The sequence below is a fragment of the Carcharhinus amblyrhynchos genome, chromosome 30 (assembly GCF_965287045.1).
Source record: "Carcharhinus amblyrhynchos chromosome 30, sCarAmb.v2.hapA, whole genome shotgun sequence".
Lineage (NCBI taxonomy): Eukaryota > Metazoa > Chordata > Chondrichthyes > Carcharhiniformes > Carcharhinidae > Carcharhinus > Carcharhinus amblyrhynchos.
The window spans coordinates 27,575,980-27,720,158 of NC_137353.1; the positions used below are offsets into that span (position 1 = coordinate 27,575,980).

A 144,179-nucleotide genomic window follows, 5' to 3' on the forward strand; every position below is an offset into this window, starting at 1 on the left:
TGATCGTTGTACAATACAGATCTGTCCAATTCTGAGGTTACTGTCCTCTTGTGAGAGACTGGCTGGAGGCAAAAGTGATGTGGAGATGCCAGCGTTGGACTGGGGTAAACACAGTAAGAAGTCTCTCAACACCAGGTTAAAGTCCAACAAGTTTATTTGATAGTAAACCCACAAGCTTTCAGAACGTTGAAGGAACAGCGTTCCGAAAGCTTGTGTGTTTACTATCAAATAAACCTGTTGCACTTTAACCTGGTGTTGTGAGACTTCTGACTGTGGAGGCAAAAGTGCCAGTGGCCCCAGTCCACTGAGTTGGAAACAAATTTGCTGAAAACACCAGGCTGGTCTCCATCTGTTGCCTTTTCAAGCGTAACTGTGTCCTTGTTATCCATAATGCATTTCTATCGTGGAATGGATTGTGGAGGGTGGGTCTTTTGTACAGTTCCTGGGCAGTGGTATAAATGTGTGTGTAAACAAAAAAATTATTCATAACATGAAGAGCATAAAATTCCATGAACCATTTTAAAAGACCAAGGTAAATGAAAGCTTTTACACTGATGAGGCCTCAATGTTCAGGGGTATTTATTATCAGGACATGCTTTAGATAATGCTTAAAACTATTAACCCTTCAAAGCATCAACACCACGCCTTTTTCTCTTATTCTGTGCAATTACCTTCTGTAAACTGTCACGACGGATACTGTACTCAATAAAGTGTTCCTTAAAAAAACAACTCAGTAGTAGTTCGGGTGTTCTTGTTATTTGGTCGGACTAACAGCTGTCCGGTGTGGCTGGATTACAAAAATGTCTGTGCCTCACGACACAATATTAGCTGATGAAGGTATTCTGTTTGTCGGTCAAGCAGATATGAGAAATCTTTTCCTTTTGTTTTCTTGCTGTTTAAATAAACCCCCTGCTGGGCGATACATTCAAGATAGGAGTAGGCCATTCGGCCCTTTCAAGCCCGCTCTGCCATTTAATACGATCACGGCTGATCTGATTGTGGCCTTAATTCCATTTTCTTGTCTACCCCCCTCCCCATACCCCTTGACCCCCTTGTTGGTCTACAGCCCCTAACGGGATGTCACTGTTTTGATCTATAATTTGTACGTATCTTTGGGTGTAGCAGAGGAATTTAGATTGTCAGTGTGCATCTGCGAAGGAGGAGTGCTTTGGTTGCTGATTGACCAGGACAATGGGTTTGGGAACATTTATCCTGGTTTGTATCCATTGCAAAGTGACAAATGCTGTCAAAAAGGATGTTTTTGCAGATGGTGCAACTCCAGTGGAATGCTTCAGCCTGAACATCCTGCAGGAGGCTCACTCTAGGCCCTGAATTGTTTAGGCCCCAGAGATCCTCCATTTTACTCCCACTGTAACTTGCGAAACAAATTTGACCTTCACTGGGTTGAAGCAGGGTAAGTGCCCAGTCTGGGGGATTCCTTGCCATTGTGGCTGGATTGGCCTTTGGTTTGTGCCAGGCACTGCCTGGGCATCTTTTTCCTCCTTCCCCCACCTCCCTGTCCGGGGCTGTACTGACCTGTACACCCCAGGTGTTGACCACTTCAAGTTTTGCGGAACTGATTTCTCCTTCCCAGCCTTCTTTTGTAAGTTCCTGGGAGATGGAGTGAAGTAGGCTGAATCTTATGAATGGAGATTTCAGAGGTGTTATTCTAAATGTAGCTTTCCCTGAGCCATTTTGGAGTCCCATCAGGAGTACTAATTTTAGTCACTGCCTCCAACATGGCATCATTAGGATTAGAGAGTTAAACAATGAGGACATAAGCTTGGCTTATACCTCCTCAAAGTGAGGAATTTGACTCTGTGATTTGATTGAAGTGTTTAAAATGTTAAAAAGGGTTTTATGGGGTAGATAGAGGGGAACTAGTTAGTTGGAGAGCCAAGAACAAGTGGATATCATCTTAAAATTTGAGCCAGGCTATTCAGAATAGCAATTAAGAAGCAGTTTTTCACAAAAGATGGTGGATCTATCTTCCCAGAAGGTTGTTGATACTGGGCAATTGGAAATTTCTGGGATTAAACGTATCAGGAATATGGTTCAAAGGAAATGGAGTTGAAGTGCAGGTCAGCTGTGATCTAATTAAATGACGAGTAGGTCATAGAATCGCTACTGTGCAGAAAGAGGTCATTCGGCCCATCGAGTCTGCACTGACAACAATCCCACCCAGACCCTATCCCCATAACCCCACGTGTTTAACCTGCTAATTTCCCTTGACACTAAGGGGCAATTTAGCACGGCCAATCCGCCTAATCTGCATATCTTTGGAGTGTGGGCGGAAACCGGAGCATCCGGTGGAAACCCACAAAGACATTCACCCAAAGCCGGAATCAAACTTGGGTCCCTGGCGCTGTGAGGCAGCAGTGCTAACCACTGTGCCAATGTGCTGCCCACAAACCAGGAGAGTTACTGGTCCACTCTTGATGTACCTGTGATGATGTTGACACAGCCAAACGGCCTCATCCTACCCTTTTTCAATATTTTGGTATAGAGAAACATTCAAAGAAAATAAGAAAACGATCTTTTTGTTAACATCCCGGTGATTATTCTCTGGGGCTGTACTCAGCAGTGGGCTGAAAGTTGATCTTTAATTCCCAGAGAGCAGGCCAAGCCTAGAGGATTGGCAATTCTAGTCACCAATCATTTGCTTTTTGTTCTGGAGACCCCATTTGTGTAATGGGGCTGAGCATGTAAAATATCTCGCTTCTGCCTCCCTGTCTGAACAACACAAATAGGAACTGGAGATGATAGAGAAGGGGTGGCACAGTTGTTAGCACTGTTGTCTCACAGTGCCAGGGACCCAGGTTCGAATCCCGGCTTGGGTCACAGTCTGTATGGAGTCTGCATGTTCTCCCCATGTCTGCATGGGTTTCCTCCAGGCACTCCGGTTTTCTCCCACCAAAGATGTGCGGGTTAGGTTGATTAGCCATGCTAAATTGCCCCTTAGTGTGAGGGGGATTAGCAGGTTCAATATGAGGAGTTACAGGAACAGGGCCTAGGTGGAATTTTGCTCAGTATGGTCTTGATGGGCTGAATGGTCTCCTATTGCACTGAGGGGCGTCTATGATTCTGTAAGAATTACAGTGGAGGTGTTACACAAGATGTTTTGTGCCTTCTGATTGTTTCCTCAGGTCCCTGAGCGGTTGACATTTGAACATACAAACAATGAGCAGGAGTAGGCCATTCAACCCCTTGAGCCTACAGCACCATTTAATAAGCTCAAAGAACAACACAGCATGGGAAACAGGCCCTTTGGCCCAACGAGCCTGCACTGCCATTTTAACATTGAGTGCCCTCCTCTACCTATGACCTTTAGCTACACCTATTGGGGAAGATTGAGGGAAGACTAATTTAGGGACAAGATCGTGGCTGATCTGATGGTAACCTCAAATCTGCATCCCACTCACCCCCAGTAACCTAGGTCTTAGGTTCCCTGCAGGTATGACTGCCATCTTTTTGCATTGTTTATGAAGGGAGGGTAGATAGAAGCAAGGGGAAGGACTCAGAGCACGGTTTTCAGTTATTGCTTGTTGTATGAGGAACGGTTGATGACTCTAGGTCTGTACTCATTGGAGTTTGGAAGGATGAGGGGGGCATCTTATTGAAACTTACAGGATACTGCGAGGACTGAATAGAGTGGACATGGAGAAAATGTTTCCACTAGTAGGAAAAACTAGAACTAGAGGGCACAACCTCAGGCTAGAGGGATGATCCTTTAAAACAGAGATGAGGAGGAATTTCTTTAAAGAACAAAGAAGAACAAAAACAGCCTGAGAAACAGGCCCTTTTGCCCAACAAGCCAGCGCCGCCATTTTAACATTACCAGTCCCCCCTCACCCATGATCCTTATCTATGCTTATGGCATTCCATATTGAGGGAAACTAATTTAGGGACAATGTCTTACCTCCAATCATCTTTGGGGTGTGGGAAGAAACCGGAGCACCCAGAGAAAACCCACGCAAGCACAGGGAGAATGCGCAAACTCCCACAGACACTGGCCCAAATCCATGCACAGCAAACAGTGATAGTCACTGAGCTGTCGTGTTGCCCAGCATCTGATCCAGTTTAAGCGCACACTAACGACATGAAGCACTAGGCTACTCTCGAACATCCAAGAGCAGCCCTAGTACGACCCATCGCATGTATGCCCCTGGTTGGACAACAAGGTGGACTGACTTAAAACCTGTGAATTAAAAGAGAAAAACATTAGTATCATTCCATATCCTTATACATTACCAGGGACATCCCAATGCTAATGAACCTTATTTAAAACAATCTCCTATATCCTCCCATCTCCAACCCACTCATGTGCCTGTCTAAGTAACTCTTTAACAACTCCAGCGTGCCTGCCTCCACCACCTTGCTTGGCAGAGCATTCCATACCCCCACTACCCTCTGTGTGAAAAACCTCCCTCTAATATCCGTGCTATACCTCTCCCCCCTCACCCTAAGCCCGTGGCCCCCTCGTACTGTGTGTCTCTAACATAGGAAACTGCTTACCACTGTTTACTCTATCTATACCCTTCATAATCTTATATACCTCTATTAGATTCCCCCTCAGTTGCCATCTTTCAAGGGAAAACAGCCCCAATTTGCTCAATCTTTCCTCATAGCCCAGTCCTTCCATACCAGGCAACATCCTGGTACACCTCCTCTGCACTCTCTCCAGAGTCTCCACGTCCTTCCGGTATTAAGGCGACCAAAGCTGGACGCAGTACTCCAAATGTGGCCTAACCAATGTTCTATACAACTGCAACATTAGACTCCAGCTCTTATACTCTATACCCCTTCCTATAAAGGCTAACATACCATAAGCTTTCTTCACAACCTTCTCCACTTGTACTGCCACTTTCAAAGACTCGGGCACTTGCACCCCCAGGTCCCGCTGCATTTCTAAACTCTTTGTAGGTTTACCCTTTATCATATAACTCCCCCCTACATTATTCTGGCCAAAATGCATCACCTCACATTTATCCGGATTAAACTCCATTTGCCATATATCTGCCCAATATATCAGCCTATCTATATCCCGTTGTATTGTCAGACATTGCACCTCATTGCCTGCCAATCCAGCCATCTTGGTGTCATCAGCAAATTTGCTGATCACACCACTTACTCTCTCTTCCAAGACATTTATATATACTACAAAAAGAAGAGGTCCCAGTACTGAGCCCTGCGGCACACCACTAGTGACAGACCTCCAGCTAGAAAAGGACTCTTCCACTACTACTCTCTGTCTCCTCTTAGCAAGCCAGTTCTCTACTCATCTAGATACCTGGCCTTGTATCCCATGAGCCTTAATCTTTGCAACCAACCTACCATGAGGGACTTTGTCAAACACCTTACCGAAATCCATATAAACATCAACGGCTCGCCCTTCGTCGACCGTTTTTGTCACCTCCTCAAAAAATTCTACCAGATTTGTAAGGCAAGACTTCCCTTTTACAAAGCCATGCTGCGTATCCTTAATCAGATCGAAATGCTCTAAGTGCTCATACATCCTATCCCTAAGAATCCTCTCCATCAACTTGCCTACCACTGACGTCAAACTCATCGGCCTATAGTTACTAAGGTTATCCCTCCTACCCTTTTTAAACAACGGTACCATGTTTGCTATCCTCCAGTCCTCTGGGACCTCACCTGTGTCCAAAGAAGAGACAAAGATTTGCGTCAGAGGCCCAGCAATTTCCTCTTTTGCCTCCCTAAGCAGCCTAGGATAAATGCCATCGGGCCCTGGAGATTTATCAGTTTTAATGCTACCTAAAAGCCCTAACACTTCTTCCCTTGTTATGGATAGTTCCTTCAATTGGTCTACAGCTCCCTCAAAGACAGTACCAGACATCAAGCCCCTCTCCTTCGTGAATACCGACGCAAAGTATTCATTCAGGATCTCCCCCATTCCCTCGGACTCTAAGCACAATTCCCCTCCTCTGTCCCTGAGGGGACCGATTTTTCCCTTAGCCACCCTTTTGTTCCTAATTTAGGAGTAAAATGCCTTTGGATTTTCCTTAATCCTACCTGCCAGAGCCATTTCATGCCCCCTTTTTGCCTCCTAACTCCCCTTTTGAGATCCCTCCTATTCTCTCTGTATTCCTCCACCGCTCTCTCCATTCCCAGTTGTTTAGACCTAACATACGCCTCTCGTTTCTTCCTGACCAAGTCCTCAACATCTCTAGTAATCCACGGCTCTCTAATCCTACCTTTCCCATCCTTCCTCTTAACTGGCACATGCCTTTCCTGCAACCATTTCAGTTTTCCCTTGAAAGACTCCCACATGCCTAACATGGACTTGCCCTCCAACAGCCTATCCCAGTCTGTATCCCTAAACTCCTGCCTAATCCAGCTGTATCTAGCCTTCCCCCAATTTAGCACCCTCCCCTTAGGACAGCACTCATCTTTTTCCATTAGTATCCTAAAGTAGACAGAGTTGTGGTCACTATTAGCCACATGTTCACCCACTGCAACCTCAACCACCTGACCCAGCTCATAGCCCAGAACTAAATCCAGTATAGCCCCCTCTCTAGTCGGGCTATCTACATACTGCTCCAAGGACCCTTCCAATACACATCTTATGAATTCCTCCCCGTCCGAACCCCCCAGCTCTAGGCACCTTCCAATCCACCCCAGGGAGATTAAAATCTCCCACTATAACAGCCCTGTTCTTCCTACACTTATCCAAAATGTCTCTACATATAGCCTCTTCCACTGCCGGGCGGTCTGTAGTACACCCCTAGCATAGTAATTGCTCCCTTCCTATCCCTCAACTCCACCCACAGAGACTCAATTCCTGACCCCTCCCCCTCTATATTATCCCCCTCTGCACCGCTGTGATGTGCTCCCTAACTAACAGCGCCACTCCCCCTCCTCTTTTCGACCCTCCCCTGTCGTGCCTAAAACACTTATACCCAGGAATATTTAGCTGCCAGTCCTGCCCTTCCTTTAACCACGTCTCCGTCACTGCAGCCACATTTAAATTCCTCGCGAACGTTAAGGCCTTAAATTCATCCGTCTTACCCATCACACTCCTCGCATTAAAACAGATGCACTGAGACCCACAGGCCCACTCGGATCCTTCTTCTCCTGGGAGATTTTCCTCTCATCTAGACTTACCCTGTCACCCAACTCGCTCCCAATCCCAGTGCCTACTGAGCTATCTGTCTCCTCCCCACACCCCCTCCATATTAGTTTAAACCCTGCCAAAACACTCCAGCTAATCTCCCAGCTAAAATATTTGTGCCCTTCCCATTATAACTAATATTCATTTAAAAGTAATTTTAAACGGTAGCACAGTGGTTAGCACTGCTGCTTCACAGCTCCAGGGTCCTGGGTTCAATTCCCGGCTCGGGTCACTGTCTGTGTGGAGTTTGCACGTTCTCCTCATGTCTGCGTGGGTTTCCTCCGGGTACTCCGGTTTCCTCCCACAATCCAAAGATGTGCGGGTTAGGTTGATTGGCCATGCAAAGAAATTGCCCCTTAGTGTCTGGGGATATGTAGGTTAGAGGGATTAGTGGGTATAATATGTAGGGACATGGGGAAGGGCTTGGATGGGATTGTGTTTGGTGCAACTCGATGGGCCGAAGGGCCTCTTTCTGCACTGTAGGGTTCTATGATTCTATGAAATGCGTGGAGTTGTGGGGTTAGGGCCTAGGGTGGGATTGTTGGTGCTGAATGGCGTCCTCCTGTACTGTAGGGTTTCTATGATTCTATAATAATTTAGAAAACATATTGTCTCATATAGTCCTCTTTCCCTCAACTCGAAAACCCATCTCTATACACTTCAGTGGAGAGGTATATTATTACAAAGATCTTTATAATACCTGGAGCTTTATAATGTCTGGGTTGTTATAAACTGGCTAACCTTGTTAAAAAGGTTATTTGGAAGATGGTAATAATCTTTGGTGGTTCTTTTCCTTCATTAAGAGTTAGATCTGTTCATCAGACCCATTTAAGTGCCTGTGAGGCCTGGCTTTCTCAGCCTTAATTGATACTGATCATCTGAGGAATATGCCTGGTCCAGAGAAGTCCCAAAAAGGAGCTAGGATTATAATCCTAGCAAGAGTATGGAGCAGGAAATTAAACCCTATGGGATTGGCACACTGATTGTCCAGCCGACTGATCCTCCAAGGAGTCCATGTTGCTGTGACAACGTACATGCATTTTGTAGTCTGGATAGTGATGGGAAAGGCTCCAATTCCTTTCCACCACATGGATGGCGAGGAATCTCTTCCACTTTTGCCACTGGCCTGTGTTTAAAGGATCTATAAGTTGACGCGAGACCTGTTTGACCACATTATGGGTGCACTTTCCTTGGTCATCAAGTCCTCGTGGCACAGTGGCTCTGTGGTTAGCACTGCACTGCCAGAGACCTGGGTTCGATTCCCGGCTTGGGTCACTGTCTGTGTGGAGTCTGCATGTTCTCCCTGTTTCTGCATGGGTTTCCTCCGGTTTCCTCCCACAGTCCAAAAGCCATGCCGGTTAGGTACATTGGCCATGCTAAATTCTCTCTCAGTGTACCCAAACAGGTGCCGAGGGGATTTTCACAGTAACTTCATTGCAGTGTTAATGTATGCCTACTTGTGACACTAATAAATAAACTTTAAACAGGCTAGGAATTGAACCCGGAGCTTCAGGCTCAGAGGCGGGGACGCTACCCATGACACCACACAAGACCTCCTCACATTCTTTGCACCTGAGCAAATATTAGCTAGGCATGGGAAAAGGACAACAGTGCATTAGGCATCCAGAAAGTTCTGTGGGCAGCACAAGCATCTGTAACCCCACCACAATGTATAACTTCAAAGCTCAGCATGACCCAGCTCCTTTAACACTACATGCAACGGATGTTGGAAATGTGAACTCCTTCTCACAAAAATGATGCAAGCCCAGTTAAACCTGAGACTGAGAGCGGTCTGCTAGCCAAGACTATGAAAGGATATGGAACCAAGACAGGTGGTTGGAATCAGGAAATGGATCAGTCATTGAATCCCTGCAGTGCAGAAGGAGGCCATTTGGCCCATTGAGTCTGCACCGACTATGATCTCACCCAAACTCTATCCCTGTAACCCCACCTATTTATCCTGATAATTCCACTGACACGAAGGGGCAATTTAGCATGGCCAATCAACCTAATCTTTGGAGAGTGGGAGGAAACCGGAGCACCCGGAGGAAACTCATGTTTCATGATCTCATTTAATGGTTGAACAGACCCGAGGAGCTGAATGGCCTATTCGTGATCCAATAACCCTCCTTCACCTTCAAAGCTGCAAATCAACTCATTTTAATTGGGAGAGTGAAAAGCGGAAACGAAACTGGAATGGACACAGAATATATTCATGTCACACAACTATCAATGGCAGCTTATGATTGACACAGATCATTGCTTACATCCTTCTGCATACGTTTAGCCTGAGGTTCACACTGAACATCTCACAATCAGGATTCATCTGAATTTGACTGAAACAGTTCACTGCACAGACAATCAATTAAATGTTGATTTTACTTACATGACAGACATGACCTTACATTCCAATGTTGCAGCTTTTATTTACTGTGAATGACATCTTACCCCTGCGCTCTATCAGACGCACTGGTTTCACGTCAATTTCTCTTTATCCCCGAAATGCATTGTTTTTCATTACCAAAGCTTGCAATTAATTAGTGCCTCCAGCCACTGGAAGCTCTTGCTTCACATGGAAAAAGGAATGTACAAAATGCTACCTCCAAGCTAGCCTTTTGATGTTTCTCTCCAACCTCAATTATTTCTTGCAAATGGTGGGGGGATCAGGCTATTGAGTTGTATGATCAGCCATGATCATAATGAATGGTGGGGCAGTCTCAAAGGGCCGAATGACCTTCTCCTGCTACTATTTTCTACGTAAAACATGCAGTTATTCAAGATGATGGTTCAGTGAGGTTCTGAGATTGGAAGAAATGTGTTCTTTTTTCCAGAGAACGCAACTTTTGTTGAAGAACCAAGGGACTCAGAAAAGGAGGTTTGGTGATTTAGTCATTGTGTGCAGTGAAATTATTTGCCAATTGTATTTAACAAGATTGCGGATGAAGTACGGCCAATAAGTGTTAGCCATGATGTGGAGGTGCTGGCGTTGGACTGGGGTAAGCACAATAAGAAGTCTCTCAACACCAGGTTAAAGTCCAACAGGTTTATTTGGCACTAGCTTTTGGAGCCTCAGGAAAGCCTGAGCCTGAGGCTCCGAAAGCTAGTGCCAAATAAACCTGTTGGACTTTAACCTGGTGTTGTGAGACTTCTTACTGCAATAACAGAGTGTCAGATCCATTTAGTGCATTGCTCTACTCCCCATTTCCTGACAACTTTGATGATGCACTTTTAAAATGCAAATGGTTGCTTCTCTGGCACACTCTTGATTGACTGAAGAAATAGAGTTGCCTCAAAACATCCCACATCCTGTTCCATTTAAAACCAATATAGGTTTAAGAACAGCATGGGGGGAAACACAAGAACTGTTCATACTTTGAACTTTCAGTTGCAGAGTTATCAGCTTCTCAGCAGATTCACTAACCGCTTTCAAGCTTTTAATTCTAACCGAACAGGTTAAATAAGGCAAGATAGTGTTGTGTAGTGCATGTGCCCGGGTTGGGATTCTTCGTCAGGTGGATTAAAATAAACCACGGTATCCGCATCAGCTATCTTCCCAGTTGGCACTTAATGCGGAACAAGAGGTATTCATAGGAGTTAACAGAATAAGTGGAGATGGGAGGAAGGAGGGGAGAGAGGATTTTCTTTGGTATTCTCGAACTTAGCTCCCCTGCCCTGCTGTTACTCCCACCAAGCTAAGTTGGCATCTATTTCCCTGGATGTAAATGGTATTGATAGTACACCACCTCTGTCCAATGATACAAGTTATTTGTACTGGGACCAGCTGGAGAAATGCAGCTCATGCCACGCTAAATAAAAAATAGCACAAAGTCAGTCGCAAAAAGCATCGGGTGATCTGTCCTGGGACAGTGTTATTGCTCGATGGTGACAGTGCTGTTGGTGACCCGGGCTCCGTACCATCCTGCCCAACACTGTGAATCCTTTCCTGCGTGTGTAAACTTTACATATCGGACACCAGGCCCATAGTTTGTGAAAGTGTTTGATATCTGCAAATGAAGCAAAGTCAATCATTAATTAGGGGAGATGGCAGCAGAGCGATAATATCATGGCATCAACAATCCATAAATTCATCTTAATGTTCTGGGAGCACCCAGCATGGCAGCTATTGGAGTTAAAATTCAATTAATAAAATCTGGAATTGAAAGCAACCTCAGTAATGGTGATGATGAAACAATCATCGATTCTTGTGAAAATCTGTCTGGTTCATTAATGCCCTTTAAGGAAGGGAATCTGCAATCCTTACCAATGTACAAAACTGTGGTTGGCTCTTAACTGCCCTCTGAAAAAGCCTAACAAGTCACTCAGTTCAAGGGCAATTAGGGAATGGCAACAAACACTGGTCTCATCAGTGATGCCCATACAATAATTTTAAACATTGGGAATATAGTCACATTCAACAACAACTTGGATTAATTTAGTACCTTTTAACAAAGTAAAACATTTCAAGGCAATAGAAATATTCTTTAAGTTTAAAGTTTTTAATTAGAATCGCAAGTAGGCTTATGTTAAAACTGCAATGAAGTTACTGTGAAAATCCCTTAGTCGCCACACTCGGGTACACTGAGGGAGAATTTGACCAATGTACCTAATCTGCATGTCTTTTGGACTGTGGGAGGAAACCAGAGCGCTCAGAGAAAACCCATGCAAACACAGGGAAAACATGCAGACTCTCCACAGTGTGACCCAAACCGGGGATCGAACCCAGGTCCCTGGTGCTGTGAGGCAGCGGTGCTAACCACTGTGCCACACTGAAATCAGGCATCGAAATTGATGCAGCTGAACCAGAGCTGTTGATGTCTGACAAATCCTAGGTTTTAAAGATTGCAATATCAACAGCAAGCATTCCCTCCGACTTCCCTTCCTGTTTAACTACAACTCTCCACAAGAGTAGAAGAGGGATTGACTGATTTTTCATCAGTGCCTAACCTAACCTCCTTCCATTCTGCGTCACTCCACTGCGGCTCATGAATTGAGTCAGTTCTATACTCCTGGATCATAGTCATGTCTTCAGATAGAAGTTCGACGTGTAGTTCATAATCAAAACCAGAGTCGTGCCTCCCTGCGTACCTAGGGATGAAGAAGAATAATTCACTGCAGGCAAAGCATCACTGATATCTTTCAGGGAGAAACTCAGTAGCTATCCGGAGATATTCATCAATGTAGACATTGAAATTCAAAAGTTATTAGAAATAGCTGTGGGGGTCTTCGCTGGTAGGAGGTAATAAATATAATCAAATAAGGAATTCAGGAGAAGCTTCATTACCAAGAGGTTATGGAAGTCGCTAGCACAGACAACAGTTGAGGTGACTTGCTTAGATGCATGAGAGGGGAATATATTCACAAGAGGGAGAGAGAAGTAGAATATGTTGATAGGGCGAGATGAAGCAGAATGGGAGGAAGCGTGTGTGGAGCATATACAGCACTGGAGTAGTCGGAGCTGTTTCTAATGCTGGACATTCTATTTAACTCGTTGTGATAGCCATTGACTGGGGTCTGCAGCACCGTGAGGTTTTTTTAGCTGTGAAGTCTAAGGAGAGCTAACTTTGTTCTCACCTGTCACTTTATGGCTGCTGCTGAAGGAATAGGAGAGTTTGAGTAAATATGCCCTGAGGTCAACTAGAAAGTACATCCTGAGGTCAACAAGATGGTGCATCCTGAATCAACTGGAGAGTGCATCCTGAGGTCAATTAGAGAGTCTTTCCTTAAACCTCATGTCCTCTAATTCAGGCAACATCCTGTAAACCTCTTCTGCATCCTCTCCGAAGCTTCCACATCCTTCCTGTAATGTGGCGACCAGAATTGAAGCGTGGCCTAACCAAAGTTTTATAAAGCTGCAACATAACGTCCTGCTTCTTGTACTCATTGCTTCGAGCAATAAAGGCACACATGCTATACACCTTCTTTACCACTCTATCTACTTGTGTGGCCACTTTCAGGGAGCTATGGGCTTGAACGCCAGGATCTCTCTGAACATTAATGCTGTTCAGGGTCCTGTCCTTAACTGTATACTTACCCTTAACATTTGATCTCCCAAAGTGCAGCACCTCACGCTTGCCTGGATTAAACTCCATCTGCCATTTCTCCGTCCATATTTGCAACTGATCTATATCCCACTGTATTCTTAGATAACACTATCCACAAATACTTCCTCATCACCATCCCCTTGTCTCTACTTTCTTCCCCTCTGTTCCTCTCCTTACCCACTTCTCCTCCACACCACTCACCTCCTCATCTCCATCCAACCCTCGCCACCCTTCTCTTTCCTTCCCTGTCACCCCTCCCAATCCTCCCCATCTTCCTCTCACCTCTCTTTCTCTCACAGCTCTCTCTCCCCCTTCTTCCTCTCCCATCACCCTCTTTAGCCTCTGCAAGGCTGCTGTTGAACAAACAGATTAGCCCCCTTCACCTGCACTCAAACAACCGTGAACTTGAATCTATTTAGTGAGATTGTGTAATAAATTTGAGGATGAGAAAATAATTAATAAGAAACCAAACACTCTTTGTGCAGTATCACAAATGTGTGGCTCATTTTAGAAATACAACTAATCACAAGCTGTAAATGTAATACTAAAATGATTGTGTGCAGGAATGCAATTTAATTTCTCTTCCGCCTTCTCCCCTTATATAACAATGCTCAGTCAGACCGGGTACTGCATAGTGAGTGCCTACAATCTTCAGGGCTCTTGCCAATGTGACCAAGAGTTATTGGGCTGGATGGCAGGTGTTGCCAAGTTGGTTATTCATTGATGAAAGGTATCACAGTCAAATCAATCTTTCTTGCGATCTGACCAAAATCGCAAGAAAGTACAAAAGGTTGTGAACATAGCCCAGTCCATCAGGCAAACCAGCCTCCCATCCATTGACTCTGTCTACACTTCCGTCAGAAAAGCAGCCAGCAGAATCAAAGATTCCACCCATCTCCGACAAACTCTCTTCCACCTTCTTCCATTGGGAAAAAGATAGAAAAGTCTGAGGTCACGTACCAACCGACTCAAGAACAGCTTCTTCCTTGCTGCCATCAGGCTTTTGAATGGTCCTACCACACATTAAGCTGATCTCTTTCCTTACCCTATCAGTAACTGCAACTTTATATTCTGCACCCTCTCCTTTCCTTCTCCCCTTTGTATCTGTGAATGGTATGTTTTGTCTGCATAGCACCAGAAACAATACTTTTCATTGTATCTAAATACATGTGACCATAATAAATCAAATCAAACCAATCTTGCCCTGACAGCTAGGCTGGCATTCTCCTACCTCGCCTGCGACTGGGTTTTTCCAGTCCTGTTGCTGTGAATGGAGATTTGGTTGAGTGCCAAATTCTCCATGCTCGCTGGCAGCGGCAGTAGGGTGTGCATGGCCAGAGAATTACGGCCTTTATCTACATGTGCACTTATCTCAGGCGACTCTGGTTAATCTCCTCTCTTCTTTTGATTTCATCCACACAATTCGAGCCAGCCAAGTGTTACATAACAACAGCTCAACATGCAAACTTAGAATGTTCTTGGTCTGCACAATTGGTGTGATTGTGCACGAAGCATTAGCCCACTGAGCTGTAACTTTACAAAGTGCATCAGGAGACAAATATCTCCCACTGATCTCCAACTCAAATGTGGGAAATATTATTTTATTTGATTTATTATTATCACATATTAGTATACAGTGAAAAGTATTGTTTCTTACACATTATACAGACAAAGCATACCATTCATAGATAAGGAGAGAGTGCATAGCTCGGGTCACAGTCATAGCTAGGGTGTAGAGAAAGATCAGTGTAGTGCGAGATAGGTCCATTCAAAAATCTGATGGCAGTAGGGAAGAAGCTGTTCTTGAGTTGGTTGGTACGTGACCTCAGACTTTTGTATCTTTTCTCCGATGGTATCAGGTGGAAGAGAGAATGTCTGGAGTGCATGGAGTCCTTAATTATGCTGGCTGCTTTGCAGTGGGAAATATAGACAGAGTCAATTATAACAACAATTTTGATCAACAAGGGAATCAAAATGGGGATGGGATGGCAGATTAGAAAGTGGAATTAAAACCACAACCAGATCAGCTGTGGTCTTATGTGGCGGCAGAGCAGGCTCGAGGGGCCGAACGGACTAAACCCCCTGCTCCTACTACTTGGGTTTTTGTGTTCTTGTGATGGAGTGTGATTGTGCTTTACAGTATGCTCACCAGTCCCTCACTGTGATAGGGGGTTGAACGCTGTCCAGTATCTCCGCCTTGAATCCTTCCGAGACCAGGTTAATTAGTTGAGATTTTCGGCACCACCTAATTGAGAGAAAAATCAAACAAATTTAGCCCTTTATATCTCTCCACAGGGCTGCTGAGAGGAAGCCAGCTGCCTCCAGCTGCTTCAGACTGAATGTGAAGAACCGATTTCACGCTTTTGAAGAATTCCACTTCACGAACAGGTGGGGAACGATCAAACTGGATATCAGCCTCAGCTTTGGAAAATGAGTCTGTTGGCTATACGGGTTCAAGCATGATGAAATCTTACAGCTCAGAAAGAGACCATTCAGCCCATTGTGCTTGTGTCAGGTCTTTGAATGAGACATCCGATTAGTCCCACTGCCTTGCTCTTCCTCCAAACTGTCATCATTCACGGATATATCCAATCCTCTTTTGGGAGTTACTGTTGAACATGCTCCCCCCACTCTTCACACCATTGCATTCCACATCTGAACAACATGCATGATAAAAGAGTTTCTCATCTCTCCACATGCTTCTTTTGCTCGTGACTTTCAATCTGGGACATCTGGTTACCGACTTCCCTGTCAGTGCAAAGTTTCTCCCAATCTATTTGATCGGAACCATTCATAATTTGCAAGTGATTAAACCTCACTTAACCTCGTCTGCTCAGAGAAGAATAAGGCCAGCTTCTCCAGTCTCTCCAAGTAAGTCCCTTACCCCTGGTACCACTCAAGTAAATCTGCACCCTCTAAAGTCCTCTGCTTAACTTTGACAGATTAATGAGAGTGAAACTGGGCTTCCCCCTTGACAGAAAAACAATTATCCAAGTGGCACTCTTGTAACCGATAAGATTATATAAATATAAAGTCTAACTGGAACCCAAAAAGGTACCTCTAATCTAAATGATAATATTGTTGCCTATCAACCAAGCACTCCATTCCTGTGCTGCCCACTAGTCACAGACTCAAAGGATCTTATATAAATTCATTTTTAAATTCATTCGTGGGATAGGGACATCACTGGCTGACCAGCATTTATTGCCCGTCCCGAATTGCCCTTGTTCAGAGGGCAGTTCAGAGTCACCCACATTGCTGTGGCTCTGGGGTCACATATAGGCCAGACCAGGTAAGGATGGCAGATTTCCTTCCCTAAAAGACATTAGTGAACCAGATGGGTTTTTTCCGACAATCAACAATGGTTTCAGGGTCATCAGTAGACTCTTAATTCCAGATTTTTTTTTTATTGAATTCAAATTCCACCATCTACCGTGGCGGGATTCGAACCCAGGTCCCCAAAACATTAGTTGAGTTTCTGGATTAATAGTCTAGCAAGAGTACCACTGGACCATCACCTCCTTCTACAGGGAATCTCAGAACAGTTTGTCCCAGGCGATGGTGACGACATGCAGTATTCAGTATTCTCAGTCAGCATGGGCGATACAAAATGCTCCACTTTATGGTTGACACCGAGACGTATTCCCAAGAGCCAGAGAGGATGAAGATTTACTCAGCATCTAACTCCTCGGCACCTGTGCTCCTGGGTGACCAAATTGGAAAAGGTGTTTCTATCTCTGAGATGAATTCCTCAAAGTGACCAAATGATAGATAACAACAAGCCCACTTATTGAGACCAGGTGTATTTCTGCTTAAACTGCTTGGCCAAATTTTCAGAAGGGGCGTTCAAGTTCTTGTTTCCATGGACCACACAGTTGGGAAATGTAAGTCTGACAGCATAGTAGTTATACAGCCCCCGTGCTTTGCCTGAAGGCAGCCCCTTGACACCCCGGGTGGCATCATGTGGTTCGCACTGCTGCCGAGGACCCAGGTTCAGTTCCTGCCTTGGGTCACTGTCTGTGTGGAGTTTGAACGTTTTCCCTGTGTCTGCATAGATTTCCTCTGGTGCTCTGGTTTCCTCCCACACTCCAAAGATGTGAGGTAGGTGGATTGGCCATGCTAAATTGCCTTCCAGTGTCGAAAGATGTGTAAGTTAGGGGGATTAGCAGGGTAAATGTGTGGGGTTACAGTGATAGGGTGGGGAGCTGGGTAAGATGCTCTGTTGGAGGGTCGGTGAAGGCTGTATAGGATAAGTGGCCTCCTTCTGCACTGTAGGGGTTCTATGATTGCTGTTGCTTCACCTGGAACCACTGTTCCTGGCCGTTTCTGTCGGTGACAGTTTGCCATTACCTTCAGGGGCATGGGGTGAAGAGACAGGCCCCAAATCATATTCATAGAATCCCTACAGTGAAGAAGGAGGCCATTCAGCCCATCGAGTCTGCACCAACCACAATCTCACCCAGCCTCTACCCTCCCCAACACCATGCAGGTTCCCTATTTAATCCACCGGACACTAAGGGTCAATTTTAGCACGGCCGATCCACCTAATCTGCACATGTTTGGACACTAAGGAGCAATTTAGCATGGACAATCCCCCTAACCTGTACATCTTTGGATACTAAGGGGCAATTTGGCATGGCTGATCTACCTAACCCTCACATCTTTGGACACTAAGGGGCAATTTAGCATGGCCAATCTACCTAACCAGCACATCTTTGGAATGTGGGAGGAAACTGGAACACCTAGAGGAAACCCACGCAGATATGCGGGGAGAGAACGTGCAAACTCCACACAGTAACCCGTGGCCAGAATTGAACCCGGGATATATTGGAAATTAAACTTAAAAGCCATCGAAGAAAGCAAAAAAAATCCCTTATATTGAATTTGTCTACAAATTTCACTATAACCATTTAGGTAAATAGAATGTTTTGACAAGCTCTATAATCTGTGTGTGTGTTCAGCAGTAAAACAATAATTCACTGCAACACCTGGATTAAGTCAACCTCAGCTGGAATGGGAATCAAGTTCTTACAGTTATATTGTTCGGAGAAACATGCTAGCCATCTGAGCTAACCAGACACCCAATGGTTATGTTACAGAGTAATCCAGAATATCAATACCAATCACACAGCAGCCATTTTGAAATCAGATCAAATCAATATTGAAAGAGTGCGGAAAAATAATCATGAAGCTGTGGTTATTAGATTGTTGTAAAAACTGACTGGTTCAATAATGCCGTTTAGAAAGGAAATGGTTTGTCTTCTAATTGCCCTCTGGATTCCAATAAAGAGAAGACATTGATGAGCATGACTGGTGCCACTGAACTCCAGAAATTGCCCATAGGTAAGGCTAGATTTTGTAACATGTGAGAAAACAAGTCGAGATTTCTCTGGATAATAAGAACAGAAAATGCTGGAAAATCTTAGTAGGTCTGACAACGTCTGTGAAGAGAGAATAGAGGCGTTTCGAGTCAGGATGAACCTTCATCAGAGCTGTGTACCGATGAAAGAGTTCTGAGAGGGGGCCGGAGTAGGACTGGAACAGGGAATGCTCTACATACCCCTTAAGGAGACAGGCATAACTGAGACCCATGCAAGTTCCAGAGCCGCATCTTTTATTTGGAGGAAGTGAGGCAAGTTAAAGGAGAAATTGTTGAGTGAGAGAACAAGTTCTGTCAGATGGAGGAGAGTGGTGGTGAATGGGGATTGTTCAGGCCTCTGTTCGAGGAAGAAGCGAAGAGATCTCAGGCTACCCTGGTGGGGAATGGAGATATAGAGGAATTGGACATCCATGGTGAGGAGCTCTGACAAAGAATCATGCTAACTTGAAACGTTAACTCCATTCTCTCTCCACAGGGGCTCTCAAACCTGCTGAGATTTTCCAGCATTTTTCTGTTTTCGTTTCAGATTCCAGCATTCACAGTAGTTTGTTTCTATCTGGATAATGGTGGCAGCGGTGGGTTGAGGTATAACCTATAGCTGAACAATATTAAAGAGGGCCAGGTATACTATAGAATGTGAGGTTGGCAGCTTGGGTCTGGGTTAAACAGGATGCCAAGGTGAGTGACTGGCAGGGAGGGGGATGCAGTTGGCTCGGGGTCAAGCAGAGTTCATTGTTGGTCTTCTGAATGTTCAGCTGAGTTGGGGGTAGAATGACTGTCCAGAATGTGAAGCTGGATAGTCAACCTGACAGCACTGAGGCATTGGTGGGGGTAAGGGAGGCTGATCCCACACCAGCTGATGGTAGGCAGCATACACAGAAGGATGAGGAGTTATGGATAGATGTTTGGGGGAACTTTAGAGAAGCCTGTGTTGGGGAAGGAGGGACATGGGGAGGGGAATGCAGTGACTGAGCTGGGTTTAAATCATTGGGGAGTGAAGGGGTTCAGCACAAGTTTAGGCTCAATGACGGCAAGGGGAACCCAGGAACATGGAAATACCTCTCCTAACCTAGAAGCTGAATGTAGGTGAGAGAGTCTTCTGGGTTTCAGAGAGAGTTGGTCATCCAAAGCCACACTGGCTGACCTCAAAGTATTTTGAGGCGAACCTGCACCTGCACCAACAACAATCCCATCCAAGCCCCATCCCCGCATCTTTACCCTACTAATCCCCCTGACAGTCCCCTAACACTAAGGAGCAATTTAGCTAATCTCTCTAACCTATGCATCCCGGGACACTAAGAGGCAATTTACCATGGCCAACCCACTTAACCTGAACATCTTTGGACTATAGGAGGAAGCTAGAGCACCAGGAGGAAACCCACACAGACAAGGGGAGAACGTGCAAACTTCACACCGTCACCCAAGTCGGGAATTGAACCTGGGTCCCTAGCGCTGTGAGGCGGCAATGCTAATTACTGTGCCGTCATGCCGAACCATGTCTCTGACTGTTCAGTCGCTCCCATTACCGCATTCTGCTATCTCACCTTTTGCCGCTGTTAATACTCTTCATCCATAATGGCACAATGGTCTTTGGTTTCATGTCCGGGACATAAGATCTGACCTACCCTGGCCTTCCATTCTGTCTCACCTCCTTCTGCCCCTTTCCAAATCTATAAAATTGTTTACATTGCTACCCTGTTTCAGTTCTGCAGAAGGATCATTCCAATCTGAAATGTTAAGTCTGTTTCTCTCTTCACAGATACTGCCAGACCTGAGTCTATCCAGCATTTCCTGTTTTTATTTTATGTAAGAGAGGAACCAGGTCAGGGCCGGCACACACAGCTGGACAAATCAAACAAAAGGCGCTATGTTAATGCAGTAACTCTAGTGATCTCATATTTTTGGAATTCTTACTCGAAAGATGTAACAAAATATTTTTGGATCTTTTCATTCGGAAAGGGCTTCCCGTTGTCTCCTGGAAGATCTTCCACCTTCCATCCATCTCCATCATTGTTTGTGAGTTCCCAGAAAGAGAATTCCTCTGTCAAAAATGGAAAAGATGCATTGTTACTCCGAGAATTGACCCACCATCTGTGACTTTATTCTTAAGTGTCGAGGAGATTGTGTGTTACTCTCATAGAAACTTCTAAAATTATAACTGGGTTAGTCAGAATAAGTTCAGAGAGAATGTTCCCAATGATGGGGAAATCCAGAGATAGGGGTCATAGTTTGAGGATAAGGGGTAAACTGAGGTGAAAAGAAATTTCTTCACCCAGAGGGTGGTGAATGTGTGGAAAGCAGTTGCGGCCAAAACAATGTCTGATTTCAAGAGGAAATTATCTCTTGGGGCTGACGGGATCAAGGGATATGGGGGGAAGGGGAGGATCAGGATATTGAGCTTGATGATCAAGATGAATGGCGGAGCAAGCTCGAAGGGCTGAATGGCCCACCCCGCTTCAAGTTTCTACGTTTCTGTCTATTTCCTTTTAAGGAGACGCAAATATCTTCCACTTGCGTTTCTTTCTGTCCAATCTTTAAGGTTCAGTTCCTCTCTTGTGTTGGTTCTAGTTGTGGGTTTGAGGTTCTTGGCACCTCACACAGTGGCCATTTTGAAAGGCAGTGACATCCAAGAGTCTGATGGGAGAGGCAATGGCCTAACGGTATCATCGCTAGACTATTCATCCAGAAACTCAGCTAATGCTCTGGGGACCCGTGTTCAAATCCCACCACAGCAGATGGTGAAATTTGAATTCAATAAAAAATATCTGGAGTTAAGAATTTACTGATGACCATGAAACCATTGTTGGAAAAACCCATCTGGTTCATTAATGTCCTTTAGGGAAGGAAGTCTGCTGTCTTTACCTGGTCTGACCTATATGTGAGTCCAGTGCATCTCAGTCTTCAGGCTTTATATCTGGACTTTACTTTGGCAAACTTTCATCGGGAAATTGGAGGTTTAGTCCGTCCACGAGCTCTTTCCACTGATGGCAAAGAATCATAGAATACCTCCATTACAGAAGGAGGCCATTTGGCCCATCAAGTCTGCACTGACCAGAATCCCACCCAGGCCCTATTCCCATAACCCCACAAGGTGCAGAGGGACCTCGGGGTCCTTGTGCATGAGTCGCAAAAACCCAGCCTGCAGGTGCAGCAGGTGGTCAGGAAGGCGAATGGGATGCTGGCCTTCATAGCGAGGGGAATTGAATATAAAAGTAGGGAGGTCTTGCTGCAGCTGTATAGGGCATTGGTGAGGCCGCAGCTGGAGTACTGTGTGCAGTTTTGGGCGCCGCACCTGCGCAAGGATATGTTGGCCTTGGAGGGAGTGCAGAGGAGGTTTACTAGGCTGATACCGGAGTTGAGGGGGTTGAGCTATGAGGAGAGGCTGAATAAACTAGGCTTGTACTCATTAGAGTTTAGAAGAATGAGGGGAGATCTCATTGAGACGTATAAGATGATGAATGGGATGGATAGGATAGAGGTGGAAAGACTCTTCCCGCTCAAAAAAGACAGTAGGACTAGGGGGCACAGCCTCAAGATAAAGGGGGGGCGGTTCAGAACGGAGTTGAGGAGGAACTTCTTCACTCAAAGGGTGGTGAATCTCTGGAATTCTCTGCCCGTTGAAGTGGTGGAGGCTGCCTCGCTAAATATTTTTAAGAAGCGGGTTGATGGGTTTTTGATAAGAGAGGGGATTAAGGGTTATGGGGAGAGGGCGGGAAAGTGGAACTGAGCCACGACAGATCAGCCATGATCTTATTGAATGGCGGGGCAGGCTCGAAGGGCCAGATGGCCTACTCCTGCTCCTATTTCTTATGTTCTTATGTTCTTATGTTCTTAATCCCCCTGATACTAGGGTCAAATTAGCATGGTCAATCAATGTAACCTGCACATCTTTGGATTGTGGGAGGAAACTGGAGCACCTGGAGGAAACCCATGCAGACACATGGAGAATGAACAAACTGCACACAGAAGCCGAATTGAACTTGGGTCCCTGGCACTGTGAGGCATCATTGCTAACAACTGTGCCACCGTGCCACTGCATGGTTGACTCTCAACTGCCCTGTGAAATGGCCTAGCAAGCCACTCAGTACAACAACAGTTAGGCATGGGCAATAAATGAGGGGCCAGGCAATGACACCCATGTCCCAAAAATGAGGTGTGGCAAAGCCAAAGCTCCACTTTATCCTCAACCAACACTCACACACAAGCGGTTCCAGCAGAGGATGGTGATTGATAACAATTGGTGTCCAGCCTTATTTTGTTCTTTTTTTCTCAGTCAGGGATGAGTGGGAATCAGTCTCACCCCTCAGTCTAAAAGCTATAAGTTCAAACTCCACTGCAGAGACTTGGAGCACAAACCAAAGCTGACACTCCGGTGCAATCATGATGTGGAGATGCCAGTGTTGGACTGGGGTAAACACAGTAAAAAATCTCACAACACCAAGTTGAAGTCCAACAGGTTTATGTTTTGCTACAAATAAACCTGTTGGACTTTAACGTGGTGTTGTGAGACTTCTTACTCCGGTGCAGAACAGAGGGAGTGCCACTTTGTAAGGGGTGCTATTTTCAGATGAAATGTTAAACCAAGGCCCCGTTCTCACTTTCAGGGATAATAGGATGTGGGGAATGACTCAGGGAGAGGGGGTGCCTCTGATGGGCTCACCAGGCCCCCAAAGGAGTTTGAGGCCCCCAAAGGAAGTTAGCCTCACCCTTTCTTGACATCAGCCAATGCCATTAAAGCTGCCAGTTTCCTGCAAGGCACGGGCTCTCCACCCCCACGGATAAAATACAGACGGCGACAAGATGAGACCCTCAAGAGGCTATTAATTGTCCACTTACGGGCCTCAATAGGCCCGAGGCAGATGGACAACCTGGCAACTCCCTGATAAAATTTGAAATAAATTGCCTCAGGGTGGGGTGGAGAGGAGTGGAAGAGGTGGAGGGGAGGAGGGGGTGGGGGCTTTAAAGCATCGGAAGGCAACCCACTGGATTTTACTTGCCTCGCCCTCCTATGTTCAAACCTGCGGGCGGGGCAGGGCAGGTGGGTGGCCCCTGGTGCCCTGACCAATAATTATCCCTCAACCAACATCACTAGAACTGGTCATTGATACCTTTGGGAGCTTGCTGAGTATAGTTTGGCTGCCATGTTTCCTAGCCCAGAAGGGGAAAACAGAACAGTTGAGATTAAATGTTCTTATTTCCCCATTTTACTGTTTTTTCCTGGGAGTTAAAGCAGTCAGTTGCAGGTGAAGTATTTTATGACATTCTGAGGCCATGAAAGGTGCTATACAAATGCATTTCATTTGTTTCATTCATTTCACTTCACAGATTCCCTACAGTGCAGAAGGAGGCCATTCGGCCCATCGGGTCTGCATTGACCACAATCCCACCCAGGCCCTATTCCTGTAACCCCACATATTTACCCTGTCAATCCCCTTGACACTAAGGGACAATTTAGCATGGCCAATGCACCTAACCCACACACCTTTGGGTTGTGGGAGTAAACTGGAGCACCAGGAGGAAGCCCATGCAGACACGGGGAGAATGTGCAGAGTCCACACAGGCATTGACTCGAGGCTGGAATTGGGTCCCTGGCGCTGTGAGGCAGCAATGCTAATCATTGTGTCACCGTGCTGCCCTTTCTTTCCCTCCCTGCAACCCAGGTGGGTGGAGTGCAGCTAAGGCTGAATTTACCATGCTGAATAGATTGGATATTACTCAGTATAAATAAAAAAAAGTATATTTACTAGTCACAAGTAAAGGGATCATTTCTATAGTGTTTTCCTAGAGAAATGTGTTTCTAAAGTTCTCAGCCTTTTGGCTAAGATTAAGTGTAGTATGGACATGCTGCACTTGGTTGAAGTCATTAGGTTACATTTTAGCTTCATTTAAAGCAATTTTTAAAAGCTGCATCTTGGCCTTTTGGCTAAGATGCAAATGAGATCAAGCCTTGGAGGAGGAGCTATGCCTGCTCCAATCAGCTTGGATCATGCAGACCAAGCCCAAGGTAGGAGGTGAGAGCCCTGTCTTGTCAGCTTGGATCGGGAATGTCCCAACTTGTTGAGACTCTGAATTGGATTTAATTTGACTTGATTGGGTTGGAATAAAGTTCAAATAGAAATAAATTTACCAGTCACAACACTGCAATGAAGTTACTGTGAAATTTCCCTAGTCGCCACACTCTGGTGCCTGTTCGGGTACACTGAGGGACACATTAGCAAGGCCAATGCACCTAACCAGCACGCCTTTCAGATTGTGGGAGGAAACCGGAGCACCCGGAGAAAACCCATGCAGACAGGGGGAGAATGTGTAAACTCCACACAGACAGTGACCCAAGTTGGGGATCGAACCCGTGTCCCTGGGGATTTGAAGCAGTATTGCTAATCACTGTGCCACCGTGCCGCCCATGAGGGATCAATCTGACAGACCTGGTAAAACGATCAAAGAATTCAAGAGCGTTGATGCACAGAAATTCTGGTGAAGAAACTAAGAGCGAAATTAGTCCTCGGTCATTTAAGAAGGAAACCAAGAAACACTTTTTCACACAAATGATCAGGAGGGTGGCACAGTGGTTCGCACTGCTGCCTCGTAGCACCAGGGACCCAGGTTCAATTCCAGCCTTGGGTCACTGTCTGTGCGAAATTTGCACATTCTCCCCACGTCTGCATGGGTTTCCTCTGGGTGCTCTGGATTCCTCCCAGGGTCCAAAGATGTCTGGGTTAGGTTGATTGGCTATGATAAATTGCCCCTTAGTGTCGGGGGATTAGCAGGGTAAATACATGGGGTAACAGCAATCGGGCTTGGGTGGGATTGTTGCCAGTGCAGTTTCAATGGGCTGAATGGCCTCCTTCCGCACCGTAGGGATTCCTTGATTCTATACAGTGTGGAATTCTCAAATGGTTGTGGGGTTGTTGGGACAATTGGAACATATTAAAAAGATTGATAGATCTTTAATGTGTAACAGTATAAATGAATCTTCAGCAGGGCGGTTGGAATGGAGGTACAGAGCAGCCACAATCTAATTGAATGGGTTAGCAGGCTCCAGGGGCTGAATGGCCTAATCCTATTCCTCTCGATCCCTTTACATATCAACGTCATGACCATTTAATGCAAAATGAGACATAAAGAGAATACAAGATAAGTTCCAGTCTAACGTGCATAAGCAAGTTTATAACTTTATAACTTATACAAGTTTCTGGGACAAACCTTCTCCACATGGGTTCTTGATTAGATTCTTAGGTCCAGGTGTACAAAAATAAAATGCATCCCAGTCTTCGGGTTTTATATCTGGATTTTGCTTTGGCAAACCTTCAACGGGAAATTGGAGGTTTAGTCTGTCCACGAGCTCTTTCCATTGTTGGCAGACTAGTCTACAGATCAAAACCAACTCTTTTGGGGGGACGTAGGAGAGGATTTTGAGCAACACCTGCTCAGGTAAAAACTCCATGGTGGCCATATTTCAAAATGGCTTCCGGGCGTGATTCTGTTTGAGGCTGTGAAGAATATTTCAAAGAGATTGATTTAGATTTTGATAATAAGATGGGCATCATGGCAAAATACATCAGCAGAGCTGTTTGACTTAATATGTTTGGTTAAACAATAGAAGTATAGAATTATACATGTGAAGCACAGACACAGGCCATTCAGCCCATCAGGCCCATGGCAGCCAATATGAGCCTTCTGCCACACTTTTTCACCCAATCCTATCAGGATATCGTTCTATTCACTTCTCAGTTACATGAGTTTTCCTTTATTTTATTTCCAACAACTACTCAATGCTGTAAAAAATATTCCACTTTCTCAATGGCATAGAAGGAGGCCATTCAGCCCATTATGTCTGCACTGACTCTCCAAAAGAGCGTCTTTACCTGGGCTCACCTCTCCACCTTATACCTGTAACTCCACGCATCTTTGGAGCGTGGGAGGGAAACGGAGCACTCGAAGGAAACCCTCACCGACACAGAGAGTGTGCAGACTCCATAGACAGTCACCCAAGGCTGGAATTTAACCCGGGTCTCTGGCACTGTGAAGAAGCAGTGCTACCCATCACCAGAAACCTAGAGGACTAAGAACCTGGGTTCGAATCCCACTACGGCAGATGGTGAAATTTGATTTCAATTAAAAACTCTGGAATTAAAAGTCTAACGATGACCATGAAACAATTGTCGGAAAAAATCTATTTGGTTCACTAATGTCTTTTAAGGAGGAAATTCTGCCAACCTCATGAATGCCCTCTGAAATGGCCCAGCAAGCCGTTCAGTTCAAGGGCAATTAGGGATGGGCAATGAATGCTAGCCCATGTAGCGACGCCCACAGCCCATGAAAGAATTTTTAAAAGGAATTCTGGGTAAAGAAGTTCTTGAGTTCCCTATTGGATTTAATGTATCGTGACAATTATATATAAGGCTCACAGGCCAGGATTTTACAGCCCCTGCTGAATGGTTGGGAGTGGGGAGGGGACCGGTGGACACCATGGCGGGACTGTAAAGTCCTGGTCCACGTTTTAAATCCGCCCACCTTTGAGAATATTTTCTCTATGTCTATGTCAATGGAAGCTGGCAAGTTCTTACGGATCTTTATCGGGTTACCTCTCAGCTTTCCCGTTTCTGTCGCAACAAGACCCAACGAGTTTGACTTCAGGTTTGAAATGAACCTTAATTTCAGTCGAAGCCTAAAAGAAATATTGGGAATGAGGAAGGGCGTAAGTTTCCAACTTGCCACCCAGGCTTGGAACTGGAAGCATGAAATTACAGAGTGGTATTGAATGGGTTAAAATAGGGGGAAATGTGGCAAGTGGTTTTCGATATAGGCAAGTGTAAGATCAGTCACATTTGGACAAGGGAGCCAGAGAAAATAGAGGCCCAAAGAAGTATTGGTGGGGGCAGGGAAGGAGTGGGGGGTGGGGGGGTTGGGACGATGAGGGGTTGGGGGAAGTGTCCTTATTTACAAATTGTTAAAACCTCATGGAAACATGGAGAAGCCAACCAAAAGGGCTGCACCAATGTTACAATATTCCCACCCATCGGATTGCCAGGGCCTACCCGTAAAGCCAAGACCTGTCTGTATAGCCAATGCTTACTTATGTGGCCAAGGCCTGCCTGTATGGCTAAGGCTTTCTTGTATGGCCAAGGCCTGCTTCTACGGCCAAGGCCTGCCCGTGTAGCCAAGGCCTGCCCCTATGCCCAAGGCCTGCCGGTATGGATATTGTGATATAGATCACTGCGATCTGGCAGAGGGCTCTGATATTGCAGCATAATATAATGTCACAGGAGGAAGGGCTGGACAGACCGGATCCCTGTGTCACTCCTGCTGTGATGCCCAAAAGAATGTTTGAGGCTGACATTCCCCATGATACTGCTCCTGTTGTCTTTAATTTATATTAAAACATTTTAATACGTTACCCTGCAATTATTACAGTATCGTACAGATGTCATATTATCATGCATTATGTACAGTTTGATGTGATAGCTCACCAATTGCACACTCAGTTCCTTCAGTCAACACTCAGAGCTTCATCAAATATATCTCTTTAAATTAATACTGGGCTTCCCGGTAATTGTACTTACAGCACAGAAACAGCGGACTGAGTCTAACTCCGTGCTGGGGATTTTGTTCCATGTAAGTCTCCTCCCACCCAGCCTCACCTCATCCCATCACCACGTCCGCCTGTGCAGGTTGAGTGAGCTTTGCAATGAGAAACCGGTGAGGTTATCAAAATGCTAACCTCAGGGTGTCAAAGGTCCAGCGTTTAAACTGAGGTTGAAAAGCGAAGCCAGGCTTGTAACAGCGGTGCTGTAGCACTGGCAAGTCTCCAGCCCAGTCTGCATTGCAGGGTTTAAACACAGTCCAGTGTATAAATCCATGGCGTGACTCACATCAGCTCACTGCAACCCTTTCTATTCCTGAACATGGTGTAACCACCTTGTCTGCAGAAAATCTTCAGCTTTTTGTTTTGAACTGGAAAGGCGTAAAGCAATGAAAAAAATTGTACCTCATCTCAAATCTGTCCCAGCAGACACCTGTTTTTTGAACTAATTCTAACACTCCTCCAGCTTTGTAAAGAAACCTAAACTCAGCATCAACAGATCACCAAATCTTTACTCCTCTCCTCTCATATACTTTCCAATCTTGATGGCGTCCTACACTGCTGCCCTCACTGCTTTACCGCTCCTTCCCGGTTGAAAGATAAAATTGCCCTTGCTTTCAATTACAAATCATGCCGTCTTCTGCGTCCCGCTACTTACGGCCTGTTGTCGTGGAGACTCACCCGCAGCCTCTGGAGCCTCGGTCTGTCCCACTGACACACTCAACAGCAATGACTTGCTGCACATGCTCTGTGAGGGCAGGAGCTTGCCATCGTCAGCAACTTTAACAGATGGGAAGTAATTGAAAGACCAGTGGCATGTAAGCAGCCCGGTCTCTAATGGAATTGCAGGTTGGCCTAGCTCAGAGTTCTCCCCTCACATCTAATTTTAGAGGCTTTATTGTTGGAATAACACTGCACAACCCCGTCACCCTTCATTTCATTAACCTGCTGCAAGTGAGGTGTACGCCGATCTGTCAATTCATAGAATCCCTACGGTGCAGAAAGAGGCCATTCGACCCATCCAGTCTTCCCTTACCACAATCCCAGCCAGGTCCTATCCCCGTAATCCTCAAGTATTTACCCTTCTAATCCCCTGACACTAAGGGCCAACTTTAGCATGGCCAATCCACCTAACCTGCTCATCTTTGGACTGTGGGAGGAAACCAGAGCATCCGGAAGAAACCCACACAGAGACAGGGAGAATGTGCAACAGACAGCAACCCAAGCCAGGAATCGAACTCAGGTGCCTGGAGCAGTAAGGCTGCAGTGCTAACCACTGTGCCACTCCGAATGGATCCGGAATGGATAATTGGAGTCTTTTCTTCAGAGTAGAAGTGTCAATTTGAACCAGGTCATTTGCTTTGTGAATGGTTTGGGGCATTGAGAGAACTCTTGACTCTCCTCCCTTGGTCGCCAGGGGGAAGATTCACCTCAGTTTAACATCTCACTCTAAGGGTTGGCAGTCTGAGGTGGGAATAAGACTTGCAAATACTGGGGACAGAGGATCAGATTACATTATCATCTCCACGAGGAGACGTTCTGTCCGAGCTTCCTCCGACAGATCCCATCCCAAAGAATTTCCAATGCAGTAACTAGAAATAGAGCTTGGATTCACCTGATTAACTCATTCGATTTTGCTCAGCCCAGTGCCAAATGCCATATTATATCACAAAACAGCTTCTCCTTTGCTTGTTAGCAAACTATTCGACTACCAGAGGCATCGTGGGCAAACTGGCTCCTGATTTTCTCCCCCAATGAACTTTCCAGCCTGAATCACTGGCATGTCACCCAGACCAGGAACCCTGATGGATTCTTCTGCTCCTGTAGCCCAAAGATGTTGAATTGGCCTCCAAATCTGAATTTCCAACTTCCCTCCACCAATCTACCCAATCGCACTCTGAGTCAATTCAGCAGTGGTCAGGGATTAAATTTAGCCTTCCCTAGGCTTTCTTAGACCTAGGAGGTACAGTGGCACAGTAGTTATCACTGCTGCCTCACAGCGCCACAGACCCAGGTTTGATTCACGGCTTGGGTCACTGTCTGCGTGAAGTTTGCACATTCTCCATGTGTCTGTGTGGGTTTCCTCCGGGTGCTCCAGTTTCCTCCCACAATCTGAAAGATGTGCTAGTTAGGTGCATTGTCCATGCTAAGTTCTCCCTCAGTGTATCCAAACAGGTGCCAGAGTGTGACGATTAGGGGATTTTCACAGTAACTTCATTGCAGTGTTAACGTAAGCCTACTAATAAATAAACTTTAAAACTTCCAGACTTGTGTGCTGTACTGGCCTGGGTACTTAAACAATCATAAGATCATTGGATGACAAAGCAGATACGCCAGAAGCAAAACAGAACCTGAGATCAAGGACTGGCTTTCTGAGCTGCAGTAACAAGTCAGTCCACTAGGTGAGGCTACACACCAAGAAATTGGGCAAAAGCAAAATACTATGGATGCTGGAATCTGAAACCAAAACAGAAAATGCTGGAAAATCTCAGCAGGTCTGACAGCATCTGTGGAGAGAGAATACAGCCAACATTTTGAATCTGGATGACATTTCGTCAGAGCTAAGGGCAAAGGAAATCAGAAAGGATTTATACTGTGAGGGTGGGTGGGAGGGGGAAGGCTGTAATAGGACAAAGGGAACTTAAATGAGGATAAAGATGGCTGAGAGAGATATTAAAAGTGTCCTTTGGAGATCGTATTGTGTGAATGGCAGAAGATGTACAGTTGGTTAAGAGTGTTGCCCTGAAGTTTGGGGGGGTGGTGTGGGGGGTGCAAGGAGTAGAGCAGGAATGGAGAAAAAGGAGAGCAAAATAGGAGAGAGAAAGAAGGATGATAAAAATGGATGAATGAGATGAAAAGAAGAAACAATGAAATAAAATAAATGGAAATAGGATGAAGGTGGAGAGGAGAGAGTTCATCCTCTGAAGTTGTTGAGCTCAATGTTCAGTCCAGAAGGCTGTAAAGTACCCAGTCGGGAGACGAGGTGCTGTTCCTCCAGTTTGCATTGGGGTACGCTAGAACATTGCAAAAGGCCAAGGGTGGACATGTGGACAGGAGTGGTGAGTTGAAGTGACAAGTGACAGGAAGGTCTGGGTCCTGCTTGTATACAGACGAAGGTGTTCAGCAAAGTGTTCACCCAGTTGATATTTGGTTTCTTTGATGGAGAGTAGACTGCATTGGGAGCAGCGAATGCAATAGACCAGATTGAAAGAGGGGCATGAAAAGCGCTGCTTCACCTGAAAGCATGCATTCTACGATTGCATGAGAAGGCGCTGTGGGCAGGGGGTGAAGTGTTGGGTGTGATGGAGAAGTGGACCAGGTTGTCCCTGAGAGAACAGTTCCTGTGGAATGCTGGCAGGGGGTGTGAGGGGAAGATGTGTTGAGTGGTGGCATCATGGTGGACTTGGCAGAAATGGCAGAGGACAATCCTTTGAATGTGGAGAGTGGTGGGGTGAAAAGTGAGGACAAGGGGATCCTATCCTGGCCCTGGGAGGGAGGGGAGGGGGTGAGAGCAGTGATGGGTCGAGAGCCCTGTCAACCACCATGGGTGAAAAACCAAGATTGAGGAAGAAGGAGGACATATCACCAGCACTATTTTGTAAAGTGATATCATCAGGCCATCTCTGCAGCGGTCCCTCAGCCCAACAATCTTCCACTGCTTCATCAATGACCTTCCCTCCATCCTAAGGTGGGGATGTTCGCCAACGATTGCACAATATTCAGCATCGTTTGTGACTCCTCAGATACTGAAGCAATCCATGTTCAAATGCAACAAGATCGGGACAAAATCCAGGCTTGGGCTGACAAGTGGCAAGGAACATGCCAGGCAATGACCATCACCAATAAGAGACGCTCTAACCACAGCCCCTTGACATTCAGTGGTGTAACAATCACTGAATCCCCCAGTGTCAACATCCATGGGGTTACCATTGACCAGAAACTCAGCTGGATTCACCACATAAATTTAGTGGCTACAAGAGCAGGTCAGAGGCTAGGAATACTGCAGTGAGTAACTCACCTCCTGACTCCCCAAAGCCTATCCACCATCTACAAGACACAAGTCAAGAGTGTGATGGAATACTCCCCACTTTCCTGGATGGATGCAGTTCCAACAACACTCAAGAAGCTCGACACCATCAAGGACAAAGCAGCCCACTTGATTGGCACCACATCTACAAACATTCAATCCCTCCATCACCGACGCTCAGCAGCAGGAGTGTGTACTATCTACAAGATGCATTGCAGCAATTCACCAAAGATCCTTAGACAGCACCTTCCAAGCCCATGACCACTTCCATCTAGGAGGGCAAGGGCAGCAGATACATGGGAACACCACCACCTGCAAGTTCCTCTCCAAGTCACTCACCATCCTGACTTGGAAATATACCGCCAATCCTTCACAGTCACTGGGTCAAAATCCTGGAATTCCCTCCGCAACAGCATTGTGGGTCAACCCACAGCATGTGGACTGCAGCGATTCAAGAAGACAGCTCACCGCCACCTTCTCAAAGGCAACTAGGGATGGGCAATAAAAATGTTGGCCAGTGCAGTGCTTGTTGTATGTTGATTATAAGTGGCTAAGTAACAGTTGTGGAGCCTGAACAATAAAAGGTTTATTGTCCGAACATAATTATTTACAGACAGACTGCAGGTATTATGCCATCTAAGTCATCAACTTTATTCTTCTTCGAGACTCTGAGTCATGTGACTCTCTCTCTAACTCTCATCATGTACCCACTGCTGTTTCCCCAGTCCTACACATTAACCCTTTCAGTCCTGAACTCCCGAATACGTTAGCCTCCCCAGGTACCACCTTGCAATCATGCAACACTGCCTCTGTTCTGACTCACTCGTGCGGCATTTCCTCATCAGTGCTGCCCCTCTAGACAGTGCAACAATGCTGAGTAATGTCTCTTCAATAATGCAGTACTAATCAGTACGAACCCAGCAACCTTGCAACACTGCAGCAGTACCACCTGTCTGGCTCTTCAATGCTCTCTCAGTACTCCCCATTTCACAATGCAATACTCCCTCAGTTTTGTCCCGACTGCCTCTTTGACTCTGCAGCATTCCCCCAGTACTGCCTCTCTGACTGTGCAACATTCCCTAGGCACTGCCCCTTTGACAGCACAGTGTCTCCTTAGTCGTGTGCCTATGACAGTGCAGCGCTCCATCAGTACTTCTCCTTTGACAGTGCAGTGCTCCCTCAGTACTGCCCCATGATAGTGGAGCATTCCCCCAGTACTATCTCTTTGTAAGTGCAGTGCTCCCTCAGTGCTACCCCTTTGACAGGGCAGCACTCCCTCAGTACTGCCCCTTTGACAGTGCAGCGTTCCCTCAGTACTGACCCTTTGAGAGTACAGCCCTCCCTCATTACTGCCCCTTTGACAGTGCAGCACTTCCTCAGTTCTGCCCCTTTGACAGTGCAGCACTCCCTCAGCACTGCCCCTTTGACAGTACAGCACTTCCTCAGTTCTGCCCCTTTGACAGTACAGCCCTCCCTCAGTACTGCCCCTTTGACAGTGCAGCACTTCCTCAGTACTGACCCTTTGATAGTTCAGTCCTCTCTCAGTACTGCCCCTTTGACAGTGCAGCACTTCCTCAGTTCTGCCCCTTTGACAGTACAGCCCTCCCTCAGTACTGCCCCTTTGACAGTGCAGCACTCCCTCAGTTCTGCCCCTTTGACAGCGCAACCCTCCCTCAGTACTGCCCCTTTGACAGTGCAACACTTCCTCAGTACTGACCCTTTGATAGTTCAGTGCTCTCTCAGTACTGCCCCTTTGACAGTACAGCACTCCCTCAGTACTGCCCCTTTGACAGTGCAACCCTCCCTCAGTACTGCCCCTTTGACAGTGCAACACTTCCTCAGTACTGACCCTTTGATAGTTCAGTGCTCTCTCAGTACTGCCCCTTTGACAGTGCAGCACTCCCTCATCACTGTCCCTCTGACAGTGCAGCACTTCCTCAGTTCTGCCCCTTTGACAGTACAGCCCTCCCTCAGTACTGCCCCTTTGACAGTACAGCACTCCCTCAGTACTGCCCCTTTGACAGTGCAGCCCTCCCTCAGTACTGCCCCTTTGATAGTGCAACACTCCCTCAGTACTGCCCCTTTGACAGTGCAGCACTCCCTCAGTTCTGCCCCTTTGATAGTACAGCCCTCCCTCAGTCCTGCCCCTTTGACAGTGCAGCACTCCCTCAGTCCTGCCCCTTTGACAGTGCAGCACTCCCTCAGTTCTGCCCCTTTGATAGTACAGCCCTCCCTCAGTCCTGCCCCTTTGACAGTGCAGCACTCCCTCAGTCCTGCCCCTTTGACAGTGCAGCACTCCCTCAGTACTGCCCCTTTGACAGTGCAGCACTTCCTCAGTACTGCCCCTTTGACAGTGCAGCACTCCCTCAGTACTGTCCCTTTGACAGTGCAGCACTTCCTCAGTACTGCCCCTTTGACAGTGCAACACTTCCTCAGTACTGACCCTTTGATAGTTCAGTGCTCTCTCAGTACTGCCCCTTTGACAGTACAGCACTCCCTCAGTACTGCCCCTTTGACAGTGCAACCCTCCCTCAGTACTGCCCCTTTGACAGTGCAACACTTCCTCAGTACTGACCCTTTGATAGTTCAGTGCTCTCTCAGTACTGCCCCTTTGACAGTGCAGCACTCCCTCATCACTGTCCCTCTGACAGTGCAGCACTTCCTCAGTTCTGCCCCTTTGACAGTACAGCCCTCCCTCAGTACTGCCCCTTTGACAGTACAGCACTCCCTCAGTTCTGCCCCTTTGATAGTACAGCCCTCCCTCAGTCCTGCCCCTTTGACAGTGCAGCACTCCCTCAGTCCTGCCCCTTTGACAGTGCAGCACTCCCTCAGTTCTGCCCCTTTGATAGTACAGCCCTCCCTCAGTCCTGCCCCTTTGACAGTGCAGCACTCCCTCAGTCCTGCCCCTTTGACAGTGCAGCACTCCCTCAGTACTGCCCCTTTGACAGTGCAGCACTTCCTCAGTACTGCCCCTTTGACAGTGCAGCACTCCCTCAGTACTGTCCCTTTGACAGTGCAGCACTTCCTCAGTACTGCCCCTTTGACAGTGCAACACTTCCTCAGTACTGACCCTTTGATAGTTCAGTGCTCTCTCAGTACTGCCCCTTTGACAGTACAGCACTCCCTCAGTACTGCCCCTTTGACAGTGCAACCCTCCCTCAGTACTGCCCCTTTGACAGTGCAACACTTCCTCAGTACTGACCCTTTGATAGTTCAGTGCTCTCTCAGTACTGCCCCTTTGACAGTGCAGCACTCCCTCATCACTGTCCCTCTGACAGTGCAGCACTTCCTCAGTACTGCCCCTTTGATAGTACAGCACTTCCTCAGTACTGCCCCTTTGACAGTGCAGCACTCCCTCAGTACTGCCCCTTTGATAGTGCAGTGCTCCCTCAGTCCTGCCCCTTTGACAGTGCAGCACTCCCTCAGTACTGCCCCTTTGATAGTGCAGTGCTCTCTCAGTACTGCCCCTTTGACAGTGCAGCACTCCCTCAGTACTGCCCCTTTGATAGTGCAGTGCTCCCTCAGTACTGCCCCTTTGACAGTGCAGCACTCCCTCAGTACTGCCCCTTTGATAGTGCAACACTCCCTCAGTTCTGCCCCTTTGACAGTGCAGCACTCCCTCAGTACTGCCCCTTTGACAGTGCAGCACTCCCTCAGTACTGCCCCTTTGACAGTGCAGCACTCCCTCAGTACTGCCCCTTTGACAGTACAGCACTCCCTCAGTACTGCCTGTTTGACAGTGCAGCGTCCCTCAGTACTGACCCTTTGAGAGTACAGCACTCCCTCATCACTGCCGCTTTGACAGTGCAGCACTCCCTCAGTACTGCCCCTTTGGCAGTACAGTGCTCCCTCAGTACTGCCCCTTTGACAATGCATAACTCCCTCAGTACTGACCCTTTGACAGTAATGCACTCCCTCAGTACTGCCCCTCTGACAGTACAGCACTCCCTCAGTACTGCCCCTCTGACAGTGCAGCACTCCCTCAGTACTGCCCCTTTGACAGTGCAGCACTCATTCAGTACTGCCCCTTTGGCAATGCAGCACTCCCTTAGTACTGCCCCTCTGACAGTGCAGCACTCCCTCAGTACTGCCCCTTTGACAGTGCAGCACTCCCTTAGTACTGCCCCTTTGACAGTGCAGCACTCCCTTAGTACTGCCCCTTTGACAGTGCAGCACTCCCTCAGTACTGCCCCTTTGACAATGCAGCACTCCCTTAGTACTGCCCCTTTGACAGTGCAGCACTCCCTTAGTACTGCCCCTTTGACAGTGCAGCACTCCCTCAGTACTGCCCCTTTGACAGTGCAGCACTCCCTTAGTACTGCCCCTTTGACAGTGCAGCACTCCCTTAGTACTGCCCCTTTGACAGTGCAGCACTCCCTCAGTACTGCCCCTTTGACAATGCAGCACTCCCTTAGTACTGCCCCTCTATCAGTACAGTGCTCCCTCAGCACTGCCCCTTTGACAATGCAGTGCTCCATTTAAATGACAGCTTGGATCAAAGTCTAATCTGGACCCACAGCATTGTAACTGAAGTGAGCCCCAATAGAGACTCTTCCCCATTGGGATTCATATTGATTGTTGTACTTTGTGGACATCAGCAAGTTTGTCAAGTAGGCAGCTTGAGGGAATAATCCTGGCTTCCTTTCAAAGGGCTGAGTGGATGACTGATGAGTCACTTCACACTATAAATATTTAAATGGCTTCACTAAAAATAATCCTTCACCTTGAACCCTGAGAGAAATCTTCCTATATGATTAAAACCTTGGTGATCCTTAGGATTGGTGAAGAGAATTTGAACAGCCTAACCTCCCTGTTTAAAGGTCAAATCTAACTGTTGTCTTTCTGCACACACTGGGAATTACCTCAGCTGTAAAACCTTGGCTCAGCAGACATTGATATCTGGTCATTTACTGTCAGTTATTCGGTGAATATGAAACGTCCACAGTAGCAGGAATTTCCTCCTCTGCTGGTTTGACCAGGTGAAGATGATTTTCCTCCTCTGTCCCCCCCCTCCACACCAATACTCCGAAGGAAGTCCTGCACTGGCATTCCAGTCCAGCGAAGGGGGATCACACTACCTACTGGGGAATTTTATTGGGAATTTAGTAATTCCTAAGGATGAGATCAAATGGGCCGAAGGGCCTTCTTTATTAAAAGCTGTGTGGGTCCTCGGAAATTCACACTCATCTCTTTTTAAGTTTGTTGCTGTGTTTTTTTAAATTCATTTTATGGGGAGCATCTATTGCTCAGCCCTAACTGCCCACCATTTCAGAAGACATTTGTGAGTCAACCACACATTGCCGTGGCTCTGGAGTCACATGTAGGCCAGACCAGATAAGGACAGCAGATTTCCTTCCCTAAAGGGCGTTAGTGAACCAGATGGGGTTTTACGACAATTGACAATGGTTTCATGGTCATCATCAGACTTCTAATTCCAGACTTTTATGGAATTAAAATTTCACCATCTACTGTGGTGGGATTTGAACCCAGGTTCCCGGGTCTTATTCCAGGTCTCTGGATTATTGGTCCAGCGACTGTGCTACTTCTTCCCCAACAAAGGGCTAGCATTAAGTACCTATGTCAAGTTGCCCCGTTAGAAGTGTATAGCTTGCTAGGTCATTTCAGAGGATAGGCAGTGATCCACCTGATTGGCATTGGACTGGAGTCACCTTTAGGCCAGTCTGTCTGAGAATGCCATGTTTCCTCCCCGGATTGTCATGTTTCTATGACAATCCAATGTCTTCAATTGATGGAAAACAACATTTTTATTTCCAGATTTTTCTAATTCAAAGCTCTCAAAACACCGCAGCGGGACTTGAACTCAAGTTGTCCAGGTTGCAATCGAGTTGCTACACTATCCTTGTTATACAGCTCTAATTTATACACCTTCCAAGAATCCCAGTTTAATGAGATGAACAAGGACAGTAATTCAATTATTTCTTCATTTAACACTTCTAGTACCAACTCAAACATAAACAGTTATAACTCATTAAATTTTCACTGAACTTTAACTCTAACTGAACATCAACTTTAACGAGTTAACTGAAAATTGGTACTACCGAGTTTAGGAAAACCTCGGCCAAGAAATATCCTTAATGTAGAATCTATCTTCTTGTTCTCTGAAGCAAACTTCAGGGCACAAGACTTCTCGCGATGATTGGTTTTTTCGAGTTATCACTGCCAAACAAAGGCTCACATGTCTCTTTATCCACAATTCTCCACTCACTTCCGGAAGATTCATCCAGCCAATGAATTGATCAGAAACCCCCAGTTGCATCTTTTGATTAGGCCAATTAAATGCAGGCAGGACAGTGGCAGTAGTCACTTCAGGCCTCATCAAACCTCAGTCTGTTAAGTGTATAATGTTTACATTCTAATAACCAGATAACGAAGACGCATTTCCATAAGTCCGGAAAGAATTCATCCCTGCCAAAGACAAGCTGTTGCATCTGATACCTTCTGTCCTTTGACAAATTCCAGTCCACTGGACACAAGAAATCTCAGCACAGTGAAAAAAAACTTTAACCACAAAATCAGGTTTAGTTGATTGAAGATCTTTCAGCATATTGAAGTTAAAATTCCACGCATCCACAATATTCAGGTTCATGGTAATGTAAGGCAAATAGACAATGTGGAAAATTACTTCTTGGCAAATGCCTAGCCTTGAACTTTCTGTTTCTTGTTTGTGTCCATTGGGAAATGAATTTTCCAAGCGGCTGAAGTGGTGGGGAGCCTAACCCGTCCCTGCAGTGGCTACGACCAAATCCTCAGCATATTCCCTGTGTCCTGTTCATCAGTAAGTGGACAGCTGTCAGCTGCCTCTATCAGCATGTCTGTCAGGACCAGCAATCCCCCGCTCACTGCTGGGCCCGTTGACATGTGTTGATCATTGATATCCCTTCCATCGTGCTGTCAGGATTATTCCTTGTCTTCACCGGGTATCTGCTAACTTGCTTTGACGAGTTCATCGATTTAGTTTCTTCGATAAGAGGCATAAATGGCAGGAGTCAATCGTGACATATTGTCCCTGCTCTGTCACATCCACTTTTAAATCCAGTGTCAATCAAATTCGTTTTCAATTGAATTTTTAATCATTTTACCCTGGAGATGATACAGAGAAATCCTTGCTGTCTAATAAACTCTCTCACCTTCAGCCTTCGAATCCTCTTCACTTCTGTTGCAAATACAAAGCTTGTAAGTTTGTTATGCTTCACGACTGTGTTTAATTTGTGGAACAGTTGAAGGGGGTCTTTAACCTGCTCTTATTGCTGCTTGACAACGACCTTAGGTGACCTTGTTGCTCAGGGGAGAGTGAGGTCCAGACTGTCTTACTGGGAAAAAGGTGCAAGATGTTCACACCTGTAGATAGTGCCTGAGAGAATTGTGGGAAGACACTTAGGCCAGAAATTTCCAGCACCCATTTTTAGCATCCCAGCTCTCTCAAATTCAGCCTCCAACCTCTCTTATCTTCAACTTTTGATCTTTCACTTTTAACCTCTGACCTTTCACCTTCAGTCTCTGTTCTCTTTCCAATGCAATTTTTCTCGTTTCTCTGCATGTTGCTGATGAAACAATGCTTATTGCTTCTTTGATCTTCAAACGCTTGTTCTTCTGAAACCTCAGATTCCTCAATCTCCCCTTTCCTCACACTTTCAGGGCTCCAAATTGTGGAATTTTAAAAAATATCACTCAATCTCCCTTTCCTCCTTATTTTCCTCAGCAAACAACTTAATGAACAGCTCAGGGCTTTTTTCCTTATCCTTCAGAAAGCATTCAGTGAAATTGCTTGTTCTAACAACTCTGTGTTGACATTTCGGGGAGAGTTTTATATCAGTCTCTGACCTGCTTGTCAATTGGTTTTATAATTTAATCCATTGCTGAAAATTTTAAATGAGAACCTGTTAAAACATTTATTGATCCACACAGGGGAAAGCGCCTTCTGTGGCTGCTAAATTGACATGTCAGGATGTGCATTTGGCAAAATTAAAATGGTTCTTTATTGCATTGTTGGCTGAACAGATTTAATTTGCTCTCTCGGACTTGCTGCTGTTCTTTGCAAACCTTGATGAAGGCCAAGGTGTGCAGGGTTGGAGCAAATTGAGCTTGCAAACAGCAGGGTCAAGAATGTGTTAAATCAAGATGTCTTGCTTAATAGAGAAGAAATACTTGCATTCATAATGTGCTTTTTATGTCCTCAGAACATCTCAAAGTGCATCATAGCCAAGGAAAAACCTTTGGAGTCTAGCCACTTACTTTCAATTGTTCAAGGGATGTGGGCATTGCTGGTTAGGTCAGCATTTGTCACCCATCCATAATTGCCCCTTGAGAAGGTGGTGGCGAGCTGCCTTCTTGAAACTTCTGCAGTCCATGTGATGTAGGTCCACTCAACATGAACATCAGTAAGCAGAATGCGGAGATGCTGGCGTTGGACTGGGGTAGACACAGCAATAAGTCTCACAAGACCAGATTAAAGTCCAACAGGTTTATTTGATAGTGTGAGCGTTCGGAGTGCTACCCCTTCATCAGATAAGTCACTCAACTGATGAAGGGGCAGCACTCTGAAATCTTTTGCTACCAAATAAACCTGTTGGACTTTAACCTGGTGTTGTGAGACTTCTTACTGATCAGTATACAGGTTATTGCCAAGTAAGTGCCACTTGATAATACTGTTGATGACCGCTCCATTCCATCACTTTACTAATGGCTGCTCTCTCCTAAATGGTATTGAGAAGCTTGAGTGTTGTTGGAGCTGCACCAATCCAGGCGAGTGGGGAGTATTCTATCACACTCCTGACCTGTGCCTCATAAATGGTGGACAGGCTTTGGAGAGCCAGGAGATGAGTTAGTGACTGCAGAATTCCCAGCCCCTGACCTGCTCTTGCAGCCACTTTATTTATATGATTGGCCCAGTTCAGTGGTGACTCCCAAAGTGTTGATATTGGGGCATTCAGTGATGGTAATGTGTGAGCAACAAAACAAGATGGTTAGATTCTCTCTTGTTGGAGATGGTCATTGACTGGCACTTGTGTGGCACTGTTGCTCTGTTATCGGTGTGAAGGCACAGAAAGATCCCAAAACAGCAATGAAGGACAGAACTGCACAGTGGTTAGCACTGCTGCCTCACAATGCCAGGGATCCAGGTTCGATTCCCAGGTTGGGTCACTGTCTGTGCGGAGTTTGCACATTCTCCCTGTGTCTGTGTGGGTTTCCTCCACATACTCTGGTTTCCTCCCACACTTTGAAAGATGTGCTGGTTACTTGGATTGGCCAAGCTAAGTTCTCCCTCAGTGTACCCAAACAGATGCCAGAGTGTGGCGACTAGCGGATTTTCACAGTAACTTCATTACAGTGTGAATGTAAGCCTACTTGTGACACTGATAAGCAAACTTTAAAAACATTAGGATTCTCCCATTTTAAGTGCGGTTATGGCCAGCTCTGGCAGCACTTGTCCCATTGACAGTAACACTTGGACCTCGTGCCAGATTCTGCACTTGGAACCTCATTAACTATGCACAGTAGATTTCCCCTCCGACTCTCCGGGTGGGCAGACAGCTGATCGATCTGTCTGCCTTCCTGGAGGGTTCAAAGGTCTCGGCGCCATATTTAAACACCAATGCAACACACTCACATCACTCTTTCCTGTCCAATTTTCTTTATCAGACCCTGCAGGGTGTCAGCAACCCAGAGAGAAAAGCTAGCAGCCTCAGAACAAAGCCTGTTGCTCAATGTAACCAGGCAGCCATCACAAATTTATTTGCATCTCTTTATCGGGCCCATACGCCAGAATCATAACCCCGGCCCTACTCCCACCCCACCCACTGGCCCACTTCAAAAAATCCATCTACAGCCATAGCATGTCAGAGCAACATGAATCACAACTAGTTTTGAATGGAACGCTCTGATAAGAACCTCTTCGAGCGGAGCTCAGAACTGTACGCCACGATTGTGGAACAGATCCACGTATTAAGGGGGCTGACTCAGGGATACTGACTCTGACTGGGTGAGACACGGGGAGCCTGGTCAGGGAAGAGCAAGGGATTGGCTGCAGGGTATCGGAGGTACCCTCCTGAGACCATCACATGTGAGGTGCCCCTGCTCCCAGCTTGCTGTTCTTGCTCACCATCTACACATGCCAGGCATCCTTATCATCTGTGGGAATGGAAGGATACAAACGAATAGTCTAGTTGGAAGCATGAGTGACGCAGGCTTGGAGGGCCGAAGGGCCTGTTTCCTGTGCTGGCTTGTTCTTTGTTCTTTGTCCTTTGTTTGTCCTGGCATGCGTCCTGCTTACACTCTCTCCATGCAGGAAAAGTTGGCTCTCAACAAGAAGGCCGAGATCGCAGACGGTCAGAGGGCAGACGGGGGAGAGGGGATTGCTGAAGGACCTCAGGGACTTTGAGGACAGAGCCCTCCAGCTGGCCGGGGAGGACGGTGACCTCTCCTGTGCTGTTTGGGAGGTTGTTGGTGATAAGCTAAGTGAGGATCCAGCATTGTATCATCTATCAGACAGCAATGCTGTGATTGAGGTCTCCTGTTTCTCAGGTCCCTGCCATGTACCAATGAACTCTCTGCCCCCCCATATGTGAGTAGAACCTTCAATTTGTGATGGCTACCTGTCCCAGGCTCCCCTTCTCCCTGGAGGCATTTCTGTGGCCCAGCAACAGAAGGCAACATCAGAAACACTAATATTCACACTTGATAGTCAGTACCCTCCCACCCCCACTGCAGTCTCCCTGAGTCAACTCCCCTGCCCCGATCACCAAGTTGTCAATGCCCGTTCTGCTCAGAGTCAACACACTATCTCCCCCAGTCAACCCTCTGAACTTCCCCGAGTCAATCCCCCCCACAACTATCTCCCCCAGTGCAACTCCCCTCCCACCCTGACAACCTCTCAACTCCCCCAAGTCATCCCCTCTGGTACCCTGCAACCAATCCCCTGCTCTTCCATGACCAGGCTCCCAGTACCATCCCAGTGTCTCACCCAGTCAGAGTCAGTATCCCTGAGTCAGCCCCTTTACCATGGGGATCTGTTCCACAATCGCAGCATACAGCTCTGATCTCCGCTCGGAGAGGTTCTTACCAGACGCATTCCTTTCAAAACTAGTTGTGATTCATGTTGCTCTGACATGCTGTAGATGGATTTTTTGAAGTGGGCCAGTGGCTGGGGTGAGGGTTAGGGCTGGGGTTATGATTGCAGCCTATGGACTCAATAAAGAGATGCAAATAAATTGTAATGAGGTTCCTAGCACAGAACTGCAGGAGATGCAATGGGTTACTGACGGGCAGAGGGGACAAATGCAGCAAGTGGTCACGCTGACAATAACACAGTGACTTTGGCCTTCTTGTGATATTTTCCTCTTCTGTCGCCTGATGCTGACGAGAGCAGCGAATGCTGGCCTAAGTGTTGCATGCCGAGTACCAATTGGCTGTCAGTGATGGCTGAATCAATGCTGTGCCCTTTATCCTGAACTCTGACCCTGTAAAGCTGAACTCTGCTCTTTACTGTACAAATACTGGTGAGATTTAATGGCTGTATAGCAACCAATGGAGCACTTGGTTCTCTTGTTTTCAACTAACTATTTACCAAATAAGTTAAAGTTTATTTATTAACGTCACAAGTAAGCTTACATTAACACTGCAATGAAGTTATTGTGAAAGTCCTCTAGTCGCCACACTCCGGCGCCTGTTCAGATACATTAAGGGAGACTTTCCATGGCCAATGCATCTAACCAGCATGTCTTTCAGACTATGGGAGGAAACTGGACCACCTGGAGGAAACCCATGCAGTCACGGGGAGAACATGCAAGCACCACACAGGCATTGACTCAAGCCGGGAATCGAACCTGGGTCCCTGACACTGTGAGGCAGCAGTGCTAACCGCTGTGCCACCATGCTTGCTACAATTGTACAAGTAACAAAGTCATAGAATCATAAAATTCTTACAGTGCAGCTGGAGGCCATTTGGCCCATCGAGTACGCACCAACCACAATCCCACCCAGGCCCTGTTCATGGATATTTACCCTGCTAATCCCCCTGACACTAAGGCTAATCCCCCTAACACTAATTTAAGCATGACCAATCAAACTAACCCACACATCTTTGGAGTGTGGAAGGAAACAGGAGCACCCAGAGAAAACCCACTCAGGCACAGGGAGAACATGCAGACAGTGACCCAAGGCTGGCGCTGTGAGGCTGTAGTGCTAACCACTGTGCCACCTATAAAATATCAAACCATTTGTGGGAAAAAATAAGGAAGCTTGGAAAAATAATGGCCATTCAGCCCATTGAGCTCCTGCTTCAATCAGAGACTCCCTCACCCAAAAGCTCGATTATCCCTCAGTTATTGCCCCACATAATCGGAAAGGTTCAATCATAAATCTCAAAGCTCCAATCCCCTGACTGGCATCGACTGCATTTCATTTTTAGAGGCAGGATGGAGAGAGGCTGTTTTTTTTTCTATAAATCAGTACCACATTCACTGCCTGGAGGGAGAGGAAACTCATCCAGAGTGTAATCCCACACGAGACCTGGGTATTCTGTAATCGCGCCCCTGAGCTTTGGCTTCCTTGTCCAAGGTAAGCAGCCAGCTTATCTCATCCGTGCCTTTCAATAACGCTGCAGTCCTGTGGTGTGTCTCCTCTCAGCCTTTCTATCCCTCCGGATAATGCCCAAGTTATCATCTTGCACTGATGGAAAAAGTGAAACCTTTCAAGAGGGGATAATATCCTTGTTCCAGTTAGGTGGGAGAGTGCAGGAAGAGGGTGAGAAGCCTTCTTTGCACAGGCTGATCCAACCAGTGTATGATGGACACTGAACTCTGTTAGGGCCCTTTCTGTCACACACCAAATGTCGAAATAGCTCATAATATCAAAGTAGAAGGATTATAATGGGAAAGAAAGAGACTTTTCTGAAGCTAAAGGCCTATATCCTGAAGGCCCGATAATCTGTTTGTGAAAATGTAAAGGTATTTGCATGTTCATTGGCTTGCTGCATAATTTACAAATCTCAGAGCGAGGCAGCAGTGACGCAAATTGCTAAGTGTGCCACAGGTTTATTTACCGGAGTTTTTAAATCTTTCTGCAGACATGAAATGTCTGCAAAATAACTGCTCAGAGGCCGGTGCCCCTTCCCCAGGTTCCCATTATTTATAAACTCTGTTCCTTTCCTCAGACTAGATTTTCCATCCGCCCTTTCCCCAAAACCGGAAAATCCTGCCCAAGGTCAATGGACCTTTCCATGGTCTGCACCCCCCCCTCCCCACCCCACCTCGCCGCCCCCCCCCCCCCCCCCCCCCCCCATTCCCAGGATGTGAAAATTCGCCCCCTAGCGAGCTTCTGGTGCGCGGTTGGAATCCGCCGTGCTGGCAGATCTGACATTCCCATGTTTATACACAGGAGAGGTTCCCTGATTGGGCAGGCACACATTACCTCAGGATGGGGGTGGCACAGTGGCCCAGTCATTAGCATTGCTGCCTCAAGGTGCCAGGGACCCGGGTTTGATGCCTGGCTTGGGTCACTGTCTGTGTGGAGTCTGCACATTCTCCCTGTGTCTGCGTGGGTTCCCTCCGGGTGCTCCGGCTTCCTCCCACAGTCCGAAAGTGCTGGTTAGGTGCATTGACCATGCTAAATTCTCACTCAGTGTACCCGAACAGGCGCCAGAGTGTGGCGACAAGGGGATTTTCACAGTAACTTCATTGCAGTGTTAATGTAAGCCTGACTTGTGACTAATAAATAAATAAAATGTCTGCTCCCAAATCAAGAGAATCGAGAGGTAAGGGGGAGTGGGAGGGAGAACGGAGTGGGGGTCAGCCATGATCATATTGAATGGTGGAGCATGGCTCAAGGGGCCGAATAGCCTACTCTGCTTCCACTTCTTTTCAATGATGCCTTCAGAAAAACTTCCAACAAAAGTCAGCAAAACTAATGCGTAACTACACGGTAAGAACAGGCAGATGCTGAAATATCGGTAAGGCTGTCCATTTAGTCAGGATGTGATGTGGCCTGAAGCAAATCCGAAATGAATTCTGAAACCATCACTGCTTAATGGACTGAGAGGATATTTTACTGCCCACACTCTGGACATATCACCTCAAACTGCAAATTAAGACTCACCAGCAATGTTACAGCAGTGAAACAGCTTTCAGCATTACCCCCACTTGACTGAAATATTGATCCCGTGACAGTGAAATCGTTACAGAGTTAAAGAAATAGATTCTCTTCGTGTGGTCTGAGAAGGCATTGATCTCTGAATGGTTCTGGTGCTGTGACAATGAGTGTCATTATCGGTCAGTGACGTTATCTCAGCTGACACTGAATGGTGTCCAGGAACTCTGATGGCCTGAAGCATTTTGTCAGGCGGCGGGACTCAGTTGTGTTGATGAGGTAGCCCAACTAATCCTGACAGGGGGTGGTCTTCAGATCCCATGCCAGCCTCTGCTCACTGAGGGGGTCTCAGAAAGGTTAACTGCTGCCATCATTCCTGAATGATTCTTCAGAGGCACGGGTCCAACTCACACCATGGTAGCTGGAGGAAAGTCAATCCAATCAATCAAATCCACCCAGGATAAAATCCTGGTCTCGGCGACAATAATCATTTCCCTGTAGGAGAGGAAATCTGCAGTCTGTACTCGGCCTGACCTACATGTGACTCCAGAACAACCTGAAATGGCCAAACAAGCCACTCAGTTCCAGGTGGCTCCTGCTTTGCTTCCACATTCTCAGGAGACTAAGGAAATTTGGCATGTCCTCTACGACTCTCACCAATTTTTACAGGTGCACCATAGAAAGCATTCTTCCTGGTTGTGTCACAGTTTGGTTTGGCTCCTGCTCTGCCCAAGACTGCAAGAAACTCCAAAGTGTTGTGAATGAAGTCCAGTCCATCACGCAAACCAGCCTCCCATCTATTGACTCTATCTACACTTCATGCTGCCTCGGCAAAGCAGCCAGCATAATTACGGACCCCATGCACCCTGGACATTCTCTTTTCCACCTTCTTCCAACGGGAAAAAGATACAAAAGTCTGAGGTCACTTACCAACTGACTCAAGAACAGCTTCTTTCCCTGCTGCTGTCAGACTTTTGAATGGACCTATTTCAGGAGCAAGAATGCAACCAACCAAGCCACAGTCAAGTTGCCTCAAATAACGGGCAGCAGTTTCTATTCACTTCTCTTCACAGAGGAATTTCTGAAATTTCACACCAAGTGTTCTGCCATCTTTTTAAAAAATTCATCCACGGGACATGAGTCTCGCTGGCTGGGCTGGCATTTACTGCCATCTGTGGGTACAGCTGATGAGGTGGAGGAACTTTGCAGTAGACACTCAAAGCTAGTGATCTTTTGTCAAAGTGCTCAGTGGGAAAACATTCACTGAACATTAGTGAGAACTTCCTCCTCCAGACGGCACGATAATATCTGTCACTCTCAGCAATATATTCTCAGACAGAGCTTACATACTCATTTCTATTGCTCACTTCTGCCCGAGCTACATTCGAGTGCAGTGAAGGAGCTACAGTTGCAGTGTACAACTCATCTTAACTCTCCCATTTGTTTGGCAAGATAAGGATTTTAGCGAGAATAAAATGGAACTTAGTCCTACTTCAGTTGCCCAGTGCCAGGATTGAGCACTTCTGGGTCACATGCAGCAATGTTAGAGGTGAAGAAAAGCTTCCTTCTGTCCCCACAATGTGACTTTGGATGAGTTTAAGAAGGTGAGGAACGAAACTAAATCTTGAAAAGGTGAGAGCGAATCAGCAGCAACATTAGTGGGCAAGGGCACAGACAGACGTTCCATTTTTAGTCCAGGGTGACATGATGGCACAGTGGTTAGCACTGCTGTCTCACAGTGCCAGGGACCCGGTTCAATTCCAGCTTCGGGTCACTGTGCAGAGTCTGCACCTTCTCCCCTGTGTCTGCGTGGGTTTCCACCGGGTGCCTCAGTTACTTCCCATAGTTCAAAGATGCGTAGGTTAAGTGGATTGGCCGTGCTCAGTTGCCCCTTGGTATCCTTAGCAGCACAGTTTCGTTAAGGGGAAGTCGTGTCTGACAAATTTACTTGAGTTCTATGAGGATGTGTCTAGGGCGGTGGATAGAGGAGAGGCGGTGGATGTGGTCTTTCTTGATTTTCAGAAGGCATTTGACAAGGTACCTCACAAGAGGTTATTGCAGAAGGTCAGGGGACATGGAGTTGGGGGTAGGGTGTTAGCGTGGATAGAGGACTGGTTGTCAAATAGGAGGCAGAGAGTGGGGGTCAATGGGTGCTATTCGGATTGGCGGTTGGTGACTAGTGGAGTGCCTCAGGGGTCGGTGCTGGGGCCTCAGCTATTTACCATTTATATAGATGATCTGGAGGAGGGAACCGAGTGTACGGTGTCGAAATTTGCTGATGACACCAAGATTGGTGGAAAGGCAAATTGTGTGGAGAGTCTGCAGAAGGATCTAGATAGGCTGGGCGAATGGGCCAGGAAATGGCAAATGGAATTTAATGTTGGCAAGTGCGAGGTGGTCCACTTTGGTAGGAATAATGGCAGGAAGGATTATTACTTACGTGGAGAAAAACTGCAGCAGGCGGCAGTGCAGAGGGACCTCGGGGTCCTTGTGCATGAGTCGCAAAAACCCAGCTTGCAGGTGCAGCAGGTGGTCAGGAAGGCGAATGGGATGCTGGCCTTCATAGCGAGGGGGATTGAATATAAAAGTAGGGAGGTCTTGCTGTGGCTGTATAGGGCATTGGTGAGGCTGCAGCTGGAGTACTGTGTGCAGTTTTGGGCGCCGTACTTACGCAAAGATATTTTGGCCTTGGAGGGAGTGCAGAGGAGGTTTACTAGGCTGATGCCGGAGTTGAGGGGGTTGAGCTATGAGGAGAGGCTGAATAAACTAGGCTTGTACTCGTTAGAGTTTAGAAGAATGAGGGGAGATCTCATTGAGACGTATAAGATGATGAATGGGATGGATAGGATAGAGGTGGAGAGACTCTTCCCGCTCAGAAAGGACAGTAGGACTAGGGGGCACAGCCTCAAGATAAAGGGGGGGCGGTTTAGAACGGAGTTGAGGAAGAACTTCTTCACTCAAAGGGTGGTGAATCTCTGGAATTCTCTGCCAGTTGAAGTGGTGGAGGCTACCTCACTAAACATTTTTAAGAAGAGGGTTGATGGGTTTTTGATAAGAGAGGGGATTAAGGGTTATGGGGAGAGGGCGGGAATGTGGAACTGAGCCACGACAGATCAGCCATGATCTTATTGAATGGCGGGGCAGGCTCGAAGGGCCAGATGGCCTACTCCTGCTCCTATTTCTTATGTTCTTATCCCGGGATGTGTAGGTTAGGAGGATTAGTGGGGTAATTATGGGGATAGAGCAGTATGGGATGCCCTGTTGGACAGTCAGGACTCAAGGGGCTAAAAGGTCTCCTTCTGCATTGAAGGGGTTCTATGATTCTGTGATTAGTCACTCCCACGTGTTCCTTCAGAGACCTGTCTGCTACCCTCATCAGCGTGTGGTTGGGAGAATCTCTCAAGCGGAAATTGCGATTTGGTTTTCTTTCCGAATTGGAAAACCCCAGTGAAAGACACGGCAGGCACAGTGGGGAAGCACCGAGGCTGATTACACAAGAGAGAAGGCACAGTCAGTCCAGAGGTAGCTGACACCGAACTTGGGGCAGTGCCCTTTGCTACAAGAGTACCAGAAGCTAACATGCACCATTGGGCTGGCAGTGCCAGTGTCAAAGTGGGCAGCTGAGCCCTCAAGTTCACTACCTCTGCCCTTCTTTCAGGAATGCCATAATGCTGGCCTGGGAGGGCAGAAAGAATACCCTGAAGTGCCAACAGAGGCTGTGCTAATGCCACCTCAAGTGGTAGCAGAGCCACACCTCAGCCTTCAAAGATCCAGCATTACGTATCGTTAATACTCCTGGTAAAAGGCACTCATTAGGAATTTTCTTATTGATTCCCCCGATCTCTTCTCGAGGGACAATCTCTTAACATGAGACGAAGGCTGGCATGCTTCTGTGACCTTGGCAGCCACGCTGGTGGGTGTGTAAGCCCTGGTAGGGCAATGTAGGTCAGGGAAGGTTGGAGCTCGGCACTGCACCAAGTAGAAAGTGCTGAAACAGGCCAATGGTCTGTCCAAATGCTGCTCTTGGGGAGACAATCCAGAGACCGGATGAGTCTGTTACAGACTCGCAAATATAAAAATCAACCATGGGGAACTGCTGGCTCTAGGCAAGCAGATATTCCACAGGAGTCTTGTTCTGGACGGACAACAGTGGAAGAATTGGTTGTCTTGCAGATCGCGAGGCAGAGGAGACTCTTAACTAACCAAACAGCCAAAGTTGAAGGTCATGGAAATACAAATAGGTGTTCAGGCCCCAAAGAGACTTTAGTTACCTCAATCTCTCCTCCCATGGGGGACGATGATCAAGTGAATGTTGAACTTCACAGCCAATTGCATCCAATTCAAATAGAATTATCATTTACCTCAATAGCTAAAGCCAGTTCATGCGGGGAAAAGTGTCACAAATAGCAATAGCCATTTAATGACCTCAACGAGTCTCATGAGTTTGGTCTCTTGGAGTATGAGCTCCCTGATTGAGGTTATGATCGCCTGCCCAATCAGGGACCCTCACCTATACATATATATTGAGGAGCACTGGGGCTACAGACACCCCAGATCTGACTGTGTACCTGAATCACTCTTAGGAGCAGAATAGAGTTTGTAAATAAAGGGAATCTAGTGAAGGGACATTGTCTCTGAAGAGTTAAAGAGCCGTGTTGGTGTTGGCTGAGCGATAAAACTTGGCACGAATGAGGCGTTGGTTTAACATCATGAAGGATGCAGCTCTTACTTCATACTAAACTGGAGTCTCATCCTCAGTTATGAGCTAAATTTGGGCATGGGGCTTGAGTTGATCATCGTATTGTAATGGACAATAGTTAGCAGGAGTTCTTCAAAACTCATTTAGTCAGTAGCAAAACTCATCGAAGAGCATATATTACCACTACCCTATCCAGCCCAGAGTATAAATATGTATCATTGCCCAACGAATGCTGTTCCAAACAGCTGGAGCGGCAGAACAGATTCATAGAATTCCTATAGTGCAGAAAACCCATCATTTGGTTCATCGAGCCTGTACCAACAACAATCCCACCCAGGTTCTATCCCCATAGCCCCATGCATTTACCCTGGTAGCCCCTCGACACTAAGGGGCAATTTACCATGGCCAATCCACCCAATCTAAATATCTTTGGAGTGTGGGAGGAAATTGGAGCACCTGGAAGAAACCCAAGTAGAGGGAATGTGCAAACTCTGCACAGACAGTAACCCAAGGCTGGAATTGAACCCGGGTCGCTGGCGCTGTGAGACAGCAGTGCTCACCACTGTGTCATTTCGGATCTTAAACAACAATCAGTGGCTTGATCTGCACCCTCTGCATGATACCAGAGCTTTGGAATCAGACCAGTTACATGAAGAATGCTTCAAAATCAGCAGACTCTGCCAGGCAGAGAAGGAATCTTCAATTTTTACTTGACCTTCAACGGAATACAATCGTAAACTGTGCTTCCTCAACTCACCACAGGGTGACGGTGCATGCCCATCGCTCTGCCACCAGCAGCCCATTGCTTGGCACAGTTTATTAATTTAGCTGAACTTTATCAAAATTAAAAGGCCTTGTCTGCCTATCTACTCAGAATCAGTAATTCTTTCACTTGTGTTTATCTGTATTTACTTTCTTTCAAGTACATATCTCTGACATACATTAAACAGGACAGAAAAGATCCAGAGGTAATGAGATTTTACACTGCTGGATAAACAGTTGACAAGATATCTGATTGTTGTACGGCGTGGTATAAATTAGCACTTTCCATGTGCTTCAAATCCATTACGAGCAAGAATAATTCATAAAAGGAACGAGAGAAAGATGGAGCGGTACAGGGGGAAGCTGGAGAACAATTTTGTATCTATTTTAGTATCAAATATCAGCCGTTCGGAGGTTGTGAGTTTGTCAGGTTCTCAGGCGTGAGGAGATAATCTAAGTTGACATTTGCGCACGGGGGACTGAGGGGAATGCTGTGCTGTCAGTGCTGATGTGAGTAAGGGCCTCAGCTGCCAGTTTGCTCAAGTTAGCTGTGGTTCTGTTGTTAGCATCCTCACCTCTGACAGGTCGTGAGTTCAAATGCCGTATTCCAGGAGGCTGGAGCACGCAAACCAAGGCTGGCATTCCAGTGCAGCGGAGGAGCGAGGCCCTGTACTGTCGGAGTGGGTGCCTTTCAGATGCAAAGTGAAACGGAAGCCTGTCAGCTCTCGTGTAGGTCATGAACGTAGACCTCGCGGGCACAGTGGTTAGCACTGCTGCCTCCCAGCACCAGGGGCCCAGGTTCGATTCCGGCCTCGGCCAACTGTCCGTGCAGAGTTTACCCATTCTCCCTTCCTGGGTTTCCTCCGCTTTCCTCCCACAGTCCAAAGATATGCAGCTTAGGTAGTAAATTGTCCTCTAGTGCCCCGTGATGGGGAAATTAGCGGGGTAAATAAGTGGGGTTATGGGGAACTGTTTTCACAGTAGAAGACACAAACATTTACCAGAAATAGTGGGAAAATTAGTCTCTAATGAGAGTAAGGAACTCAAAATTAATTAACGTCAGTGAAGAAAATGTACTGGGACTGAAAGGTATCAAATCCCCTGGGCCTGGCCTTCATCCATCCATTCGAAACAAGATAGTTGCCAAGATAATAGATATTTCAGTCTTTCAAACTTCCCTATATTTTGGATCATAGAATCCCGACAGTGCAGAAGGAGGCCATTCGGCCCATGGAGTCTGTACTGAGCCTGACAGGCCCTCTCCCTCATAAACCCATGTATTTCACCTACTAATCCCCAAACTGACACATCTTTGGACACTATGGGGCAATTTAGCATGGCCAATCAACCTAACCCACACATCTTTGGACTGTGAGAAGAAACTGGAGCACCTGGAGGAAACCCACGCAGGCATGGGAAGAATGTGCAAACTCCACACAGTCACCCAAGCCGGAAATTGAACCTGGGTCCCTGGCACTGTGAGGCCGCAGTGCTAACCACTGTGCCAGCATGCCACCCCTGTGGATTGGAAGGTAGCAAATATAATCTCATTATTAACATAAGAACATAAGAAATAGGAGCAGGAGTAGGCCATCTAGCCCTTCGAGCCTGCCCCGCCATTCAATAAGATCATGGCTGATCTGAAGTGGATCAGTTCCACTTTCCCGCTTTCTCCCCTATTTCTCTTCTATTTAAGAAGGAATGGAGAGAGAAAGTGGGCAGCCAGAGACCAGTTAGGCTGATATCAGTCATTAGAAAATACTGGAATCTGTTATGAAGGAAATGTTAACAGGGCATTTAGATACATTTACACAGAGTCAGCATTGCTTCAAAAAGGAAAACAGTGTTTGACAAATCTGGTAAGAGCGTTTTGAGGATGTAACTAATCATAGAATCCCTACAGTGCAGAAGGAGGCTCATCGAGTCTGCACCAAAGGTCTGATGGCACAGTGGTTAGCACTGCTGCCTCCCAGTGCCAGGGGGCCAGGTTTGATTCCCACCTTGAGTCACTGTCTGTGCAGAAGCTGCACGTTCTCCCCGTGTCTGTGTGGGTTTCCTCCGGGTGCTCCGGTTTCCTCCAACAGTCCGAAAGACGTGCTGGTTAGGTGCGTTGGTTGTGCTAAATTCTCCCTGAACAGGCGCCGGCGTGTAGCAACTAGGGGATTTTCACAATAACTTCATTGCAGCGTTAATGTAAGCCTTTTTGTGACACTAATAAATAAACTTAAAAAAAATTTAAACCGCCCCATGTAACCTTTGACACCGTTAAATCAATAATCTATTCAAGTTAATCTTGAATATAATCAATGACCCAGCCTCCACTGTTCTCTGGAGAACAGAATTCTAAAGGCTAATGACCCTTTGAAAAACAAATCCTTCTTTGTCTCCATCTTAAAGTGGGAGAGCCCCTTATTTTTAAATTGAGTCCTGAATTCAAGAGTCCCCTAAGAGGGGGAACATCCTTCTGGCTGTCTACCCTGTCAAGCTCCCTCAGAATCTTTTATATTTCACTAAGATCATTTCTCATTCTTCTAAACTCCAATGATAATGGACCCAATCAGCCCAACCTTTCTTCATAAGGCAACCCCTGTCATCCTAGGAACCAGAGTAGTGTATTTTCTCTGAATTGCTACAAATGTAAAGAGACACTCCCTAAATACACCCATTCCACATAATGTCCACATTGGAAAAAATGTCTTATTCCAGGAATCAGTCTAATAAGTCTTCATTATGCTGCCTTTTAAGCAAGAATACCTTTCCTTAGGCATGGGAACCGTAACTGTGCCCAGTTCTTCAGGTGCAATCTCCCCAAAGCTAAACTCTACACATTTCAACAAGGCTTCCGAACTCTCGTGTTCCAAACCTTTGCAATATAAAACCAAAACATCTGATTTCCTTGCTATATATCAATGTTAATGTTTAGTGTTTTAAAGTTTATTTATTATCGTCATAAATCGGCTTACATTAACACTGCAATGAAGTTACTGTGAAAATCCTCTAGTCGCCACATTCCGGTGCCTGTTCGGGTACACCGAGGGAGAATTTAGCATAGCCAATGCACCCAACCAGTATGTCTTTCAGACTGTGGGAGGAAACCGGAACACCCAGAGAAAACCCACACAGACACGGGAAGAACATGCAAACGCCACACAGACAGTGACCCAACCTGGGATTCGAACCTGGGCCGCTGGTGCTATGAGGCAGCAGTGCTAACCACTGTGCCGCCCCATGACCCACCCAATTCACTCTGAACAAACAATGTTTAAAAGTTTCTCACCATTTAAAAACAAAATTCTGCATTTTTTATTCTTCTATAACTTCACATTTCTCCACGTTATCCTCCCCCTGTCACTTACTTGCTCATTCATGTATATCGATGTTCCTTTCCAAATCCTTTGAGTCCTCTTCACAGCTTTCCTTCCCACACAGCACTGAATCATCAGCAGAGTTGGATACGGTACTCTCTGTGTTTTCATCCAAGTCATCAATATAGATTATAAATACTCGAGGCCTCAGCATTCACTGTTTCCCTTGTGAGCACCTGCCAGCATGAAATTGCCCTGTTTATTCCGACTCTACATTCTCTATCTTTAACTAATCCACGTTATTACTCACAACCCCATGAGGCCTTATCATCCTCTAATAAAATCAAACTACCCCATGTCCACCAATTCCCCTTTATGTACCCCATTAGGTTAGGTGGATTGGCCATGCTAAATCACCCCTTAGTGTCCCAGGATGTGTAGGTTAGATGGATTAGTGATGCTAAATGCGTAGGGTTACTGGGATAGGGCAGGGCAGCAGGCCTGGGTAAGATACTCTGTCATAGAGTTAAGTTTTAAGTTTATTTATTAATGTCACAAGTAGAGTTGCATTAACACCGCAGTGAAGTTACTAAGAAAATTCTCTATAGCGAGTATTCTGGCCCGCTGTGCAATGGGCTGGATGAATTGCCCCAGGTATCGCTGAAACAGTCAAGAGTCTGAGAAGGTTTGACAGGTCAGACATAAGAACATAAGAACATAAGAAATAGGAGCAGGAGTAGGCCATCCAGCCCTTCGAGCCTGCCCCGCCATTCAATAAGATCATGGCTGATCTGTCGCTGCTCAGTTCCACTTTCCCGCCCTCTCCCCATAACCCTTAATCCCCTCTCCTATCAAAAACCCATCAACCCGCGTCTTAAAAATATTTAGCGAGGCAGCCTCCACCACTTCAACGGGCAGAGAATTCCAGAGATTCACCACCCTTTGAGTGAAGAAGTTCCTCCTCAACTCCGTTCTAAACCGCCCCCCTTTTATCTTGAGGCTGTGCCCCCTAGTCCTATTGTCTTTTTTGAGCGGGAAGAGTCTTTCCACCTCTATCCTATCCATTCCATTCATCATCTTATACGTCTCAATGAGATCTCCCCTCATTCTTATACAGCTGCAGCAAGACCTCCCTACTTTTATATTCAATCCCCTTCGCTATGAAGGCCAGCATCCCATTCGCCTTCCTGACCACCTGCTGCACCTGCAAGCTGGGTTTTTGCGACTCATGCACAAGGACCCCGAGGTCCCTCTGCACCGTCGCCTGCTGCAGTTTTTCGCCACGTAAGTAATAGTCCTTCCTACCATTCTTCCTACCAAAGTGGACCACCTCACACTTGCCAACATTAAATTCCATTTGCCATTTCCTGGCCCATTCGCCCAGCCTATCTAGATCCTTCTGCAGACTCTCCACACCCTCCGCACAATTTGCCGTTCCCCCAATCTTGGTGTCATCAGCAAATTTCGACACTCTACACTCGGTTCCCTCCTCCAGATCATCTATATAAATGGTAAAAAGCTGAGGCCCCAGCACCGACCCCTGGGGCACTCCACTAGTCACCATCCGCCAATCCGAATAGCACCCGTTGACCCCCACTCTCTGCCTCCTATTTGACAACCAATCCTCTATCCACGCTAACACCCTACCCCCAACTCCACGTCCCTCGACCTTCTGCAATAACTTCTTGTGAGGCACTTTGTCAAACGCCTTCTGAAAATCTAGAAAGACCACATCCACCGGCTCTCCTCTATCCACCGCCCTCGACACATCCTCATAGAACTCCAGTAAATTTGTCAGACACGACTTCCCTTTAATGAAACCGTGCTGCGTCTGCTCTATCAAGCAATTCCCTTCAAGATGCCTCGCAATTTCCTCTTTAATGACAGATTCTAACATTTTACCTACCACAGACGTTAAACTAACCGGCCTATAATTCCCCGCCTTTTGCCTGGCACCCTTCTTAAACAATGGCGTAACATTAGCCGTTTTCCAATCATCCGGCACTTCCCCGGAATCCAGCGACTGACACTGACACTGACACTGAGGGATAGAATACCCTCGATGGAGGGGAATGACTTGGTGGTGCAGTGTCAGGGCAGCGGATTGGCTGTTTAGGACTGAGATGAAGAGAAATTTCTTCACTCAGAGGGCTGCGAATCATTAAGAAATCTCGAGCTCAGAGATTGTGTCTGTTCAGTCAGACATATCCAAGGCTGAGCTTTGATAAGATTTTTGAACTCAAAGTGAATCAAATCACACAGAGAATGGGCAGGAATGTGGCTTTGAGAGACTTATTGATTGACATAGTGGCAGCAGTAAGTTAAAAGCCCCTCAAACCAGCTCTTTCTTATGCCTTGGATAATCAGAAAGGAAGAGTTGTATTTAATCACGCCCAGCGGACGTCTCAAAGCACTTTACAGGCACTTTTGCAAAGTAGTCACCGTTGCAAAACAGGAAACTGCAGCAACCAATTTGCACAAGCAGAGAATGGCTAGATCAGCTGTTCATGTGATGGTGATCGAGGGATAAATATTGGCCAGGAAACCAGGGACAACTGGCCTTTTCTTTCTTGAAATCATGGGATCATTCATATCCACAGGATCTCAGCTTACCATCTCATCTGAAAGTGGGCAGAAACCGGGCCTGGAGAATTGGGACGTGAGGAGATGAAAGAGGTAAGTGTTGAGCGAGAATGGCCTGTGATCACTGAGGAACTTTGCAAACACTGCTTTATTTTTAAATTAACCCTCAACCGCAGCAAAAAACAGAAGGACGACCCCACAAAGCAAGACGTAAATACATTCCCACTGGCACCAAGAACATAAGACCAAGCAAAGAATTGCAAAAAAAGACACATCAGCAAAGCAGAGGCAGAAGATTTTAATCTGTCATTGTCTTATCCAAGCATTAAAGCAATTTATTGTCCGATACAGTCAAGGATACCCTATCCCTCAAACTCGCCTTATTCCCTCATTTAACCTCTAAATCCACTTTGATAGGGAAAACAGAAATCCAAGGCGAGATTTTTTCCAGCCACATGCACCCCAAGATCAGAAAATCCCACCTGAGGTCAACAGACTTTGGCATCACAGTGGTTAGCACTACTGCCTCACAGCGCCAAGGACCCGGGTTCAATTCCCAGCTTGGGTCACTGTCTGCCCGGAGCCTACACGTTCTCCTTACGTCTGCGTGGGTTTCCCTCCATAGTCCCAAAAGCATGCTGGTTAGGTGCATTGGCCAAATTCTCCCTTGGTGTATCCAAACAGGTGCCGGAGTCAACTAGGAGATTTTCACAATAGTTTCATTGCACTGTTGGTGTAAGCCTACTTGTGACACTAATAAAATAAAACTTTAAAAAAACCTTTGCATGGTCCTGTCTCGCTCACTACAATTCCCTGTGGTGGGCGGGAAAGTTCTGCCCTCAAAGCGAGAGAAGTGTTTACATCCCAAGGCATGTGGATGTCCTTGTTCATGAGTCAATGAAAGCTAACATGCAGGTGCAAAAAGTAATTAGGAAAGCACATGGTGTGTCAGCCTTGATTGCAAGAGGATTTGAATACAGGGTTGCTGCAATTGGACAGAGCCTTTTGAGACCACATCTGGAGTATTGTGTATTGTTTGGTCTCCTTACCTATGGATATACTTGCCATAGAAGAAATGCAACTTCGGTTCACCAGATTGATTCCTGGGATGGTGGGATTGTCCTGTAAGGAGAGATTGGACAGACTGGGCTTGTATTCTCTAGAGCTTAGAAGAATGACAGACAATCACATACAGCATTCTAATGAGGTTCAACAGGGTAGATGCAGGGAGCCCTGGCTAGGAGAAGTGGGGGTGTCTGAAACCAGGGGACACAGTCTCAGATTAAGGGGTAGTGCATTTAGGACTGAGACGAAGAGAAATTTCTTCACTCAGAGGGTTGTGAATCTTTGGGATTCTCTACCCCAGAGAGCTGTATCACAGCTTGGTATGGCTCCTGCTCTGACCAAGACCGCAAGAAACTACAAAGAGTCGTGAATGAAGCCTAGTCCGTCACACAAACCAGCCTCCCATCCATCCATGCTATCCACACTTCCCACTGCCTCAGAAAAACAGCCAGCATAATTAATGACCACATGCAACCCGGACATTCTCTCTTCCACCTTCCTCTGTTGGGAAAAAGATGCAAAAGTCTGAGGATACATACCGACTGATTCAAGAGCAGCTTCTCCTCTGCTGCCATCAGACTTTTGAATGGACCTACCTCATATTAAGTTGATCTTTCTCTACACCCAAACTGTGACTGTAACACTACAGTCTGCACCTTCTCCTTTCCTTCTCGATGAGCAGTATGCTTTGTCTGTATAGTCTGCAAGAAATGATGATTTTCAGTGTGTTAGTACATGCGACAATAATAAAGCAAAGCAAATCAAAGCTGTGGAAGCTTGGTCATTGAGTATGTTCAAGATTGAGACCGATAGATTTCATAGTACCGATATCAAGGGATTTGGGATTAGTGTGGGAAAATGGCTTTGAGATCAGCCATGATTTAATTAAATGGCAGAGCAGGCTTGAGGGTTGAATGGACTACTCCTGCTCCTATGTTCCTATGTTCACATGAACGTCAAGTGGTATCCATATTCCACCAAACATCTTCCCATGGCTAAACTCTAGGCTGGCATTTGCTACCTTGCTATAGCTTGGCCTCAGTGAATACCATTGTTAGTCTACTGGAGGGTTGGTGTTCGTACATTGCTATCTCCCTTTGGCAAACACAGATGGGTGGAGGGCAAGTCGGTTCACCTTTAGGCTGACTATATTTACTGCTGCTTAACTTCCAGGAATGTTATCAAGCGACCTGTGCCCTTCTGTGTTCCAGCAGTTTTGTCTATTTATCGGCCAACTGTTTATCCAGCAGAAGCTATTTTCACCCTCTTAGGCCCTGGGACATGGTGCACGATTAATTCCCCCTCCCTCTCCCCAAAGCCTGTTTTCTGGTGGCAAAGATAGCTTGCCATTGGCTGCCAGTAGGACCTTCCAGTCCCACCGATGTCTGCGGTATTTTGTGTGACTCACCTGTCCCACTGCCTAGAACCCGGAAGATCCCACCAATGGGAAACGCTGGAAAATCCCATTAATGGTTTCAACAGCCCTTTTGCTACATCACCCAGTTGCCCATTCTACCTAAGGGTGGCCTCTGGGTGTGAATGTTGGCAGACAGTTTGGCATTTGGGGGCATAACAGATCTCATGTGGCATCCACTTAGTTACTTGGCAGCAACAGTTCGCTGGCTGACAATTAGGAACAGGAATCCAGGCTGATTTCTTCCTTCCCCTAGACCAGGGGCAGTGCAACTAAGAGGCTGGCTCTATCAGTAAAGTCTAAACAGTCTGCAGCTCTTAAGAAAGGGGAAGGCTTTAGGGTTGACCCAATAAGGAAAATTAAAATGACAAAGAGTATTGATAGGAATAGATGTGAAGAAAGTCGCATCCGATAAAAGTGTTTCTTCGCTGGGCAGCCATTCACTGATGCATTTTCCTTTTAATGAATAGAAGGAACCAAAGGAAACATTTGTTTGAGCTTGAGGTTCCCTTGAGTAGTTAGTCCTCCTGGCAAGGTGCTGGCTGGAAAAGAGATTAACACAAGCACTGGATAATGTTTCAGCAATGGCTGCAAGTGAGCCTCATTATAGTGGGAATGCCCAGGTGGCAAGTGCAGTGTGCATTCCTGAGCAGGTCCCTCAAGCACAGAGGAGAACCTGAGAGACAGGGAAGAAGGAAAGACTAGAAGGCAACGAAAAGCAGGCCACAGTAGCCTGCTGTGTGATGGGGAAGTGACAGACTGTTAATGAGGGAGGTGGGCACAGAAATTGGCGTGGAAAACGGAGGTGGCTGGTCTGCGGACTGAATAGAAAGTGAATGTGCTGTTTCCAGATGGTGGACTGGCAATGTCGTGGATGACTGGAACTGTCCCAAGAGGATATGGTTGATCCGTGTGTCACAATAGTAGAGGTGGTGAACTAAGAACAAAGATCAAAGGAAATTACAGCACAGGAACAGGCCCTTCAGCCCTCCAAGCCTGCACCGACCAAGCTGCCCAACTGAACTAAAGCCTCCTACTCTTCCGTATCCCTCTATTCCCCGTCCTATTCATGTACTTGTCAAGACGCCCCTTAAAAGTCACTACCGTATCCGCTTTCATTACCTCCCCCGGCAACGAGTTTCAGGCACCCGCTACTCTCTGTGTAAAAAATCTGCCTCGTACATCTACTTTAAACCTTGCCCTTCGCACCTTAAACCTATGCCTCCTAGTAATTGACTCTTCCACCCCGGGAAAAAGCTTGTGACTATCCACTCTGTCCATGCATCTCATAATCTTGTAGATTTCTATCAGGTCCCCCCTCAACTTCCGTCACTCCAGTGAGAACAAACCAAGTTTCTCCAACCTCTCCTCATAGCTAATGCCCAGACAACATCTTTTTTGTACCTTCTCCAAAGCCTTCACATCCTTCTGGGAGTGTGGCGACCAGAATTGAACACTATATTCCAAGTGCGGCCTAACTAAGGTTCTGTAAAGCTGCAACATGACTTGCCAATTTTTAAACTCTCCTGATAGTATTGGTGGACATCCATCAAGGGTACTGCAGCTCTGTGTTTCTATGCCTCATGTTCATTCTGGAGGCTCAATGAAGTCATATGTAGCATCTAATCAGCCACGTATCACTGCGTCAGGAGGTGTCAGATACTCAACGTCTAACTCATCCATGACCACCGTCAGTAGACCCTGTCGCTGTGTATTCATTATCCTGGGACCACGCACGGTGCTTTTCTCCTATGGCATTCACAGGCACGCCGATGTTCCCTCCTCCCAGTGTCCCACCTGGAATGAATACCTGCTGGCAGGGTTGCAGAGTGAGGAGGGGCTGGTGACATCAGCGAGGAACCCAAGGGGTGAGGGGAGGTAGTGCTGTAACCCCGCCCTGACTCAACGACCTGACCCACCACTCAGCAAACAATTGGTCTTCTCTGAAATGAAAATCATGTGTCTGGACCAATCAGATGGGGCATTTCAACATGTGGCCCAGGAAGGCTGTCCTGGATAGGAGTTGCCCATCAGGCTTTGCACGTCCTGGGGTTCCAGGGGGTGGGGGAGGTCGGGCTGCCAAAGGTGTAGTGGAAGCCCGAGATAATCTCAAAGACAAAGAGGAACTGTACATCCTGACATACATAGGGGGGGGGGGGTGGTGAGGGAGCAGGTTCTGCTGGAAAGCTGGACTTCCTCATCCACTAGTGCTTGGTGCTTTTGCAAAGTAGAATGGCATGTTTCACCCTGGTCAGCAGCACAGTCAACACTTGACACTCTTACACAGCCGCATTGTCGGTGCAGAGGGACCTCGGGGTCCTTGTGCATGAGTCGCAAAAACCCAGCTTGCAGGTGCAGCAGGTGGTCAGGAAGGCGAATGGGATGCTGGCCTTCATAGCGAGGGGGATTGAATATAAAAGTAGGGAGGTCTTGCTGCAGCTGTATAGGGCATTGGTGAGGCCACAGCTGGAGTACTGTGTGCAGTTTTGGGCGCCGCACCTGCGCAAGGATATTTTGGCCCTGGAGGGAGTGCAGAGGAGGTTTACTAGGCTGATACCGGAGTTGAGGGGATTGAGCTATGAGGAGAGGCTGAATAAACTAGGCTTGTACTCGTTAGAGTTTAGAAGAATGAGGGGAGATCTCATTGAGACGTATAAGATGATGAATGGGATGGATAGGATAGAGGTGGAGAGACTCTTCCCGCTCAAAAAAGACAGTAGGACTAGGGGGCACAGCCTCAAGATAAAGGGGGGGCGGTTTAGAACGGAGTTGAGGAGGAACTTCTTCACTCAAAGGGTGGTGAATCTCTGGAATTCTCTGCCCGTTGAAGTGGTGGAGGCTGCCTCGCTAAATATTTTTAAGAAGCGGGTTGATGGGTTCTTGATAAGAGAGGGGATTAAGGGTTATGGGGAGAGGGCGGGAAAGTGGAACTGAGCCACAACAGATCAGCCATGATCTTATTGAATGGCGGGGCAGGCTCAAAGGGCTAGATGGCCTACTCCTGCTCCTATTTCTTATGTTCTTATGTTCTTATCAAACACACATTACAATAATTGTGGCATGCATACAGAGACGTTTACTTTGTATGAGTGCGCATGAGTTTCTATTCAGTAGGCAATTATACTCACTGGTTAAATAAATATATGAAGACTCACCAATCATTTACTTCTCCTGTCCAGTTTAAAGTTTATTTATTCATATCACAAGTAGGCTTACGTTAACACTGCAATGAAGTTACTATGAAAATGTCCTAGTTGCCACACTCTGGCACCTGTTTGGGTACACTGAGAGAGAATTTAACCAATGCACCTAACCAGCACATCTTTCGGACTGTGGGAGGAAACCCATGCAGACATGGGGAGAACATGCAAACTCCACACAGACAGTGACCCAAGCCGGGAATCGAACCCAGGTCCCTGGCGTTGAGAGGCAGCAGTGCTAACCGCTGTGCCATTGATGTAAAACATTCTCTGTTGCTTACAGGCCAAAGGGATTTACTTAGGTTTCAGTTCCTCAGTGTAGCCCAGGTGAGGGAAAAGGGAATGTTTTTGGAATGGAGGGAACTAAAAATGAAAGGGGAAAAAAGTGAAACAACAGAAAGATAAGATGAGGAGGAGTAAAGTTATCTTCTGAGTGGCCATGATGTGGAATGTACTGCTTGAAACGAAGGGGGAAGAAGATGAAATAGTCATTTTCAAAAGGAGATTGAATAAAAGGAAACATTTTACAGGGCTATGAGGAATGAGGTGGGAGTGGGACTAATTGGATAGTCTTTCCACAAGCTGGTACTTGCACAATGGGCCCATGGCCACCCTTCTGGATTCTTTTCATTTTACAATTCTGAGGGTTGCATTTTCTGACCTTAACTATTAAAGGGATATTCTAGTCCTGCCGATGTGGGGGGTTCTGAAGCGGACGACTGGTGGATAACATAAAGGTCCGTTAACATCAGCGGGACTGGAAGATCCCACTACTAGCCAATGATGAGCCGCCTCCGCCACTGGAAAACATGTTATGGGGAGGGGGGTTTGGAGTTGTGGAGGAGGTGGTGGGAGGGGGTGGGGAGTCGGTGAATTGGGGGGGCAGGAATTGAGTTTTAATTGATGGAGAGTAAAACACAACAACTCATAGACCCTGGAAAGTTCAGAATGCAAGATAATGCTTTGGTTTTTTTCAGGCCTAAATCCGAGCCTGAACTCTGAGAAAGCAGATACAGTAAGAAGAACAAAGAAGAGTACAGCACAGGAACAGGCCCTTCAGCCCTCCAAGTCTGTGCTGATTATGTTGTCCTATCTAGACCAACCGCCTGTATCCCTCTATTCCCTATCTGTTCGTGTGTCTATCCAGATAAGTCTTAAATGTTGCTAATGCATCTGCCTCAACCACCTCACTTGGCAGTGCATTCCAGGCCCCCAGCACCCTCTGTGTAAAAAACCTTCCCCACACTTCTCCACTGAATCTTTCCCCGCTTACCTTGAACTTGTGCCCCCTTGTAAGTGTCATTTCTGCCCTGGGAAAGAGCTTCCAACTGTTCACCCTGTCCATACCCCTCATAATTTTATAAACTTCTATCCAGTCACCCCTCAGCCTCCGTCTTTCCAGGGAGAACAATCCCAGTTTATTCAATCTCTCCTCACAGCTACTACCCTCCAAACCAGGCAACATCTTGGTGAGCCTTTTCTGTACCCCCCTCCAAAGCCTCCATGTCTTTCTGGTAATGTGGTGACCAGAATTGCACACAGTATTCCAAATGTGGCCTAATCAACGTTTTATACTAGTGGAACATAATTTGCCAATTTTTATATTCGATGCCCCATCTGATGAAGGCAAGCACAGCATATGTTTTCTTCATCACCTTTTCCACCTGTGCAGCCACTTTTAAGGATCTGTGGACTTGCAAGCTGACTTGAATCAGAGTCTCTATCTTATCCTGCCTGAACACACAGAGCAAACTTGGGATTCTTTGCCTGGAATTCAAAAGGATCACAATTTTAATGAATGGCGCATTATCGCTGGGACTTTGAATGGCTTCAGTGAGTCTGCAGCCTCACTGGAGTGTGGAGCGACTGTCTAAGGTCGGATTCACACTGGGGTCAGTTTATGTGAGCAATGTCACCTGGCATTCTCCCCTGAGTATTTAAATACATTTTCTGTTGCTTCAAAAGGGCTTTATGTGAAATGTCTTGTTGGAAACAAAAGTCTCGGAGCAGCAAACTCTGTCCTTCCAGCAGAAGCCCAATCCTCTGAATACCCAACCACAATAGTTGTGCTGCTTTGTTTGTACAATTCATTTCTGATTTCATTTCATATCATTTCTTATGTTTCCTCGTGAAAAGTTGCTATGGCAAACATGCAATTTTACTTCTCAAGGTCTGTGAAGAAAGTTGAAGACTGGAATTTCTAGTGAGTGCTGACGTGGGCGAAGATTAGAATGGGACAGTCTGAGGATTGTAAAACAAATGGAAACAGTGAAGGTTTAAAGAAACTTGAGGTCTGAGTTTGGGATGGCACGGTGGCACAGTGGTTAGCACTGCTGCCTCAGAGTGCCGGGGTTCCAGGCTCAATTCTGGTCCCGGGTCACTGTGAGTCCAGAGTTTGCACATTCTCCCCGTGTCTGCATGGGTTTCCTCCCACAGTCCAAAGATGTGCGGGTTAGGTTGATTGGCCATGCTAAGTTGACCCTAGTGTCAGGGGAAGTACTAAGATAAATGTGTGGAGTTACGGGAATAAGGTGTGGATGGGATTGCGGTCGGTGCAGACTCAATGGGCCAAATGGCCTCCTTCTGTACTATAGGGATTCTATGATTCTATGCATAAATCATTAAAGTGCCATGAACAGGTACAGAACATGGTCTGTAGAGATAGGGTATTGAATGCTGAGACTTTGGAAGGCTTAAAAGAGTCATAGAAACATAGAACCCCTACAGGGCAGAAGGAGGCCATTTGGCCCGTAAGGCCTGCACCAACAACAATCCCACCCAGACCCTATTCCCATGACCTCATGCATTTACCCTGTTAGTTCCTCTGATACTAAGGGTCAATTTATCATGACCAATCAACAGCACCTGCACGTCTTTGGACTGAGGGAGGAAATTGGAGCATCTTGTGGAAATCCATGCAGACATTAGAAGAATGTACAAACTGCACACACACAGTGACCTGAGGCTGGAATTGAACCCAGGTTCCTGGTGCTATGAGGCAGCAGTGATAACCACTGTGATACCATGGCACCCTACACAGAGGTAGAAGACACGCTTTAGCTGTGAAGATTCTTCTTTTGACCACACCTGGAGTACTGTGAGTAGTCATGATGTGGAGATGCTGGCGTTGGACTGGGGTAAACACAGTAAGAACCTAGTGTTGTCAGTCTTCTTACTGTGAGTAGTTCAGGGGTCCTCAACTTGGGGGGAATACCTGGATTTTGGATGGAATACGGTTTTCTGGAAGTATCCTGGACTCCAGGAATGAAATTATGAGGAGATTAAATTACACAATATAGGATCATGTTCCCTGGAATGTTTTGGGGTGATTTGATTGAAATCTCAAGATATTAAGATAAACAGATAGGGTGATAAGAGAGAAACTATTTCTTCAGAGTGGCAAATCTAGAACTCGGGTGACAGAATCAAAAATTTAGATCCAGACCCATCAGAAATTAGGAAATGCTACAGCACACAGTGTTTTGTTTTTATTTATTACTGTCACAATAGACTTACATTAACACTGCAATGAAGGTCGTGTGAAAATCCCCTAGTCGCCACACTTCGGCACCTGTTCAGATACACTGAGGGAGAATTTAACATGGCCAATCCACTTAATCAGCATGTCTTTGGACTGTAGGAGGAAAGCGGAGCACCCGGAAGAAACCCACGCAGACACAGGGAGAATGTACGACGGTGCCCAGACAGCGACCCAAGCCGGGAATCGAGCTGGGTCCCCGGCACTGTGAGGCAGCAGTGTTAACCACTGTGCCACCGCCAAAGAATGGTAGGTTGGAATCTGCTGCCACAAATGCTAATTAAAGCTGGATCAATTATTAATTTTAAAACTGAGACTGATGGAACTTTGCTAATCAACGATGTTAAGGAACACGGGGTATATGGAATTAGATCACAGATCAGCCATGATCTCATTGAATGATAGGACAGGCTTGAAAATATGCCAATTCCGGTCTTATGTTCCTATAACTTCCCTCTGGAATCCTGGCTGATATTTAATTCTGAATCCACATTACTAAAACAATATTACATTGCTGTTTGTGAGAATCTGCAATCTCCACATTGGCTGTTACATTTCCTACCTTACAACAGTGGCTACTTTTCAATAACTACTGAATTGCTGTAAACTTTGGGACATAGTAAAAGATGCCATATAAATGCAAGTGTTTCTAATATAATAGTGAAGGGCACTGACTATTTATTTTACCAGAATGGGAATGGACTGAGTGTGATGAAGAACCAGTGTGCCTTGGCAATTTGCTACAGGTAGGATATCTCTGGTAAGCTTTTCGCAAGCAATATTTCAGATTAACAGTTGGGCTCTGTCTTAAAACTTTAAGGTTGCAAACTAGTTAAAAGCCTAGCTAAACAGAAACTGAGTGGCAGTTGCCCGAATGGATTTGAATGATTACTGTAGCAGGCAGTTAATCATTGCAACTTGGGTATGAGTCATTGGTCCACTATAAAAGCAGACAGTGTTCCGACTGCAAAGAGTGGGAGCACAGAATGGAGATAATGAGGACTGAGTGCGCAAAGAATTGAGCCTAACATGGGAGTTTGGTGGAAATGCAATGGAGTAAGTATCCTTTTTTAGATTTTTTTTGTTCAGACCCTGGTAGTTGGGGGAGCATTCAAGGTCATTAATTAGTTGAGGGAGTAGGGTGATTCATTGTTAAATTTTAGGATTTGTTCCCTTCAGGTGGTGCAGTAATTTAAAACAGTGCTTTGGAGATACAAGTATTGAATTAAATTTAACTTGTTAAACTACTTAATGTAGCCACAGATAACAGTTGAGTGTTACTTCTAAGCTTGAGATCTAATTAGATAAATAAAACACAATAAAGATGGCAGGGGAAGTGATGTGTTGCAGCTCTAGCATATGGGTGCTGCAGGAACCAGTGTGATCCACAGCAACTACAGCAGCAGTAAGTATCTGCAGCTCAGGAAACTTTGACTCAGAGTTAATGAACTGGAGTTTGAGGATTGGACACTGTGCTGCATTAGGGAAAAGGGAAGTTATCTGGATATGTTATTCCATGAGGAAGTCACATCCTTTAAGCTAAATCCTTCAAATTTGGTCCATGGTCAAAGAAAACCAGGTGTGACTGTGAGTGAGGCTGGTCTGGGGACCCAGGAGGTAACAATGGAGGAGACTCAGCCCCTGCAATTGATCAATAAGTTTGGACATCTTGTCACTTGTGTGGATCAGAATGGACAAACAAACGGACCACAACACTGTGGCGCAAGGTGCCTTCAAGTGGAGGAAGTAAAAAGAATGTTATTGTAGTGGGGACAGTATAATTATGGAGGTAGATACAGTATTCTGCAGCCATGAATCCTGTGAAGGCTGTTTTGTGTGTCTGGTGTTAGGGTTAAAGACATCTCTGGGCTGGAGAGTAACTTGCAGCGGGAGGGGCAAGATTCAGTTGTTGTGGGCCATATTAACAACATAAGTAGGACTAAGGAAGTGGTTCTGCTGAGGGAGTGACTAAGGTGAGCTAAAAAAGTGACTAAGGTGGAAAAAAACAGGCTTTATCTATTTGCAATTTATATCAGTAACTTGGATGAAGAGACAGAGGGCAGTATATCAAAGTTTGCTGATGATACAAAGCTACAGTGCTCATTTTGAGAAGGAAATGAAGAGGCTACAAAGAGATATAGACAGAATAAGTAAGCAGACAGATGGAGTAGAATGTCAGGATGTGTGAAGTTTTCACTTTGATTGTAAGAATAAAAAAGCAGATTTTTTTAAAGGCATGATATATATGATACTCAGGGAGATTTGGGTCTATGTGTACAAGGAACACAATAAACTAGCCCGCAGATACAGTGAGCAATTTGGAAAGGAAATGACATGTTGGCCTTTATTTCAAGGGGATTAGATTAAGTGCAAATTTATTTATTAGTGTCACAAGTAGGCTTTCATTAACACTGCAATGGAGTTACTGTGAAAATCCCCTAGTTGCCATACTCTGCCACCTGTTTGGGTACACTGAGGGAGAATTTAGCATGGCCAATGCACCTAACCAGCACATCTTTCAGACTGCAGGAGGAAACTAGAAGCACCCAGAGGAAACCCATGCAGACATGGGGAGAACATGCAAACTCCACACAGACAGTGACCCAAACTGGGAATTGAACCTCGATCCCTGGCACTGTGAGGCAGCAGTGCTATCCACTGTATGCTATCCTAATATCTTAATGGGATCTACTGACTATGCTTAACATGTACAACAAAGAACACCAGACCTTAATCCAACTGCATGTTTGTAAGATCCATACTCTCACAGGTCTGTGTGGCTGAGAGTTGGAACATTGGGTTGTAGAGTTCAAACAGAGAGTCACACATCAGCAATCAGCTACATTCCTCCAATGTCAAAATATTTTGATATTTCACCCCAATTGCCAGTTCCTGCAGCTCAGGGCGAAAGCTCACTGCCTCACTTGGTCTCTTGAATTTTCAGCCTTTTAATTCCAGCTACAGAGTGGTTGCAATCCTGTCAAGAAAATCAATTCCTTTTTTCAACAGCTACATCCTCACTGGTCTGCGCACAAATGTAAATGGCTTAATCATAAAATTAATAGCTGGCAAATTGCTATCAAGCCCCTTGCATTGTTCCCTAGTCAGCTGCACAAATAAAGATTTCACCTTTATGAAGAATACTTTTTGAATACAGGGACTGGAATGGTGTCATGGAAGCATCTTTGATGTTCTTTATTGTCTTTGTGTTTTATTATGTCAAGGTGGGTGGCACTGTGGCACAGCGGTTGGCATTGCTGCCTCACAGCTCCAGGGACCCTGATTCAGTTCCTGGCTTGGGTCAATGGAGATTGCACATTTGCTCCATGTCTGTGTGGGTTTCCTGTGGGTACTCTTGTTTCCTCCCACAGTCCAAAGATGTGCAGGTTAGGTGCATGCCCATGCTAAATTGTCCCTTAGTGGCTCAGGATGCATAGGATAGGGGGATCAGTGGGGCAAGTATGTGGGGTTACGGGGACGGGACCTGGGTGAGATTGTGGTTGGTGCAGACCCAATGGGGTGAATGGCCTTCTTCTGCACAGAATGTTTCTACGTGTATATTAAGGTGGTATTATAGTCCCTTTGGACTCTCCAATTATTCCAGTACATTAGTGTAGCTCCCATGGCATTGCTCACTGAGTTGGAGGATGTGGTGTGGTCGTTTTGGAGGTGGGAAGTCCGCGATCTTAGGATGAAGTGGGAGGTGGACAAGGGGGAATTGTCCGTTTGTGTCCTTTAATTCAATTTGTATCAAAGAGAAAAGGAGCAAGAACAAAAAATGCTGGAAAATCTCAGCAGATCTGACAGCACCTGTGGAGAGAGAATGGAGTCAACCTTTTGAGTCGGGATGACCTTGTGTCAAAGAGAAAAGAAAGACTTGTGTTTATACGGCAGCTTCCACAAAATCCCAAAACAGACAGTATTCAGAGGGTAGTTACCAATGTAATGTGGGAAATGTGACAGCTAATGTGGACACAGCAAGATCCCACAAGTGATTTGTGTCTGGATGGTTTTGTTTCAGTGATAATTATTGACCAGGACAATGCTACAGGATCTTTTACGCCTGAGAGGATAATCACAGGCTCAATATAACATTAAACTGAATTGAATTGATTATTACTGCCACATGTATTGGGATACAATGAAAAATATTGTTTCTTGCGTGCTATATAGACAAAGCATACTGTACATAGAGTACATAGGGGAGAAGGAAAAGAGAGAGTGCAAAATAATGTTACAGTCACAGCTAGGGTGTAGAGAAAGGTCAGCTCAATATATGGTAAGTCCATTTAACCTCTCCTTCACCGATTTTGCGCGTGAGTCACTGGAGTGGGGTTTAAACCCACAATTTTTGGCTCCGAGGTAAGTGTACCAGACCTTGACAAATAGAGTGATCCCCAGCTTCCCATCAATCCTATATGTTTCCAAAAAGTTTCAATTTATTTATTTACCTACAATATCTAACACTTTGTTCATTGTCAGTTTTAGGTCAGATATGATTCTGTGGGGAGAGATTTTCTCAATTTTGTTTACGGTCTGGATTTATTGATAATCATCAAAATGAAAACAGACTCCAGATGGCAGATGTTGTAAAGCACTCTTTTTTAAATAAAAAATCTATTGTCACAAGGGAAAGAATGCAATATTGTCTGAATTGCAATAGACTTTATCCATAAGTGAGGATTTACATGGATTAGGGAAAGGAGGAAGAATTCTTTTTTTATTATTCATTCATGGGGCATGGGTGTCACTAGCTAGGCCAACATTTATTGCCCACCCCTAGTCGCCCTTGAACTGAGCGGCTTGCTAGGTCACTCAGTTGAGAGTCAACCACATTGCTGTGGCTCTGGAGTCACACCTAGGCCAGACCAGGTAAGGAGGGTAGATTTCCTTCTCTAAAGGACATTAGTGAGCAAGTGGAGTCAGAGCAAAAGTGGAATGTAGGAACAGAAAGAGACCATTCAGCCCTGTCAGCCTGTCTCATCAATGAATTAGACCATGGCGTGAAAACAGGTGATTAGAAAGCTTGGGATAAGTACCAATTTGCAGTGTTGACAATGGATATTTCTCATTCCAATGATGGAATCAGACCAATCAATTCAAAAACAAACATATTAAAATTTGAAGTATATTTTTGATCGGTAGAATCCCGGCTCGGGTCACTGTCTGTGTGGAGTTTGCACGTTCTCCTCGTGTCTGCGTGGGTTTCCTCTGGGTGCTCTGGTTTCCTCCCACAGTCCAAAGATGTGCGGGTTAGGTTGATTGGCCATGCTAAGAAATTGCCCCTTAGTGTCTAGGGATGTGTGGGTTAGAGGGATTAGCGGGTATAATATGTAGGGATATGGGGTTGAGGCCTGGGTGGGATTGTGTCCGGTGCAGACTCGATGGGCCGAAGGGCTTATTTCTGCACTGTAGGGTTCTATGATTCTATGATAAGATCCATCTGAATTACTGAGATATTTTAATTCATTAGATCTTGCTCACTGTTTGAAGGTATGTATTAAACTACTTTATCCAAATAGAGACTGTGTTTGGAGGGAGAGCGTGGACAGAGGCAGATTCAATTAAATCATGTGCACTCATAAATCACAGAACCTTCTATTTATTTAAGCACTCAGAAGACAATTATTTAATGAGAAATCCCTTTTTATTCATTCATTTCCATAGAACCTGATCATGTCACTGGGACGGGCCCGGGAAGGTCACGATCGGAATTCTTGCTGGCGTAAATCCCCATTCTGGCCTCTCACGATATTTTGCGGCCTTCACAGGATTTGTATCCGCAGCTAGGAGGCCTGCTAACCTCTACCCCTGTCACAGATAGGTGGCCATTTGGGCCGCTGGAAAGTTTACAGAGCGGACTGGCACCTTTGATCGTCCAAATAATGGGGTTGGGGACCCCTAGGTTTTGTCATGTCCAGATCATCATCATGTAGGACTCCGGGTTTTAGCTCTGGCAAGAATGTCCAGAGGTCTGTGAATAATGCAAAAACATGGCAGGCATGTTATATGCAACAAGACCCCACAAGCAGAATATTAATGAATGAGCAGCCAATATGATTTTTGCTGGTGTTCATAGCAGGGAGGTTGCCATGACACTAGGCGGGATGTTGCCATGACACTAGGCGGGAGGTTGCCCATGACACTAGGAGGGAGGTTGCCATGACACTAGGCGGGAGGTTGCCCATGACACTAGGAGAGAGGTTGCCCATGACACTAGGAGGGAGGTTGCCATGACACTAGGAGGGAGGTTGCCATGACACTAGGAGGGAGGTTGCCGTGACACTAGGAGGGAGGTTGCCCATGACACTAGGATGGAGGGTGAACATGACACTGGGAGGGAATTTGCCGTGACACTGAGAGGAAGTTTGCCATGACACCAGAAGGAAGCTTGCCATGGCATTGTGAGGGAGGTTGCTATGATACAGAGAAGGAGTTTGCCATGGCACTGGGAGGGAATTTTCTGCTCCTCTTCAAAGACAGCCACACTATTTTTTAAAACCAACTGAGCAAGCAGGCAGACATTTGCCTGGAAGGGTGGCCAGTGATTTAACCTTTCATCTGAAAGATGGCACTTTCAGCAAAGCAGCTCTCCCTCTGCACTGAAATATCACCGATGATATGCTCGAGTCCATAGTGGGTTCCAAGTCAGCACCTATTGACTCTGCTATCAAGTGATCCAAACTGACACACACAGTTGTATGCGGATGGTTTTTGCTGGTGATGTTTTCCACATTCAGTCGTGTCGTTGAGTACAAATCCCTACAGGGATTTAGCTTTACACACATTCATAGCAAAGGCTTTATTCCTGCTGACAGCAAGATCAGAGTTTAATCTGTGCATTGTCGACCATGAAAGAGTTTTATAGCTCGTCAGTTTGCTATTGGAAATATAAACTATTTTGGTTTCTGTCCGGTATCTTTCACTGTCTTGCACACAGCAGTGGCAATAGTGTTAATAGACTGGGAATGGGTGTTATTTAAAGAACATGTGTACACAAACAGGAGTGTCGAAAGTAGACTAAGTTCAGATGTCCCTTGAAATTAATCCAAACTGGCCTAATCTGATACACTTCAGAAGGACTGAATGGAAGAGTGGAAATTATTGCTGATGTTAGCGGGCAAGAAATTTATATTTTGACGATGGGTAGGATTTTTCAAACAATGGGGTTCCTAGCCGATAAGTCGACAGAATTTATCCTTGCCACTGCTGGCTGTCCTGCAGCCAGTTCATGCTCCACAGGATATGCTTAGAGCTGAATAACGGGGAGTCTTAAGCTGTGTAGTGGGCCCTTGCCTTACTTGATCCAAGGTGAGGGGTCACATGACACCAGGTTATAGTCCAACAGGTTTATTTGCAATCACAAGATTTCAGAGTGCTGCTCCTTCATCAGCTGAAGTGACTGTTGGACTATAACCTGATGATGTGAGATCTCTCATCTTGTCAACTCCAGTCCAACATCTTCATATCTTGATCCATGGTGACACCAGATCAAGACTGTTCTACTAGAATCCCTACAGTGCAGAAGGAGGCCATTTGGCCCATCAGGTCAGCACCGACTCTGTGACAGAGTATCTCACCCAGACCCTATCCCCATAACCCCATGTATTTATCTCGCTAATTCCCCTAACCTACATATCTTGGGGCACAGGGAGCAATTTGGCATGGTCAGTCCGACTAACCTGCACATCTTTTGGTGTGTGGGAGGAAGCCAGAGCACCCGGAGAAAACCCATGTAGACACGGGGAGAACATGCAAGCTCCGCACAGTCACCCGAGGCCGGATTCGAAACCGGGTTCCTGGCAGCAATGCTAGCCACTGTGCCACATTGTTGCTGCTTTAACTCCACAGTTAAACTCTAACCCTTCTCAAATAAACAGCAATAATTACACTGATCAGAAAAATCATGGCTTAAATGTCTGAAATAACAAATCTGTTCCATTTCTTCCCATTAACGCAAAATTGCACAAATAATCAGAAATTTAATTAAGGGCTTCACAACATCTCTGAATCTATTTTTCTCTCCAACCCAAACAGTTAACAGGGAAGCGACTCTGCAGGATCTAAAATAACAATGTTTATTTTGTTTAAATTATTAACTTTTAATGAAATACGACGGGTATTCTAGCAAGGGCTGCTGTTCCATGGAGGATCTGATTTCTTGGTTGCTAAGTGATCAGGAGTGAGGGGAGCGAGCGCTTACTGTTTGTGCAGAAGTCTCATTCACAGCTGATGGAATTCGGGAATTCATCGACTCATTACTGGCTCATTAAAATGGATGCTCAGAGGGATGGCTGATGGCATCAATGGAGGAGATATATGGTGCTGCAAGGGTGGCACATTCCTGAGGCTGATGCTGAGGAACATGTTTGGAAAAGAGTAGAGAGAACCTTTCCCCTTGTCTGGCTGTGTTGTCTCTGATCTGGTGATGTGTGCTGCTAATGCTGGGTGTCTGATGAGTTCCATTCACCCTCACCTAACATCCCTCGCTTTTCTACCCCCAAAAATTTAAACTCTAAAAGCACCATTGCCATATTTTATTCTCTGTCATTTTTCTCCTTTGCCTGTTAAACTCTGGAACCTGTATCATTGGAACGTGGCATAGGGCAGGCAGTGGTGGTTGTGGTGTAGATTGACTGCATTGTGAGACAGGATGGAGAGGCTGACTGGTCTATTCCTGCCTGCCATTTTCATATATTCATGAATTTTAAAAAAAGGCAGATGAGATGAAATGTCCAAGGTCCATGAAAACTGAGGGTTGATGCAAAAAAGGGATGGCTGTTTGCACAGAGTCTCCATAAAATCCCTACAGTGAAGAAAGAGGCCATTCGGCCCATCGCGTCTGCACCTAATCTCTGAAAGAGTGCTCTACCCAGGCATTTTTCTCCTGTTAAACTCTGGAACCTGCATCACTGGAACATGGCATAGGGCAGACATGCACCCTATCCCTGTAACTTCACGCATTGATCATGGCTAATCCAACTGACTGGCACATCTTTGGACCCTAAGGGGCAATTTCACTTGGTCAATCCATCTAATCTGCACATCTTTAGAGTTTTGGAGGAAACCGGAGCTCCTGGAGGATAGACACAGGGAGAACATGCAAACTCCACAAAGTCACCCAAGGCCAGAATTGAACCCGGGTCCCTGGCACTGTGAGACAGCAGTGCTAACCACTGTGCTACCATGCTGCATTAGATGCAAACCTTAATCAGCAGCACCAACAATCAGAGGGGTGGCTCCTCTGCATGTTCCAGCACCTGCGAGTGATATAGGTAACATTGCCAACTTGGCCCACAATGCAAGGCACCATCAACAGTGAATAGAAGAGCAGAGTACAATGAAATAAACCTTGATGTAATGGAGAAGAGACAATATTTTGGGGATTGAAAAGCTCTGAGAGTGTAAAGGGAAAGGGGAGGTCAGAAGTTTCATCAGTTTGAAGGTCAAAAAAAGTGGATAAAAAGCTAAAGAATTTAATGGAGTGAGAGAGAAAAAATGAAACTTGATTGAAACTATCAGTCAAAGAAGTTTGAAAGAGAGACGGTTAATGAAAACCGTTGTCTAAGTTTGTTTTGAGCTGTTTTGGTGCCTAAGTTTGATTTTCTTGGCTTTACTCTGTGGCAATGACAGCACAGCAGCTTAATAAGAGTTATCAACTTGTAACTTTTCCTACTTTGTGCTTCTTGTTAGCATACTGTGGGAACTTGGTGTTGTGGCATGTTTACTCCAACTCACAGCCAGCAGTTTCAGAAGAGAATTGCCAAGTTCCTGCTGCTTTGTAGTTTACACTCCAGCTGGTTTGGAGGATCTTGATAGACATGTGAAACTCGGAGAATGAAAACATGCTCCGGCTACATGCCCATTATCCCAAGGCTTTTCCTCTGGTGAATGAAACTCTTGGATACTTCAGTTCATCATTTCCACATTACTTTGCTAGGATCCAATGGGGCAGGTGAGAAGGGGAATATGTTAGGACTATGTAGTCTTTATCTACAGCAGCATGGAATCCCTACAGTACAGAAGGAAGCCATTTGGCCCATCAAGTCTGCACCTCCTCTCCAAAAGAGCATCTTACTGAAGCCCTACCACTCCATGCTCCCTATCTCCGCAACCCTGTGCATTCACAATGGCTAATCATCTAACCTACATGGCTAATCCATCTAACCTACACATCTTTGAACAATTTCAAGGAACAGGCAGCTGAAGAATGGTAATAATGGCTACTCATCTGTATAATAACATCAGAATTCATATTAATATGACTTTTAAATTCTTTTCTCTGCTCCTGAAGGGACTTAGCTATTGACTGGACCCTCAGAAAGACTATAAGTTCCCTGCAGTAGCTCTCAGAGGGACCTTTAATCATGTATGGGATTAGTCAGTGCATGGCAGCAGGAAATTCAACCACATGGGGCATCGCTTCCAATCTCGATTCCTTTTGTTCACTTTCTACACACATACTTTGCAGCAGAAGAAACTTCCCCTCTTCCACACTCAGGGGCAGGGGTTGCGCCTTTACTTTACCCAGACTGAAAGCAGATCGTGCTTTGGGCTGAAGAGCTTTGTCGCAATCTGTGTTAATGTACTCATTAGGGGAGCACAAATCAAAATCATTCATCCAACTTTGGAGATGAACACCACCAAGAGAGTAACTGGAAGACAGTACAATGCCTTCTCGTGGAGCCTGACAAACTTAAATCAAAGATTCATCCAAGCCAGTGGAGTGTATTCCATCACACTCCTGACCTGTGCCTTGATGGTGGACAGGCTCACAGAGGTGAGTTACTCACCACAGAATTGCTAGCCTCTGACCTGCTCTTATTCTTAGAATCATACAGTGCAGAACAGGGGTCCATAGAGTCTGCACTGACCACAATCCCACCCAGGCTCTATCCTATAACCCCATGCATTTATCCTAGCTAGTCCCCTGGCACTAAAAGACAATTTAACATGGCCAATCTACCTAGCCCGCACATCTTTGGACTGTAGGAGGAAAGCAGAGTACCCAGATTCAGGGTGAATGAGGCCAAAAAATCCCACCCAGTATTTATATGGCTAGTCAAGTTCAGTCAGTTGTCCCCCTGGATGTTGATAGTGGGGGATTCAGCAATGATCATGCCACTGAATGAAAAGGGGCCAATAGAGGGGTACTCTGTTGTTGGAGATGGTCATTGCCTGGCATTTGTGTGGCAAAAATGTTCCCTGCCACTTGTCAGTCCAAGGCTGGATATTGTCCAGATCTTGCTGCGATTGGACATTTGTTCCTTCTGTGTCTGAGGAGTTGCAAATGGTTCTAAACATTGTACAGTCATCAGTGAACATCCCCACTTCTGACCTCATGATGGAGGGAAGGTCATTGATGAAGCAGCTGATGGGCCTAGGACACTCCCCTGAGGAACACTTGCAGTGATGTCCTGGAGCTGAGATGATTGACCACCAATCATCACAACTAGATTCCTTTGAACCAAGTATGACTCTAACTAGTGGAAGATTTTTCCCCTGATTGATTCTAGTTTTGCGAGGGCTCCTTGATGTCACACTCGGTCAAATACTGCCTTAATTTCAAGGGCCGTCACTCTCACCTCACTCTGATATTCAGCTCTTTTGTCCATATTTGAACTAAGGCTGTAATGAGATCTGCATGAAGAGTTTCTATTTGCATCTTTAATCGGCCTAACTTCTTCCCTGGCAAGCCTCTTACACTTCACGTGTTTATATGATGTTTTAGGATTTAATATCACCTTGCTAATCTTTTCTCATAACATCTCTTTGTCTTCCCAATTAATTTTCTCAATTCCCTCCAGTACTTTCCATAATCTCTCTGGTTATTAACTGAATCTTGTCATAAACTTCCTTTTCCTATTTGAAAGTTTTTATTTTCTTTGTCGTCACGACTGTGTTAGCTTTAGATGTTGTACATTTGCCCTTCAAAGGAATATGCCTAGTTTTTATCTGAACTATTGCTTGCTCAGTTACTGTTTTAACCCTCAATGGTCTTTTCCAATTTACCTGTGCGAGTCCCTTCTGAAATTAGCTCTTCCCCAGTTGAACGCTTTCAGCACTGAAATTTTCTGGTCTCTTTCCAGGTTTGTTTTAAAACAGGTTATGCTGTGACTGTTGATCTCCTACTGTAGCACACTCCACTTGCCCTACTCTGTCTCTTAGAACTAGATTCTATGCTGCTTCCTTTCTTAACGGACTTGAGGCACATTGAGTGTGGAAGTGCTCCATATGCAGATATCAATAATTCCCCTCCTTCCTTACACTTAGCACTCTGTATGTCCCAGTCTATATTAGGGTCGTTAAAGTCTCCTAATATATTACTGCCCTATTTTTGTTATACACCTTTGAAATTTGCCAACAGATTTACTCATCAATCTCCTAATCACTGTTTAAAACTCTATAAAAAAAACCTCCCAATAATAAAACATTAGCACAACAGTCACATTACAGCCTTCCAGTCTCAACATCAAATTCAACAACTTCAGATAATTAGTCCTACCCCATTGCAACCCCTTTGTTTACATTTCACTTAAATTTTAACTGCTGTCTAACTTTTACTACTTTATTGTCTTTCTTTTCCCCTATTTTAACCCCCCCTTCCCCCTTCTTCTCCATTTTACCTCTCTCCCACCCGTTCCCACCCCCTCCCCCCACATCTTTATCTGTCACAGTTTACCCTCTGATTTCAGCTTCTCTGCCTTCTATTCTCTCCGTGGATTGCCATTAGCAGCCTTTCCCCTTGTTTTTGTGGCTATGACTCATTTTTCATTCCCTCCCCCTGCAGTGTAAACATCTCCCACCTTCTATGCCTTTTAGCTTTAACAAAGGGTCACTTGGACATGAAACGTCAGCTCTCTTTTTTCTCCTTACAGATGCTGCCAGACCTGCTGAGATTTTCCAGCATTTTCTCCTTTGGAATAAAACGGACCAACTCAACTCAAACCAAATAGACTTGGGTGCGATTGTACGAAAAATATTCTAAGTACCGAACGAGTGAGAAAATGGGAGAGAATCTTGTGCCGGTTTTTTCTGTGGGCCGCGAGTCCCAATCTCATGAGACTTAGTGCAAAAAAGTGTCATGATGCAATTCTTGCCAGCGGGGGTGGGGGGGGGGGGGGTTGGGGTTGTGGTGGGGTGGTGGTGGCAGCGACAAGCCGATTTTGCCAGCAAGGCAGGTAAGATTGTGGGAGGAGAGAAACCTTGCGGATTTCTCGTTTTTCACCTCTTACTCTATCAACCACCTCGTCATGCTGAACGACGGGCGGGATCAGGTCAACAGATCACATCCTTAGCCTTAGAACCAGTATTGGTAGGAGTGAGGACTGTAAAGTCCTTGTGGAGTACTGTATTGACTTTGAGGATATCATCCATTGCATTGTGTGGCACAACCGCCATGCTGAATGGGATAGAGTCATAGAATCCCTAGAATGCAGATGAGGCCATTTGGCCCATCGAGTCTGCACAGACTCTCTGACAGAGTGACTCACCCAGGCCCTCTCCCCTGCCCTATCCTTGTAACCCTACACATTTACTATGACTAGTCCACCTAACCTACATATCTTTAGACACCAAGAGGCAATTTAGCATGGCCAATCCATCTAGCCTACACATCTTTGGAGTGTGGGAGGAAACTGGAGCACCTGGAGGAAACCCATAGGGTTCAATTCCGGCCTCAGATCACTGTCTGTGTGGAGTTTGCACATTCTCCTCATGTATGCGTGGGTTTCCTCTGAGTGCTCCAGTTTCCTCCCACAGTCCGAAAGATGTGTGGGTTAGGTTGAATGGCTATGCTAAATTGACTCAAGTGTCGGGGGATTAGCAGGGTAAATATGCAGGGTTACGGGAATAGATCCTGGGTGGGATTGTGGTTGGTGCAGACTCGATGGGCTGAATGGCTTCCTTCTGTACTGTAGGGGTTCTATGATCTTCTATTCCCTGATCACAGGCCTGTTCCTCTCTAGTGGTTCCCCTTTCTTCAGCCAAATTACTTAAACCCTCTCCAACTGCAGTCCTCAGTGAAAAAGTTGATCCCAGCTTTGCTCAGGTCCAACCTGTTCATCTTGCACTGATGCCTCTTAATCCTCCCAAAAACCTATACAAATGCCCTCCCTCCTGCACCACTGCTCCAGGCACACATTTACCTGCACTTCCTGTTACTGCACTCACTCGCATATGGCACTGGGAGTACCCAAACAGGAGCCAGAATGTGGCAACTCAGGGATTTTCACAATAATTTCATTGCAGTATTAATGTAAGCCTACTTGTTAATAAACGTTAACTTAAACTTAGAATCTTTTCTAGAAACACTGCCTGAAAGACCCCAACAAATTTTTCTATTGATGTCATTGGTTCCAGTATGAACCATGACTTTTCCTGTTCTCCTCACAGAATGTCCTGCACTCACTCAATAACATTCTTGACCCTGCAGCAGTGAGGCAATGTGCCATTCGCGAATCACAAACTGCCTATATCCCTTCCTATTGATTTCCCAATTGTTACTGCATTTCTAATCTTTTTAACCCTATGTGCAGCCAGATATCCTGTGGTGCCAGGTGTTTGATTCCTTCTGTACCCCTCGAAAGAATTGTTACCCACCATGCTATTCAAAATGGAAAACCAGTTAGCGAGCGTCATTGACATGAGGGATTCCTGCTCTTTCTTTTGTCTTGTTGATGGTCACTTCCTTGCCTCCTGCATATTCAGTATCTTTTGTAGCTGTGGGGCTACCACACCCTGGAAGGGGCATTCCAGCGAACTCTCAGGCTCACAGATACACGGTAGTGACTCCAGCAACTCCTTGAGTCAAGCATCCTGGCGTTCCCAAGAGCGATCAGGATGCACATGCAATGGCCTTCAAGTCAATCCAATGACCTCTAAACCACTGAGACCACTAAAATAACTTAACACAGATCTCAAAAAACTGCCATCTACAACACTGACTGGAAGCAGGAGCAGGGAGTCCTCCTGGTGTCGTGGTTAATGAACATAACCATCATGAACAGCTCTGAAAAAGATGTAACGTGTTGGAATTTTACCGCCCCCCCCCCCCCCCCGCCCCCCAGCACTGAATCGGAGTGGATGAGGTGTGGACAATGCAAACATCCGCTCACCTTGGACAGGAATTTTAGGTCTCACTCGAGCAAGGCTGTAAAATTCTGCCGATGGATTCTAAACAAAGGCCGGGATTTGCCGACCACTCACAACCTGCTGCTGCTGCAAGCTTGGGCAGAAAAATTGGCGCTCAGCCAAATCTCCATTCACTGCAGTGGGACCAGAAAATCCCGCTGGCTTGAATGGCTGGAATCCTCCACCCATTAATTATATTCCTCTCTCCACAGATGCTTCCAGGCCTGGTGGGCTTTTCTAGCACTTTCTGTTATTATAATTGCCCTGTTGTTTGTGGGGCCTTGAGTACAATTTGGCTGCCCGACTTGCTTGCAGACAACAAAAGTTATGTCACTTAAAGCATTGTGAATTGTTTAAAATCATACCCCAGAGGGTTGTGGATTCTCCATCATTGAATTGATTTAAGATTGGGATAGACAGATATTTGGTCTCCAAGGGATATGGGAAGCAGGTGGCCAAGTGCAGTTGAAGCCCAGGATCATATTGCATGATGGGGTAGGCTCAATGGACTGTATGGCCTACTTCTGCTCCTACTTCCGATACTCTTAGGAATGTAGTTGTAATAATCCCTGTTCACCAGTTAGGTAAGTAACGACTGCACCGTTAGTTTACACATAACCATAACGCAGAGGCTTGCAGCTTCGGTCAGCTTCAGAATCTTCAGAATCAAACTGGTACAAAAGCCCACACTTGCTCGGGTGATTCCCCACCCTGGTTCCTGATTGACTACTGGGGTCACCGGGGCAGCGTAATCTACCCCCCCACCCAACCCCAACTCCAGAGCAGATCACCCTTAAAGGGGATAAACTCCACAGTAGTACAAGGGTCTGGCACATAAAGGATTAAGATGGGACTGAGTACAGTACCATCCACGCAGAGACCACATGACCCGCACTTAGATCTTTGGTCTCTCCGGGAATTAAAGATCACTGAGAAGCAGGCAGGAAAATGGAGTTGAAGCCTGAGATCAGCCATGACCATTTGAATGGCAGAACAGGCTCGATGGGCTGAATGGCCTACTCCTGCTCCTATTTCTTAAGTTCTTAAAGACTACTCTTTAAAAAGTAATTCATTGACTTTGGGAACTATTTTAAGATGACTGAGGGATGGAAGTAAATGAATAAGCTGCCATATTGAAATAGGGGAGTTCCCAGTGCTTGCTAATGAACATTAAATATAACACATTCAGCTAAAGGTGGGGAAAGAATCCAGCAGAATGGAATAAAAAGCTCCCTGTGGTGATGAACTGAAACCAGAAGGTTCCATACTGTCTACATAAGCACAATAATATTGCAGAGGGATTTGGGAAAAGATATGTGCAAGCTATACAATGACTCCATAGCTGGCTCCTGAGGTTGTATTTGCAGAGCGCCACAGGTACACATTGTCAAGCAGTGAACTATAACCCTGGTGTATGCACAATAATATAAACCTCGGAAATGTCAAACAGGCAGCCAGGCTGGGAATCACTGCTCAGTATAACAGTGGCCAAATAATAGGACGTTCCTTTATCTACTATTTTAATGGAGGCACTAATCTTATTTCCTTAAATGGGTTAACAGTTCTGTCTAAAAAAAAGCAGGTGGCAGAATGTCAGAGCACATTAAATAATCGTCTGCTGCTCATCACCCAAAAGTGAACTGTGGTGTTTTTTTTTAGCCGTTAATTTTGATACATTTGTTTAGTCTTTTGTTTTGAAGCGCAGATATTATGTAAAGTCATTGCCTGTGGAACACAGAGGAGAGCAACAGCATCAACTAAAATCCATGGTGTTATTTCTAGCCCACCGAAAGCAGCTATCACTCAGAAGGAAGCTGTTCCCCGATAACATTAATCTACATCTGGACAGATACATGTCCCAATTCATCACAAAACGGTAGACAGTTCATCTCTTGCAGTAATTTGACAATATTACAGTCAGTAAATGGGGCATAGACAGTTGTCATAGAGAGAGGATCACTCATGCGAAATTTATAATTTCGGGATATATCTGGCTGCTTTTGAATTATGACAAAAAATGATGGAATGTACGAATGATACACATCAGTCTGTCAACGTGCGCAATTTATTCCATGAGTGTCCCTGAACTTTATAACCCCTGATCAACCTGAATAAGCTACAACATTGAAATAGGAGAGTTCCCAGTGCCTTTCTAATGAATAGAATCTTCTTATAGTGATTATGGTGATGTAAACTTTTAGTTATGAAATTGTGGCCATTGTAATTACTTTGCGGTCAAGCAAGGTGTGGTTAGAAGATTGACACAGTGTGCGACAGCAGAGTGGGGACGTGGTGACAAATGCCCATCCTTTGCACCTTAGAGGTTATGTCCAGATTTGTGAAGGAACTGGATTTTAGATAGCTTGTTTCAATAAATGTGATTAAAGAGATTCGGAGGTGGTGGGGGGGGGGGGGGGCGGGTGGGCTGCGTGTCACAATAAGGCCAGATTTTTAAAATTAATTTACAGGAATAAAGGACATGAGTGAAATAGATGGATTTTTACGGCAATTGGCAATGGCTTCATGGTCATCATTAGACTTAATTGCAAATGTTGATTGAATTCAGATTCAAACCCAAGTCTCCGGAGCATTACACTGGGTCTCTAGATTTCTAGTCTAGTGACAATAGCACTACGCCAGCACCTTACCAGCTTGGGTTCTTCTCTCCCAAGACACAGAACCGGCTGCCAACTTGAGCAATGAGTGTAGATTCGCTGAGAGAGACCGACGTGTTTCTGCCTGGGTTAAATCACCCAGTTCAGGAGAGAGTGTGGGCGGAATTTTCCCAAAATATGTTAAAGGGGGGAATTCTCTGGCCTTCCAGCTGTGTGTTTCTCGATGGTGGGAGATGGGATGTCAGTTGATGGTGGTGGGATTCTCTTGTCCCGCCACTGTCAATGGGATTTCCCACTGATGTCACCCCATGCCACCGCAAAACTCATGGGAGTAGGTGTGTTGCCACTGGGACCAAAGAATCTCACCGGCATGAACGGCCAGACACTTCCTCCCTAACTATCCCAAGCGGCAAGAAAACCGGAGCAGTGCGGACCGCTCTGTAATCTTTCCACATCTAATAGTTTTTTGGGAGAGCGGTGAGTTGTGTGCCAGTTCTGGGAGAGGCAGGGCCTAAACACACATGGGTGAGCCTAGTTGCAAAGTCATCAGGTGCCATGTTGAAAGGGCGCTCTGACTGCACTGTGCACTGGGATATGTGCTCCCTGTCTCCACAGACATCAGGATAGCTCCCTCATCAATGGGCGTGTTTCTCCAACTCCTCCCCAATATGGATCGCTGGCATTGAGGCCCTCCCAATGGTCCCCCCCTTCATGACACCTGACAGGCCTCCCTTCAAGCCTCACCGCTTCACAACCCCTCTTCATGACCTCGCCTGTACAACCTCCCTGTCATCGTCCCCCATCATAGCTCCCCACCATCATGGCTCCCACTCAGGCCCCAACAGTAGTGGACTCGCCAACATTAAGGGCACTTAAATGGTAATTGGTTAAACATATGGATGATATTGGAATAGTGTAGGTTAGATGGGCTTTAGATTGATTTCACAGGTCGGTGCAACATTGAGGGCCGAAGGGCCTGTACTGCGCTGTAATGTTCTATGTTCCATCCCTTTTGTACTGCCAGTGTGCCAGGTGGGCATGGCCCAGGCATGTCCCTGACCACTTCAATGAGGTGCTTCAATGGCCACCGAGCCCCCTGGCATGGTCATCACGCCTGGCCTCCACTAATGGAGACCAGTAATGATTCATACTGGACTCGTGTAGATCCTGGGAGTTAGGAGAACCCAACGTCAAAAGGGCTAAGCATATTTAAACCCTACTTTAAAAATGCTAATTGGTTCCGTGCCCTTTCTGGGTGTGCTCTGCCTTGTGCCAGTAGTCATGATGTCATCATCAGTAGTCATGAAGGGGCAAACCCCGAAAGTTAGTGGCATTTACTAGAAAATAAACCTGTTGGACTTTAACCTGGTGTTGTGAGACTTCTTACTGTGTTGTGCCAGTAGAACAGGACCTGAAATTGCAAACCATTTGGCACTGGGCACAAAACCCGCCTTTAGGACCACGCTATTTTCTGGGATCGGCACAATCTGCGCCAGGCATGACAAGGCCAGAAAATCATCCCCATTGTATGAGATTATCCAGGATCACATCCTGAGTAATTTTTTCAATTGCCTAAAGGGTCAGACACATTTATCTCCATTTGCAATAGCTCTCGAATCTTGGATATGTGGATGACTTGATTCAGGCTGGGCCAACCAATGATTCAATGACTTAAGAACAGCCCTTTGCGAACATCGAGGCCCAAGGAATTCAGAAAACAAAGCAGCAGGTAAAAAAAAAATGAACCATCAATAGGACTGAGCCAGCTGGATTTATGGGTGGGATTGCCATGGGATTGGTGTTCCCTCTTGTCTCTTCCTGAGGCACCTTAGGTCTAGATAATGGCAATTTGATCCCACCTTGGGTACAATTCATTGTTGGATACCAATGTGGGGTTAGTTGCATTACTCAGGCAAATTCACTCTGGATCAATCAATTTAAATGGGCGATTTTTTTTGTTCTACTACTGATCCAGTTTTCACAGTGGGGATTACAATTTGCTACCTCTGGCTTTACAATTTAGAAACCTTGATAAACTGCCGAGGTTTAAAATGCGTCAAACCCATTCAATAGTGGGAGGATAATTTGAGAAATATTGATTTCAATCTGAAGTTTTAAGGAGCTGCAGAGCCTCGGTTGGAAAAACCTGGGTAAAGTGCTTACAGCTCTGAGAATCTGGGGAAGAGGGAGTCAGAAAATAAATCTTGATTTCAGCAGAGTACGGATAGAGAAATAACTATGTGCAATATATACACAGATAAACATTATTACTGATAAATTACTTCACACATCTGGTATCGGTATATACCCCCCACTACTCGCATTTTCCCAATTTGTACTCTGTGTTCTTTGCATCTGAACTCTTCATTTTAATGAACAACTTGTCTGGATAAAGTTTGGCTGTTGTAACCTCGAAAATTTCAAGGATCTTACCTTGACATCAGCATTTTTCCAGAGAACTGAATGCCAGCTTCCTTATTCTCTCCTCAGAATGGAGTCCCTGGTTCAGTTTACCTCCCTTGCCACTCACTTATTCTAATGTTGCTTAATAGCTGTCAGTGATCGATACTGACTCCAAGCCTTGAATATAAGCCAGGAACGGAAAAAGACCAAAGACCGTACAATGAGGAAGCTCCATCGGGAAGGTGTGTTACAGCGGATGAATTTCCATGGATTGCTGCCTGGTTCCTGACTGTCAGTGATAAAGATCCAAATACAACCTCCAATTCCACCTTCCTGCAGTTTTGATATTAAACCTGCACATAATACAGAATGAAATCTGCTGCTTATATTAGGAGACATTGTTCTGGTCTTCTGGGGAGACTTATCAAATCATGCAACCAGTCCAATTTTGGCATGTTCCAGGCAGCTAGTCAACGGTTTAGGAGACAGGCTTGAATGAAGCATTAAACATGGCAATGAAACTTCTCCACCACCCTCTCCCTCATTAGTTGAAGTTTGTTTATGAGTACATTTTTTAAGCCTTCTTTGTCAATGAATACCATGACATATAATAAATTGCGGGGTCTGATTTAAACACTGGCCCTGTTTATGTTGGATGGGCAGCAGTAGAATTCATAGAATCCCTACAGACTCGTTGGGCCATTTGGTCCAACGAGTCTGCACCAACGAGTCCGAAAGAGCACCTTATCCAGGCCCACCTTCCCGCCATTTCCTTGTAACCCCACACATCTACCACGGCCAATCCACCTAACCTGAACAGCTTTGGACTGTGGGAGGAAACCGGAGCACCCGGGGGAAGGTCACACAGACATGGGGAGAATGTGAAGATTCTACACCAGTCACCCAAGGCCATAATTGTGTTAGTACTCACCCACATCTCCATTAATGATGCCTGGTTCTCTCCGATCGTGGTTAGATCAGAATCGCTTTGCGGCGGGAGAGGTCCAACTCAGACTGTGAAGAAAAAAGACTGTAGGAATATTTATTTCCCTGTCTCTCAGTTTTAATATATTGAGTGGAATTTTGAGTCTCAAATAAATTCGAATGTTCTCACAGCCATTACTTTTTGGGTTAAGTCACACAATTCTTAAGACAACTGTCAGCTTAGTATTACAATACAGTTCCTTCAAAGTTAACACACTAAATACATATAACTTTAGAATGAACTGCACTGCACTCAGAACAATGAGGTGACCTATCTTTTCCATTTGCAGGGGATTTTCTAATATCTGTCTTGCTGGATGGTAACTTTCCTCACCATCAGTAGCATTGAACTTCCTACTTCACCTTTATCTTTATTCAGACACATGGAAAATGATTGTTGCCAATTATGCCTTTTTTAATCCCTTTATTTTATCCTTGAGTCGTTACCCCTCCTTACCCATACACCAAGATGCTTTCCAATCACTTTTTTTAACCGATTCTTGCATCAGCAGAGTTCTCAGGAATAGTTTTGCTATCTTGACACGTCACAACCTATATTCTGAAAGTTTTTGCCTTCACACTGGTGAGGTGAGAGTGACTGCCCTTGTCATCAAGGTAGAATTTGACCGAGTGTACCATCAAGAAGCCGTGCAGTCAACAGGAACGAGGGGGGAAACTCTCCGCTGGTTAGGATCATACCTGGCATGAAAGAAGATCGTTGTGGTGGTTGGAAGTCAACCATCTCAGTTTCAGGACATCACTGCTACCCCAGGGTAGCGTTCTCAGCCCAACCATCTTCACCTGTTTCATCAATGACCTTTCTCCCATCATGAGGTCAGAAGTGGGGATATTTGCTGACAATTGCACAATGTTCAGTACCATTCATTACTCCTCAGATACTGAAGCAGTCCATGTCCAAATGCAGCAAGAAAGACCTGGACAATATCCATGCTTGGACTGACCAGTGGCAAGTAACTTTTTCACCACAGAAGTGATAGACAATGACTATCTCTAATAGAATTGAACCATATCTCCTTCATATTCAATGGCATTGCCATCACTGAATCCCTCATGATCAACATCCAGGTAGTAACCATTGACCAGGGCAGCTCAAGGGCAGCAGACATGTGGGAACGCCACCACCTGGATGTTCCCTCCAAACCATTCACCATCCTGATTTGGAAATATATCACTGTTCCTTCATTGTCGCTGGGTCAATGTTTGCACATTCTCCCCATGTCTGTGTGGGTTTCCTCCAGGTGCTCCGGTTTCCTCCCACAGTCCAAAGATATGCAGGTTCGGTTGATTGGCCGTGCTAAAATTGCTCTTTAGTGTCCTGAGATGCTTAGGTTAAAGGGATTAGCAGGTAAATATGTAAGGATATGGGGGTTGGGCCTGGGTGGGATGGTGGTTGGTGCAGACTCGATGGGCCGAATGGCCTCTTTCTGCACTGTAGGGTTTCTATGATTCTATGAAAATCCTGGAATTCCCTAACAGCACTGTAGTGTACCTACACCACACAGACTGCAGCGGTTCAAGAAGGCAACTCACCACCTCCTTCTCAAAGGCAATTAGGGATGGGCAATAAATGCTGGCTTAGTCAGTGACACCCACATCCTGTAAATGAAAATAAAATCACAATTTCAACACTTCAACCAAAAAACGCACTGCACCATTCTGTTGCTCCCTTCTTTCAAGACACATTGGCCGGAATTCTATCACCTGCCCCGCCGTGGAATTGGAGCAGATGAAGGTCCGACAACGGAAATTTCCATCAAGCTCGGACGGGAATTTCCGGTCTCGCCCAAGCGAGGCTGTAAAATTGTGCCCATCATGTCAACCGTTCAAGAATTAAACTTTTTGGGTTCCTTCTAGTCCTGATACACTTCTTCACTGGGTTAGATGGTGGAAAATTCACTGCTGCTTCCTGATCAAGCTGCCTGGTAAAAATGGGTCCTGATTACATCCTGGAGGACCAATATGGACACTTGTAATGGACTTCCAGGATCATTTGAAAGTGTTGCCACATATTCATTTAATCCACGGGGAAGCTCGTAGTCTTCACTGATCCTGGCCTGGGGCAATTTCTCCAGCCTACCCACCAGGTTTCTCTCAGGGAGGTGGCGATACATCATGGTCAGAATCAGTCATTCCAACAAAGGAAGCTATCTGACCTCTCATACTTGTCCAGATGCTGGTTCTGCACCAGAATTATTGGCAGGATTTTCTGGTTGTTGCCGACGGCAGGATCAGAAGACCATCCCCCCACCCCACCTCCCCACCCACCACGGGTTCCCTGGCAGTGGAGAGTGCAAAAACAGAGGAATCCTCTTTGGCAGCGGCGGGGCTGGAAGATCCTGCTACAGGCCAATGGTGGGTCACCTTTGCTGCTGGAAAACATGGGAGGTAGTGCAGGGTTGCGGGGAGGGCATAAAATCCCATTCATTGATTCTAATCTGATTTTTCTGCTTTTTCCGCACACCCCCTCCCTTTTAATGTTTTTCTTCATCAACCGTTTATCTAATTCTCTGTTGTCACACAGGATTTAGGCTCACAGACTGCAATAACGGTAAATTTTATTATTTCGCCGGCATCAGAGCTGCATAAGCTCTCAACGTAAAGATTAACTTTAAGGAGAAAAGCTATTTACAAGGAATATTCATAGTGATTATTCTAATTCTCTGCCCTGTTCATGGTCTCAGCTCTGCAATGCAGTGACTCACCAGCCTTGAACTGCTATTCCAGCTCCTGACTACTGTCCTGTTCTCTCTCTCCATGAGATTTTGCAGTCTCAGGGGTGCCGTCTGTCAGTCTTCCTTTGTGACTCTTTAGCTATCCTCAGGGGATTCAGGCTGTCCTAGGGTCTTGCCACACATAAGACCTAGACTTGTCCTTGCTGCCATACGCCTTCCCTCATGGCACTTGGCTTCACTCCTCAGATGCTCACCAATGTATGGTGTCCCCAACATTGCTATCTGCTGCTGGAGGCCAATCTACACACTTCCCTGCATGAGAGTTGCCATCCCAGCAACAAATGTCCTTTAGGGAAGGAAATCTGCCATCCTTAGCTGGTCTGGCCCACACGTGACTCCAGATCTACAACAATGAGGTTACCTCTCTAAAAAAAATGGCTTAGTAAGTCAGTTCAAGGGCAATTAGGGATGGGCAATAAGTGCTCAGCCAATGGTGCCCACTTCCCATCCTATGACATAGCCTGAATGTTTGCAGGTTCTTCTGGAGCAGTTTATGTCAGCAGTTTGCTTCATTTAAAACGGAACGGGTGGGATACTCAAGGGATCCTGGAAATATTCTATGAGCTCCTCATTTGGGTCACGATACAATTCTATATGTAGATTAAAATCTCCCATGATTAAAGCTTGCCTTTCTGACATGCTCCACCCCATTGTATGGTTATTGTTAGGGGCCTATACACCATTCCCACAAACGGCTTCTTTCCTGTAGCATTTCTCTTCTCCATCAAACCATTTCCAGATCCGGTATCCTGAATTTGGATCAACCCCTTAGCTGTTGTGCTAATATTATCATAGCCTAACAGAATTAGGTTGATAGTTAGGTTATGCTGATGGCAGAATCGGAAGGCCCTCACCTTTACCTTATTTCCTGTCCTTCCTTTGCTAATAGATTTGTATTCTCAATCCATCCCTTCATGATCTGCTTTTCATTTCCAGTAATAAAACCATTCTCTTTTAGCTTGTCTCTGCCTTTTGATTCATCACATTCTCCCAAACTTGATTCCTTGCCCCAAATACTTAGTTTAAAACAAAGAATAAAGAAAATTACAGCAAAGGAACAGGCCCTTCAGCCCTCCAAGCCTGCAACGACCATGCTGCCTGACTAAACTTAAACCATTACCCTTCTGGGGACCATATCCCTCTATTCCCATCCCATTCATGTATTTGTCAAGGCAACCCTTGAAGTCACTATCGTACCTGGTTCCATTAGCTCCCCCAGCAGCAAGTTCCAGGCACCCACTACCGTCTGTGTAAAAAACTTGTCTTGTACATCTCCATTAAACCTTGCCCCTCGCACCGTAAACCTATGTCGCTAGTAATTGACTCTTCCAAACCGGGAAAAAGCCTCTGACTATCTTCTCTGTCCATACCACTCAATCTTGTAGAAATCTATCAGGTCGCCCCTCAACCTCCATCGTTTCAGTGAGAACAGACCAAGTTTCTCCAACCTCTCCTCATAGCTAATGCCCTCCGTTAATCCCTCTGAAATTCTTACAGGAGAAGAGAGAATTGATAACAGACCTCTGCAGAACCATTCATGTACATATTTGGGAATTCTCATGATTGTCCCTGTAACTGGTCCATCCTCACTCATCGCCACAAAATTCACTTACAAATATCTTTCAGTGCATTTTCTAATTTCTTCAAAATGCTTTTAATGTTCGGAATAGATGTTTTATTTGCAAGCTGTTAATATGTCAGGAGAACACAAGAATTTCCATTACAAAAGCATTCCAACAAGTAGATGTGAGCAGCTTCCCTACAATTAGATCCCAGTAAACAATCGTATATCTTGTCGAGCAAGGAATCATACTGAGACCACAAATTCTATTCACTGAGCACATTGTAGCTTCAACTCATTTCATTTTCTGTGCTGCTGAATCAAAGTTATAGCTATCTATTCACACGCTGTGTAACAGTATAAAATAAGATGCTGCTTCACTAGATATTCTCAGTGGGCTGAGAGATGAAACAGAGAAAACATGGAAAATGGGAGCAGGTGGAGGCCATTTGGCCCTTCGAGTCTGCTCCTCCGTTCATTATGATCATGGTAATCATCCAACTCAATAGCCTGACTCCGCCTTCTCCTTCATATCCTTTGATCCCCTTTGCTTCAAGTGCTATATCTAATTGCTTCTTGAAAACATTCAGTCTGAAATGTTATAGCTGTTTTTTGCCGATGGGATTTTTCCGTTCTGCTGGAGATTTGTCTGGGTGCTAAATTCTCTGATTTCACTCCAGCGGGATTGTGGCGTAAATGACCAATAAGATTGTGCCCTCAAAGTTTCGACCTCAATACTTGCTGTGGTAGCGAATTCTGAGGTTGACCCACTCTCTGGGTGAAAGCATTTCACCTCATCTCTGTCCTAAATGGTCTACCCAGTATCCTCAAACTGTGACCCCTGGTTCTGGGCATCCTCACCATCGGGAACATCCTTCCTTCATCTACCCTGTCTAGTCATGTTAGAATTTTATAGGTTTCTATGAGATCCCCCTCCTCATTCTTCTGAACGCAGGTGAATACAATCCTGACAACTCAATCTCTCCTCATGCATCAATCCTGCCATTCCAGGAATCAGTCCAGTCCAGTAAACCTTCTCTGCACCTCCTCTAGAGCAAGAACATCCTCCCTCAGACAAGGAGACTAAAACTGCAAACAATATTCCAGATGTGGCCTTACCAATGCCGTGTAATTGCAGCAAGACATCCCTGTTCCTGTGTTCAAATCCCCTCGTTATAAAGACCAACAGACCATGAAGCTATTGAGTTTGAAACATTTTGGGCTGTCCCTGACATTGGAGTAAAACGTGAGTGCTGGACACTCACATGCCAGCAATCCACTTGGTAACCCCACCACAGGTAGCCTTGGTGGAATCACTGTTCTTGGAGCGGCATGGTGGCACAGTGGTTAGCACTGCTGTGTCACAGCGCCAGGGACTTGGGTTTGATTCCTAGCTTGGATCACTGTCAATATGGAGTTTGTACGTTCTCCCTGTGTCTGCGTGGGTTTCTTCCGGTTTCCTCCCACACTCCAAAGATGTGCAGGTTAGGTGGATTGGCCATGCTAAATGACCCTTAGTGTCAGGTGGACTAGCTAGGGTAAATGAAAGGAATTATGGGATAGGGCCTGGGTGGGATTGTGGTCGATGCAGGCTCGATGGGCCGAATGGCCTCCTACTGCAGTATAGGATTCTACAAAGCCTCCTACTTGGCAGAGGTGATGCTACTGAGGAATGTAAGAGATCCCGGCAGCTGGTCAGGTAAGTTTGAAAAAAAATCATGGGGTACAGGTTCTCCAAGATGCTGCCTGGCCTGCTGAGTATTTCCAGTATTTTCTGTTTCTACAATTCAAATTTCCAGCATCTGCAGTATTTTGCTATTTGCAAGTAATCTAGGGGTTGGATAAGGTCCATGAGTAAGCCTTTTATAAATCGCAGCTTAAGGTATTGATCTTGGGGATATAAAAATAGCTGGTGGCTTCTATTGGAAATGGTAACAAACGTAACTCTCTTTTCATTTTGTGTGTTTTTCAGCGATATTGGATTCAGTTTTATATTGCACTTCACTGTGACCTTCAAACTCATTAAACATGCTCACCGTGGAGAAACAGACAACAGAGGGTAACAGAAGAAATGGCTGATGGAAGCATTTACGGAATCACATTGTAATAAGGTGGGGAAGAGAGAGAGCTTTTTAGGTATTAACAGAAACAGGATTGATTGGCCGTGGAATATTGCAATAAGCCCCAAACTACAACATCGATCGTGAGGACAAATCTATTTCAGAATGACTGTAGACTCAAGTTAGTCATCAATGTCTTCCAACATTGCCTGGGTCCATCTAATGCCCATTTAAGGGCCTCATCCCATTGTCATGGCAATGGGCAGGAGACTCGCCAGGCGGGAAGCATAAAAAGCAAAACCCTAAAGGGCTGCTTGTGGACTTTTGGGGGTGGGCGGGGTGGGAGGGGGGCTGATTTGAAGACTCTTAGTGCTTGGTCAAGGAATCAGACATCAGGAAGGGGGAGTGGCAACTCTAAGAGCCTCATTCCTGCCCCTGCTGCCAAACTAGCCCTCTCCCACCACCCTCACTCCTATGATTCCCCTTCCCCCACCCACCACCTTACCCCACCCACACATTGCCCCTACCCCCCACCCACTCTCCTATTCCCTACCCACCACTCCTAACGCCTCACTCCTACACCCCCGACCACCATCCCTAACCTTTACCCCCATCCAACCACCACCCCTACACCTCATACATACCCACACCCAACTCCCGCCACCCCAACCCCTCCACCTACCACCCCAACCCCTCCACCCACCACCCAGCCCAATGCCCCCATCCACCACCACTAACCCTTACCACCCACCCACCATGCCTATGCCCCCCACATACACCCACACCCAGCCCCCTAACCCACTTCCCCCACCACCCCACCTCTACCCCCTCACCCACCACCCCCTACCCATCCTCTCTACTCATTGAGTCTTTGATGCCCAGGGAAAGCTGTCACTGCCCAGTTAGTGCCTGATTGATACTTCATCTGGAGGACTTCTGAGAAAAGAGGAGGGAAAGCATTGGTGAGAACAGATCCTGGATGCTGTGTGCAGTTGGAAAAGATGTAAATGCATTGGAGTCAGTTCAGAGAAGATTTATTAAATTGATACCTGGATTGAGCGGGTTGTCCTATGAGGAAAGATTGTAGAGACTGGGCTTGTTTCTATTTGGGTTCAGAAGAGTGAAGTGTGATTTTATTAAGATCCCCTGAATGGTCTTGACAAGGTGAATGTGGAAAAGATCATAGAATCACAGAACATCTACAATGCAGAAGAGGCCATTCAGCCCATCAAGTTGGTACCAACCCTCTTGACAGAGCATCTTACCCATGCCCCCTCACCACCCTGTCCCTGTAATTCCACAGATTTAACACCCTGAATCCCATCTAATCTATACATCTTGAAACACTAAGGGGCAATTCAGCGTGGATAATTCATCTAACCCTCACATCTTTGGACTCTGGGAGGAAATTGGAGAACCCAGAGGAAACCCATACAGCCACAGGGAGAACATGCACACTGACAGTAACCCAAATCCAGAATTGAGCCCAAGTGCCTGAAGCTGTGAGGCAACAGTGTTAACCACTGTGCCACCGTGCTGCAAGATGTTTCCTCTTGTGGGTGAGTCCTGATCTGGGGGACACTATTTTAAAATTAGGTGTGATCCTTTTAGGACAGAGATGAGGAGAGTCTTTTTTCCTCAGAGGGTTGTGCGACTTTGGAACTCACTGCCTCAGAAGGCGGTGTAGGGTGGGGTCATTGAATATTTTTAAGGCAGAAGTAGATAGGTTCTTGCAAGGGAATCGTAGGTTATTGGGAGTAGATGGGAATGTGGATTTTTTTTAATATTCATTTGTGGATTGTGGGCATCGCTGGATGGCCAGGTTTTATCACCCTAGTTACCCTTGAGACAATGGTGGTGAACTGCCTTTTTGAAATGTTGCAGTCCATGTGCTGTGGGTTGACTCACAATGCCATCTTTCTAGGCCATTTTAGAGGATATTTAAGAGTCCACTGCTGTGCTCTGAAGTCACATGAAGGCCAGACAGGTAAGGGCAGCAGATTTCCTTCCTTGAAGGACATTAGTGAACCAGATGGATTTTTTCGACAATCAACAATGGTTTCATGATCATCGGTAGATTCCTCATTCCAGATTTTTTTTTTACTGAATTCAAATTCCACCTTCTGCCGTGGTTGGATTTGAACCCTGGTCCCCAGAACATTAGTTGTGTTTCTGGATCAATAGTCTGGCGATAATACCACCAGCCTATCGCCTTCCCCTGTCTGAAACACAAAGACATCAGCTATGATCATATTAAGTGGTGGGGCAGGTTGGAGGGGCTGAATGGCCTACTCCTATTCCTGTATGTCCACATGACATGAGAGTCTTGCTGGCCTCCAGCCTGCAGGTGAGACTCCAGTCACCTTCCATTAAAATTTCACCCTATGATTCTGCACTTTGCAATGTCTGTCCCCAACATTACTATTCCTATTTAAAGCCTGCCCACTATATTGGCTGTAACACAAGATGGAATCACTGGCAATCCTATAAAGCCCTCTATAACTCTAGGTCTTTCTTTGCGGCTGACACATGGTGCCGGAGATGGAAATCAAAAAGATCACTCACCTTGATAAACACAGAGCAAGGCAGAACAAACATTTCAGGAGCCGAACTCAGATTGAGAGGCAATTCTACATAACCAAGCCTGCTGAAGGCATTTGAAACGAACAACAAATTAAAAAGAAAATTCCACCAGCACCACTAATAAAAAGCACATTCATTTAGTTGCAAATTGACACAGCTATTATAAAATTAGATACAACAGGGATTAAAAGGACAATGGCCAGCCTTGAGTACAGGTCACACAGCACAGCAAGTTATTAAAATCTCCTCTGAGTGCTTAATTAGTGTTTCCATTTGCTATGGTGCAGAGACAAGTGAGCAGAGTCACACTAAATTCACAGCAAGTGTAATCAGTACTTTTTGCCTCCAACAGGGAATTCAGCATAATTTCTAATGACAATTTTTTATCACTGTTGCTTTCCCCAGGCTCCCTGCTTCCTGGATAACTCTCCCTATAAATCTCCATAAGGTGCAATTGCTGCGGTAATTATACACCAGTGTCATTACCAGCACCTAATTAAATTCCAAAAGTTCACAATCTGAGATTCATACGCCAACTCAAAGTAAGGCTTGATAAATGTAAAGGAATTGTTTTTTAAAAAAACCCTGGGACTGGATTAGCCCTATTTTGAATATTCTACACTTTCATTTGTTTCTCGTAATCCAATTTCCTCTCTTCCTTCCCATTACGGCACTAGTTGCTGACTAGTACTTGGCCCGAGTGGCAGCTTCTGCATAGAACTATATACAATGAAACAGACCATTTGACCTGGATCTCTGCTTGGGTTTATTCTCCATGTGATCCTCTGCTCACATCTCCTAATCCTATCAGTGTGACCTGTGGGTTTCCTCCGGGTGCTCCGGTTTCCTCCTACAGTCCAAAAGACATGCTGGTTAGGTGCATTGACCATGCTAAATTCTCCCTCAGTGTACTCGAACAGATGCCTACTTGTGACACTAGTAATAAATGACCTTACAGTTTACTATTCCTTTCTGCTTATCTAACCCTTCCTCTTCACATAGAATCATCCTACAGTGCAGAAAGAGGCCATTCAGCCCATCGAGTCTGCACCAACACTTACCCAAAGCCTATCCCATAGCCCTATCCCCATAAGTGGGGTAAACACTAATGCCCCTAATGTATATAAATCTTGTGACACTAAGGGGCAATTTGTATGGCCTATCTACCTTTGGACTGTGGAAGGAAACCCATGCAGACACAGGGAGAATGTGCAAACTCCACACAGACAGCTACCCAAGCTGGGAATCGAACCCCAGTCCTTGGCGCCGTGAGGCGGCAGTGCTAATCACTGTGCCACTGTGCTTAAGTTATGAGGATAAATCACATAAACCCAGCTTGTATTTTCTTGAGTATTGAAGATTGGGGGGGTTGAATGATGTGTCAGACAGAATTTATATGTTAGAAAGAGAGAAATTGTTTTGAGAATAAAACAAATTTGAAGAAACTGCAGCTGAAATCTCCCTTTGTTCTTGGCAGATGTCCTTTATCTAGGCCTCAGGGGATTAATTTATGAAGTGATCATTCCCTTCTGAATGAGCAGGAGATCGCCAAGGTGGGATTAGAGTTATCTTCTGATTACTCATGGAGTTTTCTATCTGGCAGGAAAGATTAATTGGTATAAAGGTGTCTAAATTGGGAAAGTTATGACAGATCCCATTAGATTTTTAACCCTGAACTGAGCTCTTCCTACAAGAGTTCAGAATATCGTGTAAGCAGTCTGCTTATTCCAGTCCCAAAACCCACGAAGGGCAGGAACTGAGAGATAGGCTCACAGCTTGAATTCTGAGCTCTATTCTATTGCTGACACCTCAGCAGGAACCTATAAAACTAATGCTTTTGCATCACAAGACTCTGCAATAGGTAGAAAAACTGAATTAATAAACTACCTTGTCATGTCTCCGTAACATCACCCAACTCCGACTCTGCTGCTGAAACTCTCATAAGAACATAAGAAATAGGAGCAGGAGTAGGCCATCTAGCCCCTCAAGCCTGCCCCGCCATTCAGTAAGATCATGGCTGATCTGTCATGGCTCAGTTCCACATTCCCGCCCTCTCCCCATAACCCTTAATCCCCTTGCCTATCAAAAACCTATCAACCCACGTCTTAAAAATATTTAGCGAGGCAGCCTCCACCACTTCAACGGGCAGAGAATTCCAGAGATTCACCACCCTTTGAGTGAAGAAGTTCCTCGTCAACTCCGTTCTAAACCGCCCCCCCTTTACCTTGAGGCTGTGCCCTCTAGTCCTACTGTCCTTTCTGAGCGGGAAGAGCCTCTCCACCTCTGTCCTATCCATCCCATTCAACATCTTATATGTCTCAATGAGATCTCCCCTCATTCTTCTAAACGCTAACGAGTACAAGCCTAGTTTATTCAGCCTCTCCTCATAGTTCAACCCCCTCAACTCCGGAATCAGCCTAGTAAACCTCCTCTGCACTCCCTCCAAGGCCAAAATATCCTTGCGTAAGTGCGGCGACCAAAACTGCACACAGTACTCCAGCTGCAGCCTCACCAGTGCCCTATACAGCTGCAGCAAGACCTCCCTACTTTTATATTCAATCCCCCTCGCTATGAAGGCCAGCATCCCATTCGCCTTCCTGACCACCTGCTGCACCTGCAGGCTGGGTTTTTGCGACTCATGCACAAGGACCCCGAGGTCCCTCTGCACCGTCGCATGCTGCAGTTTTTCGCCACGTAAGTAATAGTCCTTCCTACCATTATTCCTACCAAAGTGGACAACCTCACATTTGCCAACATTAAATTCCATTTGCCAGTTCCTGGCCCATTCGCCCAGCCTATCTAGATCCTTCTGCAGACTCTCCACACCCTCCGCACAATTTGCCGTTCCACCAATCTTGGTGTCATCAGCAAATTTCGACACCATACACTCGGTTCCCTCCTCCAGATCATCTATATAAATGGTAAATAGCTGAGGCCCCAGCACCAATCCCTGGGGCACTCCACTAGTCACCAACCACCAGTCCGAATAGCACCCATTGACCCCCACTCTGCCTCATATTTGACAGCCAATCCTCTATCCATGCTAACACCCTACCCCCAACTCCATGCCCCCGACCTTCTGTAATAACCTCTCGTGAGGCACCTTGTCAAACGCCTTCTGAAAATCAAGAAACACCACATCCACTGGCTCTCCTCTATCCACCGCCCTAGACACATCCTCACAGAACTCCAATAAATTTGTCAGACACAACTTCCCCTTAACGAAACCGTGCTGCGTCTGCTCTACCAAACAACTCTCTTCAAGATGCCTCGCTATTTTCTCCTTGATCACGGATTCTAACATTTTTCCTACAACAGACGTTAAACTAACCGGCCTATAATTCCCCGCCTTTTGCCTGCCACCCTTCTTAAACAATGGCGTAACATTAGCCGTTTTCCAATCTTCTGGCACTTGCCCGGAATCCAGCGACGTTTGGAAAATAATCACCAAGGCATCCACTATCACCTCCGCCATTTCTTTCAGAACCCTTGGATGCATTCCATCCGGTCCTGGGGACTTGTCCACAATCAGTCCCTCCAGTCTGTCGAGCACCGCCTCTCTAGTAACAATAATGTCATTCAGGCCCTCCTCTCCTACCATCTTTCCATCGCTAACACCTGGCAAATTATTCACGTCCTCCTCCGTGAAGACCGAAACAAAAAAGTTATTCAAGGCCTCAGCCATTTCCCCATCCCCTACCACTAAGTCCCACCTCTCATCCTCTAAGGGTCCAACGTTCACCCTAGCCAGCCTCTTCCTTTTTATGTATTTATAAAAACTCTTGCTATCCTTTTTTATATTAAGCGCTAGCCCAGCTTCATATTTTATCCTACCCTTCTTTATCAACTTCTTTGTCAATCTTTGTTGACATTTAAACCTCTCCCAATCCTCTTCTCGCCCACTACTCTTAGCTACTCAAAACGCATCCGCTTTTAATTTAACACTTTCCTTTACCTCCTTCGTTATCCACGGCTGATTATCTCTCCTCCTACGATCCTTTTTAACCATTGGAATAAATTTCTGCTGAGCACCAAGAAAGATCTCCTTAAAGATCCTCCACTGTTCCTCAGCAGACCTACCTTCCAACGCGCTCCCCCAATCAACATTCGCCAATTCCTCTCTCATCCTACCATACTCCCCTCTGTTCAAACAAAGGACACATGTCTGGGAACCCACTTTCTCCTCCTCCATCTGCATCAGAAACTCCACCATACAATGATCACTCTTCCCAAGAGGATCCTTCACCACAAGGTCCCTAATTCTACCTGCCTCATTACATAACACCAGATCCAAGATAGCTCGCTCCCTCGTCGGCTCCAACATGCACTGTTCGAGGAAACTATCCCGGCAGCATTCCAAGAACTCCTCCTCAAGCCCACCGCATCCAACATGGGTCGACCAATCAATATGTAGATTGAAATCCCCCATAATTATCGCCGTTCCATTCCTGCATGCTGCATTTATTTGTGCGTTGACAGCCCGCCCCACCTCCAGATCATTATTTGGGGGCCTATAAACGACACCCACCAGCGTCTTCCTCCCTTTGCTGTTCCTAATCTCCACCCACAACGATTCCACTTTCTGCTCTTTGGTTCCTATATCATCCCTCACTACCACCCTGATGCTATCCTTAATCAGCAGAGCTACGCCCCCCCCCCCCTTTTTCCTCCTGCCTATCCTTCCTAAACACTTGATACCCCTGTACATTCAGCTCCCAGTCCCTGTCACCTTGCAGCCACGTCTCTGTAACGGCCACCAGATCATATCCATTTGTGTTGATCTGCGCCACCAGCTCATCCACTTTATTCCGAATGCTTTGTGCATTCAGATAAAGTGCCTTCATCCCAGCCTTCACCTGTACCCTATTTTCCAGAACGCCACCAACCATACTCACGCCCCCTACTCCTTTTATTATTGGGACATCCTTGGCCTCCTCCCTTACCTGCACCCTCTCCTTTACTTTAGACCCCGTAATGTCACCTACCCTCGCACCCTCCCCCCCCAGTTAGTTTAAAGCCCTAACTACAATCCTATTTACACGATTAACCAGGACTCTGGTCCCAGCATGGTTCAGACCAACCCCATCCCACCTGAACAGGTCCTACTTACCCCAATACTGATGCCAATGCCGCATAAATTCAAACCCATTCCTCCCACACCAATCCCTGAGCCCCCCATTCACTTCCTTAATCTTATCAACCCTACGCCTGTCTGCACTCGGTTCAGGCAGTAGTCCAGAGATAACCACCTTGTTGGTTCTACTTTTTAATTCCATTCCCAGCTTTTCATACTCCCTCCCCAGATCCTCAGTTCGCATTTTGCCTACATCGTTGGCACCCACATGTACTACAACGACCGGATTCTCACCCTCCCACTCCAGGTTCCTCTGCAACCCAGATGCGACATCCTGGACCCGAGCACCAGGCAGACAACACACCCTTCTGTGCACTTTGTCATTGTGACAAAGGACAGTGTCAATACCTTTAACCACACTATCCCCAATTACTACTACGTTCCTTTTCACCTTCTCTTTGCCTATGACCTGTGTCTGCATCGTTGTACCGTGTGCAGTTTGCTCATCAACCTCACAGCCCTCGTTCTCGTCCACAGTGGAAGCAAGAACCTCAAACCTGTTATGCAGATTGAGAGGCTGAGGCATTTGGTCCCCACTCTCCTTCCTCCGGTCCCCACCCTTCCTCCTCTCAGCAGCCCCCTCCTGTTCCTGACCCTTAGAGTTAGCCAGTCTAGGGGGGTGGATGTGTCTTGCACCCCATTGTCAATGGCACCCTCCCTCCCCCTGATGAGCCTCAGTGTCTGTATCTCAGAGGCCAGCTCATCTACCTTGAGCTGGAGCTCCTCCAGCAACCTGCACTTACTGCAGACATGGTCACTGGGAAGGACCCTGGGGTCCACCAGCTCCCACATCATACAGAAACAGCACATCACATGCCCCTCCATTATTCCCTGTAGTAATATTGAACGAATTCAATGCAAACTTACCTGGTCCTTTTCTCCAAAGCCCTTTGATCCTAAGCCCTAGTAGCTCACTCTGCTTCCCTCTTACTCCGCTGCCTGCTGTCTACACCAGGCCTCCTTTTAAACCTGGCGCTGTTTAAAAGCCTGCTTACCCACAAATCCCTGCTATCCACTCCCTTTGAATTCTTAAAGCGGTAAACACAAAAAGCCCGCGAAAATGCATTTAAATAATTTAAACAGGTTTTAAACAGGTAATTTCTTACCTGACTCTCTGCTCCTTCACTCGCCTGCTCCAGCAAACAATGGAAGGCTTCACCCAGCCTGAATCTGAACAGAATCTGAACAAAATCTGAACAGAAAACCCTTAATTTCACACTGCTGTTGTAGTTCAAGATAATGATGTTGAATTTCAATCACCAACCACAGAATTGGAATTAATGTGACTGTATTTCTGTGTGAAATCCACAGTAACTTCATTAAGGTTTTGCAAAAGACGCTCAATAGTTAGATGCTGAGGATTACACAATAATAAAGTATTGCTGAAATGAGAGATATCGCCAAAGGTTTTTGTCTCATCACCCTTGCCTTTGTTACCAGTAGAGTTGACCACTCCAATTCTCAACTGGACAACTTCCTACCCTCCACCTTCAGAACTCTGCCACCCATAGCTTAACCATCTCTCTCTTCACTGTGCTCTTACTGACTTACAGTGGTACCCAGTACAACAACACTTCAATTTTAAAATCCTTATTCGCCCTTGGTGGTCTTGCCCTTCCCTAACTATTTTTTATTCATTCATGGGATGCGGAGATCACATGGTAGCGTGTTTGGGAGAGTTATAGAACAAAGAGATCTAAGGGTACATGTTCATAGCTCCTTGAAAGTGAAGTGACGGGTGGACAGAGTGGTGAAGAAGACATTCCGCATGCTTGGTTTCATTGATCAGAACATTGAACACAGGAGTTGGAATGTCTTGTTGAAGTTGTACAAGACATTGATAAGGCCACACTTGGAATATTGTGTACAGTTTTGGTCACACTATTATTTAAAGGATACTATTAAACTAGAAAGAGTACAGAAAAGATTTATTAGGATGCTATCAGGACTTGATGGTTTGAGTTATAAGGAGAGGCTGGACAGACTGGGACTGGAGTGTAGGGAACTTAGAAGTGAACTTACAGAGGTTTATCAAATAATGAGGGGCATAGATCAGTTAGATAGTCAACATCATTTTCCAAAGCTAGGGGAGTCTAAAATTACAGGGCGTAGGTTTAAGATGAGAGGAGAGAGATACAGAAGGGTCCAGAGGGGCAATTTTTTCACACAGAGGATGGCGAGTGGCTGGAACAAGCTGCCAGAGGTAGTAGTGAAGGAGGTACAATTTTCTCTTAAAAAGCAGTTAGACAGTTACATGGGTAAGATGGGTATAGAATCTACAGTTCAGGAGGCCGTCATTTGGCCCATCAAGCCTGCACTGACAACAATCCCATCCAGGTCCTATTCCTGCAACTCCACATATTTACCCTCCAAATCTCCCTGACACTGATGGGCAATTGAACATGGCCAATCAATCTAACCTGCACATCTTTGGAGTGTGGGAGGAAACCCCAGCACCCGGAGAAAACCCAGACAGACACAGAGAGAACATGCAAACTTCACACAGACACTGACCCAAAGCCGGAATTGAACCCGGACCTCTGGTGCTGTGAGGCAGTAGTGCAAACCACAGTGCCATCGTGTCTTCCTGGATATAGAGGGATATGGGCCAAACGCGGGCAACTGGGACTAGCTTAGTGGTTTTAAAAAAAAAGGTGGCATGGACAAGTTGGGCCATAGGGCCTGTTTCCAAGCTGTAAACCTCTATGACATTGTCTGGGCCAGCACTGAAGGCATTTAAGAGTCAACCACATTTCAGCATCTGCTAATGTGGGATTCGAACGCTTGTCTCCATAGAATTTCCCTGGGTTACTCGTCTAGTGATAAGACTACTACGCCATGGTCTTCCATGAACTCTGCAATCTCCTTCAGCCCGAAGATCTCTGAGCTCTGGAATTCCTGTCTTCCACTTCCCTGCCATACCACTTTCCTCTCTTCCTTTGAGAATCTCCCCCAGACTTTGACCAAGCTTTGGATCATGTTTGTTTTCTCCTTCTGCGGTCAGTGTTTATTGATGAGCTTTTAATAATGGCCTTGGAGCAATTCTTCAAGGTAAAGGCTATATATAAACGCAAGCAGGTGTTGTTTTGGTGTTTTATTTTGAAGGTGGTGCAGGAGCCCTGAGTTCACACAACCACACCACTGAAGGCATATCCCCTCTTACATTTATCCAAGATACCCATGAGGAAAGGGGACTGAGTAATATATATCTCGGAGACATAAAACATTGATAAAAGGCAACTGAGAAGCACCAGCAAGGATCTCTCACAGTAGCCAGAACAAAGGGTGAGACGGTCAGATAACCCTTGTCCACTCAGTGTAATGTCTAATGGCACAATATAATTGAAGATTAAAATGTCCTTGTTACGGTGTTATGGCCGAGAATAATGTCTTTGCTGACTAGATCTCCAGCGAACTCAGGGATATTAACGAGGAATAAAAATGTATAAATATTAATGTTCTTGTAATACCTCCACACAAATTGATGTTCATGCAATAAAGTTTTAAAGAATCTTTTCCCCCACTGGTTTACAACTTGAGGACTTATAGGTGTAATAATTTCAATCGCAGTTATCAAGCTCAGGTTATCATCAATTCGCCTTGTCAACTGTTTAATGAGGCACATTATTAAGTGACTTTCCCTTGATATCCTGTGTCACCACCAAATTCATTGCTAATATTATTTCAATTCTGAAGGATAAGGAAGACTCACGACTGATTCGAGCAACCAAAAACCATTTAATAACCTCCAGTGATTAGGTTATGATCATTTGGCTTTGAACTGTGCTGGAATTAAATAAAGAGGATGCAAGGTTCTTACATCCACCTGCTGCTTCACAATTTGCTCTATTAATTCCCAGCAAATGGGTGTTGAGAGCTGGGTCAACAGTGATTTCCCAGCCGCTGAGACGGTGAGGTAGTGAGCTTTCTGTTCAGTTCCTGGGCCTGAAATGTTGGCACTGGAATAAAGAAGGCAAAAGTGCTCTGCACAAACAACTCATCCCTAAATCCCGCACCCTGATCCCATAGCTCCCCTGGAAAAGGCACAGCCCATAGGACAAGGAAAATCCCACCTTCAATCACTGGACTGTGCTGATTGAGTTGATTACAGCTGGATGCCCTATAGGTCCCCCCTGTGGATTAGCAACAAATACAAGTGTGTGCGCGCTTGCACACATGCGTGTGTGTGTGTGTGTGTGTGTGTGTGGTTTAAATTTCATGTGTGGGGGGTGTGAGTGTGTGGTATGGGATGTATGCGTGTAAGGTGACTGTGTGTATGTGCGTAGGTGTATGCATGTGTGGTGTGTGCACAGTGGTGTTTTTGTGCACACATGGTGTATGTGTGTGTGTGCATGTGTGTGTGTGGGGTGTATGTGCAGGGGTTTGTGTGTGGGGGGAGGGTGTGTGTGAGGTGTGTGTGTATGTGGGGTGTATGTGCAGGAGTGTGTGTAGTGGAGGGTGTGTATGAGGTGTATGTGTGCATGTGTGTTTTTGGGGTGTGTGTGCAGGGCTGTGTGTGGGGTGTGTGTGAAATCTGTGTGTGTGTGGGGTGTGTGTATGCAGGGGTGTGTGTGCATGTGAGGTGGGTATTTGTCTGTGAGTGTTTCTATGTGGGTGTACGTATGGGCATGTGTTGCCCTAATGTTCCCAGTGACTGTCTGGGGTGATCTTGCCAAAAAGATTCTAAGTAACAAATGAGTGTGAAAACAAGAGAGAATCACGCCCATTTTTTGGGCAAACTCTGACATGATCCTGTGCCACTTAGTGCAAGCAAAGAGGTAAAGTGTGATTTACGCCACTAGAGGGAGTGGACAGCTGCTGACTGCGAGGAGTGCTATTACACATGTGTCTTCATCTCAGTGTTCTGTGTACACTACCTCCCATACATCACCCTGTCCCCCAACTCTGCCAACTCCCCCGCCCCCACCCCAATCATTGGCCTCCCTGGTCAATCGCCACACCAAAAGCCCCCTGCAGCTGAACATTGACCTGAGTCCCCACCGCCTCCCACCAATTGCTGCCCTGATACCTACCCCACCTGCCCGAACGTGAGATTGATTACACTGGCAATTCCGTGTGCTAGTAAGATTGTGAGAAGTGAGAAACTATGCATGAACCCAATTTTTCTCACGATCTTATCGGCTTGCCACATTGATAGACCAGGAATAGGGAAGTCTTGCTAAGACTACAAGGCACTAGCTAGATCACATCTGGAATATTGTGAACAATTTTGGTCTCTTTATCTAAGGATAGATATATTGGCACTGGAAGCATTCCGCAAAAGGTTGATCCTGGGCATGGAGGGATTTTCTTATGAGGAGAGGTTGAGTAGGTGGGGTCTTTATTCATTGGAGTTTAGAAGAATGAGAGGCAATCTTATGGAGATATATAGGATTTCAGGGGGCTTGACAGGGCAGATGAGGAGAGAGGTTGTTTCCCCTTGTAGAGAAGTCTGGGATCAGAGGACCTAATCTCAGAGTAAGGGAAAGATGAGGAGGGATTTCTTCTCTCAGAGGGTGGCGAATCTGTGGAATTCTTTACTGAAAGGGCTGTGGAGGTTGGGTCCTCAGCTCTGTTCAAGGCTGAGATAGACAAATCTTTAGTCAATAAAGGAATCAAGGTTATGGGGATAAGAAAGCAAAGTGGTGTTGAAGAATATCATATAAGATCAGAAGGTAGCAGTGTATTTCTGAATCGAGAGCTATGACAAGTGGCATTCCTCAGGGATCAGTGCTGGGACCTTTGCTCTTCATAACATACATAAATGATTGGGAGGAAAATGTAATTGGTTTGATTAGTAAGTTTACGGACAACACAAAGGCTGGTAGATTCGTAGATAGTGGCGAGGACCATCAGAGGATATAGATCGGCTGGAGACTTGGGCAGAGAGGTGGCAGATGGAGTTTAATCCGGACAAATGTGAGGTAATGCATTTTGGAAGGTCTAATACAGATAGGAAATATACAATAAATGGCAGAACCCTTAAGACTAGGGATCTGGGTGTATAGGTACATAGATCACTGAAAGTGGCAATGCAGGTGGAGAAGGTAGTGAAGAAGGCATACGGCATGCCTTCATCAGCTGGGGCGTTGAGTTTAAAAATTGGCAACTCATGTTGCAGCTTTATAGAACATTAGTTAGGCTGCATCCTCCTCCCTGACTCCAATTTAACTCCTCCCAGTCACCAACTCTTGCTCCTGATTGGCCCAGCTTCCTATGCTTCCATTCCATAGGCTCTGGCCCGATCATGTGGCCCACAAAGGATCGGTCCTTAAAGGGGCCGCGTTACTACACATGCTCTTTCTGATTGCTTGTCTTCAAGCACTCTGGTCTGCAAAGAGGACTTTCTATGCATTGACTCTGATCCCAGTCAGCTTGAAATCTCATTTCAGACATCCCTGTATCACAGATGTTAAACTAGATTCCAAGCCAATTTGTAGGATGTGGGTTATTAGTCGGGGACAAGAAATGTTACCAACAATCAAGATCAGAGAAGTTGATGAAGGAAAATCAGGTGTTACCTGGGTGTAAGAGAGTAGTGCTGTTTGCTTACTTGGAAGGTAAGGGCTGACAGAAACTGTTTGGGCTGAATGGTTTATTTCCATGTGCTAATTTCTATGTATTTTAATCTGACAGTTCACACAGCAAAACTGAATGAGAAAAGTTGGCACACAATTTACAATAAGTATTGACAAAGATATGACCAAAAATTGTCGTGATTGAAAGTAAGACCTCTGGACAGGAAGTGTGCATTAATCCATTTATTAAAGGAATTGAAGGACTTTTATACTGCAAAAGATGATCTTATTATGAGGTGTTAGTGTCTGAGAGATGGCTGATGTGCTGGACTGACAAAATTGCACTGAGTGATGGGAGAATGAATAACTGAGAAATGTTTTAGATTACCATCGTACATTTAAATCTTACTCTTGCTTCCTTGTTCCTTCCTGTGCGGTCTCTGTATTAAAGTTTAATAGGAGATGGAGTAAGGGTAAATTGAGTGCTGCTGTGCTCCCAACATTGAATTAAACTCAAGGCCAAAGATGAAGGGAATAGATTGTGTTTCAGTTGACTTAGTTGTTATTAAATAGGTTAAAGAGGAAGCTCCTATGTGAGGAGGCAGTTTGCTCGAACGTGCTGTTGGCATCATGGTAATGTTTCTGGACTTGTAATTCGGGGGCCTGGGTTAATGCTTTAGAGACGTGAGTTCAAATCCCTCATAGCAACTTGGGGAATTTCAATTCCATCTTTATATAAAGGAAATGTCTGTTTGTTTATTGGCAAAGTCAGCGAGATGCTTGGGCCAATCTCAACCAAATCTGGTGGGATGATACCTTGGAGCAAGGGGCATGTATTAGGAGGGTTGATGTCTAACCATCCCCACCCTCAGCCTCTCAACAGGGGATTGCATTGTCCTGATGACACTGTGTCACTTCGGACACCATATTTTAACCATCCATGCCTAGAAACAATGCCATTTGGTGGAGATGCTGGTATTGGACTGGGGTGGGCACAGTAAGAAGTCTCACAACATTAGGTTAAAGTCCAACAGGTTTACACTCACTGGATGAAGGAAGAGTGCTCCGAAAGCACGTGATTCCAAATAAACTTGGTGGGCTTCAACCTGGTGTTGTGAGACAGAAAAAATGCAACAAATTTACATTGTGAATTCCGGACCTTCTTTCATATTTCAGTTGTTTTCTTTCTGATGTTTTATTTGTTTTGTGTAAGTTATGTTCTGAGGCAGTGCACATTATTAATTGGAAAGGGAAAGTGACAGAGGCAGCACCTTGAGCCAGGGAAGATGAAGAGGCTGGAGTTAAAAACAAAGCATAAAAGTTGTCGGAATGCAAGAGCCGGTGCTGCAAGTAAGAGATCAAGGCTCTTTAAGGAAGCTTTAATCTTCATCATCAATTATGAGTCAGAGTGTGATATTGACAGCAGATCAGAGAATATTCTGGTGCAACCACGTTGGAAAAAAGAGTTCAATGTGTTCCACAAATGGTGAAATGTAACTGTGGCCTACCACTGACCCACTGAATATTCTGATCTGAACAAACTCAAAATGCTTCAGGAAAAACATCAAAAAACCTAACAGCCGAGTGGATCACCAAGACATCTCTTTGTTTTGGCTGAAGAAGGAAGAAATTCTTTCATGAAATGTTTCATGGCCTAAATTTTTCCAGTCCCTGAATTGTCAGAGACCAGATTTTTGACCCAAGATGCAAGATGCCAGGATCCTGCAAAAGTCCCAGTTTCATAGAATCCCTACAGTGCAAAAGGACGCCATTCGGCCCATTGAACCTGAACCAACAACAATCCCACCCAGGCCCTATTCCTGTAACCCCATGGCATTTATCCTGTTAATCCCCTGACATTAAAGGGCAATTTAGTACAGCCAATCCACCTAACAGACACACCTTTGAATTGTGGGAGAAAACCAGAGCACTTGGAGGAAACCCACACAGACATGGGGAGAATGTGCAGACTCTTGACTTGAATGCAGGTCCCTGGTGCTGTAAGGCAGCAGTGCTAACTACTGTGCCACCTTACCATCCAGTTGGCTTCTGTTTCAATTTCAAAGAATGATTCATCTGTCTCAGATTCTGAGTTCAGAAAGTATTGATGTCCTCCCTGGAAAGTTAGGCAGGAAATATTAGACAGATATCCACACCTTACCTAATGCCTGAATAACTAAACAATACACCCATCAACCACCTTATTTACCTAACACCTCACCCACCCTACCTGCTTACCTGACTCACCTATCTACACACCCACCCTGCCTATTCACTCATTTATCCACTTGCTCATTCACCCATTCACTAATATTCACACTGGGTGTTTAAACTTGCCGACCGACAGCTATTTCCCTATCTTCCCCCCGACTTTACAGGGTAACGATGGAGCTCTTGAAAGGACAGCATGCTCTGCGTTTTTGACAAAGCTGGGTTTGGAGGGACAGGCAAGAAATGTGGAGCAGCGTCCAAATATTTGAGTGAAGTGGCATTCAGATGATTATTGCCGTTCTGTGGAAGATCTGAGACAATATTTTAACAAACACTTAAAATGTCAGGAGTGATACTACAGATATTGGAGGAATTAGAACATAGAACATAGAACATTACAGCGCAGAACAGGCCCTTCGGCCCACGATGTTGCGCCGACCAGTTAAAAAGCAATGACCCTCTAACCTAAACCAAACCCTTTCCAGCCATAAACCTATCCACGGATCTCTTAAACGCCCCCAAACTAGGCTCATTTACAACTGCAGCAGACAGGGCATTCCAATCCCTCACCACCCTCTGGGTAAAGAACCTACCCCTGACATCCATCCTATAACTACCACCCCTTAATTTAAAGCTATGCCCCCTCGTGCTAGCTTTCTCCATCCGAGGAAAAAGGCTATCACTGTCCACCCTATCTAAACCTCTAATCATCTTACGTTTCAATAAGGTCCCCTCTTAGCCGCCTTCTTTCTAACAAAAACAACCTCAAATCCCTCAGTCTCTCTTCATAGGACCTCCCCTCCATATCAGGCAACATCCTGGTAAACCTCCTCTGCACCCTCTCCAAAGCCTCCACATCCTTCCTATAATGTGGGGACCAGAACTGCACACAGTACTCCAAGTGCGGCCACACCAGAGTCTTGTACAGTTGCAACATGATGCTGTGGCTCCTAAATTCAATCCCCCTACCAATAAACGCCAAGACACCGTATGCCTTCCTAACAACCCTATCTACTTGATTCCCAACTTTCAGGGATCTACGTACACATACACCTAGATCCCTCTGTTCATCCACACTATTCAGAGTCCTACCGTTAGCCCTATACTCTACACATCTGTTATTCCTGCCAAAGTGAATTATCTCACACTTTTCCGCATTAAACTCCATCCGCCACCTCTCGGCCCAGCTCTGCAACTTGTCCAAGTCCCCCTGTAAACTAAGACACCCTTCCTCACTATCTACCATACCTCCGACTTTGGTGTCATCAGCAAATTTACTAATCCACCCAACTATACCCTCATCCAGATCATTTATGAAAATTACAAACAGCAGTGGCCCCAAAACAGATCCCTGAGGCACACCACTCATAACTGAACTCCATGACGAATACTTACCATCAACCACCACCCTCTGTCTCCTATCCGCCAGCCAATTCCGGATCCAATTACCTAAATCACCCTCAATCCCATACATCTGCATTTTCTGCAGAAGCCTTCCATGGTGAACCTTATCAAACGCCTTACTAAAGTCCATGTATACCACGTCAACTGCCTTACCCCCATCCACCTCTTTGGTCACTTTCTCAAAAAACTCAATAAGGTTAGTAAAGCACGACCTACCCTCCACAAAACCATGCTGACTATCTCCAATCAATTCATTACTCTCCAAATAACTATAAATCCTATCCCTAATAATTTTTTCTAAAACCTTACCCACAACAGAAGTAAGACTCACCAGTCTATAATTCCCGGGGAAGTCTCTGTTCCCCTTCTTAAACAATTCTCCCATCCCACCCACCATGGAAATTGTAGTGGGTAGAGGGGCACGGACCACACAAAGATCCATTGACCTCGGGCAGGATTCTCTGGTTTTGGGATGATCTTGGCCAGAGAATCCCACCCATTGCCTTTGACATTGACGATAACAACAACATTGGATCACATGTAGGCCAGACCAAGCAAGGATGGCAGGTTTGCTTCCCTAAAGGACCTTAGTGAACCAGATGGGTATTTAACAACAATTGACAATAGCTGTTTAGATCACCATTACTGAGACTGACTCTATATTCCCAATTTATTAATTGAATTTAAATCCCACCACCTTCCATGGTGGGATTTGAACCCAAGTTTCCACAGGATTAGCCTGGGCCTCTGATTCATGGGTCTAGTGACATTACCATGAGGCCACTATCTTCCCCCAGGATTTTTTAAATTGAAAGTTTGACACTGTGGTTACAGAGCAGTCAATGTTCAATGTTGCAGAACTTTTCATAAAGCATATTATAAAAATCGCATTTAGCAGAACCCTGAATATCCATTGAAGTGACTAAAATAATGAAGAGACATGACAGAGTAGATAGGGAAAGATATTCACTTACACTGGTCAGTCACTGACAGTGGCCATCGCCTCTGCTATTCCACTTCCATTTCCTCTGGATCCTCCTTTGTTTCTTCATTCTGGTCAATTCGCCTTACATCAAAGTTTATTTTTTAGTGTCACATTTTGGTGCTTACATTAACACTATAAGTTATTGTGAAAATCCCCTAATCACCACACTCCGGCTATGGACACAAGACAGGAAGATGAAATTAACAAAGCATAGGTCAGCTGTGATCAAAGACATATCTGGATAGACCTATAAACAGACAGGGAATAGAGGGATACAGGTCTAGATAGGACAATGTGATCAGCGCAGGCTTGGAGGGCCTGTTCCTGTGCTGTATTGTTCTTTGTTTGTCTTGAATAGCAGAACAGACTCGAAGGGCTGAATGACCTACACCCATTCCAAATGTTCCTAACTCTCCTCTTTACCTTCTCAGTTCCAATAATAATCAAGAGCAGCTGGTATAAAGACAAAAAATGCTGGAAAAACTCAACAGGCCTGGCAGCTTCTGTGAAAAGAGAAACACAGTTAATGTTCTGAGTCTGTATGACACTATGAGCTGGAGCAGGAACAGATGGAACTTGTTACCCCTGACTCTGACAGAAATCAGCCTTACAACAGTCACACAAACACAGAATTTTCTTGTTCACTATTTATGTGGAGGCTGTATCTGTGTGGGTTTCCTCTGGGTGTTCCAGTTTCCTCTCACAATCTGAAACATGTACAGGTTAGGTGTATTGGCCATGCTAAATTCTCCCTCAGTGTATCCAAACAGGCGCCAGAGTGTGGTGACTAGGAGATTTTCACAGTAATTTCATTGCAGTGTTAATGTAAGCCTACTTATAATACTAAGAAATAAACTTAAAACCTTCCAATTCAATTATATAAAGAGGCAGGAATTGAGGGAATGAACATTAACCCATCACATTTAGTCAAAATTGTTTTTGTAAATATTTTGGTGCCAGAAGGGTTAACATTGGATCTTCCTGACATGATAAATCTGGCCCAGAATCCACCTTGTTGCAGAATAAACGACAATATTTAAATGATATTAAAGCACTATGCCGTACGCTTCATTGTCATTTTGTTTCTCATTGTTTGTTGACAACCTTATTTTGCGCAAAATCTCTGAAGGATCTTAATTATGATAAATTTTATGCAATGAGCTTTCTAAATATTCGGAGTTTTAAATCTGGATCAAATTCCACAATATGTTTCAGGATAATGGTGACAAGTACAATTTAGATCTCATCGGAATTTAGTGGGAACAGTTGATGAATATAATTAGTACCATACTTGTGGCAGGTGGTACTAATTAAATATCACCATTAGCAACTGGATGATGCAAATTCCTTTAATTGGTTCAAGATCTTTAGTTGGGATAAAGAAAGCTATCTATTATTCCTGTTAGATCATTCCAAGGTGTTGTTTTGACAAAAGCGATGATTACTCACTCACTCACCCACATATATGTGGGAGGAAATGCCATTGGCAGTACAAATGGATCTTAGAGGAAAAATATTGTAACTTGTCTTCTTCAACATTTTTCTCCTCAGGCTCAGCAGGAATTCATCCAAGAAGACAGGCTTTGCCTTGAAGTATTCCCTTGTTACTTCCTCAAAGAAACCCATAGCGCTTCCCTTTACCATGGGTTACTTTCTGAAAGGAGCTTCTCACTGGGTGAGTTACAGGTACATGCAGAACACCAGACAGCAACTGTGGGATTTTACGGCCCTTGCTCGTCCCAAAACCGTAAAATCCCGCCTGAGGTCAATGGGCCTTTCTGTTGTCCGTCTCTCGCCCGCACCGATTCCCGTTGTGGGTGAGACAGTAAAATTCCAGCCCAAAAGTTAATGGATTCAGGAGAAGATGGGAAAGGTTCTGGAGGAAGCTTTTCTTTCCTCTGTTGGATGCGCCCAGGAATAGTGTGGGAAGTACCCAAGGGAGAGAATAAACCCTGGGGTTACGTTTTTTCAATGTGCAAATTGGAGCACCATCAGTAGACTATCTTTTAATTGCTGAGCGCATGTTGAGCACAATATAATTGGCATGGTAGGATTAACTCACATTCTCAAGATTATCCATTGAACTCTTTGGATTCTGAATCCAAAGACATAATCATTACATTGTTATACCCTTAGCAAGTTGCATTGCTGAGTGACAGATGATTAATGCAGAGTCCATACTAATTGTAACGGCAGGGATCAAAGTTTCCATTACCCACTCTTTTGGATTGTGCCAATAAATGAAGCAGCCTTTTCCAATTACTTAGTTTCATCAAGTTCATTAGTGCACCAATCCTGCAGGCAATCGTACCTCTTCTTATCCTGGAAGTGTGATTTGCTATTGGCCTTTGTGTCATAATGCTATACTTTTTAAAAAAAAACCTTGAAATTTCTTCCATGTTCTTGGAAGACGATGTGGCTTTATTAAATCATATAGGTCCAGCAAGGATCAGAGCAACACACTCGATTAGGACACGGTCCCCTGGGGACTTGCGTACCAATCTAGTCGAAACTGATGAGGTGAAAGTCTGCTTTCTGTGTCAGCGGGAAAGGTTACAAGTGAAGTTCACCAGTTTCTCAGCAAGTGCAAACCTACAGCAAAAAGACAATTGGCTGTAATTTAGAACAAATTGGTACTAAATTGGCTATTTCAGTCAGGCAGGCTGGAAGAATGGCTGATGTAGTCAAGGTTTTTTTTTACTGTTCAGAATACAGAGAGCATGGAAAGGCGATTTTACCAATTCTTTCTTTCTTGGACCTCGACAAAGATGTATGAATCAGAGCTGGGTGTGGGGTGTTCTGGGAATGGAAGGCAGGTTATCGCAGAGCACTCATTCATTAAGATTTTGGGTGAAGTTACACAGACTCGTGTGAATAATAAACTCTTGCCAGCAGCAGAGAGAAAGATACTCAAACTGGAGACGATGAGAAGTGGGTGGCACAAGATCTCAGAATCTGAAGAAGTCATGCAACAAAGGAATGTTCAATGCCATGGTTCAAAATCACAAAGGGATTTGATTTATTCACAAATAGTTCATTCACTAGATGTGGACATCACAGGCTAGGCTGGTAATAAGTGTCAATCTCTAATTGCCCTTGAGAAGATGGTGGTGAGCTGCCTTCTTGAACTGCTGCAGTCCATGAGTCGTAGGTACATCCAAAATACTGTTAGGGAGCTCGTTCCAGGATTGTAGGATCTGGGTGGGATTGTGGTTTGTGCGGACTTGATGGGCCGAATGGTCTCCTTCCCTGGTTCTATGATTTTGACCCAATGACAGTGAAGGAACAGTGATAAACTTGGGCAATATCAAGTTTTATGTTTATTTATTAGTTTCACAAGTAGATTTACATTAACACTGCAATGAAGTTACTGTGAAAATCCTCTAGTTGCCACATTCCGGCGCATGTCCAGGTTCACTGAAGGAGAATTTAACATGGCCAGTGCACCTAACCAGCATGTCTTTCAGACTGTGGGAGGAAACCGGAGCACCCAGAGGAAAACCCACACAGACACAGGGAGAACATGCAGACTCCGCACAGACAGTGACCCAAGCTGGGAATTGAACTCTGGTCCCTGGTGCTGTGAGGCAGCAGTGCTAACCACTGTGCCATCCTTTTATACATTGCTGGGGCGATTCCAGTGTTGTAGATGTATGGAACAGCTTAGCCAGGTCCACAGCTTTCACACTATCCAATGCCATTAACCATTTCTTAATATCATGTGGAGTGAAATGAATCCGTTGAAGATTGGCATCTGTGATGCTGGAGACCTCCATAGGAGGATGAGGTGGAACGCCTACCTGACACTGCTGCTGAAAATGTTGTAAATGCTTTAGACTTGTCTTGTGCACAGAGGTGCTGGGCTCCCCCTTCACTAAGGATATGAATATTCAGGGAGCCTCCACCTCCAGTTAGTGGCTTAATTGTCCATTACCATTCATGCCTGGATGTGGCAGGACTACAAAGCTTAGAACTGATCCATCGCTTAGCGCAGTCTATTGTATGCTGGTTACACTGTTTGATATGCTTGTTGTAGCTTTGCCAAGCTGACACCTCGTTTTTGGGTGTTGCTGGTGGCATGCCTGTCAGCATGCTTCACTGAACTATGGTTGATCCACCAACTTGCCAATAATAGTAAGAGTGGGGGAATACGCTGGGTCATGAGATTACGGATTGTGGTTGAGTACAATTCTGCTGCTGCTGGTGGCCTGCAGTGTCTCATGAATGTGCAGTTTCGAGTTACTAAACTTGTTCAAACTCTATCCCATTTAGGTCGGTGGTGGAAGGTATCCTCAATGTGAAGGTGGTACTTTGTCTCCACAAGACTGTGCTGTGGTCCTTCCTACTGAGATTGTCATTTTTCCAACACTGAGTGGTTACACTTTCTAAGGACTTCATTGATGGTGAAACGCTTTGAGACATTCAGTACCAGAGAAAAGCACTATACTGATGCAAATTTCTTTTTTTTTGGCAAATAAGGGAAAACAATAGCCATTGGTTGGCAGGAGGATAATATAAGGGGCATTACTAGAATGAAGAGGTTAAAATTTTTTTAGTGAAGGTATCATTTGGATATGGAATGTTGCACCAGAAACAGTGGTGGTACTATTATCTTTATTGGCCCAGATTTTGCCATCAGAAGACAGTGAGTAGTGCCAGCTGATGCCACTCACACATGTCCACAGACTTTCCTGCTGGAGTTGCAGAAACTAAAAATCCAAATAAGGGCAGCTCCTTCTCCTGGGAAGTTTTGGGTTTGCGTGAAAAAGGCAAACGATCATTAATCTTCTTAACCAATCAGATTGAATTATCCTCACTGAAGTATGCAGAGTTAAAGCCAATCTAAATTAGAATATTTATTTATAATTTCATATAACTCTACAATATAGGAGACCATTCAGCCAATTGAGTCTGCACCAACTCTCCGTTAGAGCAACCTATCCAGGCCCTATACTCATAACCCCACGTATTTATCTGCTAATCCACCTACCCTGCAGATCTGTGGACACTTGGGGTCAATTTAGCAAGGATAATTCACCGAACCTGCACATCTTTGAACTTGGGAGGAAACCAGAACAGCCAGGGGAAACCCACGCAGATGCGGAAAGAATAGGCAACTTCACACAGTTACCCAAAGCCGGAATTGAATCCGGTTCCCTGGCGCTGTGTGGCAGTGGTGCCAACCACTATGCCACCCGATTAAAATTATGATGTGGAAATACCAGGGTTGGACTGGGGTGGGCACAGTCACAAGTCTCACAACATCAGGTTAAAGTCCAACAGGTTTGTTTGGTAGCATGAGCTTTTGGAGTGCTGCTCCTTCATCAGGTGAGTGGAGAGTTGGGTTCACAAACAGGGCATATATAGAGATGGACTCAGTTGCAAAGTAGTGGTTGGAATGCGAGTCTTCATATGCAATCAAGTCTTTACAGGTACAGCAACTGTGAGTGGAGAGAGGGATAATGACAGGTTAAAGTGGTGTGAATTGTCTCAAGCCAGGATAGTTAGTAGGATTTTGCAAGCCCAGGCCAAATGGTGGGGCTTACGTGTAATGTGACATGAACCCAAGATCCTGGCCTGGGATCTCGGGTTCATGTCACACTACACACTTCACACCAGAATTATAGGGACGGGATAGCTTGAGCTTGGATTGGACATACCTCGGCATAACATCGAGGGTCGAAGGGCCTGTACTGTGCTGTAATGTTCTACGTTCTATGTTCCCTATCTCCGTAAAACATATTTTAACTGCATAACATTGACATGAAGGCAAGTAGTGAAAAACAATCATTGAAGGAACGAAACAATAATGTTTTCATCTCTGCTGGATATAACAGTTATTTTCGTCAAATGGATCTTTATCTTCTAAGTCCATTTTAATATAGAAAGTTTGCTGGAATAAGGGTTTACACATGTTAAAGTTATTTTGTATTGCCTGAGCAGTTATCAGGCAGTGATAAAGATTCAAACCATTAGAAATCTACTTAGACAGGAATGAATAGGCCCTAACCTCTTCTGAGTGTTTAATGGGCAAATGGCCAAATAACATAAAAAAAAACATACTGCTGGAAGAAAAACAGAAAAAGAGGTGGAGAGAACCACTTCTAAAGCAAGAAGCAGAAATAAATAAAGGGAATGATTTTCATACAGCAATAACTTCTGAATCAGAAGAACAGATGAATCACAGATTCGGGCCCAAGAGAACTCCCCCCACCTGACGAAGGAACAGCCATTCCGAAAGCTAGTGGTGTTTGACACAAATAAACTGGTTGGACTTTAACCTGGTGTTGTGAGACTTCTTACCAAAAGGACTGTGCAGGAATCATTGAAGGTATCCTCCAGGTAACATGCAGGTAAAGGCAGAAAGAAGACACAGGGTCAGTTTTAAACATGTTAACTACAAATGACATATCCTGGCAAAGACTCTTATCGTCACAGTTTTAAACATAGTAACTACCCAGGGCATATTTTGGTGAAGACTTACTGTCACAGGGCAGAAGTGATGAAGGGTGCCCAGGAAGCATGACCACATTTTCATTGCCCATGACTGGGCAAAGTGATGCAAAGTGAAATCAGGCGTCCCAAATGAAGACACTCTTCAAAGACTTTGTTTTTCTGGGAGGAAATGCCAGCAAAATGGAGGCGAATCATACAGATTGCTGTAAATTTTCAGAAATGTTCCATATATAGCCCTCGTTTATTCATCAAGGCCATCTTTCTTTCTGTTTCTTTCTTCACTTGTGTAATAATGTTCAATTATTTTGTTCTCTTGAATGATAGCCCTTTACTTTAATATGTTTGGAAATTTTCTTTTATTTCAACTTTTTTGTTTGTTTCACTTGGAACTGCAATTTTATATGAAAAATGTGATCTGAAAGTGGCAGCTCATCAATCTTATTTTAGTTTTTGCTTTGTACATAAGCTACTTATTCACAATCTGAACCTGTTCTTCACCAGTCAATCCTTTCCCATGCTGTACCACAAAATGCTACTGTATACCTGATGCATCAATGTATATGTAATAAGTCCTCGGAGGCAGAAGTCCCTTCATCAAAATCCCTTTATTTACAAGTCTGACAACAGCATACAGAGTGCTTTCAGTTTGCAGTCTGTACTAGGAGTGCCAGAGGAACTGACTCGCCTGGTTAAATACAAAGCAAGAGGGTCCCTGACTGACCCATCAATCTGGCCCTTAATCAGGGACTTCATATTCTAATAGGCCCACCTCAACTGCCTGATTAAAAGCATTACGATATAACTATTGGGTTGACTTATTATGAGTTATCCAGGATGAAATGTGTTTTTTCACTTTTTGGGTGAATCATTTTACAATTGACTTTGCTGACTCAGTTGAGAACAGTGATTCACCCTCTTGTCCTTTCTACTTACCAGGTGAATTTAGAAGAGCCTTTAAAAATTATTAGTTTAATCTACTTCCTTTAAACTCAGGTAGTCTAGTCAAAAGGTTTGAAGCTTTCTGTGAGTTATTGTCAATCCTTATTGTTATTCCCTGTTCATTGTTGTAGCTGTAACAAAAACCAGACTGAATAACCATTCACTTCCTTTATTTAATATAGCAATTTAAAATATTTTTCATGGGATGTGGACATCACTGACTGGGCCAGCATTAATTGCCCATTCCTAATTGTATTTGAGGAGGCATTTAAAAATCAACCATATTGCTGTGGATCTGGAGTCACATGTAAGCCAGGGGTGGCATATTTCCTTCCCTAAAGGACATTAGTGAACCAGCTGGGTTTTTATGACAATCCAGTATGGTTTAACGGTCATCATCAGACTTTTAATTCCAGTTTTGTATTCAATTCAAGTTTCGCCATCTGCCATGGTGGGACTCGAACATGGGTCTCTGGGTTACTAATCCAGTGACAATATGCCATTGCCTATCATTATTTATTCTTGAATATTTGCAAATTAAGAAAATGCAAGAGGCAGAGGAGAATCCATACATATTCAAGTACATGTCCTTTTTTTAATTTACTTATTAGTGTCACAAGTAGACTTATATTAACACTGCAATGAAGTTACTGTGAAAATATGGGCCAAATGTAGGCAAATAGAACTGGTTCAGTTTAGAAACATGGTCGGCATGGACAAGTTGGGCTGAAGGGCCTGTTTCCGTGCTGTATATCTCCATGGCTAAGACAAAATACCCAATTGGGCAGCTCAGTGGCACAGTGGTTAGCACTGCTGCCTCACAGCACCAGGGACCTGGGTTCGATTCCCAGCATGGGTCATCATCTGTGTGGAGTTTGCATGTTCTCCCTGTTTCTCCTCTGGGTGCTGCAGTTTCCCCTCACAGTCCAAAAGATATGCTGGTTAGGGACATTGAGGGAGAACTTAGCATGGCCAATGTACCTGAATAGGCACCGGAGTGTGGCCACTAGGAAATTTTCACAGTAACTTCATTGTAGTGTTAACTTGTGACAATAATAAATAAATTTAAACTTTAACTAAGAAACCATGGATTACTTTGAAATATTAAGATCAATTCAGACAAAAAAGAAATTCCACAAATTAAACTCAATTGACCCAAAGACATCTAATGTGGAAAAGTGTAAAACAACATGGGAACAAGCTCACAAACTTATCAAAGAAACTCTATTTTTCATATAAATTCAAAAAATCCAAAGATAAATAGATCAGAAAATGAAAACCTCTAAAAGATGTACCAAGCAAGTCAAAACAGCTTCAAGTACAACAAAAATCCACACAAAGATAGTTTTTGACAATCCTAAATATATTGGTCACAGTTTTAAATAGTTATTTCGTAAACATTGGATGTGAGCAAACCTCCAAAATACTAGAGAGTACAAAATATTTTAAACACTACTGAGTCTTGTGCTGATAACTCTGAGGTGAAATTGTGTAAATTGTTAATTTGCTAAAGACAAGCAATTCTATTGCTCATGGTGAAGTGTTAGGGGATGGAGATAGTTTAACTAATTTATGGTTATATTGTGTATATTAGAAATAAGGGGAAATCATAATGGGGAATAAAGAAATAGCCGAGGAACTAAATTTGTATTTTGCTTCCGTCTTCACAAAGGAAGACCTGAATATTGTACCAGAAGTTCTGAGAAACACAAGTTTTAGTGAGAAACTGAAGGAAATCAGAATTAGTAGAGAAATGGTTTTGGGAAATTACAGATAAATCTTCAGGGCCTGATAATCTTCACCCCAGAGTATTTAAGGAAGAGGCCTTAGAAATAGTAGATCCATTAGATTCATTGATGATCATTTTCCCAGATTCTTTGGACTCTTGAATGGTTCCTACAAATTGGGGGGGGGGGGGGGGTAGCTAATATAAGCCCATTATTCAAAAAAGGAGGTAGAGAGAAAACAGGAAACTATAGACCAGTGAACCTAATGTCAATAGTAGAGAAGTTGCGAAGATATATCAAGCCAGGTTTCACTCTGGGATCTGACTTGTCCAGAAGTAACGTCAGTTGGGATTGTAACTGTTGTGGAGCAGATTATTATACAAAATAATCTCAGGAGAGCCAATCCAGATTGATTAGCCAACGTGTTGGGAGAGCACAACTTCAGAGAAGGTCTCTGGGCACTCTCCCTAGCTGAAGAATTATGCAATATTTGTACATTGTAAATCATATAGACAAGGCATTATTTACATTCCAACATTGTCTGGTTTAGGTTTTACATTGGAGAATATGCAGATGTTCACAAGGCAGGGTATCTACTACCCCAAGAACTATCTGTTTTTCTTATCCCCCTCGGGCTTCTTATACTGTCTTTTCCAGCGCTTGTTGCTGCCAATCTTGGCCTTGCATTGCTAGCTTTGACTGTTAATCCAGGGCATCTAAGTATTACAGAGGTCACTAGGCATACAAGCTAAAATCTCACCCACCTAAGTGGTCTTTGTTTATAGCAACATGTTCTTTTCCCCGACTGTGGAATTTTACTTAAACTTTTTAACAGTTTTACATAGATTCCTTACTTCCTTGTGATGAGACATTTAACCTTTATTGAGATCTCGTAATAACCCATACTGGGTACTTGCCGTACGAAATTATTGTAATAAACCATATCCATTATTTCCCTCTAGCAATAATCTAATGAAAAGTATTACCGTAAATATTCTTGATCTTTTTGCTCATATTTTCAATCTCTCATTGTCAGCTGGAGCTTTTCTTTCTTACAGGAACATTCGAAAGTCACACCAATTTATAAAAAGACATTAACTAACACTAAAATGTCCATATTGTTGAGCTTTTCAAAATATGAGAATGCATTGTTCATAATACACTATATTCCTTCTTTATAGTGCCAAAATCGGTTGAACTGAAATCAATATGGTTCCAAACAGTTTCACTCCGCTGATTTAATACTCTGACATTTTTGAAAGGATATTAAACTCGTTAATACAGAAAGAACACATTGTTGGAATGTTCAGGGATCTCAGTAAAGTCTTTGATACACTGGGCCATTCTGTTTTATTTTCTAAGTTGCACTATTACAGGGGTTAGAGGAATTGTTCTTTCATGGATCCATAGCTATATTACAGACATGAATCCATTCACATGTTTTGGTTCAATTTGTTCTGATAGAGTTATAGGGCGGGAGTTTTTGGCCTCACTCATTTTCTACGGTCCTCCCCTCACCCACTCCGATGGTGGGCGGGAAGGTAAAATTCCGGCTTAGAGTCATAGGCTATATAATGCGGAAACAAGCCATTTGACCTAACTCATCCATGCCAACCAGGTTTCCTAAACTGAATTAGTCCCATTTGCTTGTATTTGGCCCATGTGCCTCTAAACCTTCCCTATCCATTTACCTATCCGAATGTATTTTATATGTGATAATTGTACCCACCTCTACCACCTCCTCTGGCAACTCATTCCATATACACTGAGTGAAGAGGTTGCCCCTCAGGTCCTTTTTAAATCTTTTCCCTCTCACCTTAAACCTATGCTCTCTAACTTTGGACTCCCCTACCCTGGGGAAAGGATCTTGGCTATTCACCTTATCTTTGCCCCTCATGATTTTATGAACCTCTATAAGATCACCCCCTCATCTTTCTACACTCCAGTGAAAAAAAATCCCAGCCTATCCGGCTCCTCCTTATAATTCAAACCTTCCAGTCCTGGTAACATCCTTCTAAATCTTTTTTTGTACCCTTTCCAGTTGAATAACATCCTTCCTATAAGCAGGGTGACCAAAATTGGATGCAGTACTCCAAATGTGGCCTTACCAATGTCCTGATATATGTCTGATACAGTGAATATTAATTGTGAAGAACTGCAGGATTGGTTTATAGTCAAACCAACCTTTTAGGACATGATGCGTGAAGGCATCGAGAGAGAGAGACCATACTTGAGCTCCATTCACCACTTATGTGCATTAGTGATGGAGTAAATGCTTCTTCTGTCCTAGGCTACATTCTTGTTGTTGATGTCACCAATAAATTTTACTCACGCTTCAGCATGCTGGAACTTTCCTCAATTTAAATTGTGAGCTGCCAAAATTATCTGCATGGTAGAAACGTGTTATCCCTAAATTTACGAGAGACAATTTCTATTTGTCTCAAATCTAAGAAAAATCACCACTGAATGATTCTCCATTTGAAATTAAGATAGATGGAGTAGATATTGAGGAAAAGAAGAGTCCTAGCTCTTTTGATTGACGAGTTTATAAATTGGAATGAACAAACACAAAGTGCCAAAAATATGTTTCTTGTTTCACAGGAATACTGTGTAAATTGAGAAAGCATATGCCAGTTCAAATATATTTCCTGTAAATAACAATATTCTTTTCTAATATGCTGTATTAGTATGCCGGAGTATATTGGATTAGTAGGGTAAATATGTGGGGTTACGGGGATAGGGCCTGGGAGGGAGTGTTGACAGTGTAGATTTGATGGGCTGAATAGCCTCCTTCTGCACTGTAGGAAATCTATGATTGCAACAATAGGCAGAATTTTATTGCGGCACAGTGGGTCCCAGCATAATGTCAACAGGGCAGTGGTAATCTAATGGGAATTATGACTGGCCAAACACGATCACATGTTGGCCAGCTAATTAACAAAATGACACAGGGTGCCTGTGCAATCAGGCCACCAGGACTGGGAGTCCCACAGAGCACCTGATACAGGTGCTGGCTTGGCATCACCTTTGACCAGTAGCCACGCCAGGGTATTCCATTTGAACAGTAGGGGTTCAATCTGGATGGCATTTCAGTTACTCAATTCCTCCTGAAGAGGAAGAGGCAGGCCTGGCAAGATGAAGTGTAGTGACCAAAATTCCTGCAGTACCACGACAGTGACCGTCAACACACCTAAATCTGTGTGGGTTCTGATGTGCCACACATGCCAGAGCTTCAACATGGGAGGAGTGAGGTCAGATAGTTGTTAAGACAATGGCTTTCACACATGGAAATCAATAACAGAGCCCTCTGACTTCTAGTAATCAAACCATCCAGGCTTGCTGTGGAGCAGACTGCAGGACAGGCCATGTTCTGTTACCCTTAATTTAAAGCTACAGTTGTAACATTTAACAATCTTACAAACTTTATAATTGTAACTGGATGTGGATGGGATAAACCCATATATAAGGGGGTTACCCAAGGTTGATTTGAGGAAGCTAGCACTGCTTGGACTATCATACAATAGCAGAAAATGTCTGCTAACACCCAATCATTTCTGTTGTAACTCACCTTAATGCGTGCTTAGTTTCAGTGTCCCAGTGCTGTACACTGGGTCTCTTTAGGTTTCTTTCATTACATCACCTACCTCCGTAAAACATGTTTTTACTATATAGTGTTGGCATGAAGGCAAGTAGTGAAAACCAATCATTGAAGAAATGAAACAATAATGTTTTCATCTTTGCTGGATCTCCACAGTTATTTTTGTCAATGGGTCTTTATCTAAGTCCATTTTAATATAGATTTGATTGCTTGTTAGTAACACACGGTAACAATAGAAACCTCATTAAAATGCAGGAGGGCTAAGAGTAACTGGTTAACAAGGGACTCTCAATTGGGGAATACCAACAGAAGAATAATGGAGTAAGCCATTTCTCCACACCCAAGGTTACAGAAGGTCAAACATACCCCCACAAGTGGTTGTTAAGGCAGAAACTATAATGCCAATTAAAATGAAATGTTGTAAAAAGGGAACATGTAGGAAGTGATGGGAAGGACAGGGATTGAGATAATGGCAGGTTCCTCTCCATCATCAAGGCCATTTATTTCCCTCTCTGTAACATTTCCCATGTCTGTCCCTGCCTCAGCTATTCTGCCTCTGAGGCCCTCAATTATTACCCTCTCCACTTGCACAATCTGCAAATTTCATTCATCCAAAATTCTGTGGCCCTTAATCTAACTAGCGTAAGATCTATCGACTCATCAGCCCTGTGTTTGTTGACCTGCATTTGCTCTCGGTCCAACAGCATCCCAATTTTAATACTCACATGCTTGAATGTTGCTGAAATAAGAGGCAGGCTGTCAAAACTTTTTAGCTTGCACTCATCAGGATAGATGCAAGAATGTCAAATTTCAAGGGCACCTGCAATTTATACTGCATGATGAAAGGGTGCGGATTGGTTGGTAAGCCAATTCTGATTGGCTGAAGCATTGCCATGGAGAAAGTGTGGAAATTTGGAGAAGTTTGATTGGAACTGGTAATTGGTTTATTCCTCCAACCCTCACCCACACCCCCAAAATAAATCATTTTAGTCAGTGTCAATCCACTACTTTTTTTAAAAGTTTATTTATTAGTGTCAAAAGTAGGCCTACATTAACACTGCAATGAAGTTAGTTTGAAAATCCCCTTGTCGCCACACTCCAGCGCCTGTTTGGGTACACAGAGGGAGAACTTAGCATGGCCAACACACTTAACTGACACATCTTATGGACTGTGGAAGGAAACTGGAGCATCCGGAGGAAACCCATGCAGATACAGGGAGAATGTGCAGAGTACGCACAGACGGTCACCTAAGGCTGGGAATCAAACCCAGGTCCTTGTTGCTGTGAGGCAACAGTGCTACCCATTGTGCCACCCCACTGTAGGTAATCTTATTACACATGACTAAAAGTGACTTAAAAATATACAGATCCATTTCCTGGTGATATAACGATCTGTAAATCAAAAGCTTTTAAATTGTCCCTGGGGGACTATCCTTGCACCCAAAAAAACCCCTAAACAAACACAATTGGCAGAAACTCCCATAGCAATGAATTAATCAGGAAAATAGGCATTTTCTGGATGGGATCAGTTCAAAGTCTATAAATTGGCGCAACACTTGTTGAAAGCTCGAGTAGCGGCAAAAAGAACTTGAGCTCAAAATTCTGAGATTCTTGTGCTGACTGCATCATTCATAAGCTGCTGACTGTTAATGTGACAAAGTTGGCCAAAGGCCAATGGGTAGGATCCTGTGGGAATAAAACTAATTGTGGGCACAGTCAATGTTGTTTACTTGGGGCTGCAGCCCTTCAATCAGAGCTGGGAATAACTTTGCAGTTGACTTCATCAAGGAACATGCAACATTCTGAGGCATTAATGGCCTGCAAACGTTGTGGAACCGGTATCCATCGGCGAGACAACTCAGCTCTTCAAAGCTTCACATCCAAAGGGCCTCCAATCCAGCTTCTTCCTTACACTCTCTTCCTGCTCCTTTACACTGACATAACAAGTCCAGAAATTATCACAAAACCCATCAGGAAAAGTCTTCAAGGAAATGCTAGGGCCAAATAATTAAATGTGTCTGTAACACTTTTGGAGGTTTCAGCCAGAAAACAATGGCTTCTTCTGTGCAGTGTCATAGAATCCCTACAGTGCAGAAGGAGGCCATTCAGTCCATCAAGTTTGCACCTACCACAATCTCACTCAGGCCCTATCCCCATAACCCCATGCATTTACCCTCTGAGTCCCCCTGACACTAAGGGGCAATTTAGCACGGCCAATTCACCTAACCTGCACATCTTTGGATTGCGGGAGGAAACTGGAGCACCTGGAGGAAACCCATGCAGACATGGGGAGAATGTGCAAACTCCACATGGATAGTCACCCAAGCAGGGAATCAAATCCAGGTCCCTGGCGCTGTGAGACAGCAGTGCTAATCACTGTGCCCCCGTGCCGCCCATTTATCAATCACCAACTGTGTTACATCGTTTCCTGAGAGGCAGAAATTGAGGGAGATGGAACACTAATATTGGCCCTGCCCAGTTGGCACTACTTACATGATGAGATTGATTGGTGAGCTTATCAATATAAACTGGGGCAGTTTTCACCCTGACATTACTCACTTCACAGCTGAGCTGTCCTCCCGTGTGCTCTTTATATCAGTGAAGTGTCAGCACGTTACTGCGTTTTAAGTTTTAAGTTTATTTTTAGTGCCACAAGTAGGCTTACATCAACACTGCAATGAAGATAGTGTGAAAGTCCCCTAGTCGCCACACTCCAGTGTCTGTTCGGGTACACTGAGGGAGAATTTAGCACAGCCGATGCATTTATCCAGCACGTCTTTTGGACCGTGGGAGGAAACCGGAGCACCCGGAGGAAACCCATGCAGATATGAGGAGAATGTGCAAACTCCACACAGACAGACAGCCAAGCAGGGAATCAAACTCGGGTGCTTGGCGCTGTGAGGCAGCAGTGCTAGCCACCGTGCTCGCCCACTTTGCTGGTAACTTAGTTTTAACACACCCGCGACATGGTCGATTTACGAGAAGATGTACAGAATAAAGATGTGTGCCCCACACATTGCCAATTAATGACAAAAAAAAGAACATTATTCAATGCAGCGATTGTGAGGAATTTCCCCTTTTCTCAAGGCGTTTGACAGCTTTTACTGAAAAACTGAACACGATGGCACAGGGAGCAGAATCTCCCAAACATGCCCTCATGGTCGACAGCCGGCGCGAGAGGCATGCATGTGAAATGAGTGGGACCCACGACATTTGGAAAACTGGCTATTTTATAGGTCAAAATTAACAAGTTGTTGTTCCTGCATTTACCAGAGATCAGAGCTTGCTCACCTGACATCAGCATCTGTCATCTCACACAGGAAACCTCGGCTGAATGTCTCAAAAATGTCAATGAAATTTGCTGCTGCTGTCTTAGATGAGTCTAATTTAAGCAGATTAATGCTGGTGTGACCTTTATAGGGCGAGGCACGACATAACATCTGGTGCAGCTGCATGCACGCTCCACCTTTTCATTCAGGGAAGAGAACCAGGATAGCATGCTGATTTACCTTGTAAGCCTACAGACTCAATTTTTAACCTGGGAATGGATTAGGTGGGAAGTTAAAATCCCAACTGGGGATAGCTGCCCATAGCTGTTCCTGCCCTTTCCGTTACACTCATCGGTTCCTGGGTGCATATTCGGCACCATCTCCAAGGACTCAAGACTCTAATTCAAATGTCGAAGTCACATTCTGATAGCATAATCCTACTGTGTTCTTTAAATCTCTCAGTCTCACACCCCCTCCCTATAAAAACTAACAAGACTGGGAATCTGAGAAGTGTCTACAAGTAATCTCTTGGCTTTCGTTTATTAGATTACAGCATCATCTGCAGTCTGCTCCCCCATGAGTAGTTCCAGCCTCCAGATTGATACTTCTACACTTGTCTCCTGACAACTTTTCATTTGTGTTTCTCTACTCGTTATGGGAGCTGTTCTTACTGCTTTGATCTGGATGGAGGAGGAGGAGCTGCAGCCTCAGTAACCATTGCCACCAGTGTCTGAGCATCTCGGTGGATGAGTGAGAGCAGACTACACATGGGGGGCTCTATCCAGTACACAGGGACCGCAGACCTGGAATAACCCTTTTGAACCAGACTACGGAGCCGTGTTGGAGGAGGCTGTGCTTCTCTATATCAGAACCTTTGTGGCCTCCTGCAATATGGCAAGCCAGTGGCTTCCTTTAGCCAGTAGTTCACAGCATGAATTAAAAGAATGCCAGGACTCATAGATACAGGAAGCAGGAGTGGGCCATTTGGCCCTTTGAGCCTGCTCTGTCATTCATTTTGATCATGGCTGATCATCAAATTCAATATCCTGATCCCACCTTCTCCCCATATTCCTTGATCGCTTTAGCCCCAAGGGTTATATCTAATTTCTTCTTGAAAGCAATGTTTTGACCTAAACTACATTCTGTAGTAGTGAATTCCACACATTCACCACCCTCTGGGTGAAGAAATTTCTCCTCACCTCTGTTCTAAAAGGTTTATCCCTTATCCTCACATTATGACCCTTAGCTCTGGACTCTCCCACTATTGGGAACATTCTTTCTGAATCTATCCTGTCTAACCCTGTTAGAATTTTATAAATTTCTACATAATCCTTTTTCACTCTTCTAAACTCCAGTGAATATAATCCTCACTGACTTAGTTTCTCCTCAGATGACAGACTTGTCATCCCAGGAATCAGCCTGGTAATACTTCACTGTAGTCCCCCTGTAGCAAGGACATTCTCCCTCAGATGAGGACACCAAAACTGTATGTAATACTCCAGCTGTGACCTCACCAACGCCCTGTAAACTTGCAGTAAAATATCTCTGTCCCTACACTCAAATCCTCTCGCTATGAAGGCTAACATACCATTTGCCTTCTTTACTGCTTGCTGTACCTGACTCAGCAGTCCATCACCTCTCCACTGAGCTCAGAAGACAACAGGACAGATCTCTTGGTCATGTAGCAACTGCGAGGTTCCCATGCACTCAGGGCCTGATTTGACTGGACACACATTGCCAACAGGAAGATGAGCCAGTAATATTTTAAGAAGAGAAAAAGATACTACTCCCTTAACACACAGGCAATAGCCTGTCATGGAACCATCCATCATCCTGGTGGCATCTCCCCGGCTTCCTCATCAGAACAAACCTGAATTTGACCTGGAAGTCATTCCAGAAGTGTGAGAATTTCCACCAATTTTAACGAGCTTCCTGAACCTAAACCCACACTTTTGCCGAAATCTTCTGTTCTCATCTACAGTTGGGATTTTCCAACGCTCTGCTAATGAATGGAGTTTTAGCTGGAATGCCAAATGTTTCATTCTCGTTCACAACAGGTCCTGTCACGGATGAGACCAGAGAAACTCGCTCATTCTTTGCAATTAGTATTTCCCCCCTATACATGCTTTCCATTGGTGAACCTTCGGTATGCAGAACTGCCAAAAGGAACTGCTGAAAGCCTGATATTTCACTGTAGGGACACTTGAGTTGCTTATGCTGTGTGACTTCTCCATCCCATGAGAACCTGGCTGGAGGCTGCAGAAAGTCAGCCGAGGTTTTGGCCTGACAGCAGGCATTGGCTGAGAGTGACAAATGCATTGACATCCTGAGAAAGAGGTCAACATGCCTGTTGTGCCCCTAGGCTGGGCTCATCATTTCCACTGATCTGCAGAGGTAGCAAGCGCAAAGTGCCACAAAGTGCCTTTCCAATGCATCAGCTGGATTATATTCATTGACAAAGGGTCATCTGGACTCGAAACGTCAGTTCTTTTCTCTCCTTACAGATGCTGCCAGACCCGCTGAGATTTTCCAGCATTTTCTCTTTTGGTTTATTGGAGCTTAGAAGCGAGGGGATCTCATTGAAAATTATAAAATTCTAACAGGGTTAGACAGGGTAGATTCAGAAAGAATGTTCCTGATGTTGGAGGAATCCAGAATTAGGGGGTTGTAGTTTGAGGATAAGGGGTAAATGTTTTAGAACTGAGGTGAGGAGAAATTTCTTTACCCAGAGGGTGGTGAATGTATGGAATTTGCTACCACGGAAACATTTGATTTCAAAAAGATATTAAATATAGCCCGTGGTGCTAAAGGGATCAAGGGATAGCCCGTAGGGCTAAAGGGATCAAGGGATATGAGATCAAGATATTGAATTTGATGATCAGCCACGATCATTGTGAATGGCGGCAGAGCAGACACAAAGGGCCGAATGGCCTACTCTGGCTTCTAGTTCCTATGTTTCTGAGACAGGTGGCACTGAGTACAGCAGACAATGGTGACAGACTTTAACATGGATGAGGATAAAGAAACCTGGGTCTCCTGAATGCTTTTTTAGCATGTCAGCGGCAACAACATTCAAGGATATTGTATGGTTCCAGACAGAGTGCACAGAATTAGAACCGAGACTTTGAAATACCTGGGGTATTATAAATACTTTGCAGGATAATAATTCTAAAGAGCAGAAGGGCAGTAAATATATGGAAGTGGGAATACAAGCTTAATTTACCTTGATGCAGTGCCTCCAGCGTAGCAGCCGTTCAGCTTGGGTAAGAATTCACAACACAATGTGAGCTTTTACGTTGGCGAATATTTTCCAATTGCAGTTTTGCGGTGCTGCAAATCACCTGTTAGGTAAAGTAAACTGGTGACACCAGTCGGAAAATACATCTTGCTGTCAGAAACTTTCCTGAGGGAAATGTAATGCAAATATAAAAGTTGATTAGAAAACAATCTCTTTACACAGAGAGTGGGTGGAATATGAAACTTTTGTCACAAACTGTTGTTGATACAGAGTCCATAAATTGATTTTTCAGAAAAAGGGAAGTCAATTTGGGAAAAGGTTAAAGTATGGGGGAAGGAGAGTGGGAATTAAACTAGATGTGTAGAAATACACTGAGCAGACTTAATAGCTAGAACGTTCCCCCTCGCCAGGAATGTGGCGTTGAGCTGGTGCTGTGCCTACTTTGATTCCAGCCAATTGACTGGGACAAATGGCCCAGTATCCCTTCCATTAGTGGGCAAGCTCCCAAAGGTGTTTCTGCCTGAGTTTGGTTAGTAACTGTGGTGGGAAGGGGGAAGGATGAGGGGATGTGGGGGTGAGCATCTCCTGCTGTGGGAAAGAGTCCTGAAGCATCATAGAATCCCTACATTGCAGAAAGAGGTCATTTGGCCATCTGCACCAAATCTTTGACAGAGCATCTTACCCCAGATCAACCCCACCCCTATAACCTCACACACTTACCCTATTAATCCCACAACCTGCACGTCTTGGGACACGAAGGGGTGATTTAGCATGGCCAGTCCATCTAGTCTTGCACAGCTTACGGCCATGGAAAGAAACCAGGGCATTTGGAGGAAACCCACGCATATACGGGGAGTATGTACAAACTCCACATAAACAGTGATTTGAGGCTGGAATCGAACCCAGGTCTCTGGCACTCTGAGGCAGCAGTGCTAAACACTGTGCCACCGTGTGCCACACTTAGAGAGCTCAGGCAGCCTCGGATTTTATAACAATGAATTTGGAAACTCTGTGTGGAATGATAGTATCTTTCGTGAAACGCTGCCTCTTTTGGCCTTATGCGATGCTGCATACTCTTAAATTTTGGTATCAGAAAGAACAGTCCAATTTGTACCATTCCCTACACTCGTCCCATGCCCCACTCCTGCCCCACTTCCAGCTACTGACTCTTTCCCCATAGCTCCGGTCTTCAGGTGTTGATCCAATCTCCTGTTGAAAATTACCATTCAATCTGTTTCCACCACCCTTCCAGGCATTCCACATCATAGCAACTCACTGCTTAAAAATAGTCTCTTCATTTTCACTTTGGTTCTGTTGTGGATGATCTTAACTTGGTCAACGAATCGGGTTGTTGACCCTCCCACCAAGTCAAAACAATTTCTTCCTATTAACTGTCAAAACCCTTCAAAGTCATCAGTATCTCTACTGAGTCTCCCCTTCATCTTGTCTGCTCTGAGGAGCACTGACCTAGCCTCTGAAGTCTTCTCCACATTACTAATCTGAATGTGATGTCCACCATCACCTTTAGCGGAAAAAAACATGCAAAAATGGATGAACTTAGAACACTACAGCACAAACAGGCCCTTCAGCCCACAAGTTGCACCAATCAAATCCCTACCTATCAGACCTATCTATAACCCTCAATCCCATCAAATCCCATGTTCTCATCCAAAAGGATGAGTATTAGTTGTAACTGGTTCATGGCCAGTTTTATACCTCTGCCTTTTCCCATCTCTCCCACCTCTCCCCCACCTCCCCTTCACCGCCACCCCCCTCCTCACCACCCACTCACACCATCACCAGAAATCTTGTTAAGCCTACTAGCCTCTTTCTATGCAGTAGTTGCTATGATTCTATGATTTTGGGGACGATTTTGATCTCCAAAAATGGGAGATTAACAAAAGTGGACCCCCAATCCACCTTGAGCCCACCCCCACATTTAGTTTTAGCAGAGCCCGGGATAAGGTGTGGGCAATCAGTCTGCTTGCAGGAGATAGTTCTGAGATTGAAACCTTGCAAGGAGTTTTCATTGTAACCATAATCAATTCAACCAAAGCTGGACAGCTTTCCTGAATCTTGGGAAGCTCAACAGGTGAAAGGAAACAAAAAGGACTTGGTTGGCATGGTTAGTGCCTTCACAGCACTGCTTGTGGACAGATGTGTTTCCTCCAGTCCCAACAAGCTAATCTTGTGGCTACCTTGCAGCCATGATCTGTCTGCTTGCCCTGCGTCCGTAATAGGATCTGCCTCGCAACCATTGTTCGTTAATGTTTATTTATTCGTGTCACAAGTTGGCTTACATTAACACTGCAATGAGGTTACTGTGAAAATCCCCAAGTCGCCACATCCGGTGCCTGTTCGGGTACACAAAGGGAGAATTTAGCACAGCCAATGCACCTAACTAGCACATCTTCAGCTCCCCCCCCCACCATCAATTCCCTTCTCTCCACCCCCACTCCTCCCCCACACTCCACCCCTCCCCCGCACTACCTCCCCCACACCATCCCAATTCCCCCTGGACCCTGGTCTTTCTCCCCCATGGATAAATTCCCCTGCCCCTATCCATCCCATCTTGAAGAACAAAGAACAAAAAAATTTACAGCACAGGAGCAGTCCTTTGGCCTCCAAGCCTGCCCCGACCATACTGCCTGACTGAACTAAAACCCCCTACACTTCTGGGGACCATATCCCTCTATTCCCGGGCGATCTTGATTGCCATCTCTTCCACGATCGGACATCCCCACCGCAGTCCTCTTCCACGTTACCACCTGACAATCTGGCAATTGGGAGGGAAGCCTGGAGGAAAAAAAAATCAAAGATTTCCTATAGGAATTCAGGAAAACCTTATGTCCAATTCCTTCTCATCCCAAACTCCTCAATAATCAATGGGATACCATTGAACATGCTTCTGTGTCAATGCTGTGGCTGTTGTGTCTAGTACAGTAGACACATGTTGTGCAGTATACTTAGCAAGTGTAAACTACTCCAAAATACTTCTGCTTCTCCTTATTCCTCTTTTCTAGTCATTAACATCAGTCTAGTCATTGCGTTCAAACCTTTTGGATGTAATTAAATTGTGCAAAGGTAAGGTTACTTTATGTAATTGGTTAATCAGAAGTTTGGGTGTGAAACCTGTCTAATGGTTATTGCAGTAAAAAGGTTTAATGGAATACAATCAGAAAAATTGCATAAAATAGATGTCAGCTCAGGTTGGAGCACAAACAAATTAAATGAATGAAGACATTCATTATACTTCAATTGTATTACATCAGGCTTTTGTTAAGTTTAATTTCAACACTTACTTCCTTTCTCACCACGTCAAACCTATGGAATGTATCATCTTCCTCAGCTTTCACACTCCTGCAAGCCAAACTTGGTGCCATCTTCCGGTTAACTTTTCTTACATTGGTAACCTTGGTGGTGTCCTGCATGGTGGATTTCCATTCTTTATGAGGATGGCTTCTGAATAGCAAATGGATAAAACGTTTGAAACATCCATTGACTTTGCCTACACTTCCCGCTGTCTTGGCAAAGCAGCCAGCATAATCAAGGACTTCACGTGCCCCGGACATTCTCTCTTCCATCTTATCCCATTGGGAAAAAGATACAAAAGTCTGAGGTCACGTACCAACCGACTCAAGAACAGCTTCTTCCCTGCTGCTGTCAAACTTTTGAATGGACCTACCTTGCATTAAGTTGATCTTTCTCTACACCCTAGCTATGACTGTAACACTATATTACGCACTCTCTTGTTTCCTTTTATGAAGGGCATGCTTTGTCTGTATAGCGCGCAAGAAACAATACTTTTCACTGTATACTAATACATGTGACAATAATAAATTAAATCAAATCAAAAAATCAAAAGTTTCTTCCCTGCAATTAATTGACTCAGATCCCCAAGGGTAATTGTTCAGCCTGGCTGAAAGTATTAGTTAATAACATCAACTTCTTCATGGCCTTTGTGAACACTCTTCTGTAACTGGCTAGTATGTCCCTGGGTGATGACTAATCCCCAATAATTTATCTCATACGAAGAAGGGCACCAGACATAGACCTAGTAAGCCTGTCCCTTTGCCGTTAGGTCGATCCCGCCTATTCAATCATCTTGCCATTCACACATTCCCTTTTCTAAAATTCCCCTTAAACTTATTTATCTTTTCCACTCTAAAGGTCCTTTCTGGTAAGGGTCTATGATTCTATTAGTGAAGAAACAGAGTTAAAAAAAGTATTCTGTCTGACTCATAGAATCCCTACAGTGCAGGTGTAGGTCATTTGGCCCATCGAGCCTGGACTGACAACAGTCCCACCCAGGACCAATCCCAATAAACGCAAGTATTTATCCTGCTAGTACCCCTGACACTAAGGGGCAATTTATCATGGCCAATCAACCTAACCTGCACATCTTTTTGTAGTGTGGGTGGAAACTGGAACACCCAAAGGAAACCCATGCACAGGGGCTGGAATTTTACCACCCTGCCCGCCACAGGAATCGGACAATGGGAGGGCCAATTGACCTCGGGCAGGATTTTACAGTTTCAGGACAAGTGAGGCCATAAAACCCTGCCTCACAGCGCCAAGGGCTTGGGTTTGATTCCTGGCTTGGGTCACTCTCTGTGTGGAATTTGCATATTCTTCCCATGTCTGCGCAGGTTTCCTCTGGGTGCTCCAATTTCCTCCCACAGTCTGAGAGATGTGCTGGTTAGGTGCATTGAACCAAAAGGTGCCAGGTTGTGGAGACTAGAGGAATTTCACAGTAACTTCATTGTAGTGTTAATGTAAACCCAGTTGTGACTAACAAATAAACTTACTTGCTTACTTATGTGCAAACTTCACACAGTCACCCAACGTCAGAATTGAACCCGGGTCCCTGGTGCTGTGAGGCAGCAGTGTGAACCACTGTGCCACCATTCACCTCTTTCTCTTAGTTTTGCAAGTCTTATTCAGACCTTTGGTGTCTGAACCTTCTGTTACAGACACCTAAAAACTTGAAGCTCTCGGCCCTTCCTATTTCATCCTCATTGATGTGGACAGGGGCATGTTCTCCTCTACACTTCCTGAAGGCAATGGACAATCCCCTTTGTTTTGTTGAGGGTGAGATTATTGTTGCTGCACCAGTTCACCAGATTCTCTATCTCATTCCTGTACTCTGTCTTGTCATTGTTTGAGATCTGATCACTATGGTGGTGTCATCAGCAAACTTGAAAATCAAGTTGGAGGGGAATTTGGCCACACAGTCATAGGTGTATCAGGAGTATAATAGGTGCTGAGAACACAGCCTTGTGGGGCACGAGGCCCAGGCCACGGCTTTTGGAGATGAGTTTGGATCAAAAGCTAGGCCCAATCACATTGGACCATGGCCATGGGCATCACCCGCATTGCTTAGATCATGGCGGGCCTTCAGGACTGCCATCACCAGATGATATCGAGGCATCTGGATCTCACTCCAGCTGCCCCTCCATCCCATGGAGAGGCCCAGGGGCCTCCAGGCACCCTGAGGGAAGTAGTAGTGCTGGAACATAGCCTGGGGGTTTCTACCAGGGAGATTCTGGCATTCTTCAGCACTCCTGAAGCACTGCTCCCCCTGTCCCACCTGACACCGGCGCATCTAGTGGGAATCAAGAAGGAATTCAATGTCAACAGTGACATCTGATAGTTTGTTGGGCCCCTCCAAATCCAGGCCCATCAGACACCATCCGCCAAGGACGTCACAGGCCAGAGTGTGTGGAAAGTAGTAGGCTGCCTCCACTTGCAATGTGCAATCTGGGGAGGAGGGGGTGTGGGGAGTGGAGGGGGTGTGGGGAGTGGGGGGGGGGTGGGGTGGGTGTTGTGGGGAGACACAAAAAGCTAAGAAGTTGCAGGACCAATGAGTTGGCACGGGTGAAGTATAAACATATTAGTTATGTAGAAGGGGGCACCAAATCTACACTTTCACAATTAAAACTTGTTTCACTTTAAGTTCAAGCAGCCTTTCACTTTGTGTGGTTGCCCTTTCCAATAGGGAGTGATGGGATGGAGGTGGTCAGCTCTTCTATCTCCAGCACAGAACTCATCATCTCACAGGCATGACGGACTGATCTTTGAGTAGAAAGCCATGTGAGCCAGAGTTATTCATTCCAGTTCACAACTGTACCACACTATCTGCTGAAAACCCTCTTCCTCACTCAGCTGTCAGATCTCTCATTATCATAAGGAACATCTTAGCTTTCCTCATCGCAAGTTGTCATTACTCTCCTGCCTTGCAATCAGACTGCCAACCCAGGCCATCACCCTGCCGATGATGTTACAGTGACCCTTAGAGAGAGGGAGGGGAGCATATAAAGGGATGGGGGAGGAACAAGGGTGGAGTGCAAGGGTTGGGTGTTTCAGAGGAAGGAGGGCATGGAGAGTGTAAAACCCATGGAAGGTCTGAGGATAAGGTAGGTGGTGAGGATGGAGCTGCCGGACATGCTCCCATGAGGCGGCAAATCTGAAGGCAATGAGAATCTCCCTATCCTCTGGCCCTGTCGCACCCTGGCCACCCATTGCCTGCCCAGTGTCCACCTTGACATCTTCCTGGTCCTCCTCATTATCCTCCTCAGAGATAGCCTGTTGCTCCTCTTCCTCTTCCACTATTTTGTTCTGCTGCTGTGCCAGATTCTGGAGGACCCAGCAAGTGACCACAATCTTTGCGACCATCTCTGGGTTATATCGCAGAGCCGCACCAGACCTGTCCAGACATCTGACAGTATCTTGAGAAGCCTATGCAGTGCTCGCTAACATTCCTGGTGGGACAGTGGGCCTGATTGTAATGGATCTCCGCCTCGATCTGAGGCCTCCGCACAGGCAGCATTAGCTGCGACCTCAGTGGGTAACCTTTGTCCCTCACTTGCCAACCCCACAGCGGAGTGTGATCGTCAAAAGCACCGGGTAGTTCTGAGTTTGCCAGGATGTAGGAGTTATGCATGCTCCCAGGATAACGTGCACTGACCTGCATGATATTCAGTTAGTTGCACACCCGGTTAGATGTTTAGGAAGTGAAATGCCTTCCTGTTGGCAAAGGGCACTCCACAATGAGATGGTTCTCATAGGGCGACATGGGCGCCATTGATTGCCCCTGGATCTGGGGCAGCCTGGCATGGCATTGAATCCTGTAGCCCAGGCATCCTGATGGCCTGGTCCAGGTTAAAACTGATGTAATCTGATGTCTGGAATTTAGGGTATCCATGATCTGTGCACAGATGATTGTGAAATCCCGCTCAGGGCCTTGCTTGAACCCTGGAAAGATCCAGTGGCATTGAGGGCAATGGTGACCTTTACAACCACCGGGAGCGGGTGTTCTCCTGTTCCTTTTGGTGCCAGCATCTCTACATCACGATGTAGACAGGGGCACGTTCTCCACTACCCTTCTTGAAGTCGACGAATGAGAGTTTTGATCGATATCTTTTGTGACACCCAGCAAGGTTCCGAGAGTGTTAATGTTATCCAGTGGGATTAGGATGAGATATGAGGGAGCAGCTAGTGTGTAGGGACAGAGAGCATTGTCCTTTATGGAGCATTCCCCTTGTCTCAGCGGTGAGGCTGTTTACGTGATGTGGGCTATCTGGCAGCACTTTCTTCCGCTGCTACCTGGACACCTGATCCTTATGTGTACTTTCCGATTTCCCTCCCTCATCCGATATGGGACAGTGAATGAAGAGAATTCCATGAAGTGTGCCAATGTTCAGGGCTTGAAGAGAGAGGGGGGTCCTTGTTCAGTGACACTCGCAGTGTCTGAGGGGAGTTAGGACAGGGCTGGCTTGAGTTGGGAGTTTCTGCATGGGAACAGGACTATGCCAGACTGAGAGTGATTAACAGGTACAAGTATGTAGGGGTCATGATGTCCTTGGTGCATGGTTTCCATGGAGCTGTAAGGTCAGGGCTGAGATCGAACACAGACAGGAAACAATACTTCTAATAAACAGGTTCCAGAAGCTGACATGGATGGCAGCACTTTAAATGGTCAGGCAAGGCTTCCCCATCCCTGGGAGGGGGGTTCTCCCCAGGTCACTCACTTCTCTCCAACCTGAACCCCAGTTGCCCCATTGAGCCCCCATGCAAGACAAAAAGTTTGTACATGACCACTTACCTCCTCGCTCCTCTTCAGCTGCCTTGCCACCAGGTCTCTGCTTTTCAACAATAGTGCCAAATCATGCCTGCGTGACTTCCAGCAGAGAAGGGGGTGAATATTGTCTGGCAGCTGCGTCTTAGTTCAATCCCACCTATGATATGGAGATGAAGATATTTACATAATTCCCTGTTCTGGATGGGAGCCTGATTGGGGCCAACGGAGAGGGGATCCTGACAGCCCTCACACCCGTCGGGAATTTCAATTTTTGGAGGCATTGGGACTCCCACTGGTTGTCCAAGGGGGTCAGTGAATCCTCCCCCATCGTCTGCACACTTACAGCCAGGATTTGCTCTTCCCCTTGATACCAGCTGGCAGTTTAAGGGCAGGATTTTCCAGGCATGCTTGCCCCAAAATGGAAAATCCTGCCCGAGGTCAATGGATATTTGCATGGCCCGCTCTCTGCCTGCTATGATTCCCATGGGATGAGAAAATTCCCCCTGAAGAGTTTTGACATATAAATACGTCCCAAGTAGCATTTGAACATTGTGCGATTCCTAAGTGTTCCTGTTTGTTGCTGCTGGTTCATCTTTTAACCCCTGCTCTCACCAAACCCCTGTCGAAGATAATAATCCAGGCTTGTTAAAGAGCAAGTTGCCAACAGATGTGACCAGCCCGATGACTACAAGGATCACCTGCACAAACCCTTCTTCATGTTTCTCAGTTATGGAGATAGTTATTAGGTCAGTGTCAGTGTAACTGTATTTAACAGGGATGCACCCTTGCCCTAACCACCCAGCCAACCCCAAGAGAAGCCACCTTGAAGTTATGAATTTTGGAAGCGAGAGGGATTGAACTAGAAACACTCTGCAGTCTCTGGCTGATCCCCTTGGCGAATGGAGCAAGGTGCACTCTACCTCAGGAAGGCAGAGGAGCAGTGATTGCATAACCGGTCAATCACGAAGGATGGTAATGCATCAGAAGATGAGATATACCCACTCATCCTCAGCACAGCCAGTGACTGTGAAAGCCACAAAAGCTCATCATTCCTTTGTCTGTGATTATTTCCAAGAGGCCACTGGTGACATCAGTCATGTCAATCAACCGGCAAGGCTTGAAGTTATTAAAAAAAGCTGCAACTTGCATCCATTTTATCTCATTTCTTTTGACTTTCTTTGTTCTTTCATGGGATGTGGGTATCATTGGCAAGGACAGCATTTAGTACCAATCCCCTAATTGCCCTGGAACTTAATGGCTTGTTAGGCCATTTCAGAGGGTAGTTAGGGGTCAACTACATTGGAGTCACGTGTAGACCAGACCAGGTAAGAACATCAGATTTCCTTCCGTAAAGAACATTTGTAAATCAGATGGGTCTTTACAAGTGATGATAGTTATCATTGTCATTGTCACCATTATTGAGAGTAGGTGTATATTCCAGGATTTTATTGGTTAAATTTAAATTTGATCTCCTCGAAACGTTGTTTGGTATCTTGCAGGCCAGGGAAGTCATTAAGATCACAATCATTTGCTGAAATCTTCAACCTGCAAATATACACATCACCAGCTGTGACAGTAGGTTCAGCAAGAGGGGTTTGGGCAGTTTGGACAGGCTGTGGAAGAGAAACCGTTTCTGGGTGCTGTTTCAGATGAGGCATTAAACTGAGGCCCAATTCACTCCCTCAGGTGGCTGATTCTGAAGAGGAGTTACCCCAGGTACCCTCGCAAATATTTACCCCTGAACCAACATCAACAAACTATGCCAATATCACATTGCTGTTTGTGTGTTTGGAGCGAGTGGGAGTGACAATGTGCTGGTCATTTTGGGTGAATTATAGCTGCTTGAGGGACTGTGTGAGAGCGATACTCAGGAAGGGAATACACCCTGAAACGCATTGGGTGAGTAAGCTGTACAATCAATTCTTGGATGATAACCTCTTGACCAGGGAAGGGGTGGGGTGGGGTGGAGTGGGGTGGAGGGGAGGAGTTGGGAGGCGGCAGAGACGTGGGGGCAGTGGTGGGGGTTTGGGGAATACGATTCTGAAGCTGCCAATCAGCAACCCTGATGATCGGTAACACCTTCAGCTATCCTTCACGCTGGTGAGGGGTTCCAGTTAAAGACCGAGGTGAACAGTTGGTGAGGAGTTTGGCACAATCTGTACTTGAATGTGTTGAAGTCTGCAGTGAATTGTTATACACCGGGCAAACTCATTTTAATTACGTGCACAATCATATGGGCTGCTAACTGCTGAGTCATAGTGAAAGCTGGTGGATACAGGATATACTGCAGATGGTGCAGATTTAATGTGTAACCCAATGGAAGGCAATGCAAGTAATTACATACCTGCCATGTGTCATTTGAAGTGGGTACAATGTACTGCATAATTTTTAAATTAACAAACTGCAGCCTTGCCTTCAGTTGTCAAGGCCCTAAGTTCTGAAACTTCCTTCCTACACGTCTCTGTCTCTCTCTCTGCTTCATTAAAACACTTCTAAAAACTTTAAATCTTTGTCCAAGGTTTTGATCACCTGTCCTAATATCAAGTTATGCGGCTCAGTCTTATATTTTATTTGACACATATTTAAGATACAGGGCACAAGAACCAGAGGCAACTTGAGGGGACATTTCTTCTGCATTGGTTGACATGGTGGTTAGCACTGCTGCCTCACAGCTCCAGGGACCCAGGTTCAATTCCCAGCTTGGGTCACTGACTGTGTGGACAGTGCACTTTTTCCTAGTATCTGTGTGGGTTTCCTCTGGTTTCCTCCCACACTCCAAAGATGTGAAGTTAGGTGGATTGGCCATGGTAAATTGCTTTTTAGTGTCCAATGATGTTAAGGTTAGATGGATTAGCCATGGTGCATGTGTGGGGTTATGAGGATAGGGCGAGAGTGTGCCTGGGTGGATGCTTTTTCAGAGAGTCAGTACAGACTGGATGGGCTAAATGGCCTCCTCCTGCACTGTAGGGATTTTTTTAAAATTAAGTTGCGGCACAGTGACACAGTGGTTAGCACTGCTGCCTTACAGCGTCAGGGACCCAGGTTCAATTCTGGCCTTGGCTGACTGCCTGTGTGGAGATTGCGCGGTCTCCCCATGTCTGCGTGGGTTTCCTCCAGATGCTCTGGCTTCCTCCCACAGTCGAAAGATGTGTAGATTAGGCAGGTTGGCCATGGTAAATTACCCCTTAGTCTCTGGGGGTTAGTAGGGTAAACACATGGGAATAGTGCCTGGATGGGATTGTAGTTGGTATAGACTCGATGGGCTGAATGGCCTCTTTCAGCACTGTAGAGATCCAGTGAATCTTCTACATGCCTGGAAGTCTGGTTAAGGCAGATCTAGTGATATTGGTCAAGGGGGAATTCCTACTTTCATTGCTCTAAGAGCTAGTACAGGCAGGATTGCCTGAATAGCCTCCTCTGTGTTGCGAAATTCTATGGTTCTCCAGCCCATGTCCCAGCTGACTGTGTAGTTAGTCAGAAAATTTAGGTTTTCGCTCCTCCAGCCCAGTACAAAGAAATAAAAATGCTGAAAAATACAAAGCAGTTTCAGCAGCACCAGTGAGATGGAAGATACGCATTTATAGATTATCTTATTATGTCTTGTGAAAACGCTTCACATTCAATGAATTACCTCAAAGTGTAATGACAGTTGTTGTGAAGATAAAAACATTGTCGGATCCCACAAAGGGCAATAAAG

At 45.3% G+C, this 144,179-nt stretch overlaps 1 protein-coding gene across 3 annotated transcripts; it reads right to left on the reverse strand.

Moving 5' to 3' along the window:
• Nucleotides 1–10,269: 10,269 nt before the first annotated feature.
• On the reverse strand, nucleotides 10,270–87,969 carry LOC145360088 (F-box only protein 2-like). Of its 3 annotated transcripts, XM_080215039.1 has the most exons (9): nucleotides 87,914–87,969; nucleotides 59,277–59,381; nucleotides 58,665–58,737; nucleotides 55,084–55,268; nucleotides 25,757–26,043; nucleotides 20,468–20,594; nucleotides 15,323–15,418; nucleotides 12,082–12,217; nucleotides 10,270–11,136 (listed from the first exon to the last, which is right to left on the reverse strand). In XM_080215039.1, exons 5-9 carry the CDS (start codon nucleotides 26,004–26,006, stop codon nucleotides 11,002–11,004), a joined length of 744 nt encoding a protein of 247 aa, XP_080071165.1. In that variant the 5' UTR covers nucleotides 26,007–26,043; nucleotides 55,084–55,268; nucleotides 58,665–58,737; nucleotides 59,277–59,381; nucleotides 87,914–87,969; the 3' UTR covers nucleotides 10,270–11,001. The 3 variants fall into 3 exon arrangements, with proteins under 3 accessions (XP_080071165.1, XP_080071166.1, XP_080071167.1); XM_080215040.1 differs by lacking the exons at nucleotides 55,084–55,268; nucleotides 58,665–58,737; nucleotides 59,277–59,381; nucleotides 87,914–87,969 and adding an exon at nucleotides 28,795–28,873; XM_080215041.1 differs by lacking the exons at nucleotides 55,084–55,268; nucleotides 58,665–58,737; nucleotides 59,277–59,381; nucleotides 87,914–87,969 and adding an exon at nucleotides 28,542–28,616.
• Nucleotides 87,970–144,179: the final 56,210 nt, after the last annotated feature.

Bases quoted from the DNA above. Each gene is read 5' to 3' on its own strand.
- LOC145360088 (XM_080215039.1), bottom strand. From the start codon at position 26,006: ATGGCCACCATGGAGTTTTTACCTGAGCAGGTGTTGCTCAAAATCCTC. The intron at 20,595-25,756 runs GTTTGTCCCAGA...CATTTTTGACAG, and splicing joins CAAGAACCCATGTGGAGAAG to AGGAATTCTCTTTCTGGGAA. The intron at 11,137-12,081 runs GTTAGGTTAGGC...CTTCATTTGCAG, and splicing joins GTGACGCAGAATGGAAGGAG to ATATCAAACACTTTCACAAA.